Below are 137,376 nucleotides of genomic sequence, written 5' to 3' on the forward strand. Positions count from 1 at the left end.
GTTTCCTCTGTCAGGTTTCCAGCCCCCAGAGAATTCTGCAACCTTCCAAGATAATCCAGGATAAAATAGATTTTTTAATAGATTTTAACCATATTTTAAAATTTTATTTTACTTCTTCTGCTCTACAAACACCACATCCTCATTTCTCTCTGGAGGCTGTCATACAAGCAGCCTCATTATGTTTGGGATTTGCTCTCTCCAAAGTGGGGCAGCTGCTCCAGCCTCAGTGGTGACAGCTGCACCCTCCCAGCTCTGGGCAACCTGAGGCCACTCTTGCCACCCCCCAAAAGTCACCTTTGAAACCTAATGTAAAAACTCAGTTCCCATATCTAGGCTTTACAGCACCTCCCAGGGCATTTCTTTCTCTCTCTCTCCCAGTGTTTGCAGTATAACCAAGATCCAGACATTAGATGGCTTGTCAAAAGCAAAGATACAGTGTCATTAGGATCTTCCCTGAGCAGTAGTGCTAAGGAGAAGACACTTCATGTCCCCCAGCAGGGGCAGAGCTGGCAGCAGCTAATTGTTTTCAAAGAATGGTCTGAGATGAAGCCCTTCTGGTATTCGTATGGAAAAACTTGATTCTCACACTTAGAGCACAGAAATAACAACATTTGTTGAAAAGGAAATATAGGAGAGGGAGAAAAAAGGAAAAATGGCCATCTTGAATGAACAGGAAAGGAGGCTTGTTCTGTTTCTCAGAAACTACCCTTGTAAACTGTCATTTTTGAAGATGCTTTACAACAAAAGCTGCTCTCCTCCACTAGCTCTCCTTTTTCTTGCAGAAGAACTAATACACTAAACTTTGGCCTGACAGGTGTAAATTTACCAGGGCATTTTTGGGGGTTGGATTTGGGACTGAAGAGGGTATGGTTTTGTTCATTATAGAGGCAGGGGTCAGATACGATGGTAGAATTAAGATTTCAAAGTGTTGAAGCTTTTTCCATGTGAGGGATATGGGAAGATGATTAAGCTTGAGGTCAACATGCAAATGTTCCTCTGGTCTGGGAATATAACTGGCCCTTCCCAAGGGTGTTAACTCTCTGGAAAGGAGAAGCTCAGCCAGCTGTTCCCAGGGTGGGTTACATGTTTTGTCCATAGACCTACCCCTATATTTTACTCCAGTCATAGAATCAGAGAAAACACCAAATTGGAAGGGATCCATCAGGATCATCAAGTCCAACTCTTGTTAATGTGTAGGGCAGCACAAGAACTACACCATGTGCCATCACATCCCTTGCAGAAGTTTATAGTGAACCCTGTCAGGCCTGGTCCTTTACACATCCAACAAGGATGGAAAATACTTGCCCAGTGATGAAGCAGAGATGGGCTGGGCATTAATGCAATACAACATGCAACAGCCAGCTTGAAATACTGGGCTTCCTCCCTGGCCAGCCTCGGAGTCCTCAGTCTCTCTTCTTGCTGAAAGAGATCAGCACTCAAATAGGCAAACATTCCCTTTAAAAAAAAAAAATTAAACTTACTTGATTTTGAAGGATGAAAGGATGCTTGAAAGGATGCTGCCAGCCCTGTGCAGATGGAGGCTGTCTCATTAACAGAGGCAGCCCCCCGAGAGTAGCTCAGAGATCTGTCAGCATCACTCGGTGCTGTCATCTCTGGCAGGGGAAGCCTATGTCCCCAGGATGGAGCAGAGCCAGCCCACAGCACAGGGCAGAGGACTGCTTTGAAGGCTGCAGTTCTCAGCTTGGCCTGGGCAAGGGTCCCTTCTTAGCAGCTCCCATACTGGGAGGAGAATCCAGTCTGCCAGGAGAATCCCAAACTATATTTTGTCTGTTCCAGCAGCGCTTCAGAAGGTGGATCCTGCATGGTGCCCCAAGAATTGCCCTGGTTTCAGCTGCCTGAAACCACTGCAGATGGGCCTCTGAGTGGAAACCCAGAGCTGGAGCAGGGGGTTGGTGATGGCTGCTGGGCGCCCCTTGGACACAGCCAGCAACCTGCTCTGGTCCCACCCTGTCAGCTTCTGTGCTGCTGACTTTGTTCCTCCAGATTTGGGATGAATACCATTTTTCAAACACCAGCTTGAAGGATTATTTGAGTTCAAGCCCCTTGCTTTGAGCTATGTTTTAAATTGATTTGAAAAAAATCAAGGAAAACCAGCTTAAAGGCTGCCCCATGACTGAAACAAGTTCGGATTTGTGCAGCTGTGATCTTAAAACTGTCCTTGCAGCCTTAAGCATCAGCCTGAACCTGGAGGTGGCTGTCACCAATCTGTGAGCAGCTCAGACAGTGATGAAGGGCAAAAATATGAGGTAAATCCACTTTGTGCCTCCCCCTGCAGAGCAGAGATGAGATGATGTCAGAAACACAGGGGAGGTTTTTCAGCAAGGTTGTGTATACAGCAGACATAGGAGGGAGAGCAATGAGGACAAAGTGCAGCATGGCAAGGGAAGATGGAGCAGGTTAAAAACAAACAGAGAAGGATGGGGGGTTGCAGAACAAGATGGAAGATGACAACCACTCAAGAAAGGAAAACCTCCAGTTCTTAACGGACAAGGAGAAGTAAATGCTCCACTTCTTTCCATCTACCTCCACCTCCCTGCCATGTTCTCATTCTGGTTTCTCATAGAGCCTGAATAAAATTAAATTAAAAAAAAAAAAAAGAAAAAAAAAAGAAAGAGAAGCATTTCTGCTCAGTAACTGAAAACCAGCCCTGTCATTAAGTAACACAGGCTGACAGTCTTCTGCAATGTGAAGGTTTTTGTGAAAACAGGGGGTGATAAAGGGGGGTGAGGAAGACGGGGCTGAGTTTCCCTTTTCTAACATGGCCGCGGCCTTTTCCACCTGCGCCACATGGCGCTGCATCGCGCCCCACTGCACCCACGCTGAGAGACGGGAAGTAAAGCTGCCACAAAACACCCCCTCCTCTCCCCTCCTCTCTCCTCTCCTCAGTTCGCTGGCCTTGGAAACACCTACCCAAAGCCATAGTGGTGCTAATAATTTTTAAAAGGCTGGTCTGATGGCAGTGCTGTTTGTAGTTAATTGATCACAGTCACTTACAGATTTCTTTGTTCTTGATCCACACCCGCTGCTGCATTTGACTGGTCTTAAAAAAATATGAGGGGAGGGCTGTGGATGTGGTCTACCTGGACTTCAGCAAAGCGTTTGACACCATTTCCCACAGCATCCTCCTGGAAAAGCTGTCAGCCCACAGCTTGGACAGGAGCACCCTGTGCTGGGTTAGGAACTGGCTGGAGGGCCGGGCCCAGAGAGTGGTGCTGAACGGGGCTGCATCAAAATGGCGGCCGGTCACTAGTGGTGTCCCCCAGGGATCAGTGTTGGGCCCAGTTCTGTTCAATATCTTTATTGATGATTTAGATGAAGGGATTGAGTCCATCATCAGCAAATTCACAGATGACACTAAGCTGGGGGGGAGTGTGGATCAGCTGGAAGGCAGGAGGGCTCTGCAGAGGGACCTGGACAGACTGAAGAGTTGGGCTGATTCCAATGGGATGAGGTTCAACAAGGCCAAGTGCTGGGTCCTACACTTTGGCCACAACAACCCCATGGGGAGCTCCAGCCTGGGGACAGACTGGTTGAAGAGCAGCCAGACAGAGAGGGACCTGGGAGTCTGGATTGCCAGGAAGCTGAACATGAGCCAACAGTGTGCCCAGGTGGCCAAGAAGGCCAATGGCATCCTGGCCTGGATCAGGAACAGCGTGGCCAGCAGGTCCAGGGAAGGGATTCTGCCCCTGTACTCAGCCCTGGTGAGGCCACACCTCGAGTCCTGTGTCCAGTTCTGGGCCCCTCAATTCAGGAAGGATATTGAGGTCCTGGAGCAGGTCCAAAGGAGGGCAACCAGGCTGGTGAAGGGACTCAAGCACAGATCCTATGAGGAGAGGCTGAGAGAGCTGGGGGTGTTCAGCCTGGAGAAGAGGAGGCTCAGGGGAGACCTCATCACTCTCTACAACTCCCTGAAAGGAGGTTGGAGCCAGGGGGGGGTTGGTCTCTTTTCCCAGACGACTTTCAACAAGACAAGAGGGCATGGTCTTAAGTTGTGCCAGGGGAAGTTTAGGTTAGATATTAGAAAGAATTTCTTTACGGAGAGGGTGATCAAGCATTGGAATGGGCTGCCCAGGGAAGTAGTGGATTCTCCGTCCCTGGAGATATTTCAAAAGAGACTGGATGTGGCACTCAGTGCCATGGTGTAGCAATCCCAACGGTGGTTCAAGGGTTGGGCTAGATGATCTCTGAGGTCCCTTCCAACCCAGCCAATTCTATGATTCTATGATTATGTGGCTATAGCTTATTCCTTTGGCAACACAGAGCTATAAACACCTCGAATCCAGCTGCTGTGTCCATCCTGAGGGAGCTATGCTGGTTTAATACTGTCAGTACATTGAAGCAGTAATGTTTGTGTATCAACAAGCTCTTCTTTTAACAGTGAAAATGTTTCTTTGTTTTCCTGGTTTGCTTTTTTTTTCCCCAAAAACAGAGAATAAAAGGCATTAAATCTGTGTGTCCCCCTTAGGCTCCTTGCTAGGTGTGCTCAAGTCTTGCTGGCAGCCTGGATCTCTGCTGCAATACATCAGACTTAGAGAAAGGAGCCTGCTGAGGAGCTGGAGTGCTGATGAACTGAGGAGGGACAACCTGGTGCTAAGAAGCAAAGGAGTAAGAGGCAATCCTGGACAATGAAGCTCTTCTGGGTCTCACATTAGTCATAATGAACCTCATTATGACTAACAATGAAAGTTCATTTTTGCTCCTGCTCCCTGTTAATTTCACACCAAGACAACCCACTTCCCACATGACAAATGCAGGAAATGGGTCACTGCTCCTTCAGACAGCTCCCATGGGGAAGTCTGTTCTTGTCATTTCTAAAACCTCAAATTCCTGGAAAGGGCTGATGGTGTCCCCGTAGCTGAGCTCATGCTTCAGCACATGGGCTGGTGGTAGAGCATCGTCTAGTGTAGCGATGGAAAAAATGATTCACAAATGCAGTAAAATAGTTTTGGGGGAAGAAAAATTCAACACAAAAACAGAGTAAGACTGAGGCATTTTAAGGAGAGCAGGCTGCTGAATGGGATTTTCAGAGCTACAGCTGATGAGGAAAACCTCATTAGGATGTTCCAGCTCTTAAAGTGAACCATCTAAAGAAGATGGATACTCCCTGTTTACAAAGAGTTACGTGGACAAGACAAGGGGCTGTGGGCACAAATTGCTCCTGGAGAGATTCTGGTTGAACACAAGAGGAAAATTTTTCACAATGAGGACAGACAGACATTGGAATGGTCTCCCAGGGGAAGAGGTGGATTCCCCCATCTTAGAAAGTTTTAAGTCTCAGCTTAATGGGGTGCTGAGACATCTCATAAACTATAATATTAGAAGGGGTGGACCAGATGATCCTCGATGTCCCTTCCAACCTGACACTCTATTGTTCTGTGATTCAGTCTTCAGAGGGGGGAGGAAAGTGCTTTCCTTAAGGTGTGTCTGGCTGTCCCTCTTCTTCATTTCTGACTTCTCTGGCATAAAGTATCTTCTGAATGTTTTCTGTCAAAGCTGTGAACTCCAGACTTGAGTAAAGCCACAGCAAAGCATGGCACATGGGCTGAGGTCAGGAAATGACAAAAACAGCAGACACACAAAATCAGACATACCTGCAAACCTTTCTAGATGTTGATGCACTGGATGTAGCACTCTTATTGACTTCAGCTCTGTCATGGCACAAAAAATGGCCACCTGGATGAATGTACAGTCCATGTCGGTTCAGTCCATGGAATGCAGCACCAGGTCACTGCATTCAATGTTTTATTAGTGGAAGAAATGCATCTGAGCCAAAAAATGAACTGAAAGTTTTCTTATTTACACTCTAGTGGCTGGTGGCCTAACTATGCATGGGAATTCGGGTGAGCCCCAATTCATGATGAGTGGGCAATGACCTAATGGTCTGGTGCCACTATAAATCTTTTCTGCTGCAGATGATTTATAACAACTTCATTTTTAAATTGATAAGGTGCTAATGGCACCCCAGATAATAGCCAGGACTTCTGTCACCCTAATTCCTCTCCCATAATACCTCAGATTCACCAGCCCTCAGTTTTGTCCTGTCTCATGTGTGGTATGAGCAGTACACTTTCTGTTCATCTTCTTCCTTACTGTACACCTAATTTCACTTATTCTGGTAATTGTGCTCTACTCTTTCTCCAGCAGCAGCCAGGGCAGTGGTGAGTGTGCCCACAAGAGGAAGAGCATCCAGGCTTTTCCTTGCAATGCATGAGACACCTGGCCAAAGAATTCCTGGAATTCCCCAAAATTGCTTCTCTGTCAAACAGTCTCCCCTTGTGGCTCTCTCTGAGACTTCAGGAGGTTGGAATTTAATTTAATTTCCAGATCTGTCAGACATTTTTCATTGTGATTCCCATTTGTCATTCTCAGCTTTACCGGCTCAGACCTTTCATTTCCCATTCCTCACATCGCAGAAGACTGTCAACCTGTGTTACTTAATGACAAGGCTGGTTTTCAGCTACTGAGCAGAAAATGCTTCTCTTTCTTCAGTGTTGATTATTCCTCTCTCTCACGTTGCTCATTCATTGCTCATTTCTCTCTCTCTTTTTTTTTTTTTTTTTTTTTTTTAATTTAATTTTATTCAGGCTCTATGAGGAATCTAATGCAGTTTGGGAGTTCATGTTGGTGGAAACATATGTAGCCACTTTAGCTGATGTTTTTCAGCCAGCTAGCTCATTCTGAGTCTATTCACTGCTGGGTATTTCAAGGGGAAGGTGAAATTACATCCAGCTGACCATTCAGCTCATCCCCAGCAAGGCAGGCACTGCCACATGTTTTGGTCAGAAAAGACATTCTAGAAAAATTCTGCCTAGCTCTCCTCAAATTAGCACAAGAAATATCAATCAGTTTTCACTCTGAAAATATAAAGTGTGAAAAACAAACAAGTTAGGGAAAACAAAATTCTCATTACTGACCACAATGGTCAGAAAAATTATCCTGGCTTTCCTAGACTTTGGCTTCAGTCCAGCACAGAAAATCCTACGTCCCCATCCTTCTCCTCATGGATCATCTAGGGGTACTTCTTTGCAATGTGGCAAATAAAAGCACCTGATGGCTTTTGGAAGCTCCCTTAACTTCTAGTTGACTGTGGTTTCCAGGCTTCCCTCTTCATCTTTGTTTTTTAAGTACAGTCTTGTAAGGATAGGAGTGAGAAAATCACATTGTTTTTACTGGAGTAAATTTCCCATCTCTATTCCAGTTCTATTTGTTTCATTGTCAAGGAGTTTCAGTTAACAATTCCCCCAACAAACTCACAGAAGTTTATAGAACAATAAAGTGGGCGAGGTTACTGCCTTTATTGTCTCCTCTAAAAAAACCAAACAAAAACAAACAAACAAAAAAACCCCACAAGGGCTATTTAGCAAAATAAAATTTGTTTAGGTCTGAAGGTCTACTTCTGTATTTCTTCTCAAGAGAACAGATTTTTTTTGAAAGCTACTAAGTTGCAATTAAAAAAAAACAAAACATCATTTGGCTCCTGTCCTTTTTTGAAGCGTTTGACTGGAAGAGGAAATTGTGATGCTGTAACACAGTGAGTGGAGTAAACGGGAGGAGTCACATACCAAGGTCACCTCCTCAGCAGTAGCAAGCTTCACAGCAGTAATATAAAACCCCTCTCTGATACAAGATACCATTCACAGCTACTTTTAAGAGCTATAAAAATCCAGAGCCAGGACACATTAATTAAAGCTGCTCAGAGAGAAGGGCTGCCTGTCAGCCTTGGCAGCGGGTGACTGAAGGGCACGTAGCCTCTGTGTGAGCAAAATGCCCATGGCTAGGGTTAGCTAAAATATTTCAGCTTTTATCACCTTCAGGTTTGTCAGTAGGCAGCACAGATGGTTTGCAGCTGAGGAGCCAGTCAGTGTGCTTCTAAGGAAGCAATGTGACCTCTGTCATGAAGCTGTTCATACCATAAGGAAGCTTTTCTTTGTGACTAGCCAAAATCTCCTTCCTTGACATTTAAGTCCATAACATCCTGTCCTAGCTAGACTAAAAAAACAGACCACAGGAAAACACCTCCTCTTTACCACAATTATATATATATATATATCATAGAATCATAGAATGATAGAATTGGCTGGGTTGGAAGGGACCATCGAGTCCAACCCTTGAACCACCATTGCGGTTCCCAGCCCATGGCACTGAGTGCCACATCCAGTCTCATTTTAAATATCTCCAGGGATGGAGAATCCACTACTTCCCTGGGCAGCCCATTCCAATGCCTGATCACCCTCTCCATAAAGAAATTCTTTCTAATATCGGATATCTAATATATATATATACATATATTTATATATATATATATATATATATCTTTTTTCCTTGGTTCTTTGTTTTTCCTAAGCAAGACAAACTCAGTTCTTCTGGGGTTTGCTTGTAAGCCACATTTCCAGTCTGCAGAGCACAGGGCTCACCTTCCTCAGTTGCAAGTCCTGAGCAAAAGAGGCAGCAAGAAAGTCCAGGACCCATCTGGACTTCCCTCAGCTCCTTTTCCTCCATGGTTAGGGTAAGGTAGTCTGAGACAGTTGAGATTATCACCCAACTGCAAATCTGCTAGCTACAGCAATTTCTTCTCCTTGTCCCTTACTGCAGCCCACCACAAGAAATAAGATTTTGTGGTGAACCTACTGGAGAGCTACAACTGCCAGTGAAACACATATAATAAATCGTAGAATCACAGAACATTAGGGATTGGAAGGGAACTTCCAGTCATCAAGAGAGATCATTGAGAGATCATCAATCATCATTGAGACATCATCAAGTCCAACCCCCCCCCCCTGTCAGAGCAGGATCACCTAGAGTAGGTCACACAGGAATGCATCTAGGCAGATTTTGAGTGTCTTCAGAAGAGACTCCACAACCTCACTGGGCAGCCTGTTCTAGATGATGGCCAGATAATCCACTTTACTTGGCTCTTCCATCTATCTACCATACCTACACCCCTCCTGCTTTCTTTGTCCAAAGTTGCAGCATGGCTTTCACACTGCTGGTAGCAAGAGCACTCTCCAATATTTCACTGCAGACTGGAAACCTTGAAAGCAGCAAAACAGAACTGGGGGGATGGAGCTAATGGCCCCACAGCCCAGTGGCATGAAGAGTCCTAACACCCATTTACAAGGCAGAGAAAAATACAGACATGCTTGAGTATTCCTGAGGGTCTAATAATCAGCACCATCTCCTGGTTGGCACCTATGGCTATCACATGCAGAATGTGTACTTGAAGGCTTGCTGAATTTTAAGTTTTTTCTTGTGTAACTGATTTGTTGAGAGGTGGGCAGCCTAGTCTGGCATTTTCCTGGGCCCTGTAAGGATTTCTTATGTTCTAATGTTACAACTTGGCGTGACTTTTTCTAGCGTGGGAAAAATATTTGTGAAATGGAGCTGGCCTTTAAGACATGACAGCAGTTTGAGATGTGTAGCTGAACAACCTCTAATATCCCTATCCATATTTCATTGGAGAACCCAAGGAAGAAACAAGAGGGTGTAACGCTTTTAAAACATATGGAAAGCATTATCCAAATAGCAAAAATCTGACATAAAACTCTACACACATACTTAGAGCTCAGATTTGGGCTCTTCATAGCCCTTGCTGGACAAGTAGAGATAATGATTTTTTTATTCACAGTACACTGAAAGGAGGTCCTGCTCCCATTTTCACAACTTGCCACCAGCAGTCAGTGTCTCTGCTTTCATTTACATCCTGGACAGAGTCAGGGCACAGAGGAAAAAGGGAAGAGCAATTGGTAGATCTCAGACAATGCAAAGTATTGTTTGGCATTTTTCAAAGGACAATCAATTGGAAAGGACTTGCTGGCAATCAGCATAAGAGAGATACACATCAGCTCCCCATGGAGCATACTACAATGTGAAATAGTTCCCTAGAGCAGCAGGGTTTTTTTGTGGAGTTTGGACAGGCAGTTTTACTCTTAATCCTGCATTTCTGATAGCTACCTAGTAACCTTTCCACAGACTTGTCACATTTGTACTGAGATATGTCTTCTCTCTTTTGCTACTTAACCACTGTACAATCTCTCCATCTTTTCTTTTAAGCAAAGAAAGATAGAAGCCATATTTTTATCATCTATAGCTGAAGCTAGAGTTTTTCCTGTACAAGGAATGGTTCCTTGTTATTTGAAGATGATGTCTCAATTTTACAGTAAAAGCCTCCATCCTCTTTTTTTTCAGTTCTCTTTATTCCCTTGATCCCCTCTTTTCAGAAACTGAATTTGTGCAATAGCTTGCAAAGAACATTAATAAAAGAAATATTATTTTTCTCTGTTTGCTGGTGACCAACACAACCAAGACCCTAGCTAGTGTCATCCTGTCTAATTCAAGACAGAAACAAACACGGTGATAGTTAAGTGGGAGGAGAAGACACAGCACTAAGCTTGGCACAGAAAATTCTTACCACAGCTGCCTGCACTTCATGATTAAATTCACAGTGATGGAGCAATCTGTTTCAAATACAGGAAATTATGTTCTGTGCATGTTTATTTGTCTTTTTTTTCCCCCATACTAAGCTTAATCATGTTGGGTTTCTTGCATTACCTTCTCTACCCATAACAGCATTTAACAAAACTTCCTTGTCACAGGGCTAATACAGGAAGGCACACCATGGCTCCCTTAATAATTCACAAAGAGAGATAGATGCATGCTTGCCACTTACCTCAAACTGCCTCTCCCTTTCTCCAGAAAAATATACCCCTGACGGTGACATAGAAATGAGAGAACGGGCTTTAAAATAACCCTTACTCCCAAAGAACATCAAGAGGATGAGAGTTTGTGTCAGACTTTGAGAATGAAGAAGGCAGTATAGGTATGGAATACTGTGGAGGCCTGAAGGAAAGAGCTCAAGGAGCAGCAATGAGAACTGACCTATTGGTTGAGACTGGTGGTGCCTCTAAATCAGTACAGAACTCTGTGCACTGGCAAGGACTCCTGGGTGTAGTGAAATGAGGCAACCAGGTGCCACTAATTGCCAGGTAGTGGGCATGAGCTTGTGTTAAGCCCACCTGTGCCTGATTAGGGCAGGGCCCCCACTGCGCATGAGCAGGATTAGGGGGCCAATAAAAGGTGAGGCTCAAACTCACAGGTTCAGCTCACTCCTGAGCAAGCCAGCAGAGAGGTCAGTTGCTCTCGGAGTACTAGCACTGATCCAGGCTGGTCAACCCTGAGGGCTATAGGCTCAGAGCACTATTTGTGAGTCTCTGCTGGAACACCTGATTGGACCTTGGAGCGCTGTGCCTTAAAAGAGGTTCATCTTGCAACACCTGGGGACTCCTTGTTCCAGAAGCTCCCTCTGCACAAGCAGAAGACCCAGTTCATCAAAAGCATTTAGGCACAGGACCCGAACCATGAGGTACTTCTCAAGGCTAAACTGCCTTCACTGAAAAAAACCCCAGCAAAACCATATTAGAGAAAGTATAGATACTCAGATATCCCCTAGGGAAATAGAGCACTAAAAATGCAAGAGGAAGACAGTTTTCCATCCCTGGCTTTAGAGACTACCAGAGAAAAATGCAAGAAGCCCACAGGGGTATATTGTCTTCAGTCCTGTCAGTCATGGCTGTGACAGCTGAGACCTTTAAAGACTGCCAAAGTAGGGGAACCAATGCACTCCAAATGCCAAGTCTGTCAGCAGCATAATTAACATGTCATGTATGGTCTGCTCAGAAGTGCAGAACTTGTGTACCTCCACCTGCCAGACTATCAGAAACTCTGCTCAGCTGCTATTTCCTGCACCTTGCAACAACATACATGTTAATGCAAAGCCAAGAAATAAGCAATCTACTGGTTGGGAAGACATAAATCAGTTTGTAGCCCATGGGGGAACACAAGCTAACCTACCAGGGGCTGCTGGTAATCCTGCTCTGCAGGAGTGGCTGTGGAAATGGGTACCCAGTCATACTCTCAGAAAAGCAAATCTATTTCACACAGGCTAAACACCTGAAACAAAAAGGACTGAGGGAATTCAGAAACAAAACCAGTTTTGGGGACCTCAGCAGCTGGAGTGGGCTTTCCACTAACCTCCAAGAACCAGGTGGCACCAAGTACCTGGTAAAAGGGAAATGTCTTTCCCCCATTTCTGGCAGCATACCTTTGGCAAACTTAACAAATGTAAAGTGACAAGGGACAGAAAGAAAAATCCCATGTTGTGAAAGCCAGCCCAGGCGAAGAGGCACAACAATTCTTCCCCTCTGCAGAAAAAAAGGATGTGCACAGCTTAGTGCAGGAGGGTCCAAGCACGGGTAGGATAATTGGGGCAATATAGATGAATGCTCACACTGAGCTAAATTTTTATTTAAAAAAAAGATCCATAGCCACCATGACAGACCAACACAGCCAGGCCATTGACAGCACCTGAATCCACTTAAGAGTCTCAGAACAATTCAAACATACCTGAGCAAACCTACAGTACTGCTGCCAGAGCAGCCTCTGCCACAGCCAGTCTCTGAAGGACAAATCAGGGAAGGCACTGGAAAAGGAAACTCAGAGGGTGAGGTCCAGGTATTACTGTAAGGAATGATGGGCTCAAAAAGAGGGTGAGATACAGGGAGAGGAGAGAAAAAACAAACCTGTCAAAAAGAAAAGAGTTTCAGTAGTGGTTAGTCTGGTAAGAGAGCAGAGTTTTAATGAATGTAACAATGAGGGATAACATTTTGCCTACAGACTGGCTGAAAATTTAAAATCATGACCATACAAAAATAATCTATTTCTGCACAATAAATACACTGCTTCCTCTCCTTTTTCAGGTTGACTTAAAATGATGCAAGTTAAGGGTATCTTACAAACAACCAAGAATCTTAGTTACAAAAATATTTATGGAGAAAGTTATTGCAAATTACTATTTCTGAACAAGTGATTTCAAAAAAGAAACCCACAAAACTCTTCAATGATGCCACTGACTCCTTAAATTCTGAGGATCTGTAGTCCAATTCTTGTCCCAACACCATTTTCCTATCTCAACAAATACAAAAGACAGCAGCCATGTGGTCAGCCCATGGCTTCATTAAATAAACACAGCTTTATCAGGAGTTCCTGCACCAGAACAAAGAGAGGGAAAAAACCAAAGCAGAATGAGTAAGTGAGATGGATACCTTGCACTCCTGATCGTTGGAATGAGTTTGAGTCATGCGAAGAGCTCTCTCCACCCTGATCAGATGGCACTAAAGATAGGAGATAGCACTATCTGAACACACAAAAAGCTTTCAGGAGAAATAGCTGTATCCAAGCTCCTGTGATACTCAGGAGGTCCTTGCTGAGATTACAATCAGCTGAGCGAATAAGCTGAACTGAATAAGCAGAAACATTTGGCTAGATCAGTTTTTGCTAAGGCCTGTACAGGAAAGGAATAAAAATGCCCTTATAATGAAAATGGTCTCATTTGTAGCTCTGTGATAAGTAGTATTTATCATCAATCTTTGATTCCTTGTTCTCAGGCTGCTACTGTAACTCCTCTGGGATGGCATTAGCATACCATTTCCCCATGGCTCCTACTTATCTCATACAGGCTCTGCTACAAACAGGCTTTTCATCCCTGGTCTGTGAAATTTCTTGAATTATCTGATAGGGGAGAGTTTCAAACATGATCACAGCTGGTCAAGTGTTACAAGAAAAGATGAGTCAACTGTGCTATACGCAGTAATGTGAAGTATGACATGGGTTTCATTGAAACTTTTTTAGAGTGACCTATAAAAGTTGAGCATAGCTTCATCATTCAGGAGAAGCATGCTCATCTCATGCAATCAAAATCATCAAAAGTGATTTGACAGAAAGGGATATGCATTTTTAAAAAGTTATATTTAACTATGGTCTAGTATCAGGCAAAAAACATGAATATTTAAGAAAGTCAGACAGTAGCACATGTTAAAAAACTACAGTAATAATTAGCACACACAAGATTACATTTTCAAAGCATTTTACAAAAACATGAATTAATTAAGCCTCACAAAACCCTTGTGAGGTAGGTAAGTATAATTAGTCCCATTTTAGAGATAGGGAAACAGGCATGGGGAGAGTATGATCTGCTGATCAACACACATCAAAACCAGAGGCAGAACACCAGATTTTCCAGTTTTCTGCCATATGTGGTCTGACCTCTTAAAAAATGCTGGTCTTTAATTAAAATTTCTTCCCTCCCATCCCTTTCAAGACACCTGACCCCATCTCAGCCTGATATATAAAGGTACCCACCAAGAGCTATTAATGATAAAAAAGTAGAAGGCTCTTATAGCAGCCTTCCAGTTCTTGAAAGGGACCTACAGGAAAACTAGGGGGGGACATTTTACAAAGGCATGTAGTGATAGGAGGAGGGGTATTGTTTTTAAAATGAAAGAGGGTAGATGGAAATTAGATATGAGAAAGACATTTTTTACAATGAGGGTAAAACACTGAAACAGGTTGCCCAGGGAAGTTGTGGATGCACCCTGCCTGGAAGTGTTCAAGAGAAGGCTGGATGGAGCTTTCAGCAACCTGGTGTAGTGAGAGGCACCCCTGTTCATGCAACGGGGTTGGAACTAGATGATCTTTAAGGTCCCTTCCAACCCAAATCATTTTATGATTCCAGGATGTAGGAAATAACATTGTTCTTTATAGACTGTGTTGCTGGAAGCTGTTTAAGAAAAGAGTTGGCATGGGTGCTTCCATACTGCCACAGTCAGTGCCATTTCTCATCAGGCTGCTACCACCAGGCAACTCTGAGGCCTACATACAATGTTGATGCAGCTCAGAATCTGGGAAAGAAAAAAAAAAAAAAAAAGGCACCAGGTTTCTTTGCCACTTCCAAAAAAGGAAACTCTCTCTGGCAGGGAGTCTTCTCTGAGAAAAAACTCATATGACCTGCACTGAAAGCAAAGACTTTTGTCAGAAGACTCTCCAGGTACAGCTAAGGGTGCAGATGTATCTGTTGGAAAACCTGGAATTGTTCCTATTTTGTGCTCCATGTTAAGAGAGACAGTCTGGAAACATCAGCCATCCTGGGGAGCAGAAATAACTCTCCATATTCTCTTCCCGAAGACAAGTTCCCTTAGCATCTCACTCTTGCACCGAACTAGTCAGTGACAGACTAGGATTAAAAATTCCAAACCACTTGAAACTTCAAGTCAATGCATTTAACTCTTTAAAATGCCAAACCTGGCAGATCCACTGCTGCCTGTTTGCAAACCCAGGCCCAGACGTTAGTGAAGACAAAAACAGTCTTTCCACCTTCAGTTACACATGTCCATTAGATATCTAGAGCCCAGGAAGTTAGTTTCATGACAACTCGATCTGAAGATCCTCCCCATACTTTCGGATCAGCTTCAGGTGGTTATGGTCCACTGACCACTGCTCTGGGAGATGTTTGGGCTGCATGTTGTCCAAGAAATGTTGCCTCCAGCGTCTCTCCAGCTGCATGAGGGAGCGCAGGCCTCCTTTAGCAAAACACTGTACCACCTTCAGTCCATGTGGCATGTAGCTCTCATTGCAGATCCTGCCAGGACACAAGCAGAGTTTATTTTCACACAAACCCACTGTCTGATTCCAGACAAGCAAGACTGAACAGCAAGACACTGAAGATAGATACTTTCAGCTGCAGAGTTTAATTACAGACACATTGTGACAAGCAGGGAGAGTTTTAAGCTCTGCTTCAACTCAAGACTGCTTTCTGGAACACAGTTACACCAGGGAAGGAGAGGCTCTCACCTACACAACATCCTACTGATGTCACCTGGAGTAAGTGAATTGCCCTGACAACACAGAAAGCTCAAACAGGGAGCCCTGATGACCCAGGCATCATGGAGGTGATTATGAACTGGCCAGAGGATAAGTATTTCTGGCATGTCATGAGATGAGACAGTGACTTGTGCTGAGAAGGCCCCTTTTGTACAACAAACTTTCAAATAATGAGAAGCAATTTGGTCTTTTCACCGATGGGCCCTGCAATCTTGTAGGAAGTCAACAGAAGTGGAAAGCTGCAGTCTGGAGTCCTACATGACTCAAGAGGCTTACGAGGATGGTGAATTGAGACTGCTTGCAGAGCAAAAGCCATCCAGCCCTGGACATGTATGGAGTACGGAGAGAAATGGAATGGAATAATGGGTGGAATGTCATAGTTTGAGTGGAGGAACTAAAGAAGAGGGTCTTAGGACCCTGAAGGATCTCAGAGGGGTGGAACACAGAGAGGTCAATGTGATCTTCAGCTCTGCAAATCCTGCTGGAATTTCCTGTATTTTGCTGCAGTACTATTTACCCAGGGCTCTGTGTGCAGACAACTTTTTGTTAAACTTCTGTGTCAACATATTTTACTAAAATGCTACATCTACTGATGGACTTGTTATACCTGGTTTCCAGACCAGCTGCTTCCTGGAGCATCTCTGGGGTGACTACCTCTGTGTTAAAGAAGTCCTTGACACTCTGCAGAAGTTCTGCCCTTCGGGGGTCAGGCAGGCTGTCTGCATTCAGCAGGGCTCGGGCTCCAGAGCGCACTTGCCTGCGCAGGGGATCCTCCAGCAGCCTCACACCTTCCTCAGAACCCATGGGGGCACCAAACTCCTCTGCCAGCTGCTGCTTGAGATGGTTGTCATAGTAATTGGAGATGGCATGGCAGGATGTGCAGAGCAGAAGCACATCATGGGAGTTGTGATCCTTCATCTGTATGGGGAAGTGTCTTCGGTATTCATGAGGAACAATGTTCTTCCTAAGGAAGACAAACCAGAGAGCTTATTATTTGCCTGGAGCTGCTACTCCTCAGTTCCTCTTCTTCCTCACCCACAAAGGGTCAACTAATACAAAGTCCAAGAAAACAAAGATAACCATGCTCAGGACTCTCAGTATAGCAATAGGTTCTACAATATCTTTTTATTTGTACTTCACATATTTTCTGCATTTCTATTTTTTCTCTTCCAAAAATTCTTTTAAAAAAATGAAACCTGATTCATACTGTAAAAAAAAAATATTAAAAAAAAAAAAACACAAGGCACTGGGAGAAGCATACCTCTCAGCTACATAGCAGCAGCTGCAAAGACAATCTCACCCTTTGTGACCTCATGGGCTTCAGGCTCACCTAAACTTTTAAAAAATATAAGGATTATATACTGGAAGCAATAGTACAGCTGTTTCCAGAAGGGAATGCCATCGGAACAGTGTGTGTTGGCACACTGCTGCCCCCTGTCACTCAAAGTGAAGCACATATATGTTCCAGACACTTTGTTCTCCAAGGACCAACACCCCCTGTTCCTGGAAGAAGATGGAAGGTTGGCCTGCACGTGGGAAACTCTCCCAGACAGAGACTACAGAGAATTCAAACAGCGATGACCCACCCAGGATGTGAACAAGCATGATGTTTCAGGCCACTAAACAAGCTTCTGGATGTCAAACTAGATGCAAACCTCAGTCGTGTTTTAAAAGATGCATTTTTGTTTCATGCCACTAAACTCACCGGATATAGGACTCTCGCTTGCCACATACAACACACAGGTTCTCTTTGACTGTCAGATAATAATCAACTTCAGAGTCAGGACGTCCTGAAGGCTCAAACCTCAGCTTCACAACAAATGGGTCTGTGCTAACTAGGTCTGAAAGGGTAAAGGCAAATAGAGACTATTCAAGGCAAATTTGTATTTGAAAGCGAAAATAACAATGCTAAAACCTAAGAGCCATTATGTAGCGATTGCCCAGCAGTAATTCCATACAAAAAATTTATGCCCAGACACCTAAGAAACAAGGTAGAAAACCCAGAGAGTGCTGTATTTCAAATACCAACAGGAATTGGCATACTTACCTCCAATCCCCTTGTCCAGATACCACTGAGCCTTCTTGCGATCACAAGTGCACAGGGGCTGCCCGTCTGGCGCGTGCAGGAAGCAGTTGTCATACAGTGGAGATTTTCTACAAAACACAGGCAGTACACAGCAACTGAACAGCATGCCAAAAAAACCAGCTCTCTGCAAGCCATGCATTCCACACTGCAATCCATGCAGCCTCCTCCAAATCACAGCAGTGCTCCTAAACACAGGCTTAAGGCTGCTAAGCACTGCATAGGCTGCTGCTAAGGGAAACGGAACACCTGAAACTTCCCAGGGGTTCCCCAAGTGACTGTAAGATATCTCTGCTGTCCAGAATTTTAACTGTGAATCCCAGTTTTCAAGAAATGCCATAAATTCTGACAAAAAAAAAATTATGTTAGAAACAAAAAAAATACCTCAAGTCAAGATGGGTGAATAATAAAAATAACTAAAGTCAAGAGTTAAGGGTGAGCTAAAAGAGAGTGTCAACTTACAGGGAAGGCAGTTTCAAGGATCAGCTTCCTAAGCCCATATTTTAATGTCTTGTTAAGACCACTTCCCTAAAACATAATGTGAAAAGCAATAACTTCATTCACCCAGGAAAAATACTGCAAAAAAGGTCTTGGAGCACTGGGAACCCAAACCACTGAGTCTATGGGAACAATGGAGCCGAGCCGTGAAACACAGGCATCCACTCTTAGTCTGTGAAGTCCTGCTTCACTGATTGCTGGAGGTTTGTGGCAGTGTGTGGAAGGGCTCTGGTTGGAAGAAAATGTTTCCTTACTCTACCAATCCTCTTCAAATAAAACTGAAGAGTAGAGTAGGCTGGGTTCAGCAAGCACCTGGGACAAACTGCCCAGGGATACAGACGTGTCACAAAACCCTATGGAAAAGTTTCCTTTCTTTCCAGCAAGATCATAGCAATACACACTCAGCGTGGCTCTACCAGCTAAAAAGGTTGATTCACAGGATATCTAATCTGACAACTTGATTTCCTCTGAGGTCCAAGTGTCGACAAATGCCAACAACAAAAAATTATACAGGAGGCCCACTGAGCATCAACAGTTAAGCTCAATCACAATGATAATTTGAGTTCTTCCAACTCTAAATGAATAAACATTAAAGCTAAGCAGGCTTAAAGAAAGGAAAAGTGGAAAAGAACTTTTAAAATCACATCTTATTATAATAAGTCTTATTACAGACCAGAGACAGACTGCTGGAGATACTATAAAAACTGGTGAGTCTGCAGATTTCTCATTAATTCAAGTGCAGTTAAAACCAATGAATAAACAAATATGGGGAAATCTCACTTTAGCTTGAAATGTCATTTTGTTTAAACTTTAAAATTTTAATCTTCCCATGAGGTGAAGTTTTTCTGTTTTATATGACACAGGCTCCAACTGAAAAAAAACTTGAAAATCTGAAGAGATTTGCTGTGTACAACACAATACCATTAATGACTGCTAATGAAATCAATATTATTGACTGCATTAAAACGTCTTCATTGCCAATCCAATGCAAGTGGAGAAAACAAATACTGAAATGACTGGTTTTCTTTCCAAATGGCAATTACAGTCAATTTCAGTTCCTACATCCACGTGATCCAAACAAGCCCAGATATACTAGCTCTCCACAGCTTCCACTGCATTGAGGTCAAAGAGACTACTTCAACTTGTTTTATTTCAGGAACAACCAAACTTTCATCAGCAAAAGGCACTAAGGATTTAAGATTTGCTCCATAAAAATCACCTGTGGAATGGAGATCTTAAATTCAGCCACAGCTGGCCCTGCAAGGTTGAAGTAGTACCATTCCCTCCTCTCTCCTCTTGGCCAACACACAAGAGCAGTGCTGTTCCTTCCTCTGTCTTCTGGCACCTCACAGAACCTCTCTCTCCCCTCCTAACCTTAGCTTTCAGCTCTGCATCCCTGTGCATCCCTGTGGACACAGTGACCTAGGGGACCAGCACAAAGATCCTGCTAACAGGACAAGCCTGTGCACTTGCCACTTTTTCCCTCGAGATGGGGCACAGCTGTTTAGGCAGAAAATCCTGGACAGCCAGCTGCTTCCTGCTGGGAATCAAGCATTGGAATGATCAAACATTGGAATGGACTGCCCACTGAAGTAGTGGATTCTCCTTCCCTGGAGATATTTAAAAAGAGACTGGATGTGGCACTCAGTGCCATGGTCTAGCAACCGCAACGGTGGTTCAAGGGTTGGACTTGATGATCTCTGAGGTCCCTTCCAACCCAGCCAATTCTATGATTCTATGAATCTGCTCTCCACCTAATGCCTCCATATAAGAAGGAAGGACAAAAGCTGAAGACAGCTCCTCAACCTTCTCGTGATCTGGTACAGATCTAAGTGCTGCCCCCACTTTCAAAACTAGAAGCAAATGGGTAAAACAGAAGCAGGATCTGGCTCGCATGATTATTAGGTCCCGTGTTTCCTTTCCTAGCCCAAATTTTCCATTTTGGTTAATGTGAAGAGCATGACACATCATTCCCATCTGTGGTGCAAGGAGTAAAATGTGCTCACCTTGCAGAGTACCCCACACCCAGAGGCTTTCGTTTCTGCTTCCGAGGATCTTTCACTGTCTGACTGCCAGAGGGATGGGCATTCACCGGAGATTTCCGAGTCTTTGTTTTCTGAGGGGAGCAGCCCTCTCCACTCTTCTCCTCTCCTGTGCTGCCACTCCTTCTTCCTCTAAATGGGATATCCACCAAGCCCCGGCATTTACCCAGGGCTTTTTCCCAAGCAGCGACTTCAGATGAAGCAGGAAGGCTGACAAATCCCAGAAAATGGAGGAAGAGAGCCACTGAGACCTGAGCATCCCTAGCAGCATAGAGAACCTGCAGAAAAGCATAGACATTGAGATACTGTCATATAGCAAACATTCCCAAACATTACCAGTCTTTAGCAGTTGGTCCAGTAAAGCCAGAAGCTGGATTTATTCCCTTTTGAAGTTTACACAAAGTTCTGACATTTGTGTGACACTTTCATAACATTACCACACGCCACATTTTTAGCGTCAGTAAGACCCGAAACACTCATGGGTGCCTGCGAAAACTACCAGGGACTGAAGAAAATTCAGGTCAACCAGGCTTCAAACACATTCTTGCCCCACCATTCCCTCCCTAACTAAAAAAAGCTCCTTTCTGACAGGCTGGCTGTGAATATTCAGTGTGATTATTTATCCTGCCACTCCCTCTACCGGTCACTGATTTATAGGCACCTGCAGCATGACACTGATGGAAGTGAGCAATCAGGGCAACTGCAATCATGTAAAGATGGTGAAGAAGGTTTCAAAGCCCTTTCTCTTACATTGCACTGACTGATACAGATTGGGGAAAAAAATCCCACAACACCAAAAAAGTGTGGGTTTGGGTGCACAACCACTTCTTCAAATAATCTGTCCTTACAGACCTTCCAGAATTGAAGGAAAACAAGGGTCAAGAATCCAGAAAATTTTCTTAATGGAAAAGGAGCAAAACACAGGCACTTAGTCTGAAATTAATTACAGACCACAGAGGTAACTCAAAGAAAGCTCAAATCTCCCTACAGTAATATTTCTTCTCTAGTAAGAAGGTTTTTTTTTCTCTGAAAATGCTAAAGTTGAAGTGGAAGACGCACCTGATCTTGTGTCAGCTCTTCTGCTTCCCAATTGCTGCAACGCACATGAGGAGACTTGTCAAGTGGGCAGTTCAGGACTTTTTCAGCTAAAGACTTAAGGCTAAGGCAGTTGTGAAGTAGATCCTTCCTTTAGTTTAACAAAGAAAGTGAAGAGAAAAAAATATTAAAAATGAAACTCCACACCCATGCAAATCTGGGTGGCCTCACACACCCTAACCCACCAGAACACAATGCATGACTCCCACTCAAACAGCACACAGCTGCCTGCCAGCTTTACAGACCCTCTCCACCCCCCACCTCCCAGCTAAAACGTCCTTTTCTAGGTTTAGTAACAACCCAGTGCTTGCAATATGCAAAACAGGCAAAGCTGGGAGGTGGTAACATTTCAGGCTCTGGTGTCTGACTCTTAACTACCACTTCTGAACTAAAGAGGTCTACCAAAGAGTGATGGAACACCTGCCCCAAGGATTCATGAGAAGCATGAGCATCAGGAATGACTCAGAGGAATCCTGGTCACTAGAGACAACCAGTTCATCCTCATTGATAAAAAGGCACCAAAGGTCAGCAAATCCTTGTCCTAGATCCCTAACACACCCAGGCATACACATACTGTAAATGAAGAATATTCCCAAGTGAAACATTTTATTTTAGGAAGAATGGAGGCAGAGAAAATGGCATCTTAATGTATTCAGTCCTTTAATAGAAGCATTGCTATTAGAAGAGAAAACTGGAGATGGTGTATTTTAGTAATTTTTCAAGAAATCCTGGAATTCAACAGTTCTGGTTATTTACCCCATACTTCTAGGCAGCACATTCAAACATCTGTTTGGCAGGGTGACCACTGTCTACACCACTGTTCCTGGACATCTTGTAAGCTGAAGCATGACACTCAGAAGAGTATGTATGGGTATTGCATGAGAAGGAACAATTAACATTTCCATTAACACCATTTATCAAAAGCATGACATGTTCTTGGGCTGCATCTGTCAATGCCCATGCTCTGAAACCACCCCGAGAACTCCAGGCCTACCTGCCTGGTCTCATGCAGCATGTAGCAATGCAAATTACTTTTTAAATATTTCCAACTCAAATGATGCCTGAAATAGAGCTGCCTCTGTCTTCAGACACTCACTGCTGTCTCATGGCTAAATAGCGGAGATCCACACTCCCTTTGACAGGAAGATCATAATCATGAAGCAACTTGCAAGCATCTTCCCAGCATCCTACCCCAACTTTCAACACAGCACTATCTGCCATGATGTCCAGCAAGGTCTTTGGGATAGTCCGTCCACTGGCTACAAGCCTGGGCAACCGAACAAGAATGCAGAGGCCACTGGAAGAAGCCATCTGTAGGAGGGATACAGGATTTGCCTTTCCCTCCACAGATACCTGGAATAAAGACAAAAATCAGGGTCTGGGTTATGGTAATACTTGCATAAGAGGCCACCAGAGACATGAAATCCCTATCAGTTTATACAGCCTTCCATGTCTAAATTTTTGCTGTAAATTATGTGACCTGTTTCACAGTATTACTGTCCCCAAGCTGCTGCTTGCCACCCTCCTACAAGCGAAACCTTCCCTCTTTCACCCTCACCCCTCACAGCTCAGCCCGTGAGAGAAATCAGACACATTTCTCAGTCCACACCAGCACAAAGCCACCCTCTACATAAATGTTTTTGGCAAACACCTTGTTTAACTGTGGTTTATACTACTGATTGTGAGGTGAATACATTTCCAGCCAAAATCATGGCAAAGTCAGACTTTATAAAGAACTCAAAGCCTGTTTTGAGATTTCACACAGGCAAATGTACCAGTGGAAGAGGAACTTTCCTTTTGGTAGCCTCAGTGAGTTATATCTACATACCAGTATTATCCTGCTTTTGGGGTTTATTATCCTTAAGAAATTTTTTCCTAAATATGAAGCTGGATTTAAAACAGTGTAAACTGAAGCTACTTCTAGTAAATCACCTTTAAAGAGACATTATGCAAAACATATAATGCTACATTTAGCCATACAATTATCACTACATTTAGTATAATTAATTTATCACCAGTTAGTGAACTATAAACTTAAGAGTCAGCACCCTTAAATGTGAGAACTGTCGTGACAGGTAATCACACGGGCTGTTTCAGTAGTCAGTCCTGTTGTAACCATTCAGGCAAAGGAATCATTACTCCCCAGACAATGTCCCATTGTAATTTGCAGTCTAAAGGAGAAAGGTGCTTCCTGATCACTCACCCACTCACAATCAATTCCAAGCACTGGCCACTTCTCCAGGTCCTTCTTCAGCAAAGGTTCAACACGATCCCACTCCTCCTGCTCTGAAACTATTACTATGTCTGCACCAAGGGTCCTCTCTACCCAGGAAAAGGTGGGAGATCTGAAGAAGGAAAGCACCTCCTTATCCTCTGCCTTAATCAGTTTCTCATCTCCCAGATTTCTGACTGCTACTTCTTGCTGACTACTACAGCATGCTTTTCCTTTCCGACGCTGGGCTGCTTTCCACAAAACCAGGCCCCCCACTGCAATACCCATGAGGGTTGCCACAGTAATTGTCACTGCTGTTTGCTTGGGCATTTTCTTTATCCCCTCTTCTTCCCCCTTCACTTCACTCACTGAAAACGGAATTGTAGGATTTTATCATGGCCTGCAAAGAAAAAGGAGAGAAGTGGGAATTAAAGACAACTTAATTAAATGCATTTGGGGGTATTAAATACACCCATGGGTGCCATATCAAGGTTCTAGCCACAACTTGCAATCCCGACAGAACAAGGACTGGGTCTACAGACTGGGGATCAGGGAACAGACTGATGCAGGGGTGGTCTGGGCAATTACAGCAGACTGGATGCTGCTGATGAACACACCACCAGAAACCTTGAAGGGAATCCACTGATTTATACTGGGGCAGATAGATGCCTCCACAAAAAAAAAAAAAAAAAAAAAAGGCTACTATTAGCATCTTTTAGCTTAGACTAGAACCAGAGTAAACAAGATTAAGCATGAATAAGCATACGTATGCATGCATTACTAAATAACAGGCATTGCCCCTTACATTCACATCCATACTAAAATGGCTCTTTAGGCATTAAAAAGCCCTGGATTAACAGCATCTATTTATGGGATAATTTTCCCTCTGCCATATAAAAGCTTAGCTCCCCTTCAGTAAACAAATAGGTCCTGCTGGTGCATCCCCATCTCCCTGACCCACTGCCTTATTTTTTTAAAAGTTCACCCCTACACGTTCCTCGACAGAAGAAGCTGTGGTGGGTGCTACCCTGAGACACCCTCAGCCGCCCTCAGGGCACGGGCGGATGCCTGAGCGCTTGTGAGCCGGGCGGTACCGCAGGGACAGAAGGCCGTGAGCCTCGGGGACACCCACACCCGCGGCCTCTCCCCTCGCTCCAACGCGAGCCCAAGGCCCTTCGATCCCCGCTTGTGCAGATTCTCCCTTCCCGCCCCTGCCCGGCGGGAGAAGCCCCGAGGACACAGCCCCACAGCCGCCTCTCCGCCCCACGGGCAGCGGGGCGGCCAGGCCCGGCGGGCCGGGGACCCGAGCTGGGCCCCCCCGGCACAAGCGAACCAAGCTTCTCTGTGCCAGCCCGCAGGGACGGGGCAGGGAGGGCGGAGGCCCTACCCGCTTGATCGGGACTTCACCGGGAAGAGGCCCGGGCACCGCCCCCCATGGCGGGCAGGCGGGAAGCACGGAGGGCCCGGCCGAAGGAGCCCAGGGCCCACCGGCCTGCGCAACCGGGGAACTTGCAGGTGCGGCCCGGCCCCGAGATGCAGCAGCGATCTCTCCCCTCCCATCCCCTCCCGGCCAAGCCGCCGCCCGACCCACGGGCGCCCCGCCGGGGCACTCACCTGCCGCCCACTACCTGCGTCCCCGCGGAACCGTTGCCTCCGGCAGCAGGAACCGACGGCGGAGTGGTCGCCGCGCACACCGGGAGGCTTAGAGCAACGGACGCTTCCTCTTTCCCGGCAGTGGGAACGAGCTGCGGGCGCCGCCATGTTGTACGGCATGTGCTGGCTGGGCAGCTGAGGTCGGGTGCGAGGCCGCTCTCGGTATCGGTCCGTACCGGCCCGCAGCACCGGCTGTCCGCGGGCTGCCGTGTCCGGATCCTCTGCGGGAGCCCGGTGCTGCCTCCTCGGTCACTTCGGACCCCCGGTCCGCCTGCGTGGCTGTCTCCCGGGTTGGACAAATCGAGCGGGAAGGGTGAGGAGCGAGTGATGGTGGCAGAGCTGAGTGTGGGGAACAAGTGTGAGCGTCAGGGCCGTGACGTCAGAGCCGTGACGTCAGAGCACAGGGACAGTGACTGCGCAGGCAGCTGCCGTGCTCAGGGTTATCACCATCAAGTCTTGAGGCCAAGGCTGTCAAAAAGCAAACAAGTTTCCAGGCCAAATTCCATTGCAACTGAAGGGAGCCGGAGCACCCAGCTCCTTCACAATGCCCGCAGTTTCCCAACCTTTGTGCTGTGGGAACGCCAGCGAGCTGCAGCTCTTTGAAGGAGCCACTGGGACTGTGGAAAACATTGCTTTAAATTGCTTTGGCAATTATTTATCATTACTGTTTCATTAAAGCTGTGTAGTTTAGTTTCCAACCCATAAGTCTCTCTCCCTTATTTTCTCTCCTTCTGTTATCAGGGAGGAGAGGGGCATTAATAGAGAGTATCTGATATTTGGTTTAACTGCTGAGCCAGTGTTAAACCGTGACAAATTTATCATTACTAAATATATACAAATATACAGGAAAATTGATAACCACATTCCTACCCCCTCTCCCCCAATAACTCTCACATTGTCATGGAGGCTTTAGGGCAGCCCTGGGAAAGTCCAGGCTTGACTCCTGGAGTCAGCAGCAATAGGGAGCTGGAGGCAGGAACACACAGATCCAGGCTGGGATGGATCAGGACCACAGGCAGAGGAACGGACGGAATCCTCCCAGGATGCTGGGTGGAGGAAGGGAAGCAGGAAGGGGTTTGACCCTCGTGATCCCTCAATTTTATACTGAGTATGACATGTATGGGATGGAATACTCTGGTCAATTTTGGCCATTTATCTTGTCCATTCCTCCCCAAAGGAGGGCTCCAGGTGTTACCTCTTTACTCCTTTTCTCCTTCTGGAGGGCAAAATATTCCTCAGAACTGAGCAGTGTCCTTGGCTCTGCACACCAGTCTCTATCTGTAACTATAAACATCGAGAGTTATCAGTCCTAGAAGCAGATACTGTCTGAGAAACTTGCTGTTAATTTCAGCAAGTGCGGCTACTTACAAGGCACTTAGCTGAAAGCAAAAGTACAAGACAGAAAATCACCTTTATCCTGGCCCAAACCAAGATATTCCACCCCGTATTCCATACCATTTGCGTCATGCTCCAATCATTACTATCACTTCTCCCTAAATACACCTATACACAAATTATTACTATCTCTCTATACTAAAATCCCCTAAACAATTCAGTCTATGATTGCAGATGTTCATCTATTGTGGACACGCTCTTAAAACAAGGAACAATTGTCACAGTTCATGTCCATGGTCCACATGTTGCAGGTTGCAGATGGTAACTTTAAGGAAGTTACTGGATGCCAGTTGATGAACCTAGTTGATGAACCTGGTTTCATCACCACATCATCCTGAAAAACACTCACAGAACACTGTTAGTTTATGCAGTAATTAACATAACAGTAGTTAATGTGGGATGCAAATTCATGACTCCCCGAAATTCCATGCTCTACTGATAAAGCTAGACAAGCAAAAATTAACTATTCTCACCCAGTGTTAGATTTCCTTGTGGTACACATTGTACTTCTCCATCTTCCATCATCACCCACCAAGTGTGTCCAGGCCCTTAAGTAAAAGCAGCCCCATGAATGGGTTTGCCTTTGCCCGAGGCAGGATAAACCCAAACTGTTTTCCCTAGCAGATTCTTTTCATGCACCACAGGCACTTTGTCCCCATCTACTGTGTGTAGAAGATCTGACTGAGCAAGACCAGCTCAATTGATGGAACCCCTGGTGTTAACTAACCAGGTAGCTTTTGCCAAGTGCTTGTCCCAGTTTTTAAAGGTTCCACTACCCATTGCCTTTAAGGTACCTTTTAACAGTCCATTGTACCTTTCAATTTTACCTGAGGCTGGTGCATGATAGGGGATATGGTATAACCACTCAGTACCATGTTCCTTGGCCCAGTTACTTATAAGACTACTTCTGAAATTAGTTCCATTGCATGACTCAGTTCTTTTGGGTGTACCATGTTTCCACAAGACTTGTTTCTCTAGGCCCAGGATGGTGTTCCGGGCTCTGGCATGAGGCACAGGATATGTTTCCAACCATCTTGTACTTGCTTGCCGAAATGATCCTTCTGCAGGTGTCAAATTTCATTTTTTCACTTTGCCACTTGTCATGCGATCATCAAGTCAGGAGGATCTTCCTAGCAGAGACTTGGTGTAGAGCAGACAGATTGTCTGGGGGGTGCAACAAAGCAGCTTATGGCTATCATGAGGGAAAATCTCTGTAGAAGCAGTATTTTTTTCTGTCTGTAGGTGAATGCTTGCTTACCCCAACCACACACTTTTTTTTTTTCTTTTAAACTCGGGAATGAGGTAGGGACAAATTGATAGCAAACACGGAACACAGTTGGTTTCCAGAATGCTTCTCTGAGCAAGTATGGTCCTCTCCCAATCAGAAATAAGATGACCAGGCCATCAAAGCTTAAAGAGTTGCTTGTTCTAAGCCAGGATGGTGCAATCATATCAGGTCTTGCTGGTGATGTGGTCACATCACAGAATCACCAAATAGTCATGGTTGGAAAGGACCTCTGACGTCACTGAGTCCAACCAGGGAAGTTTGTTTTCCACTGGCTTGTGTCTATATTTTGAGCATAAAAATACTTTATACCTGAAAGCTACAGCTTCTGTATAGTAAGTCTTTCTGCAAAGACCCCCAACCTTGTTCTACAGTGGAGAAATTTTTATCCATTTTTATATTTACCCACTGGGGGTTACAAAGCAGTGCAACCTCACACACTGCAGTACCTTGCACATCTTTTCTCTGTTTCATTCTCCTCTACAGCTGTAGCCCAGCCATAGCTTCTCCATCCATTCCCTGTGTCCCTATGCACCAGACACAGCTGACCAGTAGAAATGGAGGTGACCTGGCAGAAGCCAGCACCGCTTGGACCGCTCAGAAGCTCATCATATGACTCATGCTCAGGAGGAAAGTGTACATTTGGGAGAAAAAGCTGGAGAGGTCTGGCTGTAACTGAGCTCCCACAGTCAGATGGACTTGCTCTCTCTCCTGTCTCTCCCTTTTTCCTTAATCCCCCTGTGATGTATAGTGCTGTGTTCTACATGGTCATAGTGATGTAGCATAAACCTGGATGGCCACTAGGAAGGGTAGTCCCACATTTCCTGTTCAACCTGACTGATTGCTTGCTCCAGCACCAGCATTTCTGTAATGACAGAGTCAGAATAAAGGAGTAAACTAGTTCAAGGGAAAAAGCTAACATCTGGGGACACTGCAGACCTATTTCAAGGCCCAAGTTATTAGAAGGAGACCCAAGAAGCTGATGTAGCTGTGCTCCAGGATCCAGCTGCCCTGCTACAGGGTAGGCAAGGCACAAGAGAACTCTGAGTTTTTAAGATGAGCTCATGATTGTGACCAAACCTGAACAGGTTGTTCAAAGCTAGACTCATTTGAAATAAACTGTCATCCACCTAAAAATCTAAAATAGTCCAATTATTCCTTCTACAAATAATTTATTTTCATTTCTAAGGTAATGGGAGCTTATGTGCAGTTACAAAAGAGAGGAAAATCATAAAACGCCCCAGCATTTATTGCACAAGGAAAGTCTCACAGAAAATGTGCTATATAATAAAACCCCCAAGTCTAGCTTTTCTACAATAACAGTATTGTATCCTTGGCTGCATGTAAAGCCCTTATTTTTCATGGCATCACTGTTATACGAAGAGTCCTGTAAACCAGAAGTCTGTTTAACAGCTTGTCTTACAACCAACATAACCATTTACTCAAGTATAAAGGTTAAATTAAAAATAAATGAAAGCAACTGATGCATGAGTGCACTCTGGAAAAAAACCAAAAACCCAAAGTTTCCAAGGCCTGTTGCAGCAGATAATGGGAAGCCTTTACACTGTAAACAGCAAGAACTACTTTTCTTTCTCTGTACAGCCTGCTCTGAGATTTCTGCAGAGGTATCTGTCAAAAGACTCATTTTATCCTGATTTTCTAAAGGTAAGAAGTCTTATGCAATTATACTCTTTTGGTGTTTTTGCCCATGTGTCCCCTTCCTTCCCTCCTTTCCTTGCCAAAAAAAAAAAAAAATCCCCCAAAAGTTGTTTAAGCCATTGCCCAATTCCATCTAAATTTGTATAAAGATAACTTATGTAAAATGCAAAGCCACATCAATGAAACAGATCCTAATAAAGCTGTCACTGATGAAATGGAAGCACATGCAGACACTGCTCAATATACATATGAGAATCCACACAGCAGTGCCACATCAGGACGAGTCCATAGAAAACCAGGCTTTACTTGTTCTGATGATCACAGGAAAAAAAAATTCATAATCACATTAGCTTATCCTCTAACAAGAAGAAGACAAGGCTAAATGACTTAGTGTTTGAAGGAAAATCAATGATTATGGAGTATCAAAGGAAAGAGGCTCCAGTCAAGACTTAAATTGCTGTTAGCAGACAATGAGCAGAGAGCTGTGTGTAGTCCTCACTAGCTCATTAGTAACACTCTATCTGCAGCTCCATCCCAAGCTACACAAGAAAGCCAAAGTCACATTTCAACTCCTAACATAATTTATCTGCCTTGTGTCAATGCTGGTAAACCCATGACTGCTTATTCATATAAGTAATTTTGAGCAGGGTTTGTTTTAATAGGGCAGATACCAGGGAGGCAGTAGGACTGCTTCTTTCATCAAAAAGTCAGAATTTGAGATCTGTTTCACTCAACTGTGAAGCCACATCCTAGAGGTGGAGTTCCACACTGCATCAAGGTGGACAGAAGGTTTAGCTGCAGTTGAAAAGGCAATTCTGCTTTCCCCTTTCTACCTGTCATCCTGCTACTGTCTCAGTCTGCAAAACCTAGTGCCAGTTTGATTCAAGGAATTAAGAGAGCAGAAAGATAGCACAGAAGAAGAAGAAGAAAAAAGTTTTCTTCTAGTTTAACTCCTTGAACTAGCTCACCATAGAGGCTGAGCTCAGTGAAACTATGTCCTAAGCCAAAAGATGAATCAGCAGTAACTCGATGCAGGAATCTGCCAGAATTTGCTGGTTTTGCAAAGAATCTGAAAAAACTGCACTCAAAGGTGAAAGCTGCCAGACTGATCCCATGAGGATGAGTTATATTAACACTGATCATCATCAACATATTTCTTCATTAAGTGCCAACTCTTTCATTGCTTATGTAGGAATAGAGAGGAATTTCACAATTCTGTTTCTTGAAGACCTGCTTAGCTTACCCCAGTGCTTCAATTCCAGAGGGCATCACATCCAAGCTGGCCTCAGTTCATGGCTGCCTCAAAGGTGACATCTCCCATTTACCAAAACTCTGCTCCCAGCTGGGCACTCCTGACTAGCCTATTTTGGCAATTATCTGGAGACTCCATGAGCCAAATGAACTCTACTAAAATAGCAGACAAGCAGGTGCAATGAGTAGCAGCATCAGCACAAATAAAGGGACAGGACACATACCCACAAAATATAAAGCCAGTTTTCAGAGGCCACAAGTCATTGGATTGGAACAGTTGCATGTTAGAGATGCATCTTGATCTGAACAAGCCCCAGGGGGAGATGATTCAGAGGCCAATGCTTGTTCCTTCCACCATTATGGTCTGTGAAATTGATAAGCAAAAGGAAAAAAAAGCTCAGAAGCAACCTAATTTCCACTACAGGGAATAAATTCCAGAAAGAAAATTTTTCTACAAATCATATGGCTAAAATATGGCAAACTACTTGGTTTACCTTCTTTTTTTTTTCTGTTTCCTCTCTAAATTAAATAAAAACCTGTATAAATAAAGTAATACAAGATTTAATAACAGATCTCTTGATTGCTCTTTCACTTCTAGTCTCACTCCATGGATATCTAACTAGCAGTGCCCAAAATTTTCAGTTGCCACTTTGGGTTAACCAAACACATTGAAAAATTCAACAGAGCTAAAAAAAAAAAAATAAATTTAAACTTCATCCTCTCTACCTGACACAATCAACCATGCTTCACTTAAATTATTTTCTTCAAACCTAGTTAAGCTTTCATTCCGAGTGTTGTTTGACAGTATCCTTGGGTCTTCTTTTATCCTTCCATGCTACCTCCATGTTGTCTGAACCGAAATGCAACTAACAACTCTCTGCAGATGATTTACAGATCTATCTGCCTCTATTCATACTCAAATTGTAGCTTTTTCCTTTGTTCTATGGATGTTCTGTTGCCCAGTTGTTGAAATCCCAAGCAAAACATTTTAGTGCTTTATTTCATGCTGCTTTTGATGCATGGAGCAGACTACAAACATCCTACAGAACTGAGCTACTCAAGCAGTGTGTGCCAGCAGACCCTGACTTACTCTGCCCATTGAGTCTGGCCAGGCTCAACAGTTTGGTTGGTGACATTGAAACAGTCCCAGGACAGCATCCCATGTGCTAACATGTCCAACAAAACAGTAACTTGATGAAGTCCAACCTGCTTGACTGAAAACTGTCCATGCCTCAATTTCATTCTAAGCTGCAGGAGGTTCCTATTGAAGTACAAAAAGATGATTCATTGATGTTAGTTCAGTATGACTTACACCAATACTGTAAGTGTCTTAAAGAGATTACAGCACTCTGGCAATATTAACAGAGCATTATGTTATTTTCAAAGGAAAATGTTACCGGAATAGATCAAGGTAATTCCTTTGCGTATTATATTAAAAACTGAATAAAACAAAGGAATCAGAGAGCAAAAAGGATGCTTACCAACACTTCTTTTTAAAACCTACATGGTCATAACAAAAGAATTCAGAATTTATCAGAACAGCTTAGCAGTTTTCTATTACTTTTCTTTCAAATTCTAACAATGTGGTATGTTCTTTCTGACTGCTTACAAATGTGATTTTTAAAATCCTCAGTTAAATCTTTCAAAAAATCCTAGCACTGAGGTTTTGGAAATAATTTTCTTTCTATTTGTACATGTAAGTACAAAGCTTTCCTAGAGACCAGATCCAGAACATGAAGAAAAAGGACTGGAGGTTTGATTGTGTTACATTGCAAATGGAAGTCTCTACATCTATTTATTTCAATACAGAAACTGAAGGTATCCAACCTGAACAATAATTCAGGAAACATTTAAAAATGAACCACATGTGGACAAAAGTGACAGCCTCAGTGTCCAGGGCCAGGCTGAATGAGGCTTTAAGCAACCTGATCTAGTGGTAAGTGTTCCTGCCCATGCAGGGGGCTTGGAACTGGATGATCTCTATGGTACCTCCCAGTCCAAACCATTCTACAATACTATGATTCCATAGTGTATTTCTGGAAGGCTCTCAGGTCACATGGTGATGTGAGCTGTATGAAAACTATGTAGGAGAGAATGGAATACAAACTGATGGGGTCTATAGGTCAAAAAAATGTAATTTCACTTGCTGAAGTTTGGAATTCAGGGGTGAACAACAGTTTCTGATTCAACAGATTCTGTTCAGTGAACAACAGAATTTCATGGCATGCGGGCAAGAAAGCTATATAATTTATACTAGTGCAGTTTACATGTGTCTGAAGCTAAGGTAATAATAAAACACAAATCATGAAGAACTTGGTCATTGTCTGTCTATACTGAAACTTGCTAGACATGTTACATAGCAATAGCTGGTCATCAGTAACTGTAACTACAAAAAATATTCATATAGCTCAGATGCAGGAGATATTAACTTTTCTTCATTCTCACATCAATGTTAACGTTGTTAATTATAATTCTAACATAAACCAGTTCACAGAATATGTCAGAATATTCCTCTCAAAATATTATACCTGCAGGTAAGTTCTGATATTTATACTTACCTGATAGTACATGAAAAAAAGTTGCATTAAAAGTTGAAATGTAAGAATGTTCTATATTTTTATTAAATTTTCTTAATTTTTTGTTTTCTGATTTGAAGGAAAAAACATTTCTTCTGTTGCACGTTAAAAATATGGCTGTAGTATTGTCAAGTAAAAAGCATGGTTTACAGGATTTCACATTCTTTCTAGAATCTTAACCCGGAAGAATCCTAAAGCACTTAACTGACTTTCTGTAATTAAATAATGTCAGTTTCTACTGAAAAGCTGCCACTGTACCATGGCAGTGGTCTAACAGCATTCAGTACTGCCTCCATACCGCAGTTTATGTCAGGAAGAGATTTTTTTGTTTGTTTTAAAGTTTGGAGACCCTTAATTTGCAGCAGGTGCAGTTCCACACAAAGAAGACCAGTGCTGTCTGGCTAATTCCTCACCTTCCAAAAAACTGTATTCCCTAGGTACTGGTGCCAGTTCTCCTGCATCTGTGGGGAAATACAGACCTGAAAGTTTCAAGGTGCAGGTCTGGGACGACTCAGCCTTGTGCTCAGGACCATGCAGTCAGACACTGCTGGGTGGGACAGGGAGCTCTGCTCTGTGCTCCATGGATGGTACTCTTCAGATGAAGCTCCTACATGAGGGACAGAGTCCTGTGAAAGGACAGAAGATGTCTTTCCTCACAAGCACTCAGGTTAGGGTGTTGTAAAACTGTGAAGGACAACGTAGATGAATTCCACCTGTTTAGCCAGTTGCTTTTTAGGGGGGTTGGTGATGCTGAAGAGTAGGAGAAGAAAATTCACCTGTTTCCCATCGTCTTCTGGTGCTGAAGAGAGGTCTAATAGTTCAAGTGAGAAGCAGGAGCTCTCCTATTTTCAGTGTTGCTCGGGTAGAAGCAAGAGAGAGCAAATAATAAAACCTCAGAGAGCCTAGTAAAAACCATCCTAAAGAAAAAAAAATATCTAAGAACATAATTTTTGGAAATCCATCAGAAATCACTCAGCATTTACGGAGGACACCGCAAGCCGTAAGCATTGGGTGTGTATATATATGTGTATATATATAAATATTTTATTTTTTTTTCCCCTCATCCTCCCTCGGTGAGTTGTCCGCAGGACCCGGCAGGGGGAGGAGGCGGGGGCAGCCGTGGTTCCACAGCGATCCCTTCCCCCTTCACCTGCCCCGGCTCCTCTGAGGAGCTCGCCCCGCGTCCGCGAGCAGCGGGAAACGTCCTTCCGCAGGTCCCCGGAGCGGCGAATGTGCCCGTGTGTGTGCGTGTGTGTCCGTCCCCCGCGCCGTTACGGCGGCGAGTTAAAAAGCGGCGGCGGCGGCAGCAGCGACAGCGACGTTAGAGCCGGGCCGGGAGGCGCGGGCTGCAGCTGAGGATCAGCTGCTGAGGGGAGCGGGGAGGAGCCAGCGGGATCAGGAAGCGGCGGAGTGTCTAACACCTCTCTGCCATGGCTGGCTAAAGAAAAATCATCATAACCATAACAAGGGGGGAAGCGGGGGAGGGGAGGCGGCGGCGGCGGCGGGGGAAGGGGCGGCGGGGGAAGGAGCGGTGGGGAGCGGCGCAGGCGGCAGCATGAAGAGGAGAGGCGTCCGGGGGGGCAGCATGCGGTCGGTGGTGAGGTTCCTGTCCCAGCGGGGCTTGGAGGGGGACCCCCTGCTCACCCAGGACTTCCAGCGGAGACGCCTGCGGGGCTGCAGGAACCTCTACAAGAAGGACCTTCTGGGCCACTTCGGCTGTGTCAATGCCATTGAATTCTCCAACAATGGAGGCCAGTGGCTGGTCTCAGGTAAAGCCAGCGTTCCCCGTCCCTCGCCCCCTCCCGCCACCCCCTCCCCAGAAAGCATCTTCCTCCTCCTCTTCCTCAGCCGCCTCCCCCGAGGCCCAGGGGGAGGGCAGCCGCGACGGCGCTCAGAGTCGTTTCTCAAACCCACCGGTGCCCGGGAATAATGTTTCCCAAGTAGAGATCTAAAATGGTTGACAGGTTTTAAATTCTACTATTTATTGGGGGGAGGTAGAGGCGGGGGGGGGAGCCACGGACAAAGTTTTTCCGAGAGTGTTTCCAGGGCACGGAGGGTAAAAGCAGGGGGTGCCCCTTTATTTGATGGCTCGCGTGTTTTGCTCTTTAAAAGATTATTATTTGGGGGTTACGACGGCGGAGGGGAAGCATCCCCGCGGCGTTCATTGTGGGTGCCGGATGGCATTTGCCAGAGCCGTGCCCGGGCCAGCTCCCCAGGGTACGGGCGGGGGTCAGCGGTCGCTGCCGGGGGACGGGCGGGCTGCGGGCCGGAGTTCTGCCGGGGGGGCTCTGGCGTCCCGCTCGGTTTAATTGAGGCACTGCTCACTTTGGGACCAGCAACCCCCAAGTTCCCCCTCCCCATCTCCTTTTGGGGGAGGGGAGTAAGGTTTTGTTTTGTTCCTCCTCCTTCCTCCCCTTGTGGGGCGCGTTTGGACAGGGGGAAGATTATTTTCGTGGTGACGTTTTTTGGGTTCAGGTCCTCCCTGTTGCTCGCCCGGGGCTGAGGGAGCCATGGGGGTGGGGGATGCTGTCAGGTAGGAAGGAGGCGAGGGCTTGACATCAGCTGCGACACTGAGGACGGGGGGAAGGCTCAGCACCCCCTTCCCCCCAGCCAGGGAGGGGCTGCGGGGCTCAGCCGCCGGCTGCCCGCCTCCCCCCACCCCAGTAGCTCTTGGCGCAGGTGCCTTTCCCTCCTTCCCCGCCTCCAGGCTCGGAGGGGCGGCGGGGAAAGAGGCAACTTCAGGCCGGGGCCTGGCCGGGCGCTGCAGGCCGCACTCTCCTCGGGCGGCTCTTAGCGACAGGCCGGGGAATCGAGGGCCTATCCCGCCCGCTGCGGGGCACGGTGCGGTGCCCCGGGGACTCAGGCCTTGAGGGGCAAGGGGTGGGTCCTCTCCCGCCGAGCCGGCGGACCCCGCGCCCTCTCTGCGAGAGGACAGAGCCCTTCGGGGCGGCGGGAAGGGGACTGTCCCTGCGGATGGCCAGGCCTCCTTGTGCAGTGTCCATTGCAGGCCGCGGGTGATGCGTCCCGGCATCCCCACGCCCCCGGGGGAAGCGGGCTGAGGGACCGGCCCCCCCCTCCCTCCCTTCCCCCGGTATGGGGCTGCCGGCAGCTCCCTCTCCCGGGGAGGGTCCGTTCCCGGGCGTGTGGGGCAACGGCCTTCGGGGGAACCGCAGGGCTCCTTGGCTTAAGGCCGTGGCAGCTTTGCTGCAAGTGGTCCCTTGCAAGAGGGTAGTGGCCTGGTTCCCAGCAAAGGGGTGGAGGAGGGGCGGCAGGGTCTCGGATTTGCCTGGCCTGCCTCTGGTGGGCTGTAAGTGGCGACAAGGACGACTGCAGAAGTGATGCGGGCATGGCTGAGTGGGCTGCTTGTTGCCTTGCCGAGGTGTCCGGGCAGAGGCGGGCTCTGTCACAAAGTATCAGTAATAAATCCAGAAATATCACTAGAAGTCAATTAAAAACAAGTTGTGGGGTTTTGGTTATCTTTAAGCAAGGGCAGAATAGAAACACCTTATAACCCTTTCTGTGGGAACTGTTACATTGAGATGTTCCTAAATTTAACTTTCTTACCTGGAGAAAGTTAAAAGCCTAAACCCAGGATTTTCGAAACAAGTGTCCATCAAGGGTCTTAGTATTCCTGTCTGGGTGTCTTTTACCTATATGCACTTGCAACTTTTGAGATATGCATCTGTTTATCTTGTGAATATACATATATATTCATATGCACATGTATGTATATTCATGGGCAATATTGGAAGGGAATGAAGTTCCTAGATGTACCAGAGTTGGTGTGCTTGTTTGTACAGATCCTTCTGCAGAAGTAAGCAGAGCTATGTATTTCTGCTTATAATGTGCTACAGAGAGCTCAAATACATCTGTTGTTGCTTTTTTTAACCCCTCATAATAAGTGATGGGAAAACCATCAGTACTTTCTGTTTTTGCTTTAGAAGGCCTCGGGAGACACTTCAGATCTTGTCATATCATTGATGCACTTTCCTATGTTGAAAAGTGGAAGCATAAAAAGTTGAGGGCTGCAAGGGACTTTTTTTACCATTAATTTTGTCCAAACTGTTTGAGTCAAGGTAGCTGCAGTGAGAGCATGGAGGCAGATTTCCCATCTGGTGAACACCACAAGATGTGTAGGTTAAATGAAGTCTTTCAGACCATGCCCAGTTTTCAATTTCCTAACTCCTCATAAAGCTACAGAGTGTTCAAGGGTGGTAGGCTTTTCCTCCATACGTAGGAATGGTGCTAGAGTTGTGCCCTTTTAAATTTCATGACATGACGAGGAATTAAGTTAAAAAGTCAGGGGTGGAAAGAGGATGCTTAAGTTACTTATGCCATTAGTGCACAAATTTGGGGGATAATTAAGAGCAGACTACCTTAAATCTGTCCTTGTATTGATGCTCTGAGAAAATTAAAAGCTCTAATTATGGTAGCTGTTTTTAACAAAGTTTTATGTTATTTGTGACTATAAGGTCAAGAATGGCAGGTGATTTGTTAAGAATAAGAAATTAAAAGGTGAGAAGTGTATGGATACTCTGTTCATGCCATTATAAGCCTAGGCTCCATTAAAATTACACTCAAAACACTCCTTTTTTAAGGTCATACTTAATCTTGAAATTGTGAAATAGCAAAGGCAGGAAAAAAATGGTGAGAATGAGTGCTCAGATGAAAGGTAAAAGCAGGGTATAAGCTGTCTCTAATCTGAAGTTTTCTAGAAGAGCTGCTTCAGAAGACTTTCAAATGCAGATAAAGCCTTAGAATAGATGGCATGTGGGTCTCTTCCTCAAAATAGTCAGTGTGCTGAGGTAAGGATGAGATGTTAGATGCTTCCATCTGCGCTTCTAACAGCTAAGAGAGTTAACAGGGATATCTGAGTGTGTGAAAAGGGAGAGTGCAAGCAGTCCTTTTGGTTCTTCAGTCTTAAGTAATATGCATAATCTTTACCCAGAGAAGAAATCTACTGTAGCTAACTGACTTGTTAACAACTTAGACCTTGTTAGAGCTCTTTTAACTACAGCTAATACCGTGCATTCAGAGTGGCTAAACCAATGCCCTTTAAATTCTAGCTTGCATCCAAATTAGTGCTGTTCTCATCAGTATTGGCTGGAATGCTTTTCTTGGGTATCTGTCCCACATTTTATGATTTACTTGTTTTTTATGAATCTGCTGGAAGCAAGTTTTTAAGGGTAATGATTACTGTTTCAGTAAATACTTCAAACTGCTTGAACGGGGTTTATATTACAGTTCCAGATGGTTTTCCTGTTAGGATTTTGGAGAGAACTTCAGTGTAGACAAGCCTCAGCAGGCCTTTTGAAAGTGTGTTTGAAAATTTTTGGTATCTTAATTGCTTTAAATCTTCTATTGGAGGGTACACATTTAATAGAAATTAATTTTGTTACTAACTAACTGTGTTTTCAAGTAAAGAAGTCGAGGTCAACAGATTGGGATGGGAGCCAGTCTGTAGGCTTTTCCTTGTACCTGTGTGGTACTCAGCAGTGTCACCCTAGGAAGGGGTAGAAAGAGAGAAACACCTAATGTTTGAGGGCAGGAGTGCATAAGGACTGGGATTTAAAAAGAAAAAAAGAGAGAAATGGGAAGAGGAGGAGGATACACAGGAGAAGATCAGAAGATCATAGAATCATAGGGGAGTTTGAATTAGAAGGGACCTTAATGATCATAGAGTTCCCACACCCCCTGCCATGGGCCACTGGACCAGGCTGCTCAAAGCCCCATCCAACCTGGCTTCCAGGAGGGAAGGAATGCTTCCAGGGAGGAGGCAGTCACAACTTCTCTGGGCAAACTGTGACAGTCTCTCACCACCCTCATTGTAAAAATTTCTTCCTAATATCTAATCTAAATTTACCCTCTTTCAGTTTAAAATCATTGCTCCTCATCCTGTCACTATGTGTCCTTGTAAAAAGTCCCTCCCCATCTTTCCTGTAGGCTCTTCAGGTACTGGAAGGCTGCTGTAAGGTCTCCCCAGAGCCTACTCCAGGCTGAACAACCCCAACTCTCTCAGCCTGTCTCCGTAAGAGAGGTACTCCAGCTCTCTGATCATCTTTGTGCCTCTCCTCTGGACTTGCTCCAAACAGCTCCATGTCCTTCTTGTGTTGAGGGCTCCAATGTGTGATGTGACAAGTAGAAAAGACCTGTCTGTAGAATGACACGGGTGAAAAGGAAAGCTTAATGTTTAAGGAATGTGCACATAGGCTGAAATTAGTTAAAACTAGCTGCTGGATGGAGTTGAGAGAGTTCATTGGGCAAAATGTGTCTTTGCAACACTTTATATCCTACATAGTGGTATATCCTACATAGTGGTATTTTTCTGCTAACAGTTTGGGAAACGTAACTGTTCATGCATGGAAATTAAATTCACCATGCAATGATATGCAACTGACTTTTACCCTCAGATGTGCCAATCATCTCCTCCTGAAATTTAGCTTCTAAAAATCATCTTTACTTAGTCTATGTAATAGGTTTTCTTTCTCGCATCCTTAAGTTTGGTGAATGTGTTTTCCTATTAATTTATCTGTCACTTTTCATGCCTACTATCTCTTGCAAACATGAGTATCTTTATCAGAACCTCCCACTTTTTTCCCCCTCTACTTTAAACTGTGCTTTCAAGATAACTTCTGGGAACTACTGTAATCTGAGGTTTACTTAATCCATGCATATGTTCTATTTCTCTCACCAGATAATGCAAAAATTAATAGCTCTTCTATGATCGTAAACTTGTAGGGATGCAAAAAGCACTGGAAATTCAACTGGCATTTGGCTGCCATGTAAATCTGAAGGAATGTGAGCCAGAAACAGGGGAATGGGGTGACCTTAGCAAAGGTAGAGTGTTACTTCTGAAGTAAGGGGATTGATCAAAGGGGATCAAGTAAAGGGAGGGCAGGCTTAGTCTTGGTCTCTTACTATCAAGCAGAATTCTGTGTGAGAAGGTGTTTAAGGTCCAGTTATTATGTGATGTTTTCATCAATGCCTGTGAAATTATAACGTTTAAAGGTGATACCAGGAAAGGCAGCAACAAGTTCAAAGGGTAGGAGTCGTTTATAAAGTTAATTAAGAGACATAGTCTGGAAAAAGTGTCATGTAGTTTAATAGCAACAAGTGCAAATTACAGGACATGAATAAAAATAGTCACCTGTACACCTGTACTATGGTGACTAGACCGTAGTCATGTAGAAGAGGATCCAGATGTGGTAGTAGATCACAACATAAATATTATCAGAGATAAAGCATGTGAAGTAATGGTGCTGCTGGGATGTCAGATGGAGCACTGTGTTCAATTTTGGGCATAGTATTTTGAAAAAGATGTGGACAAATTTGAGAAAGTTCAGAAGAGGGTATGAAGAATGATCAGAGGTCTAGAAAAAGGAAAGTCTGAATGAAAAAAGTCCATTTATTCTAGAGAAAGAAAAGTAGGTACAGATGCAACTCTTATGTTGCATGAAAGTGTTACTAATTATTATTACATAAGGTTGCAAACTTTTCCATGTCTCTCAGGAACAGGACAAAGAAATGGTCTTCAATTACACGAAGAAAGATTTTAGAAGGCTACTTGGTCTTACTTTTCTTCTTCATGCTGTATTTCATTCACTTATTTCTCCTATCTGTTGTTTGTAATATGGCACTTGTAGAGCTTAAATCATAAACTGTTATGATGGAATCATCTGAACAGGGGGAAGGAATAGGGAAGGAGAGGTTTCTCTGACAGTTGATTTTCTGCCAGGCCAACTTCTTTAACCTACTCTCCCTCTGGCTGCTTCACCACTGAACTGGGAAAGGAAAAATTCAGGAGTGCATGGCAAGGGGGGTGGGATTATATGTAAGGTCAAACTGCACCCTTAGGCTAGATACTAGGATAATCTGCCTAATAGCAAGGATAATGAAGCACTGAAATAGGCTGCCTAAGGAGGGTGTCATTTTTACCTCAGTGCAGGTTTTTAAGTGCAAGAAAGACCACACATATACTGGGAGTAATTCTAATACAGTCTGGTCTTTTACCCATGGCTGAGGTCAACTTCTTGAAATGCTGTTCAGTCACACTTTCTGTGGTTCATGCAGCTTCTTGAGTAGATAGAAGCAATATGATTAATCTTTTTATGTTATGGTTTAGAAATGCTGGCTGTTTGCCATGTAGGTTCTTCAAGTGAGTGAACCTGGTATGGCAGATAAAGAGGAGTAGTGACCTTGAGCTTGGTCCACAATCAGCAAGGTTAATGCAGTTTAAAACTGCAGTTTTTAAGTCCTGTTGAGGATGATTTTGAAGTGTTTTTGTTAGCACACAAGAGCTCAAGTGTTTCATGAGCTACACAGATACTGTTTAGACTAGATTTGCTTTTGGTAAGGGTATATTCTGTCCCTCTTCTAAGAGTTTTAGGACTAATACAAATGATTCTGGACTAGAGGTAGGTGACTCTTACTATAAGGTAGACTTCTTCCATATTTAATTGTGTGTAAGTTTAGTGATTACCTCCTTAGAAGGTAACCAGGTCAGGAAACTTTTTGGGGGAGAATTAGTCTAAAAGCAATGCCAAACTAGAATGCTTTGATTTAGGAATTGTGGAGGCAGGAAACTATTTGTGCAGAAATATATGGCCTGCCAAGTCATCTGGGACCTATTCAGTTACCTAGAACGGGTGTAGTCTACCTACACTGTTTGTCTGTGCTACTTAAAAAAAAACCCCAACAAATAAATAAAAAGCCAAAAAAAAAAAGAGAGAACTTTCTTTGGGAGGCTTTTTTTTCTTTTTCTTTTCTTTGCCAGATCTTAGGGTGTGCAGCACATGCAAACCATTCTGAAGCAGGCAAACAGTGAAGAAGACAAGGCACTTACAAGTCTTCTGGGACATCTACTTTGGGCCCATAGAAACTAGGAGGTTGTCAGGGTTGAATGTAAAGTGTTTGTCTACTTCAGAATCTATTTCAGGATATCTATCCCAAGATTTTAAATGCAAGCTTTCTTTCTAGATACGTTCTATTACGTATCTTCTGGGTAGAATTCTTTAATTCTGCCTATGTCTCCCATCAACATCAGTCAGAAGGCCTGAAATATTCCAGTGACTTGGGACATTGGCACAGGGAAGATGTGTGTCTTTGTATTTTTCATTCATGTGTGCTTGTAAAAAATAAACTGAATACTGCTTTTCTCTGCATCAAGAGCAATATGGGAAGGTGAAAACATTTTTAGCCTCTCTGACCACAAATACTTCTTTAGTCTGTCTCCCTTTCTCACTTTGACTTAAAATGCAGAAGGAGGTTTGACCCATAATGAATGTTGAAGTGCTTGACTAATTAGGTGTTTTAAAATGTGGTTCCTTTCTGAAAAGGAACTGTACATGGCATAATATGATACTTAGGTGGGTCACACAAACTTTTACTTTTCAACTTGTCAGTCATGCAGTCCTAGACAGAATCTGCCAAATAAGATGAAGTTGAAGCTGTTTCCATTTGTAGATTTTAATCTTACTACTTCTGACACCATGAACTGAAAAAGTAGGAATTCAAGACTTCATGTGCAGCTGCAGTTCTGGAAAATCCACATGTGGAACCCCAGGGGCTAAGGTATTTTCACAGAATCTTGCAGAGTTGTCACAGTTGAAAAAGACCTCCAAGATCACCAAGTCCAACTGTCAACCCAGAAAAAAACACCATGCCCAGGACAGCATGTCCTGAAGTGCTATATCTACATATTTTCTTGATTCCTAGTTATGGTTAATCCACCAGCTTTCTGGGAAGCCTGTTCTGGTGCCTGACTACTCTCAATAAATTAGTTCTTCCAAATATCTAGTCTAAACTTCAGGCCATTTCCTTCAGTTCTACTGTTATTTTGTATGAGGCTGTATATCCCCATTTCTCAGATGTGTATAAAGCTGTTGCTGTGTGCTCTGTGTCATGTGAAGAGCATACTCTTGCCATACACATTTAGTAGTCTCTTTTGGGGAACATTGTGGAGTTACCACAGGTTGTGCAGTAGGTCCCAGTGCTTTTTTGAGAAGTGTCGAGTGGCTTCTGCTTCACATGTTTTAAAATAGGTGTATGTGCACAATATATGCACCATAAATTGAAAACATCTTAATCTGCATTCAGTGATTACCTGTACATAATGAATGCTGTAGGCCTGGAGTTTCCTATAATTCTCAGACTGGTAACTTCTGTTGCATAACGTGTCTGATGAAACGTGGTCGTCTACAAGGAACATAAAAGCTGTAAATACTCACATTTTCTTTGCTGTCTTCCTGTATACCTGTCTGTATGTGTGTGCCTCCCTCTTTCTGCCCTCTTACTGTAACTTCAAAGAGTCAGATTTTGGTAGCTTGAATTTACTGTTAAAGCGAGACACCCAGATGATGTGCTAGCAGGTAGGAGGATGTGTAGACTTACTGCAGTGTTTTTGCAAATTGATTTGCTACAGTAACAACAACAGTACATTATTATCTTTTGCTTTGAAAGGTCTTTTAAGGAAGTCTTGAAAGACAGTGTATGTTGTCTGATAGAAGCAATGTTGGTGTACAGCAAGCAGCCTTGAATGGGACTTAATTGTTTGCCAGGTAGTGATAACATTAAGACCTGGCTGTTGGCAGCTTTGGAAAGTATCTGCTTTAAGTGTGACAATCAGTTCTTGATTTTAGTGTAACTAACATGGTCATGTATTTCAGCAGCCATGTATTCCTATATCTGATTATTACTAGCTTTCTTCTGAAATCACTAGGGTCCAAATACAACTTTCTCTCCTATTTCTAGACAGAAAGGAATCTAAAATCTCCCAAGTTTAGTTGATTAAAAATTACTGTGAGTTTTTCTGGACCAATCACATTAGACTCTTATTTCCAGTAGTTACCAAATGCATTGAAAATAATTTTATCACGTATTCTTGTTTGCTCTGTAAAGTACAAAATCAGGAGGAGGAATACACAGTTTCATAGAGCATGGGTAAGCGTAACTTGCAGGTGTTCAAAGGGATTGTCAAAATCTGCTAGGATACTTAAAGGTTGGGAGACAATGTTTTACATAGCACAGTTTCATGAGAACTTCTTAATAGCATGATATGGTGTGAGAAATTTTAAGAAATCTGCTTAACAGTAGTCATTAATTCTATTTATGCCTTTACCTCTTTTTGAAATAAATCACAAACCAGGCAGTGTCAGTTTCCTCTTGCCTTTTTTATGCCTTTTGGAACTGGATAGCAGTTCAGAAGACACTGAGTTCATGTGTTTGGTTGTGCAAAGAAACAGTGAAATGCCTTAGCAAAACTCAGCATGTTTCTAGTGGCACTTTGGACTGTTATGCCGTTCTCTTTCAATTGTTATTAAAACTGATACTGAAGTATTTAAAGTCTGATTTAAAAGAGCTTTGTTCAAATTTTTAGACATCCAAAATTGATGGTGACAGTGCTGCTTAGTACAATACTACCTTGATTTTTCTGCTTCCCCAATAAACAGTAGTTTAATGCAATTGAAGCATGAACAGAATCTATTATTTACTTTATATCCGACTGTTTACAAGATAGAGAAGGAGACACTTAAGTATATTTGCACAAAGAGCTTTGCACTGAGAACTGTACCTAGCAAGCTTAACAGCAAGCTGTAAAGCAAGAGTGAGTTTAACTTCTTTCCCCCATGTTTTCTCTTTGTCAGGAGTTCTTCTCAGAAATGTCTGTCTTAACCTTTACAAATCTAGAAGCATGACATTATGGCACAGGCTGCAGACTTTTGAATGCTTCAGTAAAATTTTTTATGCTCACACATAAGCCCTCAAGCTAACCTATGCTAGGAAGGCTTTGCAAAGACTGCTAGTGGAGGTAGATTTGTCTGTGGAAGGGAAAGAAGTTCCTATTTTGTGAATAGTATAAGTGGTGGTTGCAACAAGCAGGTGATGTAGAAGCATTTTGCCAGCATGCATATGTTAATTTGGCACTATATAGTTCATCTACAGCTTGACACAAAATTTTGCATATTCTTAAAATTCTGAGTCTCCGTGTTGCTATAGGTTGCCACTATATGTGTTAGCAGAGTGGCAGCTGTTTAATCCAAACTTTTCCTGCTGAATTCTCTGTTTTCTTTCATATTAATTGAATACTTGACTGTGTGGCATCTTAGTGTAAATGCGTGTCTATATATCCAAACCCTTACAAGATATAAATGTTTTTCATGCTAATTAGGATTTCAGCAAAGCTGAATAACTGCAGAGGTAAGTATCTTGTCTGACATCACTATACACATGGCTTGGGCTGTAATACACATTTCCTTCCTTTCTTCCAGGAGGGGATGACCGACGGGTCTTACTTTGGCATATGGAAGAAGCCATCCACTCAAGAGTCAAACCAGTTCAGCTGAAAGGGGAGCATCACTCTAATATCTTCTGTCTGGCTTTCAACAGTGGCAATACAAAAGTGTTCTCTGGAGGTAAGGGAGGAAAACCACCCTGATCACACTGGAGTCTGCATTGTGAATGCCTTAAAGTTGAAGCCATGAGTGAGATTCTGCCTCACATGAAAGGTCTTTTCCATAGTCCCCTCAAGATCTGGAAGATGTCCTTAATCAGCAGCTGAAGTTTTTTTGGGAACAGGGAATTCTTTAGCTAGTGCAACATTTTAATGTTATCATGCCTCTCATTTTCCCAGACTGTGGTATAAGTGCATCTTGTCTCTAGCTGTCATGAGAATCCTGGGTTTGATCTGACCCTTCTTGTGCTGCTGACTGGGGGACATGATTTTTGTTGTTCCCTCTTAGGTGTACTGAGAACAGACCTTGCATCCTCTCTGGCACAATATCTTATCTTATGCTTGATAACTGCTGATTCTAGTAGCTAATCTTAATGTACCCTTAGATGGCTAACAAAGGGCTTTTGCCATCTGTTGGTGGACCACTTTTTCTTAGGCCTCATTTCTGTCTTCACTGGATACGTGTCTGCCTTTTAGAACTGTTGTCACATTGGGCTCTAATTGGCCTCGATGTTCTTCATCTTCTTTTTTATCTTCTTTTTTTTTAATAAATCCTCTTTTTTTTAACAGAAAGTTTATTTAGTCTTAAAACTAATATAAGGAAAGTGGACATGTACTTGTTCTGGGAATTACCCTGGAATTTACGTTTGTTTCACCACTTGATTCTTGAAGTGTTGAAGTAGAGAGAAAAATTAAATTAAGAAGAAAAAGGCACAAGAATGTCAAATAAACATGTCCGTGTCATTTTCTTCTGTACTTCATTTCTTGTATCTGACGTGGTATTAGAATGAACAGGAATCTGTCTGTTTCGTTGGTATGTCCATTAGCAAACACTTAGACTTATTTAAGGATATTATAAGACTACTCGGTCAGAGCCCTTCATTAGCTTTTTGAACTAAGACCTGGGAACTGCAAATAAATGTTATAAGGTGATCCTAAGCAGACGTGAATGGTGGAAGCTTCCTGTCATTCAGCACTGTGGTAAAACTGCAACATCCCTTAGAGAAAAAGGCATGACAGAGATTAAGATGGTGTCAAATTTTAAGGATTAAATGATTCAGATAAAATTCTCAGGTGGAGAAAATCCTGAAAATGTCAAATAGTGATGCCTATTTTCTGATTCTGAGGACTGCTGGTTTTTTATGAGAAAGACAAGCGTTCACACCATCTTCAAGTAAATGTATCTGCATGAGTGATTCCAATGAAATTTTGGGCTGGAGTCTGTTTTATTTTGTCTTGAATTCAGACAAATGGAGCCTTACATGAATATTCAAGGAATGATCTTTGCCAGGGCTTGCTGGAGTGGCTGTCATGGTATTTTTCTTATTTCTAACTCAACCCTCTGTCCATTGGGCCCTGCTGTCAGAGGCTACTGTTTTCACAGGAAAGGCAGCAGAGTGCTTTGGCTGCACCTTGTCCTGCAGTTAACACCTGCAGCTAAAGATCTACATCACTGATCATGGTGGATTTTTGCAAGATGCCAGGTTCAATGAGCTGTGACAGCTGATGCACAGACAAACTGGAAGTTCTCATCTTTTTCCTCCTCCATTCTGCATAAACATGCTACGCCTCTGCCAGAAATTTTTCCACTGGAGGAGTCATGAACTCTTTCCATTTCTTCACCAAGATTCACAGGGCTTATCCTCAAGAGTCTGACCCTTGAATCCCTCCTAAAGAGTAATTTTGCTTCATGACCTAGGTGTACCATCTGTTTTATCTCTGTTGGCAAAATGGGGCTACCTATGTTAACTCACTCCACAATGTTCTGGGAGATTCTTCAAAGGTCTGAGAAAATTATGGCCATAATTTCCCCCAGTACTGAAGCTGGAGTTGTATTCAAATAATGGAAATAGGAATAATTTTAAAAAAAACAAACAAAAACCAACCAACCAACCTAAAAATTAAAGTATGGGAACTAGCACAAAGTGCACAGACTCAAGGAGATGGTAGAAGCTTGAAGTGGGGGAGGTTTGAGTTATGTAGCAGGAAAAGGTTTTTCACCCAGAGGGCAGCTGAGCGGTGGAACAAGGTCCTTAGGGAAGTGGTCACAGCACCAAGCCTGCCTGAGTTCAAGAAGCATTTGGAGGATGCTCTCAGGCACATGGTGTGATTCTTGAGGTGCCCTACACAGGCAAAGGAGTTGGACTTGATGATCCTGATTGAGGAAATCCCTTTCAACTTGGTATATATATAAACCTACAGGGAAATTATTTTTTCCTGCACAGGCCTGATGTGACAGATATGAGGTTTAGGCCACCTTAACTCTTCTCTGCTGTATGTTCTCTGTAGTATTTCATGCTCAGAGGTTTAATTGAACGGACTGGCAGAAACTTTTTGTCTTTCTGATCATGGTACCTGCAGCTGTCAAAACAAGAGAGATTATAAAAGGGAGAGCTGTGTATAAAATTACAACCCAGTTATTCTCTATGAAGAACAAGCCATCCTGCAAAGGATAATTAAAATACTGTGCAGTGTAAAAGTAAAATACAGCAAAATACATAAGTGAGAGCCCTACTGGGCTGAACAGCAGTGATGTTTTTTGCAAGGATGCATCCTTACCAGAGGCAACAAAGCAGTTTGTGATTAGATTTTTGTCACCACCTCCCACATGCAGAACAGAGAGAAGCAGTGGTATTTCCACAAACCCTCCCCTTCCCATTTTGGAGCTTGTGATGGAAGGGAAGGTTGGTTCCATGATTACTAGAAGCTTGAATCCAGGCATCTAGAATGATTCACATGTTAACATTGTATGGAGACTGAGGAGCAGGTGCATCTGATGGCGGAAATTTTGTCACTGGAATAATCAGGCTACATTTTTCACTGGTGAAATACGTAGGTACTAGAGTAGTTTAAGTATAAACCTTGCTCATAATATGTAAGGGGCAGTTTTCATTGCACTTTGTAATCAAAGGACACTTATGTATGTATAAGTGAATTGTTTATTGACCTGTGAAAAAGATTGAGCTACTGCAGTAATCTAAGTAAGGCTGGCAGAATTTAACTAGGAGCCAGTGCAAGAAGAGAAAGTGGATGTAGAAAAATCTCACACCTTATTAGTCAAAGAGAAACTTTCTCATAGTTCTTCTGTTGGGACAGAATACAATTGAAACGTGCGTGGAATAAATGAAAACTGAGTCAACTGAACACTTAAGAATCCTAATGGGAAATCTTGTTCCCTCTGAACCTTTGGCTTTGGTGTATGTTAGGACAGCTTCACAACTTTATCACAACTGCAAAGAGAGAGCACAGGAATATGACTGTGTGCTTTCTGGTTTTTATTTCTGAATTTAATGTAAATGTTTTTCTCTGTAAATATTTTAAAGAGGAGGTGGCAAATTACTTTATTATTCCCTGCCAAGACTAAAAAAAATTCTGTTGCTGTAGCTTGAAAAACACTCCTTGAACAAGTCAAATTATGTTGTAGCTGTGACCCTCTTATTCTGCATGGATGTGCTTAGTTCCTATTGTATTCAATGAATGTGATCAGAGAAAAAGGACACAATTGTCTGGTTACTTGGTTTGTTTTTTGTTAACACTAAAAAATTACCCTGGCTGTCACATTCGTGCATTCTCAATGGTTGCAAAACACTGAACTGGCAGCGTTTGAGCAGGAGCACAGTACATTTTGCTTACAGCATCTCTTTTCACCTTTCATTATCTTTTTGTGGAGCATCCTCTGAACAAGAAGGTGTTCTGCTGCTTCATATAATACTCTTTACTGCAAATGTCCCAAAACGCAAGCTGAAGCTGAAAACAAGACTGTTCAGGAGCCCAGTTAAGTAGAATTATTTGTTGTGTAGAGCAGTATCAGATGGAATCTACTGGTGCATTTGGTCATGACTGGAAATGTCACATGGCATGGAGCCTTTGACATAAGTGAGCAGCAGCCTGACCACTTGGCAACTGAAGTGCTCACTCTCTGCTTTAGTTTTGTTTTTGAAATAGAAAGTAAAAAAGAAGCTATTTATTGTTTTGTTGTGGTTTCTGTCTTTATAATGCTTTTTAACCACTGGAATGTGATCTTAAGTGCTTATATTTCTCTTTATAGGCAATGACGAACAAGTTATACTCCATGATGTTGAAAGGTAAATACACTTTTTGTTTCTACTGCTTCAGGATCTCCCTTAATGTCAACTCGGTAGAGGCACTTTTGGTTTAAATTAATGGTCTGGGAGAAGGGCACAGTGTTTTAATCATGAAACAAACTTTTTATTTCTCTAAATATCTGTAATGAAGTATTCCACATCACCCCATTTTTTTTTAAGCATTTGGTTCTGCATCATCTTGACCTTGCAAAAGAGAATAGCTGTTACATACAGATGATCTCCTACAGATAGCATACTGGGTTCTGAGCAGACATGGAGTCAGATTTTTCTGGCACGTATTCAAGTATTGTACATACAGGCTTTTGTTTGTTTGTTTTTCAAAATACCTGACTTGTATTAAAGATGCCTAGTGCTGGGCCTACCTTTTAAAACTTTGGCTGCAGCTGCCCGATTCTTGACACTGATGTGAAGCATATTTATTTTGATGCTTAATTTTTACCAAAAACTGCAAGACAGTTGGGAATTAGATTTTTGTTGTGCTACATCAAAAACTAGGCCTGTTAGTCAACATATAATTAATACAGTACTGGTGATGTATTGGATGGGGCTTTTCTATGCAGCACATCATATCTTTTGTGTTTGCTGCTTTTGAAGCAGAAAAACTACTTGTTTGATTTGCTGGGGTGTTTATTAGGGGGGGAGGAGGGCTGTTTGTGTTTTGTGTTTTGATTTTGTAGCTGGTTATTAAATGTAGTGTCAGAATTTTAGATCTTGGTGGCCATTGTGTTCTGTCTTTTCAAGCTTCTGCAATATCTTTGTCCTTGACAATTTTCTATATAAAACTTTTTTTCCTGCTATGTTTTGCTTTGATGTTTAAACAGGTCTTTTTGGTATGTATGTATTTGTAATGTTTTTGTTATCAGGGTCCAGTTGTAATGCATAAAGAATTTATTTCTTTAACGCTGTTGGTGTGACCTGAAAGAAACCTTGCTAGTCTCACACACTGAATTCTGATTGGTTTCAATTCTGCCTTCTTGAATGTTAGACACATGGTCTAACAACAGCTTTTTTATACTTCTAAATGGCTTTTTCTGTTACTGGGGGTTTTTTTGGGTTTTGGTTTTTTTGGTTTTTTTTTTGGCCTTTCTGCTAAGTGTTCCATGAGACATAATTAGTAGATGTCACTAATAACAGAAACTGCCATGTGTTCAAAACATTGATTTTATGTGGAATCTCTTTGGTGGAGTTTCTGTGAGGTATAGAGATTGTGTACAAAGTATATTATTTAAAGAAGTCTTGCCAAAGAAATAAAACAATCCCAGAGTCTTTTAATGTAGTAATGTATTAAAAGACAATATTTTAAGAGGATTTTGGTCTCTCCATGCTGCCCCTGCTTCCTTTTTAAATGATCTATACATCTGGGAAGAGGACAAAGAATGGTCTTCTTACAACTGCAGAATGGCTGAAATCTTTTGGGGTTCTTATTTGGTTCTTTTATGCTGCTTTTTTAGTAGTCTTTCTTGGTTCCCCAGGATAGACCAGACCTGTATTTTTTCCATGAAGAAAAAGCAGCATAGAAAGCCAGCTAGAAAGTTGCTCCATTGTGAGCTTCAACTGAACTTCTGGGTGATACAGAAGCCTCTACTAAAGCATGAGCTTGTGTCTTGGTTTCTTTTTTATGTTGAGGAGTAAAAATTTAGTCCACAGGTCTCAAGATGTCTTTTCCACTACCTCTTCCCAGGTTTAATCCACTATAACTTTATTTCCATATTATCTTGTACCTGAAGTTTTTAATGTGTGAGATTTGGCCTGAAGGGTTTTTTTCCTCATAGAATAACATCTTGGACATTCTGCATTGGCTTTTTGTTTGCTTTTGACTCTACACACCAGGGTCTTCTTATGAAGTTACATAAACCTTTTTACTAGGTTTTTTTAGGTTGATAAAGCTGTAAATACTTTGCTTCTTAAAACAACAATGAAAAAAAGGAGGAATGATAATAGTGTGTCTTTTTTCCAGCACTGAGACCTTGGATGTGTTTGCTCATGAGGATGCAGTGTATGGGCTTTCAGTGAGCCCAGTAAATGACAACATCTTTGCTAGTTCATCAGATGATGGCCGGGTTCTTATCTGGGACATCCGAGAGTCTTCCCATGGAGGTAAGAATTCTAGATGGGAAATGTCATTGATACAGAAAGAATTTGGGTGAGGAAAGGAAAAGTTATGTTTATCTGGAACAATCAAGACAAGGGAGTGTTGGAGAGGGGTGAGAGGTATAGTTCAGACTTTCCAGTTCAGTGTTACTGTCTTAAGTGACTTAAGTACCACATATAGTGGAGGCTAGCATAAAACTTGGTATGAATAGGTTTAGTGGGGGAGTACATTATTTTATGTATTTATTTATTGTTTTGGGTTTTTTTTTTTTACATTTGGAAAGCTCTTCTATTCATTTGAATAATTTTCCAAAGATATTTATATACTCTGTGACACTGACGATTGCTCTTATGCATAATGGGGTTTTTTTTTTGCTGTATGGAAACTTTGAATGCTTATGTGATAAAAGGGAATTATTATTTCAGTCTTTGTTTTCTAAAACAGAACTGAGTACTGTTGATTTATGTAACTGTAACGAACCTGCAGCTTCTCAAAACACTCTAATCTGTGTTTTTACAGCTAGAGTTTTAAGGCTGAAGCATCTTGGTTTAGAATTGTAGTTACACAAATTTGAAGAGGAATGCTTCAGTAATTGAATTTCAGTATATGAATACTTAAGTAATACTTCAGTAAATGAAGTTCTGAGTTTACCCCATCCTAAAGAACACAAAGCTGAGAATTTAAAATGGAGCAATTTGCAGGTGTACAGCATCTGGTTCCCTTCATAGCTAAAATAAACTTTCATCTTTTTTTTTAATAAGCTGTTTAAATGCAATTACCTCAACTCATATTTTCTACTGGTCTTGCAGGACAGTTGTTTATGGCACTGAAATCAGCTTATGTACTTTGTGGCAATTTATACACTGTGGTTGTTGGATCAAAGTTGCTGTTAACTGAGTTACCTCTTTCCATACCTAGTGAATTTGATAACTTCTCTAGATTGTGATTCTTTACCTTTCTGACTAGGAAATGCAAGCTGGGACAAGACATACTTTATAGTCCCATAGGGGTCTGCTAGAGCCACTAGCGTCATGAGGGCTTTATGGAAATAGAGTAACCAGAATTGGATCTTTCTTGATAAACCTCACCAGAATACTTGGAGTAGATTGCTTATTGATGCCCTCCCTACCTCAGGCATATTGCCTTTTTATAAGTAAAAATTAAGTATACTAGTACTGCATTCAGTTCAGAGCAGTCTGATTCTTACTGTGATTCTGATTCTCTTGTGCAATTGTGATTCCCTTTACCTCTTTCCCATCTTGTGATTTTACTAGAAAGAACATTCTGAAAAGCAATGCACACAGTCAGTATATGATAACATAGACTCTAGTAAAAATGCCTGTTATACCTCTGGATCTCTCAGAGGAATACATTAATCATGCCTCTCTTGCTCAGAAGTCTCCTACTAGCACAGTGAAGTGTTGTCTTCCCTTCAGCCCATTTCTTACCCCATGCAACTCTCTTTGGTAACTTCAGCTGCCTACAGCTAAACTATACCACATGTGAATTTAGTCCTCATTAAATCTACCTCTTTTTTCCCTGTATAAAAGGTCAGTTATTTTATCAAAGAGAAAAATTAGTCTAATTTGACATCTACCTCTGGTGAATCAGTCACTTTATCTCTTTTATTTTTGTTTTCATGACATCCTAGTGATGAGACCAGGCACTGAACATGGCTTTCAAATTAGAGATGGTGAAATGTTCCTTTATTGGCTTCTCCTGAACTCTTCACCATAAAGATCTGTCTGTTAAGAGAGCTACCTGTTCCTAACAGTGCATGTCAACAGTTGGTGGGACAGATGTTGCTCTAGTGTCATAAGCTAATATCCAACCTGATTTGAGTTTTTGAACTTGCATGAAATGAAGTTCATCCTTCTTTGATGTAGTTAAACCTTTCTACTGCTTTTACTCTCCTTATCCTTCAGTGCTGTGATTTATGCCATGACTTTTATAAACTCACTGTTACTTGTTAGAGGTAGTGTTGATCTCCCTTGATAAACATTTTCATACTCCAGTGTATGAGAGATACAATTGGGAATGACCATAAAGAACAATAAAGAAATAATCCCCCTACTTCTCATTAAAGTGACTTAGTGGCTTATTAGTTTAGCTCCTGTAACCTCTTTTTAATTTGAGGAGATAAAAGGCAACTTTTGTTACCTTAGAAGAAAACAGTGGTACCAGGCCAGGCTGTTTGTAACAAAGGGGTTAAGGAAAACACCAGTAATTAATGACATTGATTTGACTGAACAAATGTAAGCAAACTATATGTGTGTTTTAAAAAGCACCTCCTTTATTTGGCAATCTGATGTTGAATCTCCACTCAACTAATGAAGGCCATTGCTTCTCAGTGGAGGCTGCCATTTTAGTGACTTGTACAGGCTTGTACAGCCTTTTATGTCCCAGCAGGGACCTGATTTGATGATGCAACTGGAAAAAGTTGATTTTGATTGGATATTTGGAACTTCTAGTAGACCCAGTAGCAATCTCTAATGTCTTGGGGCAGGTTGTCAGAACAAAAGTTTGCTCAATTTCTTCCCTTTAACTCTGCTTCCTATGACATTTGCTCCAGGGAGTTTCAGCTGTGGTCAATACACCTCTGCTGTGATCACTGCTGAATGAATGCTAAAAGGGAAAGTCCCTGTGTCAGAAAGCTTGTAATAGGGCATAAGAGGAGGATATAGATGTAAGGACAAGTAAATGTTAATTCTTGATGGACAATAGTTTCAGAAGGTGTTAGGATTTTGAGAGGGTTGTCTCTTGAGCCATTCTTTATGTATCTTACTGAGCGATATGAGGAATGCAGATGAGGTACATGTGGAGGTGCCTGTGGGGCTAAAGGTTCCTGCACAGAGTGGCTCAGATAAGGGCAATAAGTGAGTCTCTCCCAACCATGCAGGCAGCACAGTGGTTGCATCAAAGCAGACAGTGAAAGGAAAAATCTAGCATGATCGTTGTCTCAAAACAGGCATTGATTCTGGTTTCTTAGATGAGTAAATGTACCCATAACACACAAAAGGTACCCATAACACATAAAAGGTACCCATAACAAATAGCATTGGACTGTGCCTAAAGCAGTAAAGTTAGCAGAAAGATACAGAGAAGGATGACAGAGTCAAGGCTTTTCCACACTCTTCATGCAGCATTTTGATGGAATGAGTAGAGCAGAGTATCAGGCTAAACACAGTCTTGTTAAACTGATCAAGATGAGAGGGAGAGTCTGTTTGAGCATGTTGTTAACGGTGTAAGAACAGCAAAAGCCAATTGTTAACATTTTTATGCAAGAGGAACACCCTTCTTGTCTACTTGCACAGCTGCTTGTACAGCACCTAGGAGGTGGCAGTCCTCTTTTCCTCAGGATTGTCAGCTTGCTTTGAGCTGAGTTCCATACAGACTTATTTCACTTTTTGTTGTTATTCTCCCAAATAAGCAAGTGCTGCTACATTTACAGTTTGTGTGCTCATTAATGGATGTGGAAGCTTCCAGGTATATCTTGCAAGGAACCTTTTAGAAGCCCCCTGTGTGTAGTCCTTATTACATGACAGTTTGGTCATGACCTTAAGAAGATTCAAATACCTGATCTTTGTCTAGTTTTAAACACTGATAACCTTCCATAATCAAAATACTGTCTTGAAATCTAGTACATGTCCTTTTCCATATTTAGACAAAGTGAATGTACTTGTGGGTGGATTTTAAAACCTCAATTTTTATATTGCTTTGGATGTGTCAGCTTGAGAAATGGTTTGAACATGTCTCCATATCTTCAGATCTTGTTATGCTGTTTCCATATTAATTTGCCAAATTAATTGCATTGAACAGTTGTGTGCAGTGTTTGTTCTCATTTCTGAAATCTCAACTTTCTCAACAGAGCCCTTCTGCTTGGCACACTACCCATCAGCCTTTCACAGTGTCATGTTTAATCCAGTAGAACCCAGATTACTGGCTACTGCCAACTCTAAGGAAGGTGTGGGACTCTGGGACATTCGTAAACCTCAGAGGTAAGATCTGGCTGTCCTTGGCTTATGCTGTACTAGTTCTTTCCCTTTAAAGGTGGTGGCCTGATAATCTCTCCCTTTTCCCCTTTTTCCCCCCCCTTTTTTCCCCCCCCTTTTTCCCCCCCCCTTTTTCCCCCCCCCTTTTTCCCCCCCCTTTTCCCCCCCCTTTTCCCCCCCCTTTTCCCCCCCCTTTTCCCCCCCCTTTTCCCCCCCTTTTCCCCCCCCCTTTTCCCCCCCCTTTCCCCCCCCTTTTCCCCCCCCTTTTCCCCCCCCTTTCCCCCCCCTTTTCCCCCCCCTTTTCCCCCCCCTTTTCCCCCCCCCTTTTCCCCCCCCTTTTCCCCCCCCCTTTTCCCCCCCCTTTTCCCCCCCCTTTTCCCCCCCTTTCCCCCCCTTTTCCCCCCCCTTTTCCCCCCCCTTTCCCCCCCCCTTTTCCCCCCCTTTTCCCCCCCTTTTCCCCCCCCCTTTTCCCCCCCCTTTTCCCCCCCTTTTCCCCCCCCTTTTCCCCCCCCTTTTCCCCCCCTTTTCCCCCCCCTTTTCCCCCCCCCTTTTCCCCCCCCCTTTTCCCCCCCCTTTTCCCCCCCTTTCCCCCCCTTTTCCCCCCCTTTTCCCCCCCCTTTTCCCCCCCTTTTCCCCCCCTTTCCCCCCCCCTTTTCCCCCCCCCTTTTCCCCCCCCCTTTTCCCCCCCTTTTCCCCCCCCTTTCCCCCCCCCTTTTCCCCCCCCTTTTCCCCCCCCTTTTCCCCCCCCCTTTTCCCCCCCCCTTTTCCCCCCCTTTCCCCCCCTTTTTTTTTTTATGTCAGAATGTACAGTAGTAAGAAAGTATGTAGAACAAAGTTCACATCAATGTTAGTAATGCTGAAATAAATTATTTTTCATAACTAACATTCTTCTTTATACATATGATCTAATTTGATTCTTAAATGGGTCTAGATCTTCAGTGTAAAGGTAAGTAATTTTTTGGAAGCCTACCTGGCCTCACTGCTGCAGATTAACTGAATGTTGTTGAGTTCACATCATTAGCACTGGTGTGCTTGTACTGCAAGGAAGCCATGGTGGGCACTGCCTGGTTTATAGTTAGGGTTTTTTCTACCCAGCTGTTTTCAGTGACTGACTGAAAACTGACTGACTGTGGTCAAAGCTGCTTTTTACTCAACACATAAGAGTTTTATATGAGCTCCTAGACACCTGGATAATCTGATTGGCTGTATAAGGGACTGCCAGATGTACAGAGGATTTTAAACAAATGAAAAGAAGAGAAAAAGTTTGCCATGTGAAGCATGGTTAAACTGGGTTCTGAAGTGAATGTATGCAATGTCTAATACCAGAGTTTTGCATGCAAGAGAGATTAGGCTTCTGTTGAAGTCTTTCTAGTGTTTCATATTTTGAAAGTAATTTCCTTTTTTAATCAAAGTAATCACAAAAAAAAGTTTCTCCCTTATCCCCCCAACTTTTATGTTTACATGTTTGTAGTTACAGGTGTAAATGTAGTAAGGATAATTTTTAAAAAATAAAAAGAGGAGAAAACACAGTATTTTACAGTTCAGTAGCCTCAACTGTTTAAAATCTTATTTTGCATACACTTGACTTTCCCCTTACTGGTAAATTTCTTGGGATATCTAGAAGTGTTTATCACTAAATTCTTCGTAGGTTTGTACTGACAGAGAGAAAAAGCCATTTCATATGAAGTTATAAGTGGCTTAAAAAAAATTAAAGACATGTTGGCATCCAATACAAAAGCAACGAAGTTATGGTTTGGGGAGGGTTTATTGTTCTTAAATGGTAAACATTAGTGTGTTGAATTTTCAACCAGAATTTGCATGCTGATGGCTCTAGAGCTTTCTCGCGTTTAAGTTTGCTAGAGCCCTTGTTGGCAGCTGTTGTGCTGTCTGCTATTAAATTTAGGTTTGATAAATTTTAACTGGAAAGGAGTTAGAAAGTTACTTGATTTATTTTCTCATTCTTGTCAAACTATGTCTAGGTCTTAGTTTGATGTTAAAAAGTTACTAACTTCAACATGTACTGGATGAAAGGAAGAGAAATATAAGACTTTAGAGTTATTTTGCTCTTACAAAATGTTGGGAGTTTTTTTCATATAAAAATTATGTCATTTTAAGATCAGCTCATTCGTACTTTTTTTACCTTGAACTAATATGGGAAAAGCTGGCTTCCTCTTGCTAAGTTAGCTGGTCTCAGGAGTCTGTTTTTCAGCTACTACTTCAGTTTTGTGATATAAGAACTTCTGCGGGCTGAGTAGGTTTTATTTTCAAAAGGAAGTTACACCAAAACATTTCTCCCTTCAGACATTTATTCTCACATTGTGAACATAAAATAAATGATGCTGGTGGAGTGCTGTAGCTTATATTAATAGAAATCCTTTATGCATGCAAGATTTAGATTAAGTCTTTCACTTGGATAGGAAAACAAAATGGGATCAGCCGTGGAAAAGTTGTACAAGGCTAACAGGAGAAATGGAGGAAGCAAGTATCACTGAGGGTACAAGCATTTGTCTTGGTAAATGCAGGAACAGTTTAGTGGAATAAGGAATTCTCCTTTTACAAATTTTAACAGCTGCTTTCTAATAGCACCTTTTTCTTATTTTTAGCTGTTCTCATTAAGGTTTTGATCTCAAAAAAGGTTCTCAATCAATATATAGAAGTGTTGATGAGCTATTGCTTGGAGTGGAAGCAGGTATCAAGTGGTGGAAACTCATGTAGTGGCCAGTCTAGATGCTATTCTGCCTTCTCCAGTCTTGGCCATAAGGCAAAGTGCTAGCTGTGAGCTTGCTGGGGACTGCTCACACATTTTTAGCTTTATTATAGCATTGTTCTTTCTAATGCCAAACATAAAATAGCTGTAACAGAATTTAATTAGTAATTGGAGAGTAATTTGAATTTCTCCAGGTTTAGCACCAGTACGAAAGACTTAAACCTTTGATAAATATGAATACTACGGTCTTCTTTTTTTATGAAAAGGGGAGGGGAAAGGGTGTCTTATAACCTCAGGGTTGTACATTTACTTCTGAAAGACAAGCTACTCTTTCTCATCCTAATCTGATCAAAGTACAGCTTTCAAAGTAAAAAGCTAAATGGGGATGGTTAAACATCATACCTTGCCACTACAATGCTGAAATACCTATATGGACAGGTGGCACCAATTTTCTGCACAAGGAAACTTTACTGTGCAGCTGGACATACACCTTGTATACCATGAAGCTGTTCTAGTATTAAAGCATTTGTACCTACTAGGTGTGGTGCATATGTGAAACAGGTACATGCTTTTACCTGCAGCCCACTTCTCCCACAGGACTTGAAAACAGGAAAGTGAAGAGACTTCTTGCAGAGCAAATGCTGTTTAATGATACTTAGTTTCAGCGACTTGGGCTGTGCATGCTGTAACTTAAATGAATGCAGGTGGTAAGTCTGCATTCAGATGTCCTTTTTCTGGGGCAGTCATCAGCTTTCCTCCTTTTGAAAGCTTGGCCAGAGATATGTCCATGCCATGGTGAGAAGGGTATGCTTGTCTGAGGGAGAGGAAATAGCCTAAAGCACTCAGCTGCCACTGCTATTTGTTCCCAGGAAACTCTCAGGTAAGAGAACTCTTCAGTGAGAGCTGAGTTCTGCTCATGGGCTGCCAAAGCCAGAGTGCCTCAAGTTTAAATACAGTAGATTGTTAGTCTTTATTAAAGTAACAGACCATTTGCTACTTGCCTGCTGGTCTCTGCAGATCTAGTTTGCTCGTTTAGAAATGTGGAACTTGATTTTTAATGCACTTGGGGCACTTTGGGTTTTTTGCACTTTTTATTCATTTGTAGATCAGTTAAGATCTAATCATTTCAGTGAGGAAGTAGAAAACAGAATTTACATTTTCATATGTGGGTTTTAGTTTCCTACAGTCTTTTCCGAGGAAAATGAACTTAATGATCAAGATAAATTTTTTTTTTATAAAGGTTAAGTAATCCACATAATGCTCTAAGTACTTGTGTATGTTTTCCACATTCTTACTAATCAAAAAGGACACAAAGTGTGGTTTCAGTTAAGATGCATGCCAAAAGTGTTTAGGCTGTCGAATTTCATTGGCAAAATGGGTTAAAAAGCCCTGAAGTTGTTAGTAATCTGGGGATAAACAGGAAGCTGCCTGTGTAACTTCATGCCAGAACACGAGCACAGCAAAGAAAGGCTACTGCATCAGCTGCTTTTCTCATTGTTAAAAGTCTGCTCACGGTGGAAATCCTTGCTTCTGTACAGGTTTGCACCTCTCTTATACTCTCATTGTTATCCAAGAAAACGTGAAAATGTCTGAGGTGTAGGAAGGCATCTGAAGGACACAATGTGGAAATGTTAGCTTGCTGAGGTCTTTGAATAAGCACAATATGTAACTATAGGATAAAATTGCTAGATCTATCTATTCCTTCTCTAGCTTTTTTAATTTCCATTGCTGTGCATGAAGTTCACTTTTGAGGGACTTCATACTCTTAACTGTCATGGGAAATCCCTCCTTTCCTTCATTATTGATGTAATCTTTCATAACACTGTGGCCATCATGGGAATTTTTAGTTGTATCATTCCATCTCCAGTGCTAGGAGAAATTATTAGATCAGTTAAACTTCATCTGTTTTGTCACAATGTGTGGTAGTGGGGCTTGATTCAGGGGCTGAATAGGTAGAAAGAAGAGGAGGAAGTGTGGATACTTCTAGATGTTTGCTATTGTCTATTGTCAAAATAGTAACTTCAGTAGGTTAAGCAAGGCTGCAGCACTCCTCCAATTCTGTCACCTCCAGAAAAGGTGACATGGTTACATATAGCTAATACTTTGCTTCTAGAATAGCGTTTCATATAAACCCATTTACCCCAACTACTGTCCTGTTTGCTGTCAGTTCTCAGATGGGATCAGAATTAAATAGTGATGCAGCCACTACATGGTTTGCTTCCTAACTGGATACTGTTCTATGGAATCTTTGCTGCTGCTTTCCTGCAAAATCTAGAAAGAAAATTAAGTCTGAATTGTGGCAAATAGCAGTACTGTAGCTTGCAATACTTTAACATAAAAGTGAAACATCACAAAACATGAAAGCAAAGAATGTCACTAGGAGAAGTCAACATGGATTCGCCCAAGGGAAACCGTGCTTGACCAACCTGATGGCTTTCTGTGATGTTGTTATTGGCTGATTAGATGAAGCTCCAGCAGTGGGTGTTATCTACCTTGACTTCAGCAAGGCTTTTGATACTGACTCCCATAACATCCTCATTAGGAAACTTGGAAAGTGTGGGATAGAGGAGTAGCCAGTGAGGTGGATTGAGAGCTGGCTTTGTGACAGAACTTGAGGGTGGTGGTCAATGGAACAGGGTTGAGTTGGAGGCCTATAACCAGCAGTGTTCCCCAGGGGTCAATATTTGGTCCAATCTTGTTCAACATGTTTGTCCATGACCTGGATAAGAGTTAGAGTGTATCCTCAGCAAGTTTGCTGATGATACAAAGCTGGAAGGGGTGGCTGACACTCCAGAGGGCTGTGTTGCCACCAGGTCAAGGGAGGTCATGCTCCCTCTCTGCCCTGGTGGCCACTGCATCCAGTTCTGGGCTCCCCAGTTCAAGAGAGACAGGGAACTGCTAGGGAGAGTCCAGAGGAGGGTGACAAAGATGACTGGGGCACTGAAGCATCTTTCTTACGAGGAAAGGCTGAGTGAGCTGGGACTCTGTAGCCTGGGGAAGAGAAGGCTGATGAGAGCCCTTACCAATACCACAAGTATCTAAAGGGTAGGTGCAAGGAAGATGGAGCCAGACTCTTCTCAGTAATTCTCAGTGGCAGGATGAGAACATGGGCACAAACTGGAACATAGGGAGTTCCACTTTAATACAAGAAAGGACTTTTTTACTATGAAGGTGCCAAGGCACTGGCACAGGCTGCCCAGGGAGGTCATGGAGTCCCCTTCTCTGGAGATATTCAAGACTTACCTGGATGCAGTCCCATGGGATGTGCTCTTGGTGATCCTGCTTTAGTGGGAGAGTTGGACTAGATGGTCTCAAGAGGTCCCTTCCAACTCTGACAGTTCTGTGATTCTGTACTACCAACAGCACTGGTGTGGTAATACTCTAAAGGTGTGACTCAGCTGGCCTTCACTCATTTGAAGGGTATCAGGCTTAATGTGGAATTTCTTGTTTTAATCAGCAGAGGCACATTAGGTTGAGGTACAGTTTTTCTTTTTCAAGCTTGATGATGCACTGTCAGAAAAGGAGTAATTTGCTGTTAACTTTTAAACATGTATGGCAGTCAGTGGAATGTGGCCAATTGTGCAGATTTAAACTAATAGCTCTAAGTTTTCAAAATGTTGAATGGAGTACTGATATCCCAGTAGGTTAGAGACTTCGGATATAGATTCCAGTGCCTGTCAGAAACAGGCAAGCTGCATCCACTTTAGTTATCTGGAAACTCTGAGAATTTTACACCAGAGTATTTTTCTCCAAAATACACAGCTTGTCTTCAATTAGGCTGTAGGAGAGTTTATCTTCTAGTTTCCAGTTATGTTCCTCCAGCCAGGAGAGTTAGAATCATAGAATGGCTCAGGTTGGAAGGGACCTTAAAGATCACCTAGATCCAACCCTGCTGCCTTGGGCAGGGACACCTTCCCCTAGATCAGGTTGCTCAAGGCCCCATCTGACCTGGAGTTGGTTTTATCCACTTCTTTAGTCAGGCAACATTAAACACCTCTACAAATTTAAAATAAAATATTTTAGGGTTAGAATAAGAAATCCTGATTATGAGGAGATCTTATTCATATACTGTAAAATTGGTTAACTTGCTGATGGGAAGCTGGGGGTGCTTTATGCTTGGCTGCAATGGTGAAGTAGGTAATTGCAAAGCCAGCATTGCTTGGCATGCATGGGGAAATTTCAAGGCAGTTGCTGAGCTCTGAATTGTGAAAAGTTTAGCTCACTTTAAATAGTCATAATTTGATTAGTTGTGCTGACTGAGTCAGGATACAGAGGCAGATTCATTTTGCTTTTTTCCAGAGTTCATTCACAGCTTGATATCTCTTCTGTCTCAGCTTCAGTGCAGCAATTGTGATTCCATCCCTCTCCCCCAGTATGCTAAAAAGATCTGAATGTAGTGGGGTTGGCTTCTCAAAAATGTAGCTTGTGAAGCACTGCTAAGATTGAACTAAAATAAGATTAGAAGTTGACTAGTGGTTATGGAAATCTTATTTTTTCCATTTTTAGAAGGTGTGAGCGTTGCCATTCTTTCAGGTGGACGTTAAACTGAAACCAACTGTGTCGTCCCTTTTTTCCAAAAGCTTAAACATGATCTCGACTAGTGAAGCTGTTGTAAGGCACTAGACCACTAGATGGGGTCTGGAAGCTGTGCCTTTTTTAAGGAAAGCAAAACGTCGAGCCCGAGCATCTTAAACTTTGCAATAAAATGGGTATTGCAAATACATCTTGTGACAGAATTCCTGGGAGCAATTTAACAAGTCAGTTTACATATATATTTCAAGCTGTAACAACTCTGTAACTCCAGCTATTTTAGGTATTCCCTTCTCTTTCCCTTTCCCATCTCATCCCCTTTTCCACGTTCAAACTCAAGTTTGCTTTTTCTCAAAGAAAATATGATAATCACCAGCTTCATTATTTATTTTCCTATGTTTCATTTTGTCCCTACTGATATCAACTAATCTGGAAGTTTTTGAGATCTAAGCTTTGAGATCATCGGCCTTTTGATGACCACCATATACTTTTAAATTAGCTTTCATACTGTAAAATAGCTGTTCACAGAAGTGTTTCCTGCTTGTGATGGGAGTGTTACATCTGTCTTTTTATACAGTGGAATCCATTCGTGTGTCCTTGCCAAGGGGTGAAATGCTAAATCTTGGATCTGTATCAGAAATATGTATCTCGGGTATTTCTGTGAGCCTAGGAAGGCTTATCTAAAAGCTCCCAGGCTGTTATACCTTCTATGTCCATTGCACTAATTCTGTGGCTGACCTGTTTCATTGAGCGATCTCGTCATACTCAGAAGTTAGAAAACTAACCTGAAAAAGCTTTGTAATTTTGGCCTAGCAAGTTTAACTGGGTTCAGGGTGTGCCTAGTGATTAGCATAGATGAAGGAGAAGAGAGAGGGAGGCCTGCAAGGCTGAGAACAAAAGATAAAAAGGTAGCAAGACCTTCCTCATTTGAGGAGCAGTGAATTCTTATGTTCAGCCATTTGTGACATTACTGTTTTACTTACTTCAGTTTCTTTTGCTACACTAACTCTCTCTTCTTTTATGTCTCATCAGCACATTCCTTACAAGCATTCCTGGTAGCTTTTTACAAAGTAGAAGAGGTGAAAAATAACAAAAGTAGGGTGTGATTTCTATTGTAAGGTTGCCACTTTTATGAGAAATAAAATTGTGACACACTCTCTATATGGAGAGTATGTCTGTTTTGACACGTGACTTTTTATGTTCCTACTGTACAGCTTAGTGTTCCAGGGCATCAGTATTGATTTCTGGAAACACTTTTTTCTACAGAACTTAAATACTGGATACATCCTCTGAGTGAGGTAGAAATGCTTACATGTGATAAACCTTTGTAATATTCTTCTGAAAAGTTCATGAGGCCTGTGCTGTCTGTGTATAAGTCAAAATACTCAAAAAGCCCAATGATGAGTTGGAAAAAAAAATCCTTATCCACTAGGGCAAGCCTAATGTCCTTTGAATGTAAAACTTACAGCATAGTTTAAAAGCTAGCTTGATGATACAAGTTATAGTAAGCCCAAGTTAATTATCAATGTTAATGTTTTCTGTCTAAGATTTACAAAGCCAAATAGGAACATCTCAACTTCAATTTCTTTCTTGTTCTTGGCTGAAGAGTACCTGCTGTTCAGAGCCTTTTTAAGCAATCTTTTAAAACTCACATTAAATTAATATTTGTGTCTCAAAAAACACCAGTCAAGAAGGCTCTCTTAATAGACTTCAAGCTAACATCAAATTTACCTCCTGCACTAAGAATTCAGAAGCAGTGAACTCACAAGCTGTTGATAAGGAATACCTGCTGTTAAATTAAATAGCAAGCAAAATATAGAGGTAGAATTTTTCCTTGTAGTAGCTTAATTAGATTCAGGAGGATCTTGAGGAAAGACTCCTCTCAGCACCTTATGGATGTTGGGCTTTGTTCATCTTGACAATGTGTGGAGGATTTTGAAGGACGTGGCTGTATTGTGCTGTTGGTCTCTGACAGTGGGTCCTCTAAAGTCTTTGTCTTGAACAGAGCTTTTTTGCCAAGTGCTAGTTACTAGGTGTTCATCTTGTAGTAGTCCTTGTGCTGCAAGAAAACACAATCCAACTCTTAAAAAATGTGGTGTTCTAGAGTTAGCTTCTGGTCTACATCTATTGGAAATCACAGGTACTCAGTACTTCTGAAAATCCTGTTCTTGGCCTTGATTTGCTTTGCCTTACAGTTTCACTTGTTTCATTTAGTTCACAGCCTCTTAAAGACTTAATGAGTTCTGACCTTGTTTCTGTTTCAGTGCAATGGTATCCAGTGGCAAGAGGAAGATCCTGTATGTACTTATGTGACTTCTTTGTGCAGAAGGGGATGAAATATCTCTGTATTCATGATAATCTAAGGATGTAGAAGTCTTGCAGGTGGTTTACGTTGGACTGACATACTGACATGTAGGAAAAGCTTAGGTTTTTATGAACAAAGGTTCATAAGTCCTTTGTTGGTTTTGAAATAGAAGTGATAGCTGCCAGAAGTACAGGCAATTTGAGAACAGTTCTTCAAAATTTAGTTAGGTGCATATCAAATAGAACATCTTTACAAGAGAGGGCTAAGAATTACCTCTGAACAGAAGCATGGTTTATTTTGCTGGGGGGTTTCTCATTGATGGGTGGGAGTGCAAGGAAAACGGAGTAAAGGGAGACTGAGTATTTGCAGCTCTGTCTGTACCACAAGTGGTATTTATAGCCTGTTGCACAGGACTTTAGAAAACCTTTGTGGTGATTCAGAAGGTATTCTAAGGTCGTAAAACCAGCATCAGAACTGAATCCAAGTCCATAGGTTTAGGTCTCAAATAGCTGCCAATTTTAGTTTCCAGGCTCATGCCTTCAAGGTATTTGATCCTAAAGATCATACCAGAAGAGAGGCAGCAGTTATTTTCTGAGAAATGCACATACTGAGTTTTATCCTTTTAGCTTACTCTTCTGAATAGCTCACTCTAAAAAGCAGCTGTTGCTAATTTTATCTGTGTGCGATGAAGAAATCTGTTATGTTGGCTGAAATACTGAGCTTCTGGAAGTGCAAGGTTCCATCCAGTACTGTCAATGGTTGTGTTACAGTGGTTATTAGTAAGAAGGGGAGATAACCTCACAGGTTTGCTTCTGACAGTGAATTTAGTAAAGTTCAGGGGTCCTTAGGGGCTAGAACTGGTGAACTGGAAATTTTCTCAAAGTAGCATCTTTGGTTGTAATTGGTTTTTCCTTATGTTTCTTTGATAAGATCTTACATGATGTCTGCAGGAGTGAGATGGCAGGAATAGTGTGTGGATATTTTGCATTTCTGACCCTGCATGTAAAGGCAAGAAGCTCGTTATTCTAATCATTTCTAATGAGTGTGCTTTGGGATTGCCAAGGCCCGGAGCAGATGGAGGAGTCTTCTACACCACTGAATTGGCAACTACCTGTTTAAATTATTTTAGTGCAATACAAGAGTTCTGCATGTTTCTGTTTGGAAACCTTTGTCAGTCTTACTTTGAGCAGAGCACTGTATTAATGAGTGCAGGAAAACTGTGTGTATCTTGGCAACCGCTTTTGCATTGTCAAGCTTATCAGTTAATTTCTTGCCCTTCCCAGCTGAACCATGTGTTGTGAATTTTGACTAACTTAATGCTGCTGAGAGAAATTTTACTTATCTAATTTACAGTATAATGAATTTTAAGTGCTCTTAGGCACTCACTAGTATGGGACAACCACACCACCTCAAATAGTTGAAGTAACTGTTTGTCACAGTTCAGGAAATCCAGCTCATCCCACACGTGACCATCCTCCTCTGTTTTGCTTCTCTGCTACTGAGGCAGTTCAACTGATCTGTATGTCTCAACCTAGAACTTGAAGCTATCCTAACCATGTTCCACTTGACATATAACAAATATCAATCAAATATCATATCCCCACATAACATAGAACCCTTTTCCTTTTTTTTTTTCCTCAACTGTTTTTCATTATTTCTTAGAAGTTCCTTTTACTGTCATAGAAAATCAGATGATTGGAGCTGATTGGCATGGCAGCAGTGTGTGTGTGGTGGTTTTTTTGTTTGGTTTTGTTTTTTTTTTCTTTTTTCCTTTCTTTCTTTTCCTTATTGCAGCCATTAATAAATCTCCAAACTGTTTGCCAAAGGTTTAGCTGAAATCAAATGACTCTTTTAGTATTAGAAACATCTAAGGTTTTTTTCTTCCTTTCATCTCTGCCTTCTGCTTTTATTTCTGTCTTTCTAGAAGGGTGGGCAACTGAAGGAAAAAGGGGGTACCTGCAGATGAGGCCTTTTGACTTTGGGCAAAGAGGGATGGTGGTAGCCATTAAGACTTTAGTCATGCTGATGGCCTAGGCCTGTTCCTGCTGGGAAGAGCACTTTCCTCCAACTGGACTCCTTTTTTTGTGGTTGTTACTTTCAGCCAGTTGATGTTTTTTTTTTTCTTTTCTTTTTCCTTTTGAAAGAAAGAAGTCCTGTGCTAAAGTTGCAAAATATGTAAATCAGTGAATTTATTGCTTGTTATTTTTTGCTCTAAAGGAAGAGATTTATTTTTTTCTGTTGCTTGTGTGAGCACCAACAGACAGTCTAGAAATACTGAATCAAGCGTGCAGGTCTGCCCAATACTGTCAGGTATTCAAGTGTGTGAAACAGGTACTGTAGTCCCTTTTTTTCCACCTGTATGTCTTGTCTTTATTGCTGAATTAAGTAAAATAGTACCACAGGAAACACCTAAGTGACTTGAAGTACCATAATGTCACATTAGATGTACACATTCTTTATCTCAGTTGCAGTCCTGCTTTATGCCTGACTTTGTCAGATTCTCCTGACACAGACAGTTTAGCTTAGCTCTTTCTATGTTTAGGTTGATGTCCTTTGTAGCAGAATGCATTCAGGTTGGTCTGCTGATGTGCAAAATGAGATCTTTGAAAAAAAATTGTTTTCATTGACAGAATGGAAAATTTTTTAATTCTGTCTATCATCCCCATATTTGTTGATCAGATACAAAACTGAGACTTGGAGTACCTTGGTTCAAATTGTATAATAAATATATATGGTTTTAGTAATTTGGATTTTAATTCTTTGTTATTCTCAGATAGGGCTATGATGACTCTTTTGTTCAGTCTTGATTTAGTCACTTTCTCAAAACTTTATTAGTTAAAATAACACTGTCCATCGCTGCTAGTTAACCTTTCATCACATGCATGGGATTTTGTTTTATTTGAAGATTACACTTTTTCACACCTACCAGCAGCCCCCTACCAGCTCTCATTTGGTTCTTGTTGGGCACTTTAAGCTTAATCTTTTGCTCTGTGGGATTCAGCTTCTTCCCAGAAGTGGTGGTATTATTCAGGTTTATAATTTTCAAGAATATAAGTACCTTTGTGCAGTAAACAAGAAGTCAGGAAACCTGGTTTTGTTGCACAGCGATGAGTAGGTCTGTTTATTGACCTCTCTTGCCCTCAGTTTTTCCTGCCTACTTCAGCGGCCTCCTGACATTTAATCTTTTTGTTAGCTTTGAAATTCTCTAACACATAGGTCTTTGTAAAGCAAGAATTTAAGGTACAAAATATTGTCTTTTCAATGCAAATTTTAAAAGTATAAAATAGTAATCTGTTCTTCAAAAGCAGCTCTGGCTTAATGGGGTTTTGTATCCTTCTTTCTTAAGGAAATAGGTCTGTGATCATATAAGCCTAGCCCTAATCACTTTTATGTCTCATTTCAGAGAGGAGGGAATTAAATAAGGAAAGGGATTAAAAGAGATACTGTTTTTTTTCTTTAAAAAATATATAATATTTAAAAAGTATTTTTGACTGAATACAATGGAGAGAGCCTCTTAGGGCATTTACTGGTAGAACATCTGAAATGGTAGTTTGGGAAACTGGTAGAAACAACGTAATGAGACCAAAGTTGTGTATGCAGTTGCATTCAGATAGCTGTACATTATACTTTTATTCTGCTGTAGGTGACTGTGCTCTGAAAGGGGAGTTGAACTAGATGATCTTTCAAGGTTCCTTCCAGCCCCTAACTTTCTGTGATTCTGTGATACATGGACATAACATACTAGAGGCAGCAGTTTTACTGATCCAAGACTGGACTGTACTTGTGCAGAAACATCTTGGGTCTTGCCACTTACCCTGTCAAAAGAAAGGCCTACTTTCTCATTGCTGGTCTTTAATTTCAGCTTTTGTAGCTTAGGTAAATTAAAATTTCATGCAACTTTGCTTGAGAAAACATGTGAGTGTATTTTACTGGATGAGAGAACAAATCTGTGACTGATGTTACTCAACTTTCCTAATACAATACATGAATCACAGCACAGAAAGGCGTGTAGGAAAAAATGCTTCATAGGACTGCAGTATCAATCCATGACTACTTTTGCATAAACTAAGGTGTGAGGATGGATTTACTCCTCAGAGGGAGTTACATTCTCTGTAACATTCTCTGATATTTGTGTTCTGTGTACTGACTTTGGTGTGTGCTTAGTTTTGGAGCAGCTACTGTTTCTTCCTTTGGCCCAAAGGTCATCTTCCCATGCCATGCCTGGCTCCATTTACATATTCACTGTTTGGTTATCTGATGGAACCTACTCCATTGTGTTTTGCTGGCTTCAGCTGAGCAGTGTTCTCTCACAGTTTGTACTCTCTCCTACAAGGCACCGCTTCTGAACAGGCTGAATAATGGACACCAAGTGTAGAATTTAGGGATTAGGAAAGGATGAAAATTATCAGGTGATTTTAGCTAGTTTGCTTGTGGTTGCTGGACAGTTGCTCAGCTTTCTTTTAATCTGGCTAAATGTAGAAGGTGGGTTTTTGTGTATTTTACTTTGGTTTTGTTTATTTGGTTTGTTTTTCCTGCAAAATTATTTTACTGTCTACTAGATCTCATGTATTTACTCACATTTCAGTAACACCTAGATGATTCATGGATACTGACAGTAGGACACACTTGTGCCTGCTGAATCTCTGATCTTTACTGTGGGTAAGCTGAGGACAGTGATAATATTTGGGAATGGGTCTGCAATAAGACCAACACAAGCCTTGGATAGAGTTGGAGGAGGATGTGAAACATTTAAACAAATAAGGTTTTTGTTGTAATGTATAACTGTTGAATCACTCTCATGGCAGAAATAAGCTCTGAATCCTAAAAGGGCATAAGTAATACAGATGAGTGGGAGAGTTTAGTATACTTCATGCCTCCACGCTTGTCACTTTCCTCAAAGTACTGAAATTACGTATTTTTTTCCTATGAATGAAGGCAGAATAATGGAAAACAATACTTTCTTGAGAACTGCATGTGATCCCTGGTGAAGCAACGTTAGCATTCAGTGATTTAATTAAAGATCATAAGGGCCAAACCACTCAAGTCTTCCCTGTTACTGAGGTCAGGTTGGTCTGGGTACATAAATCTGGTGGTGCCCTAACAGTCTTAAGGCTCCAGATTCAAAAGTCAGTTATCAGATAAGAATCTCTCTTATTAAAAAGATTTAATATATTTTTGCCTTGCTGGCATGGTGAAGCTTCTGTTTACCTCAAAGCTTGCCATGTGTGAAAGTTTATTAATAATGCGTGATTCCTTTTATAGCAATTTTCATATTCCTGACCCTAACTGTAAAAATGAAAGGGGTGATACCTTGAACTTGCAGAATCTGCACTCTAAATTCTCTCCTTTTCCAGTCTTGGTGGATGCAGTTGATTTTGATTGTGTGTTCATTTTGAAAGGAAGCAAATATGTTTCATTTTGCTAACAATACACAGCTTTTTTATTTGGTTATTATTTGAAGTCAAAACAAAATATCCCTCATTTCCTGTCGAAGATTCTGGGGGATGTAGTTCTTGAAGAGCGTTTTTGTAAAGGTAGTGAGGTGATGACAGAAAAAAGAGGTTACTGAGAAATAATAAAATCCTGAGCATGGGTTGTGTTACCCTTTTAATATTAAGACATTGATGGATTTCCTGTGCATTTTTTAACACTTCTGAATACATATAGAGACATTTCATACACTTTGACATGACATATCTACTTTTCATATAAACTGTCTCGAGATTTCTGTGACACTTATGATCTATTTTATTTAAAAAAAGGAAGCATGTTAAGTGATCTTGTGCTTGTTTTTCTATCACTGGTTAATCTGGCTCATTCTAAGTATTTGCTCCAGACTAAATAAGAATTGTGTATATTTTACACACAGAGAATAACTTTATTCTAAATAAAAACCCAAACATTTTTCTGCAGTTTTCCAGGCCAAGATTCTGTTTGCCAAGTGCTATTCCAGTTCTTTTTGCACAGTTAGAAGTTCCTCAATTTTGTGGTTACAGAAATGCTGACACAGTTGTAGGCAATGGTGTGTATTAGTTACAAGCATTCAATTCATTTTTTCCTTTTAAGGTCATTCTTTCATTAAGTTAATTTCACACACTGCTGTTTACAATATCAAGCCTGATCTTCCTCCCATTCCTCCCTCCCTCCCTTCCTCCCTCCCTCCCCCTCATAAATGATGCTTATTTCCAAACTGGCTGTTCTGCAATTCATTGTCAATAGTTTTATTTATTCAATAGTTTTATTTAATGGTTTTATTTAATGCTGTTAAGCATGCTGCTTTTATTCCTATCAAGACACTGACCTTCTCTCAGTTTTAATGGCCACTGTGTGTTGCCAAACTAACTTGTAAATGGCCTAGGTTAAGCTTATGTTACCAGTCAGGCAGTCAGCTTTTCAAAACAAGATTAAAAAACTTCTTTGGAAAAAGGGAGAGAGGAGGAGATGGAAAAGCATGTTTCAGGTATAGACTTTTACTGCAAATTCTGAGTGTAGTGAGACTTCTTCCCTCACCCCACTAGCTGCCAGTAGAAATGGATTTATTTGCATTAGTGGTGCTACTTTTGGATTGAAAGCCTTCCATTGTTTGGCCGAGCTGGTATTTTGTTAACACTTGAGTGCTGCTTGTGTAGCTTATCCAGCTATGGAAATTACTGTATTGCACATAACTGTCCATTTTTGCTCTCCTCAGCCTCCCTCTAGCTCCAGTGTGTGTTTGGATTGCAATGTTCCCTCTGCTCAGTAAATATTTCTCTTCATTATACAAGAGGACTTTTTAAAAAACTCAGAAGTGCATGTGTCTCTCTTCCAGAGATGTCAGGCAACATCAGCATTCCACAGCTGGCTGGGTAAGCCAAATTTGGAAGCAGACTAAATCCCAGAGTAGTCTGGGTCTGGATTCATAAAGATAATGTCTCTGGCAGAAGGGGCACCCATCTTGTTCAGAGATGCCCTTTTAGGAATGTCTTCAGATTTCTCACAAGCTGTCATCATCTGTATCTTCAACTGGGGAGTCTGATGCATCCATAGACTTTTTAGTAACTGCAAGAAGGTGTTGCCTCTGAAATTCCTTTGCTGGAACATGTAAAAAGGAGCAGACCTAAGGAGCAGTTCTAACATGACCAACATATCCAAGCATGTCTACATTGTCCCACATAATCCTGTGTGAAAAAATCTGAAAGTTACACTGACTAAAGGTGCAGAGCAGCACCATGATGCAACTGTGAAAGTGGAGATAGGGTTTTGAACGTTAAACATTCTTAAACACATATCTCTCCCCTTCTTCTTCCCTATCTATCCACTCCATAAAAAACAAAACAAACAAACAAAAAAGCCCAGCAAAAGCTCTGGTTCTGCTTAGTTAGAAGATCTTTCAAGCTTCTTGATTCAAACATCCTCTTTAGTCTGAGTATTAGTACTGCTTTAATACTGTAAAAAAATGACATCCTCAAGCTTCTTTCTTGGAGATGGCTGCTTTTTTCCTGCAATTTTGATGGACATGGAATGTTGTAGAAGACATCTTGGGCAAGTTCTGTTTTTTTCCCAAAGCCAGCACGGTTCTGTAATCAACTAAACTTTATAATGAGAGATACTGAAGTCTTGGAGTTCCTCGTTGGTACCATGGGCACTGCCTGCAGAGCTGGCAGAGGAAGAGAGTTTCCTCAAATCCTTTGTGACTGTTATTCTAGGTTCCCACTTCTTCCATCAAGACAGAGCCAGGAGCTGTGGTCCTTCCATACCTCCCCCTGCACCCATCACACTGATGTCTGTCTCTGATATCCTCTCAGAGGAGCAGAGGCAGAGCAAGCATTTCTTCTCTGTGTGGGTCAGGAAATGGATGTTGGTGGGATTTTAGTGACAGTTTGTCTCTATTTGTCCTCACCTAAATACCTGTTGCCTCTTTCCATAGCTTATTAAAGGAAAACACTGCCATTAATTTAACAAATCCTTTCAAAGAGACAGTGAGGAAGAAAACAGGACACAGGAGGGGGGCTAAAACAGAAATCCCCTGTCTTGTAAGCAAAATCTTGTGCTTGGAGCTGTAGAGGCTGATTTTTTGGGGACCAAGTTGAGGCAAGTGGGAGAAATCATCAGCATGTTGTTCTTTTAAATGAATGGCAAGTGGCTGTTTTAGCATTTCTTCATCAATCAAACTTAGCCCACTGCCTATTTTATTAGTGTGGGGGCTGGGTTTGCTTGTTTTTTGGTTTTGTTGTTGTTGTTTTGGTTTTTTTTTCTTTTTCCATTCATTTTTCCATTTTTCCATATATTCAAGAAACTGCAGCACAAATTGTGTTTCCATTACATGTGTGGCTGTATTGTTCAGTGTGATGGTATAAGATAGGCAAAATTTTGAGGGTTCTTCACTATGCAGCTCCTTAATTCTAGACTTCTTATATGAGTATATGATCATAACTTCTGAAGTCCCAGTCTTTCTTATTTAATTTAATTTCTGAAGTAAGATATTCTTGTAGAGTTTTGTTATTCTGAAGCACAATACAGAATTCAATTCCAAGAGGTGTTTTCTTTGATAGCTTTGACTCCTACAGGAACTTAATGAAAACATCTATGTAGAATGGAAGCTCGTTTAGTATTACGCTACAATTACTATAAAATCTCAAAATATTTCATGCAGGGCATAATAATTGTAACCATGGGAACTCTGGAGATCTGAAAGCTTGGGGCATCTGGCTTGCTTACTTGTAGACATGAGGGAAATCCAGGTTGCAGTTTGGATTGAGGAGAAGGACTTTGTCCTGGTGCAGTGGTGACCACACCTTAATATTGTCTGGTGGCTGCATACGTGTCATGGTGTTCTTATCCATGGTGGAGAACTTGAGCATCTTTGTGGAAAAATTGACCTTTCTTAGCAAAACAAATCAGGGTTTATTTCTTCTGTGGTTTATGGGTTGGAGTTTTGATTGCTTTTTGTTTGGAGCCAGGACAGAGCCAATTTTCTTTCTAGTAACTTTACTTTTCAATTAAGTCTCTTCTAACTAACTGCACATGCTGAAGTTAACAGCAAGTGGAAACTTCCAGAGAAAAAAATCTTTGGCTTATGCAAACCTGTCAGGAGGAGGGGGAGGGGAAGTAATGTGTGTTTTGGGGCTTTTTTTGGCCTGTTTTTTTTGTTTGGGTTGTTTATTTCGTGGGGTTTTTGGTTGTTTTTTATGGTGTTTGAGTATTTTGAGCTAGCTGCATACTTCATTGACCTTGAGGAACAGAAACTAGGGCTAATGAAGGGGATTCCAAATCTCTGTATCTAAGGTTACAGTTTCAAGTATTAAAATTTTTAATATTTTTATTAACAACCATAAATACAATTAAGATAATTTCAGTGGCTTTGTTTAGGAGGAGGAGAACACACATATGTGAGAGAGCAGGACTCTGCACTGATAAAGTTATTCAGACCTTTTGTGCTTAGCTTGAAGCTCTTACTAGTTGCCTTTGTGTATGTGACTTTTGGTTTCTTCGTGGCACCCTGGCTTTGAGTGTTCAGTTCACAAAATGCTCATGTGTGAGAGCAGTGTTTTTCTAGTGCTTTCATTATGTGGAGTCCTCTATTTTGTTTCTGGTTCTGTTTAACTCTGGCTTAGGAACAATAGTTTTTTACCTTTACAGTATCTCGTGTAATGATGCATGCTTCAACCTGCATGGAATGTGGCTTCCCATCCATGTGCAGTGACTCATGTTTCACAAACGCTAGAGCAGAGTGCTACATCAGAAAGTATAATGCATTAGAAGAATAAATTTCCCTTTAGAATCTGCACATTCTGGGCTGGCATGCCTTGTCTGGTCTAGAAGGTGCATAAAAGTCTCAGCTCTTAAGAGGTTAGATAGGGATTGCTCAAAAGCTGTTGACAGAAGTCGAGCTATGGTACTGCTTAAGGAGGTTTCAGTGATCACTGAACAAAAAAAAAATTATGAAATGGCTTCCTTCTTTGTCTCCCTTTTCATACACATGATCATTTCTAGTACAGGGATTGAATTAAGCATTAAAAAAAAACCCAAACAAACAGAAAAGTCCATACAATGCAAACTGAATGTCAGGTGTACTTTGATTATCTGCAGTTTCCTGGATAGAAAAAATTCCATGTTTTGTTATCGTTTTAAAGACAGAGTCTGGAAAATTTCATCCCTTTGGTTTTTTCTCATATATGCCAATAAGGACTGATACAAATACTCCAGCTCTCATCATACAACCTTATATGGAGCAAGGAAGGGAGCTAATTGAACCATATGAGAGTTTTAGCCAATAATGTCATGTGGTAGTGTAATGGTCTTGCCTACTTGGCAATATTTTAGATGAAGCAAGTTTGAGATGAGCTAAGTGACTTATTTTAGCATTTGCTGCAAGAAGTTTTTAATAAGATGATCTTTCATTTAAGACAGCTGGGAAGTGATTGTAGAATTCAAACATTTTCTGATGCCCTGTAGAAATGTAAATAAAAATGGAAGTGAGATAATAGTCAGAGTATCTACAGTCAGAGAAAATGCCATCCAGTGCCAGAGCAGAGGAAAAAAACTGTTCGGGCTGGCTGGATTTAGGAACCAGCTGAACAAAAACTGCTGAATGCTGGCAGGGGTGGTTCAAATGCAGCAACCCTAGAAGTACAAGAACAGACTTAAGGCAAGGGCTACTCTGTGTGACTTTGCTCCTATTCAGGGAATGTAGTTGTTTACAAAACTACTCAGTCTTTAACTTTACTCTTATGAAAACATTAATGGCTTAGCATTTTGATAGTTTGTCATCCAACTTGAATCAAGTTTTTTCAGGAATTGATGCTTGCAAGCAGAAACTAAGTGAGATTATAGTTTACTGTGCTTGTTTGTTTGAAACAACTCGATAAGGTAAAAAATAGAGTTCTTTCTTTAAAAAGTTCATATGTGCAGCCCATCTCAGTTGTTTCCTCTGTCTTTTCCCAGTTCACTGCTCCGCTATGGTGGAAATCTCTCCCTTCAGAGTGCCATGAGTGTCCGGTTCAACAGCAATGGGACCCAGCTGCTGGCACTGCGGCGGCGACTTCCCCCAGTCCTCTATGACATCCACTGCCGCCTCCCCGTCTTCCAGTTTGACAACCAAGGGTACTTCAATTCATGTACCATGAAAAGCTGCTGTTTTGCAGGTGATCGTGATCAGGTAATAACTGAGCAATGCTGGCCTGAGTTTCCAGAGTTTCTATGAGTGTTTGAAGACACCTCTTTAAGTTGTTTGGTTTTTATTCTGATTTGGGAGATAAAACTGGAGGCAGAACTGTAGCAAGACAAACCTCTTTTAGGGCGCAGCACTTCAAGGTCCAACCAGGTGTTCCAGCAGAGACTCACAAATAGTGCTCTGAGCCTATAGCCCTCAGGGTTGACCAGCCTTGATCAGTGCTATTGCTCCAAGAGCAGCTAATCTCTCTGCTGGCTTGCTCAGGACTGAGCTGAGCCTGTGAGTTTGAGCCTCACCTTTTATTGGCCCCCTAATCCTGCTCATGTGCAGTGGGGGCCCTGCCCTAATCAGGCACAGGTGGGCTTAACACAAGCTCATGCCCACTGCCTGGCAATTAGTGGTACCTGGTTGCCTCATTTCACTACACAGAACAGGTGTAGGCTTACTTCAGAACTGTTTTGCAACAATGTGAAAGAACAAAAACATGTACTAAAGCACATGATAAATTTTACCTCACACCTGATGAAATGTAATACTTATTTAGAAGGTGATATTCACAAGGAAAGTATTTGCAGAGGCTTTTTAGGTCCTATTAATCTGATTTTAGACTTATGAGTAGACAATATTGTCTACATATGATGAGGAAGCATCTTCCTTTAATTTCAGTATCACCACTGACTGCATTAGAGGCAAACCAACAAAAAATAAATGTTGTAGATTTATAGTTATTCATTCTTACTTCAAGTTATAATGTTTCTCCTTTAATACTTTACTATTGGATCAGTCTTTATAGTTCAGTATTCTGTAAGTGTTGATGGTGGGTGATTAGGAAGGAATAGTTCATTGTTTGATTGAGGCAGCACTTTGTCCCTGCTACTGATCACAAAGAAACAGGCCACAAACATGAAGTGACTAACCAACAGTTTGTATGGTTCTAGAGCTGGATATTGTCTTTGGACAGCTGTATTTAGACACCATTGAAAGACAAATAGTTTTTAGGTTGGTGTGGGGGTTTTTGGGGGTTTTTTTGGTTTTGTTTTTTTGGGTTTTTTTGTTTTTTTTTTTTCAAGCCACGATCATATAGAATTAAGATTGGATAGTTTCTTTGATGTCATGTATGAAATTCCTGCAGTCAGAATTTGGTTGTTAAATTCTATTGCTACTGCTGCAGGAGGCAGAGTTGAGCTTCTTTCAGATTGCAAGTAGAAAATATATTTACATCACTGAACCTGAGCAGTGTTTCTGATTTTTACATATTTTTTTTTGAAGGAGTAGAAAATGCAATAATGAAACCATCTTAAAAAATTGTGGCTTACCATAAAGTATGGGCATACACGTGTATTATTTAAGAAAACTGCTGATGATTTGTAGTCCATTATTTAGTCAGCCTGAAGATGACACTCTCTTCTGTTCTGGAAGTCAGAGTAGACCTGTGTACACTCTGCCAGATAGTTTAGCTTCTTATCTGTTACCAAAGATCTAGATAAGAGCCTTAGTGTCTGTCATGCTTTCCAAGCCATTTTCTTATGGGTGTGATGCTATTTCAATGGGAAGAATATGGCTGTTCTATAACAGGTTGATGCAATAGTTCAGAGGCCTAAATTTTTTAAAAACTTGATAGTCTTTTGGTTTGACAGACTTTCTGTTCGGGTAAGTAGTAGCACATAATGCAACTAACCAGTCAGAAATCTAGATCAAAAGCCATTTATATCCCCATATAAGTGCTATAAGAAGCTAATAGAGAAGATGAAGACAGAATGTTAGACAGATGTGGAATATGACATTTTAGATAGCTGCTTGTACCCATCTTTTAACTGGAAGAAAAAGGATAATGAATCACAGAAAATGCCAGCACATGGTCCAGCTGTGTATGTCTGTCCATTAGTGCTCAAATTCAGCTAAGATTGACAATACTGTGGGTAGTCCTTAGGGACTGCCTTTTACAGAGAACCCAACTCCAGTTCCAGGTGTATCTAGAAAAGGAGATTAGAGCTGGTACCTATTGTAAGATACACAAGATGAATTAAAAAATTACAATGTTTCTTAATATTTTCCTTACTAGACAACTACTATGCTTTTGGCTTTTGATGATTCTTTGAGGTATAAAATAATGTAAACAAGATTCCCCGTGCAAATTGGAATTCACCAAAAAAAAGAAATCTGTTTTCAATTGACTCTGATTCCAGCCTCCTTTCCCATTTAATTTTGCTGTCCTTTGCCCTCTTATAGAATGTCTTATTTGAGATCCAAGCGAAGTGAGCTTCATGGAATTCCTTGCTTTGGTTTCCTTGTAGGATCAAAACATTGGGCTAAGGCTCATTTGAAGGGATCTAAGGATAAGGAAGTTGTGTTGAAATTATGAATGGCACTTGTGACAGGAAGGATTCCAGAAATACTCTCTCATTGTGCTCCTGATTTTCTCTATCTTCAATTGTTCTTTTAATCTTTATTAAACTGAGGACTCAGTCCTTTTTTCCTCTTTTAAGCTGTTTTCAATAGCTAGGGTTTAATACTTCATACAGAGCCTAGTAATTCGAAATAGTTCAAAAACTATTATGTGTTGTCTGCACAGTTAACTTATCTGATAAAGCCACATTTTGATTCTGTCTTTTATCCCTATCAAGAAGGTACTATCTTTAAGTCATCAGTGCTTAGAATGTAATTGCAAACAAACAACAAAAAAGCCAGCCAAACAACAAAAAAAAAGTGAGCAGCTGAAAAGAGGAGACCTTTCTTATCCAGAAGAGGTGATGCCAGACTTTTCACTGATCCAACTTCCTACCTTGGCAGAAGCATTTTTCTTCTTTTGCTGTGTTAATAACTGATATTGACTCTCAGAGGGCTCTGGCAAGCATTTGAATGTTTGATTCACAGGAAGGGATCAGAGGCTGGGTTAAAGATGTAGAGATGGCACTCAGTGCTGTGAGACTCAGCTCCTCACAGAACTACAGCATTTACTAATGATTTTGTGAAGCTTGTACATGGAAAATGGATTACTCACAGAATCTTTCTTTTTTAAAAATCCACAATTGTTAGTATCCAATATAAAATTGGAAATTTGCTGTAATGTGGTGAAAATCCAACATAGAAGGTAAATAACACTATGTTATAAATATATAAATAACACCATAACAGAACTGTTGAGTTCTAGTATGGCAAAACCAAACTGCAAAATTCTAAGCACATAATAGAGAAGCTCTTTTAGAGATCACCCCTATATCTGAAGAAATGAAATATTGAAGTTCTCATAACTATCAAACATACTATCCTTACTTTGACAAGGTACATGTGTTAAATTCATAGAATTTCTTTGCACAAATTGCACTATTTGGGGAACAGTTTGAGTGGCTTGTCTGTTTATGGCAGTCAGGCTCTGTATGCTGATCTTTTCTCACTGTTGTCTTTTTCTTGCCAGTAGATTGTGACAGGTACTCAACAGGGCTTGGATCTTGAACTCTTGAGTTCAAGGAGGGTCCTCTAGAAGGGAGCCTGCTACCAGCAGGTGTACAGGGATCTGCATGCCAGCTCATTTCACTGGTGTCAGGGATGCAAACAGATTGAGACCTCTTATCAAGGAATGAGATACCTTTAATGCTTCAAGCAACAAAATTCAGATTCAACTGTTAACCCAAATTTTTTTTCTTTTTTTAAAGTTTAAAAGAGCACATTTTGAAGTACTTAGATAGTTTTGAGTTGTTGTAGATATTTTGGATGTGTGGGTTTTGCCACAAGCTAAGTGATACGAATATTGGAGGATGAACAGCTTTATTTCTTTTTGTCCTTGCAAACTTGTTTTCCTCCAAAAGCACTGTTGTCCTAGTGAACCTGATTTGAAAATCAGCAAACAGTATATACAGTAATTTTCCCTGGAAATGCTGCAGTTAGATTCTTCATGTTTCTTGCAGCTGCCAAAGTTTGAGAAGCAATGTTTAAATGGTGGGGTTTTTGCATCCATTTATAATTGCTTTAATTTACTCCTCAGATCTCTTGGCTTTTGTTCATGTCATGAGTGTAATGACCTCATTCTCATGCCACCAATTTTTTTGTTCTTTGTAGGAGTGCTCTGATGTTGATAGATAAACATGTTCAAAACTGTATTCCATTTGCATTAACCAGGAGCTCACTTGAGTCATACATCTGTGGAAGGGAGGAAGAATAAGATAGGCTAGATAACCTGCTCCCTTTCTTGGCTATAGAGGTATATACGAGAGGATTATCCTGCTGGTACAGGCATCCAGGATCAGAATTTTAAAGGCAGTTGATTTATGCCCATTTCTCCCACTGGCTTTACCTTAGTGTGCATAAGTTTTTGTTTACATATAAGTCATAAAATGTGTGAGAATCTCAAGTTATGAGGGAGTACTGTGGGAATTGCCATTCTTCTAGTCAGCATTAGAATTTGGGAAATACTAAGAACTTTTAGTTGCTAGACCACTATGGAAAGCATCTTCTTAGGCTTGGGGATATGGGAAGTATTACAGGGCTTCAGGTACCCAAATGCATTTTAAGCCTAAGAGCCTCAGAGGCCACCATGATGGGCAGCAGCAAAAAAAGTCCCACAAAAAAGTACAAAACACAAAGCTCCCTCCAAACTGGAGCCAGACCAAAAGCTTTTCTTGCTCAAGAATTGTTGCCTCTGTCTACGTTCATGGCTCAATTCTATCAGCTCATTCCTTTTTTTCACTGTGTGTATAATGTGGGGCTCTGTAGCTCTTGTAGCTGTAACAGCAACTGCTTACTGCCTGCCTTGAAAAGATGGGGAGAAATAACTTCTACCCTCTGAATCAAACAAAAGGTGTCTTGACTCTGGCATGTCCTCAGACATTACATCACCACTCAGCATTTTCTGTTGACATTACACTGGTATAGGAGAGTTTCAGGAATGCACCACTCAGGGTACTGCAGGCTGCTCCAGCTCCCTATAAAGTTACAACCTTCATTATGTTGAAGTCAGTGTGCTGTGTAGTCCTGGTTAGGAACAACTCGGTCTGTAGCAGGATTATTACATGTATGTAAGCCTTCCAAGAACAGGATTAGCTGTGTAGGTGCCGGGACTCTTATAAAGTTTTGCGTTGCCTTTGTAAAGAAATAAAACTTTTCTTCTATGTTCTTTGTGTTATCTAACTTAAAGGCCGTTTATGTCAGGAAATTGTACTTATCATTGTCTAGCTTTAAAAAACAAAAAGCAGGAAGAGAATTACTCATCCAAGAAATATATTGTGAGTTTCCTGTGCATAAAAGAATTCTTAATGAATAGTAGCTTACTGCAGTCAGTGTTTCCTAATATATGAAAAGCTGTTTTGCTTGGGTGAAAAGAAAATTGATTTTTTATCCTGTCTTAAATTGGCTTCTTCCAAGAATTACTGATGAGGTTGCATTTTGGTTTTGACTTTAAATGGCAGTTTAAATCCCAGCCAAATGGATAACACTGCATACATATAAAATCATAGAATCACCAAATCATAGAATAATTTGGGTTGGAAGGGACCCAGTCCAAGCCCCCTGCAGTAATCAGAAACATCCTCAACTAAATCAGGTTGCTCAGAGCCTCGTCAAGCCTAACTTTAATATCTTCAGGGATGAGGCCTCAACCACCTCCCTGGGTAACCTGTTCCATTTTTCCAGTACCATCATGGTACAGAACTTTTTCCTAACACCTAATCTAGATCTACTCTTCTCTAATTTAAAACCATTGCACCTCATCCTATCACTCCAGGACCTTGCAAACAGTCCCTCTCCAGCCTTCCTGTAGGCCCCCTTCCAAGGTCACTCTTAGGTGTCCCTGAAGCCTTCTCTTCTCCAGGCTGAACAACCCCAGCTCCCTCAGCCTGTCTTCATAGGAGAGGTGTTTCAGCCCCCTGGTCATTTCTGTGGCACTCCCATTCAGGGAGGGCCCGCTCCATTAGGTCCATGTCCTTCCTGTATTGAGGGCTCCACAGCTGGATGCAGTACTCCAGGTGAGAGAAAAGTGGCAGAATCACCTCTCTTGAGCTGCTGGCCACACTCCTTTTGATGCAGCTCAGGATACAATTGACCTTCTTGGCTGCCTGTATGCGTTGTTGGCTCATGTCCAGCTCTTCATTCACCAGCACCCCCAAGTCCTTTTCTGCAGGGCTGCTTTCTAACACCTCATCCCCCATCCTGTACTGATAGCACAGGTTGTTCTGTCCCACGTGCAGAACCCTGCACTTGGTCTTGTTGAATCTCGTGACATTCACCTGGGCCCACCTCTCCAGTTTGTCCAGGTCCTTCTGTATGACATCCCATCCCTCTGGCTTATCAACAGCACCACTCAGCTTGGTGTAACCTGCAAACTTGCTGATGGTGCACTCAATCCCACTATCTATATTGTTGATAAAAATATTGAACAGTACAGGTCCCAGTAGAAACCTGTGAGGAACACCACTTGTCACTGGTCTCCATCTGGACTTTGAGCCATTGAATACTACCTTCTGAATGCAACCATCTAGTCTATTCCTTATCCACAGAACAGTCCACCCATCAAATCCATATCTCTCCAACTAGGTGAGTAGGATGTTGTGGGGGACCATGTCAAAGGCCTTGCAAAAGTCCAAATAGATGACATCCATAGATCATCCCTAATGTAGTTACCCTATCATAGAAAGCCACTGGTTTTGTCAGGCAGGATTTGCCCCTAGTGAAATCATGCTGACTTTCTTGGATCACCTTCCTGTCTTCCATGTGCTCTATCAGAGACCTTCTAAGAGAATTTGCTCCATGATCTTCCCAAGCACAGAGGTGAGGCTGACAGGTTGGTAGTTCCCAGGGTCCTCCTTACTACCCTTTTCAAAAATGGGTATAAAGTGTCACTTCCTCCAGCCACCAGCGACTTCACCTGACTGCCGTGACTTCAGATATCACAGAGGATGGCTTGGCAACTACAACAACCAGTTCCCTCAGGACTTTGGGATGCATTTCATCATCTCCCATAGACATATATATGTTCAGGTGTCTCGTGGTCATGAACCTGATCTTCACATGCAGTGCGAGGGACTCCACCACCCTGGGCCCCTCTTTGTTGTTTTTTAACTTGGGTGGTGCTGGGAGAGTGATTGCCAGTGAAGACTGAGGGGAAAAAAAAAGTTAAGAACCTCAGCCATGTCTTCATCTGTTGTTACTAGTTCACCAGACTTGCTCTTCAGGGGGTGTGTGTTTTCTTTAACCTTCTTTTTTCCACTGATGTACCTGCAGAATCCCTTCTTGTTCTTCTTCACATCCCTTGCCAAGTTCAGCTACAACTGTGCCCTTTCCTTCTTGGCCTCATCCCCACAGAGTCGGGCAGCGTCTCTGTACTCTTCCAAAGATACCTTTCTCTGCTTCCACTGCCTGTGCAGTTCCCTCTTGCCTTTTAGCTTGACCAGCAGGTCATGGCTCAGCCATTCCAGTTTCTTCCCTGCCTTGTTAGACTTCTTACACCTGGGGATCAAGATCTCTTGGATTCTAACAAGGGCTTCCTTAAAGATATGCCTGCTCTGTGTAAAATACATACATGAATAATTTATCTATGAAATTATATAATTGTTTCTTCCTCATGAGTTTTGGTAATAGAGATGGAAGCATCATACTGAAAATAGCTCTTCAGGGTTAGGGTCTTGACAGAAGGGGCTGTGAGTTTTCTTTAATCCTTCTTATTCAGATCACTTCTTCCCTAGGGCATCCTGCCTGCTCCATTTCTTGTCCACCTTTTCTGCATTCTGTAAGCCCTTGGGGGAGGTTTTTAGACCTCTGGATAGTGAAGCATTAGCCCAGTGGGACCCATACTGTAGCTAAATTTGGGTGGAGTGGAACCCTGACTCAAGAGACTGAGGTTTGCAGGCTTCATGTTTCTCACAGGTGTATCACAGTAGATCTCCAGTTAAGTGGAATCCCTCTCTGGACTGGTGAGAGGGAAGGGAAAGGAGAATGAGTAGGAATGCACTGCTAAAAGTGAAGCACAATGAGTACTGCACTGACAGTGTTTTGTGTTGAGCTGTTAAAACTAGGCCTAGTCTAGGTACTGACAAAGCAGGTATGAATTCTGGAGAATTCTGACTAACAAAATATTTGATTTAATGTGTATTTGAAAAAGTGAAGTAGTAGGTGGCTGAAGACTTGGGGTACATGCAGTTTCAGCCATGTACAAAAGGGTACCCTTCATAAGTTCAGATAAACTTGTTGCTTTCTTTGAAATGTAATAGGAATATTTTCCTGCCATAGACATCCACAATAAGGGTTTCTAAGTTGCTTTTGTTAGTGAATAAAATTGTCATTACAGCCTTCCTGCATAGCAAAAAGGCAGCTGTAAAAATGTTGATGGATTGTTTCTGAAGATGCTTCAGTAGGTATTTAAAACTGCCCCACACAGTTGGCTGCTTATATGATTAGGGATTTAGGGAGTGGGAATTCAAGTTTTTGGCTTTGAATTTTATGTACTGGGAGCAATTTGTCTTTCTCCAGTCTGCTGTGTCACAGGTTTTCTTTTTCCAGTTCACAGGATAGGCATGCCTCTTACTGAGGAACAGAGTTTCTGTTGTAAAATCTTTTGGACATACCTGCTTGATTTTACATTTCAGCCTGGGAATGTTTTGGCTCTTTTACTGTGCTAGTTTCAGCCTTCCTGAAAAATAGTCTCAACCAGTGCCTATTGCAAGCTACTGTCCTGGCTAGTATGAAAATGGATGGCTGTTTTCAAAGAAAACATGTTTCTTAATACCACAGTGTGTGAGCCCTAGCTGTAGAGTACTTTCCAAATTCTATAGATGTTGCTCAAAAGATATCATTTCTGCTCCAGAATTTATTACAAAGCAGAAGATAAAAGAACATACAGGTATCCTTTCTTGTAGGTAAATTGTTTCCTTAACCAAAAGTTTTCCAAAAGACATTTCAGAAATAACTTTCCCAATTGTGTCTCTTCTTTAGACTTTGTCATTGAGAGACAGCAATGAGAGGTTAATAGATGGCATAGGTGACTGCTCTTTACCTCTTCCCAACCCTACACTCTGCTTAGCTGTCTTGGTGGGAGGAATGTCATGACATTCTTCTGAAGGAAGAGCCAGCCACTCTGCCTAAGGGTACAAAAAGGAAGTATGCCATTGAGAGGGGAGGTCCTGTACTTTGCCAGGGCTTTATTGGCATCCTCCTGACCCCTAGAGAAGCTGGCTGAAATACATAAATGGGAAGAAATATATTGAATGATTGATTTTTATTTTTATGGAATTTTACTGTTCCTAGCTACTGAACCACACCACCACAGTGTCACAAGCACTGATGTTGGCACAAGAGATGTAGGTGAGAGCATACCTGTAGAGGAAGTCAGCAGATGATCTTTAAAACAGACTCAACACTAAATGATGTTCAAATTGCAAACCAAGTAGCAATCATTTTTTAAAAATTAATAAAATGGCAGGGAAATTCTCATTTATAAGGAAGATGTTTAGACAAGTGTTGGCATCACAGAAGGCCCAGACACACCCTTAACAAAAAATTATTTCCTTCTGTCTAACATTTTTCATCTAAAATGTGCAAAGTATGGGGAGTCCTGTGTTGATGGTTGTGATATTTTTAATATACACATAAAAGCACACAAAAATACATATGCATATGAGGTGACCTTTGTTACTTTTTCCTTTTGTTTATAGCTTGCTTTCTTATCCCCTTTGAAATAGTGAGAAGCTGATTATGGTGCTTTCATTAGAATTTTGTTGCGTTCAAGGATGAGTCCTCATTTGGCTTTCCTGATGCTTAGTAGGAATGTGTGATTATAGGACTCCTTTGCCTTCAGTGGCTACTTTCAGGATCTCTGTTTCTCTTCCGTGTGGCTGCCTGTTTGTAAAAGAGTATTTGCAGGTAGTCCATCATTCTGAGTCCCTCAGATCCTCTGTCAAATTTGAAATTGGACATTGAGGCTTTTACAGTTCTTGGAGACAGAAAGATGCCACAAAGAACAAAAAACCATAAACCTTGTGCCCCTGGGAAGCCTTTCCTCCTTGGAAAAATAGTTTTTGTATTCTTCATGTAAATGGATTCCTTCTCCAGAGTGCTGATTGCTATGAATTTCAATCTCTTCTGGACAAATAATGAATATTTTTCAGACTTCAGTGACGCTTCATGTCAAACTGTGATTTTCTCAGTTCATATTCCACCAGAGAGAAAATGTACAGGACAGCTCTTTCATATGCTTAAGAGCAGTTGACTTCAGCATAACAGACTGCCACTAATCAAGATTATTTTATCTGTTATCATAAGAAAAACAACAAAAGCCTGAACATTATGTTATAGGCAACATATGGATGAACTGTACTTTCAGCCTCTTAAAGAGCCTGTGCAAAACACCATCAGAACTGTCTCAAAATTGTATGCGTCTGTATCTTCCTCAACATGTGAATTTTGTGTTACTTCGAGAAGGTAAGGGACAGCTCACTAAAAGCCCAAGAAGAATTTTCTCTTCTGATCTTCCAAGTTTCATTGGCCCCTTGGGAAAGGACAGACATGTTCAAATGAATGGGAACTGAGGTTTAATAAGTTTAGTCTCTTTCAGAGCTGACTTGTTAGTAAACCTGTAAGCAGCAGCAGGGGATTTGAGTGTCTCTAACAAGTGTTTTCCTATTAGTAATTTAGCAGGAAATACTTTTCAAATGGTTGTCATCTCTGTACCACTACCCATGGCTTATTAATCCATATATAATTATATGGTGATGGTGCCTTATTGCTTTGTGCTTTTAAGACATTATCCTACATTCTTCTTGTTTTTCCCTGCATTAATAGGGCCACTCAAAAGACTTGCTGATCCTTTTGGGAAAATTATCCCTGTCTGCTGGTCCCTTGTCTAGACCAAAAAGCTTAAAAATGTCTCTGGTACAGGTTATGAGTAAGAAGAAGTTTTATGGAAATAGGAAATATGGATGTTAGAAACTGTAAAATAAGGTTTGATTTAGAAAGATTTTTGTTGAAATAGTCCATATTCGGGAGCACCTGAGGAAATGTAGCTTGTGGGATTTTGAGAGCTTTCAAATTGGCAGTGCTAAGAATGAAAAGAAATTCCCCAGAGTGGTAGTATTTTGCAAAATGCAATGCTAATGCTACTCTTACAAGACCATAGCAGCAGCATATTACATCTCCATTTATTTTTATCAGCTTCTGTCATTTCCTTGAGGAGAGAAAAAAAAGCAGAGAATTACACTGCAATGAGTGGGGAGCCCTTGCCCGAAGTAATTCTGCCAGGTTCTATTGATAGTTCATTTTAAGCGTTTTATGCTTAGTTGAAGCTCAGACTGAATTTGTGCTTTTTCCAGCAGTAGACTAAGCATGCCTGAGAGTTTTCTTCCTTCTAAGGCAAACTTCTGAATCAGCAGCTTGTAGTCATCTGGAACCCTTTTCCTGTCATTGTTGCTAGCAGCTAGACATTGAAGCTGACTTTTCCCTTTTTAAAAAAAAACCAACCACAACATCAGTATTATTAGCAGCTGTTTTTTCTGTCTAATTTCAGGTTCATGTGAATATTGTGAAGGTTGATTTCCAAAGCCCTGGTCAGATACAACAGCAAAAATGCAGACAATGAAACAGGTGGTTTTAATAGTTGTCTCTCCAATTGGTCTCTCTAAGACACCTGAGCACTCCGTGCAGTTTCTGGTCTGACTGAAAATTCAGCACTGCCCTGGTTCTTGAGGTTATGTTCTGCTTGCAATTTTGTTGTTGTTTTGGGTTTTGGTCTTTTTTTTTTGCGAGGTGGGTGGAGTTTGGAGATCAGGAGGAGTGAGAATGCAGACTGTCTTAGCCACTTACTTGTCTCTGTGAGTGTGCATGGTATGGCCTCTCACTGGCTTTCCTTTGCTATTTGGTTATCTGGGGTTTTGCTCTTAAAGTTCCCCTTCCCCTTCCCCTTCCCCTTCCCCTTCCCTTCCCTTCCCCTTCCCCTTCCCCTTCCCCTTCCCCTTCCCCTTCCCCTTCCCCCTCCCCTTCCCCTTCCCCTTCCCCTTCCCCTTCCCCTTCCCCTTCCCCTTCCCCTTCCTTTAAAAACTCTTCTCCATTCCCTCAAAATTTCAGCCTTAACAGCTAGGGCTTGGTGCACTTCATAGAAACTTATGTCAAATATTCTGGTAGTATAAACTGACTTTTTGTTTTTTTCTCAATCCCTATTCTCCAACTTTCAGCTAGGTGGAAATCTATTGGTTTATTGTTATACTAATGAGTACATCAAAGAAAAGTTTTCACAGATGATCATGTAAATGTCCTAGTAATGTCAGTCCAGCTGTGCTCTCCAGAGGCCTTGGGCTCCTATTGTCTTCTGCAGAGTACTAATTGGAATTGAGTTTCTTTTTTAAATGTCATAGAAGAGGCATGTTTATGGCTTTAGCAGCTTGGGAGTCTGCTCTTGAAGCTTCAGCTGGCAAATCTTTCTTGTAATAGCTGCAGTCATGAAATTGTACTTTGGGCAGTCTCTTTGTCTCTGTCTGAAAAACCATGTTCTACTTCTTAGCCTCCTCTCACCTGGTCTTGCACTAAAGGACAAAGGACTGCATTTAGGGATTCAAGTCTCTCTTGTGAGAACAGCAGGAAAAATTGTACCCCAGAGGTGTCCTAATGGGGAAAGAGAGTGGAAGAAAATTCCGGCTGCTGCAGTGACAGCAGTGGAATGGCAGAAATGCCAAATAGTTTATTATTTTGTGGAATATGATGTATAGAATTGTTTTATTTGTAACAGACCTTTAAGATCTTCCAAGTCCAACTCTTAACCCGGCACACTGCCACGTCCACCACTAAACCATGTCCTTAGGTACTGCATCTGCACATCTTTTAAATACCTCCATGGATAGTGGCTCAGTCACTTGCCTGGGTAGCTTGGTTCAATTCTTGACAACCCCTTCAATAAAGAAAATTTTCTTATTATCTAATTTAAACTTTCCCTGGCACAACACGAGACTATTTCCTCTTGTTCCATTGCTTGTTACTAGGGAGAAGAGACTGACACCCATCTCACTACAACCTCCTTTCATATAGCTGTAGAGACTGAGTTCTCCCTTCATCCTCCCTCTTAGATTAAAACAACCCCAGCTCTCTCAGATGCTCCCCATAAAACTTCTGCTTTAGACTCTTCATCTTTGCCATTCTCTGGACACACTCCAGCACCACAGTATCTTTCTTTTAGTGAGGGGCCCAGAACTGAGCACAATACTCAAGGTACAGCCTCACCAGTGCTGAGTACAGGAGCACCATCACTCCTCTGGTCCTGCTGGCCACAATAATCCTGATAAAAGCCTGGGTGCTGTTGGCCTTCTTGGCCACCTGGGCACACTGCTGGCTCATGTTCATCCAAGTAGCAATGAGGTCCTCCATGTCCTTTTCCTCTGGACAGCTTTTCTTCTACTCTTCCCAAGCCTGTAGTGTTGCATGGGATTGTTGTGACTCAAGCGCAGGGCCCAACACTTGGCCTTGTTGAACTTCATACAGTTGTCCAGGTCCCTTTGCGGACCTTTCCTACCTTTAAGCAGATCAACATTCCCACCCAACTTGGTGTCATTTGCAGACTTACTGAGGGTGCACTCAATCCACTCATCCAGGTCACTGACAAAGATGTTAAAGAAAACTGGCCCCAGCACTGAGCCCTGGGGAACACCACTTGTGACCAGCCACCAGCTGGATTTAACTCCATTTGCCACAACACTTTGGGCCTAGCCATACAGCCATGCCAATCTTTTGACATTTTTCAATGTCTGATTATTATTGGCAGAGCTAACTACTGAAATAAAAATTTAGTTTACATAAAAAATTTGCAACTCACAGCCCATTGCTTACAACATCAAAATTGTGTAGATTACTTCATTTATGTTTTTGCTGTCTCAGCTGCAAGATTAAACCTATAAGCACTTTTTCAGAACAGCTCAGATCCTCAGCTGAGGTTTTTTCTGTGACTAGACATAAATTGCAATGCAGATGCTTTGTTTATTCCTACTTATTTTTCTCTTAATTCACTCCAGAATACTTTGGCCAAGTGTATTTGAGTGGTGCAAATGCCATTAGGGTAGAAAATCAGAATGAAGTGAAGCACTGTATGGTGCTTTTAAATAGGAACTTTCTCAATTAGAAATAGTTGGTTTGTTCGTTGGAGATATTCAGCAGCCTTCTGGACATTGTCGTGGGCTGTCAGCTGTAGGTGACCCTGCTTGAGCAGGCTTGTTGGAACCAGATAACCTTCCAGCCTCACCCTTTCTGGTTTCTGTGAACTGCTTTAAGATACTTTGCCGATTTCTTTAAATTTCCCAAATTGTGACCACCTGAGTTTATACAACTTCATATTCTTAACTACAGGTTAAGTCTCTGTCTGTGTGGCCTAAGCTTGTCTTCCCATTGGAGTTTCATGAAGCTGTTATGTATGATGGAGTATAAAGGTTTCAGGTGGACATTTTTCTGACAGTGCCCACGTCTTCTGTCTTCTCCTCTTTCTGCCCCCCAACCCAAAAAAGAACCCCAATCCATCAAGACAATTATTTCCCTTTTTACTGTGGTAGTCTTTGGGAAAAAAAAAAAGTGAATCTGAAGAGAGCTCTGGGAGGTCATCTGGCTTGTCCTGCTTCTCAGAGCAGAGCATCTTCGAAGTCAGATAAGGTTGTTCAGGGCATTGTCCATGTAAATTTTGGATTTGCAAGGGTGGAAAATCCACTGTTTTTCTGGGGCCAAGCTGCAGTGTTTGTTATGTTCCTCCTGAACATGCTGTTCCTTTGTGCTCAGCTGGAATTTCCCTTGCTGTGACTTGTGACTATTGCTTCCTGAGCATCCATTGCATTGCCTCTGAGAACATCCCCAGCTGCTCTGTATTTCTTCAGGAATTGAGAAACTGTTAATGTCCACTCTATGTCTTCACATTCTCTTCTCCTGGCTGAATAAGGCCAGTTTCCTGAGCTTTTCCTCACAGATCACATGCCTTCAGCCCCAGTAGCCTTCCTCTACTCTCTGCCCATTCATTAGTGTCACCCATATCAGAGGGCCCAAACTTGAGATAATACTTCAGGTGTGGCCTCAAATGTGCCAGGTGAGGGTAGTAACCAATTTTTTTCAACATCATGGTTACACTATTGATAGTGCAATCAATTTGTTATTAGTCCACATTACTGCAAGGGCACTCCAAATTTTGTTGTCTGCAAAGCAAGAAGAGCATAATCAGCTCAGTGGTCTTTGCAGGTAATATGTTTTTGTTTGGTAACCAGTGATGCACCAGATTTCCTAGGCAACTGGCCATTGAATCTTACAGGATACACAGGCTTCTCCTTCTCTAAAACAGTTTTGAAGCTGATTTGGGGAGTCTCACAGAGACTTCATTCCCTGCATGTACATTACATTTTTTCCTGTGTTGTGTGTATGGTGCAGGATATCTGAACTCTGTCAGTTTGGGGCCTGTCATTGTTGGTAGGTTTGAGTTATATTGTAAAGTGGTAAATGACTCTCATATTGAGAAGTCATTAGAGGTTGTCTGGTTTAAAGTAATTTTTTTTAAAAAGGCATTATGGTCATAAATTGAAGGCACCAGGCTTTCTAGCTGTTTTAGAATTTTCCATTTCCCCCCATTTTTCTTAGGCAAAATATTTGCTGCTTCAACCACAATTTTTAAATAAACACTAACAACTGGCAAAATCTTTAAACAAGACTTTTTTCTTTTTTCCATATAGCATTTGTTGTGCAACAAAACATTAGAGGTGCTTTCCTTCCGATTGCTGGGAAGTTGCATATATGAGCCCTAGTTTGTGTAGTCTTGGCACAATGGCTCAGCATGCTGTGGGCTAACATTTATGAGCAGTCAAATGAAAGGCAAGCACATATTCCTGGCACTGTCAGGTCAGTTTGGCAGAGGTAAGCTGCCTAAGTGCTTGAACATGTTGGCTTGTAGAAATAACTTTCTGGCTTGGAAGGGATGGGTCTCTGAGTGACGCAGAATAAATGTTCACAGGTTATTAAAGGAACTTTTGTTTGATCAGTGCTTCTTATCTGTCAGAAAATGAGCACCATTGCATTCGTAAGTGCTTACTCACATCCTACATCCTTAAAAAGAAGAGAGAAAAGAATGGTTGGATTGTAATAGTAGGAGACCAGAGAAGGGATTTTAGTAGTTGGTTATGGCATTTTTGTGGCTGGAAACATTCAAACACTGCACAAACATAATTGGCTTTGCAGACAGAATATATGCAAATTTATAGCATTTTTTCCATGTTTGCATATTTTTTATGTTTATTTGCTTCCCAGTCTGCTGTTCCAGTACTTGTCTCCTCACTGCTTGATGTTACCTTCTCTGAGGAGTTTGTACCCCCGGAGAATGAAATACAGAAAGCAGGCAAATTTTAGCCAAACAAAACAGAATTTGTCTCCTATCACAGGTTAGAAAAGGGACAAACTTTCTCAATTTCTTTCTTTTTCTCCCTTCCCTATACCCTAATGATGATAATAAAATAAAAATCTCAACTTCTTGACTGATTTGATTAAGCAGAAGCCTTAAGTCAGATGAGGCTAGAGATTTACACTGTATACACCAATATAACTGGGACTGGAAACATCTCCTATATGTAATCTCATCTGTAACTTGGGAGGTAAACAAATGACAGGGGATACAGTTTGTTGGAGAAGAGAAATTTGGATACAAGGCAGTAGCCTCTCATAAGCTTTTCACCATGTCACCTGTCATTCCAGTGCATGTTTGTGTTATATTAACCTACATCAAATTGCATACTGCCTGAACTTCTGTACAATAAATAAATTGCTTATTTTTCATGCACTGTTGAGAAAGGGCAGCCTTCCATCTCGGCAGAGTAACTATAACCAAGGAAAAAAATTAACAGTATGATAAATACGGTTTTTAAAACCACTTGAGAATTGCTAACAGTGAATGTTTAGCTTTGGTTTTGTTCAGTGTTCAAAATTATCCTCAGTGACTGACTTTTGATGGTTTTCAGTCTACTGACAGCCATGCATAAGGTCATAGACTGATGTGGGTTAGAAGGGACCTTAAAGGTGATCTAGTTCAAACCTCCTTGCCATGACCAGGGAAATGTGGTTGCATGCAAAGGACATTCTAGCTCTTTTCTAGTAGTTCAAGAGATGAGAAAAAAAAGGATGAAAGATTTTGACATTAAAAAAAGACAAATTGCAGGCTGCAAGATATGAGTTTGATCTAGACACACTTGCATTTAAGCCAATCAAACCCCATAGCATTATTTAGCAAAAAAACCATACACTTTAGGCAGTAGGGATCAGATACGTGAAGCACACTGTTGAATTTCGGTCCATTTACATGCACACAGTATTCTGCTGCTGCTACCTCATCCTCATTTAAGAATAAATTGATCAGTGGGGTGCAAAGAATGATACATATTATCTTTTTTTCACATTTTTGGTGTGGAGTAACTAGATCAATAATAAAATAGGATAATTCAGGTGTTACTTTACAGTAAACTATTTTTACTTTATTCCTAACAGTACATCCTTTCGGGCTCCGATGACTTCAATTTGTACATGTGGAGAATTCCTCCAGATCCAGAAGCAGGTAAGTTTTTTAATTTGGTATTTGGGGGAGAAGGGGCAGCTCTGACAAACACTGGGTTTTGTTTTGTTTTGTTTTTAAATGAATTGCTGTTCCCATTTAGCCTCTGAATCTAGAGTAATTCTGATGGAAGTTGGATGAGGTTAACAATGAGTTAACAAATGCCTCCTCTAGTCCCTGGGTAAGGATGGGCAATGCTGTTTGAATCATTTCTCAAACTGACTTTGTGTCTCATCTCATATAATTATCATTTAAATCTTCTAGATGAGCTGATGAAGAGAAAGAGCTGTGGCTGGAGTGCAGGGTGTGTCTGCCCTCTCTTTTGTCTACCAACTCTGCTGCTTCTAGGCTGATCCGAGTTCTCTGAAGAACTTGAGATCTGTTACCAAGAAATTTCATCTCATAATGAAGTTTACATCATAAAATGGTGTTGGGTTCATACATTGCTCCTTACAACTCCAGCGTGTTGGCCTCTTCCTTTCTTATTTTCCTCTTACATCAAAACCCTCCCACCGAATTCTAGTGCAAAGCAGTTAGTGCTGCTTTACTTTCTGAGTGGAACAGCACTATCAGTTGGTGGAAATTACAACTTTTGACTCATTTCTGACCCTTCTCCGTTCTGGGGCAGATGTGCTAAGCAGGTAGCACTGTTTAAAGGATTTGTGAGTGTATAGGGGAGGGGACAAAGAAAAGCAGTAGTGGTTAGGATGTAACACTGCTGTTGCAACTGTTGCCACAGTTGGTCAAGTGCCTAATTTTATATCCTCTGGTATTCTAGGGTTTGGCAGTAGGACATAATCTGCCATTATCTGCAAGCCACGCAACGTCAGCATATCTCTTTTGTTGAAATAAATCATTGTGCTCTTCTAGAAGGGTATGAATTTTTAGTGATATACTCAAGACTTTAGGAAATTGTACTACTGTTTCTATTTTTAACAGCTCTGAAGATTGAAACTGTGCCTTTTAGTGTGGTACTACGTATGCAATCCCATGGTCTCAGGTGTTTTAGCAATCCTGAGAGCAAAATGCAAGCTGTGTTATAATGAAAATATTTTGTTTCATTTTCCAAGGCTGTTAATCACAGCTGTGTAATCCGCAGCTGAGAGGATGACTAGCCTCTAATAGGTTTGGTTAACAACACAGTTTTGAGGAAAATGCTTTTCTAATTTTGAATTGCTTACTTAACCAACTTTTGGTGTTGCAGTCCAGAAATCCTGAAGATGGTGTTGCTAAATATACACGTTTCTTGGCCTTCTGTTGTTGCAAGACAGACCTCTCTTAGGGCGCAGCACTTCAAGGTCCAACCAGGTGTTCCAGCAGAGACTCACAAATAGTGCTCTGAGCCTATAGCCCTCAGGGTTGACCAGCCTGGATCAGTGCTATTGCTCCAAGAGCGACTGACCTCTCTGCTGGCTTGCTCAGGAGTGAGCTGAGCCTGTGAGTTTGAGCCTCACCTTTTATTGGCCCCCTAATCCTGCTCATGTGCAGTGGGGGCCCTGCCCTAATCAGGCACAGGTGGGCTTAACACAAGCTCATGCCCACTACCTGGCAATTAGTGGCACCTGGTTGCCTCATTTCACTACATTCTGTCTTTGTGTGGGGTCTATAGAGACTTCTCCTAGCTTTCCTTTTAGTTGGCATTATTTCCTTTTTCATTGAACACTTTTATACTGCTCCTACTTAGGGAATTTACCCTTGGTTAAATCAAAGGTTATATATATTTACATTAGTTATGTATCTCTAAGTGAACTGTACACTTACCTTTTCCTATACTTTTCCTCATTCCGTTTGTGAATTCTGAATTTAGAATTTTGTACTTACCTTGTTGTGATGCTCTTAAACTTTATTTCCCAGGGCAGCTGCAGATGACAAGCTTCTTACCTGAAATTTTTGTACAAGGAGTGACAGCTAAAATTACCACAAAATATTGTTAAACATGTCTTTGGCTAGCTTTTTTGTGTCTGGTTCTTGTAATTTGAGGAAAGATGTCTGTACACTTGCAACATTTCAGTTACAAAATTAATTACTTAATGTCAATTGCCCTCAGTGGTTGCTTAATGGGTCAGAAGATCCTGTCCTAAGAAGGTGTATGTCTTATTCTCTCATAACTTGAGCAGTTCTCTTATTGAAGCATTTCAGCAAATTTCATGAGCTTTGTTTTATGGGACCTAAAGATTCAGCTTCTATGGCAAGTAAATCATCCCAATCACCTGTGGTAGGCATATTGAAGCTGCTCTTTGTTCATTCATCTCTTGAAGGATTGTGCTTGTTTTGAATATGATGAAACATCCATTCTTAAATCTCATCTTGTGGTTCAGAAAATTATGCAGCTAGAGAGGTTGCTGTGCTTCCTTCTTGGAGAAAGAATTTTGCTGTAGTGATGTGGCAAACTTGGAAAACCTCTGCTTCAGTGGAAAACTCCTTGTTCTCTTGTTCTAGCTTAAAACAGGAGGGTCTTTGAGTCTGTGACACGAGGGGGTGGAATGTGGTCTTTTGTTTAAAAGATTGTACAAACTAGACAGGGTGAAGTAATGTCCTGTACTAGTGATTGGTATTTTAAAGAAAAATATTTGAATGATTTCTACCTTTCAGTTGAATTCAGACATTGTGTTGCTTTAAATATTTATGATATGACTACCTTAAATTATATGAGCTATTTGTAAATAGTAATTTTTTTTCAAGGGTAAATCTTTTTACAGATCTGCATCCTTAACAACAACTCTGAAATAGATTTTTTTCCTTCTTCTTCTAAAGTGCAGGTGCAGTAAGTACTAGCTATCTAATAGTTAGCAGCATTGCTACACAGAAGATGATGAAAAGTGGAAAGGAGCACACCAGTCATACAATTACAAATGCATTTCTAGTTGGAGGAATGCAGCTACCTGTTTTGGTATTTTGCTAGGAAAATGGAACAAATTCTTTTGAGTTTTTTTGCAAATAATCATAATTTAGGGATGTCCTCCCAGCAGGTCACATTGAGTCATTCTCCTTCAGCCAAAAACTCTGCCCGTGGTTTTGCTGTTTGGTTATTAGCCAAGATTTGCTTCAGAATGGGGAGGTCTGTGAAAGAAGATATTTTTTAAATTACTTTGGAGTCAAATTCAGTTGAAGAGTCTTATTGGTTGTCCCCCTCCACAATCTTAGATTATTCTAAATAGGCCAGGATATTCTCTGTCAGAAGGTTGATTGCTTTTTAACTACTCTTTTTTTGCTTTCTTGAAGGTGGAATAGCTTGGTCATTATTCCACTTTCTTCTCCATCTAAGTACTACCCAGCTTTCCACTATGCTTCAGAAGTTCTGAATGCTTGATGAATTTTTAGCCTATTTACTCTTTTTAAGTATATCATAGAATCATAGAATTAGCCGGGTTGGAAGGGACCTCAGAGATCATCTAGTCCAACCCTTGACCCACCGGAGCAGTTGCTAGACCATGGCACTGAGTGCCACATCCAGTCTTTTTTTAAATGTCTCCAGGGACGGAGAATCTACCACCTCACCTAATCACCCTCTCCGTGAAGAAATTCTTTCTAATATCTAACCTAAACCTCCCCTGGCACAACTTAAGACTGTGTCCTCTTGTCTTGTTGAAGGTCGTCTGTGAAAAGAGTCCAGTTCCCACCTCGCTACAGCCTCCTTTCAGGTAGTTGTAGACAGCAATGAGGTCTCCCCTGAGCCTCCTCTTCTCCAGGCTGAACAGCCCCAGCTCTCTCAGCCTCTCCTCATAGGGCCTGTGCTCGAGTCCCTTCACCAGCCTGGTTGCCCTCCTTTGGACCTATTCCAGGACCTCTACATCCTTCTTAAACTGAGGGGCCCAGAACTGGACACAGTACTCGAGGTGTGGCCTCACCAGCGCTGAGTACAGGGGAAGAATCACCTCCCTGGACCTGCTGGTGACGCTGTTCCTGATCCAGGCCAGGATGCCATTGGCCTTCTTGGCCAATACCCCAGTTTTCTCCAGAGGCAGAGTTTCTAGCAGACTTATGACATTAGTCTGGCAGAAGAAAAGAAATTCTGAGTTTCCACAGCTTTTTCTTTACTCCAAAGCAACCTAGATTTGAAAAGAGACATCAGCCCTGTGACCTGCCCAGCATGACTGTTAATGTATAAGCACTTCAGGCAGTATTTAAACCCAGCTCCCATAAATATTGGTTTCTTAGGTGAAGAATTAGGTAAAGAATCCCTGTTCAAGACAGAACCTGACATGTTTTGTGGGATAATAAAGAGCTTTGTGTAGACCAAATGTTTTGCAAAAATGGAGTTTACATTCCTCACCCACTACTCTGAATCATCTTTGCAACTCAGAGCTTGTCTCTTGCTTTTGAAATACTGCTTGAAGATGCTATGCTAGGGGATATGATACTTATTTGTGATTGAGAGGACAGTTGGGGGTCCTTCTGTTTACATAAGCAGGCTGTCACGAGGCTTCTGACACTAAATCAGTGCAGCTAACTGTGTTTCAAAACCACTTTTTCATTTTGTCTTTGACTGTAACTGAGAGCAAGAAGGTGCCTGTCATTGTGGTGCAGTTACTAAACTAATTACACCAAATTTCAGCAGAACTGATGCAATTTCACTTCCTTTTTTTGTTTGTTTGGTTTTTTTTTTAATTCTTGTTGGTCATTGTAAATGCAAATACCTCTTTAGGCTTGAAGAATTCAGTAACAGGTCTTTTGACAATATTTGAACAGGGTTATCTCATTGGAGACAGCTTGTGGTTTAAGTTCTCAAAGTTCCAGGCTGATAAGTGAAGATGAATAACTGATGATTAAGTGTTTCTTAATGTCTTTAGCTATTTTTGAGATTTTTATATATGTACATGCATGCATATATAGATAGCAGTTAGGTTGCAGTGGGGGAGGCCATCTGGTTCAATGGAAAGTGTGCTCTGGAAGGTTTGTATTTTTTTAAAAAACTTATTTTTCTGAGGTATGGTCTTGGGATCTAAACTGTGTTACTTGTAGCACTGTGGTTTATCTCTTGCTTCATTGTGCTGTGGAACAGCTGTTTGATTGTCACAGCAAGTAAGGGGTGGGGCAGTGAAGAAGAGGTTATTGTATTCAGTGGAATTATACTGGTTTCTATCTTACGTGGATTGTAATATGAGAAACCTGCAGAAATGTTCTGGCTAGATGACTCTATCAGGAAACAAGGCAGTGTTGGGTGCTTTGCAGTGCTCTAGCCAAGTGGAAAATGATTCAACATCCATGAGTGTTTCTCTCACTGGTCTTAGTTTGCCTAATATCTAATTTATGACTAGAAAGCTGAAGATAACACTGGGAGTGGCTGGAGAGCCTTAGTCTCCAAGAGCTCACCATCTGACTGTACCTAAGCTCTTTCTTTTTTATTGTATTGAATGTATTTGTTGCTACCAGTACAAAATAAAGGCACAGGTGAGCAGTTTTCACACCTGCATTTTCAAAACCAACACCTATTCGTTGTTTGATAATTTTACTTATTTTCTTTCCTTTATGTTTAGAAAGTGTAGTTGTTGGTGGTAATTTGAATAGTTCCATAACAATGTAAAAGCCCTTGTGACCTCTGCAGCTAAACACACCCAAAGAACAAGCTCTGTCAGACCAGGAGAGGGCACAGAGTACAAAGGGTGTGCCAGAGATTATTTTTGTTGTAATTTTGTTTTAGATTTTGTATTATTGTTGGTGATTGGCTCTGCTGGTGATAATAATAATGGGAGGGTTAGTAGAGATAAGGTGTAGATGGATAAGACAGATATTTTGCAGCAACAAAAGAAGGGAGAAAATGTGCATCCAAAAATAGCCACTTCAGCTTTCTGCATGCGTATTCTTTAGATGTTTAAATGTGAACTTTTTCTTTGGCTTTTGGAACTTCTGCAGAGGTACAAAGCCACCATGGGGCTGGTACTAGGCCTAGGCTAAGCCAAGCAGGTGACTACCTGGAGGAGCAGGTTGCCTGAGGCCAGCCCACTGCTCCCTGTGCTTACCCTGAAGCTCTTCAAGGCCACACTGACTCTTTCAGGTTGCCTTGGAGGTGGAGGATGGGTTTAGAGCTGATGAAGAAAGCAGTCTGCAGGTGGAGATTGAGCTGCTTTCTTGTGGGGAGATGCTCCCTTTAATTTTCTCCTGAAGAGACAGAAGTACAAAGCTGGAGACCTGGTGCCATCTCCAAACTATTTCCTCTTAGCCATGTCGGGAGGAGAAAGGATCATGGACAGGCCTTGATGTTCTAACCCCATATTTGATGCAACCAAAGCCAGATTTCCTTTGCTGCTGAGAAACCTTGAAGTTGCTCTGGCTGCTGTTAGAGCTGGAGTCAGATTCCTGATCCCAGAAGGAATCAGGATGCAGCAGGGCCTTGTCCTGTCAGGGCAAGAGTGCTTGTGTTGAAATCTTCTCTTCAGATGGATCTCTAAGGACCAAAGCCAAGTGCTGGCACACATTGTACAAAACAAAACACAGGTGTCTGAGTGACCAGAGAGAGACTTCTTAAGGACTCTAAATGCAATCTGCTGCATTGAAGACAGAGACTCTATTTGCTGTGCCAGTTTGCTTGCATCGTGCTGTGCATTTGCTTTCCAAACTATGGTCTCTCTCTTCTGCTGGTGCGTCATGACCTCACAGGATTCAAATGCAGAGCTGTGGCTCACAGCCTAAATGTGGATTATTATTAATGAAAACTGAATTAATTTTAAACGAGGCTCTATTGTAGTGCCAAGTACTACAGGGGAATGGTATGCTATGGCATGCTGGCAGCAGCTGCAAATATCTGCTTCTTCTCAGGAGTTTTCAGCACTTTGAGTAATTCACAAGGCTTGTATTGAAGTTATGCTTAGCCAGTGGAATGCCTTTCTACCTTATATGAACAACCAGTGGGACTTCTTTTTCAGTGTCCTAGATAGAAAGGGCTTCTTCTTAATGAGGTAATTTAATTCCTCTGTCACACAGCCAGCAGAGGATTGTTCCTTATCCAAGAAAGTTCTTTGGTGCTTTGACATGTTTTTTTTAATGTTTGGAGCAATGCAGCTTCAATTAGTGTAGAGGCTGTTTTGCATCCTTAAAGGATTTGTGTGCTAAGGCACCTTTCCTAGTAATCTATCACTTTTCTTTTTTCCTTATCCTTCAAATAATTCATTCTTCTGTTTTGTTTTGTTTTGTTTTTTTAAAAAACACTGCTATGTGTTGTGGAACGTGTGCATGGGAAGTCAGATTGCTGTCAAAATCTCTCTCTAGCCTTCACTATGATTTACTAGTGGTCTTTAGAATGTGTTTGCATGTAGCCCACCTAGCATGTTCTCAGCATATGAAATGTTATTTAATTGACATAAGTATTTTAAATGAGCAAAGTAACAATTATTTCATGTGCATAATATTTAAAACATAAAGTAATACAGGAAACTAAGAAGTAAACATTTTGGCAACATAGTAGATACCTACTACTTCAAAGCATTGGTTTATTCCTTCTGTTTGTATTGGAACCTGCTGATATGCCTTGTGTTGCCATCATATTCTTTTTAAACATGTATAGGGGAAACCTGTTTTAAAATATACACTTCACATTTAGCCTTTTATAAGTTATTTCTTCCAGCTGATCAGACATCATAGTAGAATTTTCTGAGACTTTGTATTTCTTCTCTGTGGAGCACTTACTTGCAGGGTATAGAGGAAGAGGGGCTTTCTTGACATTTCACTTTGTGTATCAAATCAAAGCACACCAGCATAGCTAGAACAGTAAATTACTACTCAGAACTGTCTTTAAGCATACTTACAAGTATTGCAAAACCAGCTACTGTATCTCCATCCCTTCTCTCCAATAGTTAGAGGTTAGTAAGTTATTATACCTTCTAAAAGTGGTGTAGTCAGCCTCTGAAGACATTTAGGACTTTTTTGTTTTGTTTAATATTATTAATAACATGTATGTAAACTAATGACTTCTGTATAAATACTGCTTATACATGAGGTAACTATCCAAGAAAATAAAAGCTGGCATGCTACACCTGTTGTAGAACCTGCACAGGCCACTAAATTTAAAAGCAAACAAACCCCACCACCACCCCCTAATAAAACCCCCAACCTTCAAAAGCAAAATTTGAGTGTTAGGATATCAGAAGTGAATTCTGCAGAAGCAATACAAAGAAAGGTACCAGTTCAAGTGAAGACAGGAAAAAGAAATACAAAGTATTATGTGGAAAAAAAAGAGATGGCCTCAGGAATCTGAGCAATTTATGGCCAACCTCCACTTAATGTACAGATGTTTTGGGTTGGTTTTTTTGTTGTTGGTGGTGGTTGTTTTTTTGTTGTTTTGTTGTTTGTTTGTTTTTTGCCATCAGACTTGAGCATACATAACTTATCCTGTGAGAGTTACTCACTGGAAGCTGGAGGGCTGCAGCTAAACCTCTGCTGGGAGACCAGGGGGATTCCAGACAAGTCTGGACACAGGCATGTGTCTGCTGTGCAGATACTTGTGTAATACGGTACCAACTTTGCTGAGCTACTACAGGGACCACTGTCAGGATCAAGTAGAAGGCTCTGCATTAAGCACTTACTTAGAGACATTACTTATGCTCATAGGAGTTGGTAGACTAAAATTGCACCAGGCAAGGAGTTGTCCAAAAGTGAGGTTCTTGGTCAGTCTTTTATATTTGACACAAAGATTATAAGAGTATTGGTGTTGTCAATACTTTTTGGTTTAAATAATTAAAATCTCTCATACTACTGGAAGAAGCTGACTACTAAGATTTGTGATTGCAGTAATCTACTTCTAGAGGACTTTACCTGTAATTTTCCTGTTTTAAGGGGTTTTACGAGGAAGTTCACCTTCAGTCTCAGACGACTGAATTGTTCTAGTACTGTGCTTCCCCTAATTGTACTGTTACCATATTAAAAGGAATTTAGGGAACTTCAATATCAAAGCAGAAAGCTTTTGGAGCTCGCTCATGGAATCGTAGAATCATAGAATGGTTTGAGTTGGAAGGAACCTTTAGAGCTCATCTGTTTCCAGCCTGCATGCTCAGGGACACCTCCCACCAGACCAGGTTCTTCAAAGCCTCATGCCACCTGGCCTTGAACACTTCCAGGGAGGAGGCAACCACAACTTCCCTGGGCAACCTGTGCCAGTGTCCCAACACCCTCACAGGAAAAAAATTCTTCCTTATATTTGGTAGGAATCTACACTCTTTCAGTTCAAAATCCTTACCCCTTCTCTTGTCACTCCAGGCTTCTTTTGATGCAAGCCAGGAGACAGTTGGCCTCAGACATTGTCTGAATTTGACTACAGCTTAGGGACAGCTGTGTTCCAGACATGGCATGTGGTGCGTTTTTCATCCAGTGCTCTAAGTGTATTGATAAACATCTGAAGTTTAATGCCAGAGGACAGTTCTGGCACTAAATAACTGTTTTTGCTGTTTTACTACGAAAATAACCATAGGTTAATTCACACAGCTGACAGTATCATAAAAAGCCAATGACTGACTTGGAAAAGCAGCCCAAGATACTGTTGCCCTAAATTTGCATTTCATCCCCATTACAATTCTCTCTTTGTTCATTGTCTCTCTACCTTCTGACTCTTTGGTAAATGTTTTATAGGGCATATTTCTTGTTTTGTACTGAATTCAGGCAGCTAGAGTGCATGGATAGTTAAGTCTTGTTTTAGGCATTACTCACACACTTGGAAACATTTCCTAAGCAAATTGTCTCTTCATTCCTAAGGCCCTCTTTCCTGGAACATTTGTCTGCTAGGTCAAAGTAAATGTTTTGAGAACAGGACTTCATGTAACCATCTACTTTTGGTTTGATGGATGCAACTGAATTGACAACTGCGTTGACAACTGTGATTTGGCTGTGGGTAGATGAGTAGAGCAACTTGCCATCAGCCATAAATGTGGTCATGAGTGTCCTTAGGGTGAGGAGAATGAAAGGACATTAGGAATCTCATAAAATCAAAAAGAAAATGAAAAAAGAGTCCAATTTGGCGTTTAATTAACTCGATCTCCTATCAGCTGATCCTCAAGCTTGCACTGGTGAAATCTTGGTCCAATGGCTGAAACCACAACTTTATATCTGAACTTTCAAAGAAAATACAAGTGCACCCAAATAAGAGAACCATTCCAGTTAGCTCAATCTCAATGAATGTATTTAGAAGTTAACTGAAGTGATAGTCTTTCTTTGAAGTTTTCTTAATTTTACATGAGCCTTCATTCTATATACATATATATTTTTTAAAATGGCCATGTATTTTGGAGTTACTCACCATCTCCTTTCCCTTCTTCTGTCACATTATCATCTATCCCAAAGTGCCGTGAGACTGCAGTTTGGTCTGCAAAAATAGAATTGTGCAAACATAACACTTTCCAGAAGCAGTAAAAAGATCTGTCTGGATTTTTAGGAGTTGGGTGGCTTCTAATTTCTGAATCCTTTAAATTTCTGAATTCTGTGTGCACATCAGTCTGGATTTCAGAGTGTAATTATAATGAGTGGAAGGGATAGAGTACTTTTTCTAAGAGAAGAGAGGCTGAACACAAGCTCACTCGCTTCAGTTCTTTATCACTTATGTAACTTGACAAACTTAACAAGTGGAAGGTGATATAGGAATGTCATCCCTACCTCCCACTCCCCTCCCCCCCCTTTTTTTTTCTTTTGTTTCTTTTTCTTCTTTTTTTCTATTTTGGTACTCTTCAGCATTAATCCAACTTTTTCTTTAGGAAATGTGTATTGTGGAACTCAGTTCTGAAAGACAAGTTTTTTCAGCATTGGGCTTAGGGCTTAAACCAGCAGCCATCTCAGCCAAAAGACCTCCTGTTGAGAACAGATGAAGGTAGCAAATACCAAAACACCTTCAGCAAGTTTACTTGTTCAGTTTGAAGATGACTTTGCAGAGCACAAAGGCTAATAAAATTATTTTAACTTTCTGTAAGATGTGCTTATGACCTTTGAGGCAATAGCAAGCGAAATTTTCACTGGGTTTTGGTTTTTACTTCCCTTCTTTTAAAAGTTTTGGTTTCTCTCACTGGAGATTTAATCACAGTGTATTGAGATGCACAGGAAGGCTTTCTAGCACATTTATGGTTTAATTGTATAAATCTATGAATATAAAAATTTACTGTGTGAGAGTTTCTTGCTGTGGTGCATAGACTTAGCAAAAGTCAACAACCAACCAGAATAGTTGTCTGGATTCTGGACTGAGTTTTACCATTAGCACAAAAGCATTCTGCTAATTCTCTGCTTTGTGACAAAAAAGATGAAGTAACCCCTTGGTCAGACCTGTTATTTCATGTCCCTCTTTAAGCTCAGTTTATGAGTTTCAGCTCAGAAATATGAGTTATTATAGATCTGGGTCTAAGGAAGTCTATACTAGGTCTAGCTGTGATGTAGTAACTCAAGTGAGTAGCTTGCAGATTGCCTCGTTTTAGATTCCTATCCATCATACTAGAGTCAACTGTGGCAGCAATGATTTGCTCATTTAAAAAATTTAAAAAAAAACCTATAGCTATTAAAAAAGTCAACCACTTCATTTGTCTCTGTTTCAAACTTGCAAACTGTGAGTAATGTCATGCCTTAGGCACTGTGGTTTCACTGGTGATTTCATTAAGTATTAATGTTGTTCTTAATCACATACTTGTTATATTAGGTCAAAAGCCTTCATTGTTTATTTAGATAGTTGTACTGAAGCTAGCCTCCAAGTCCTAATTTACAGGAAGGATGCTTTTCATCAAACTTGCAGCTTTCCATAGAGACATTGCTCATAAAATTGGAATTCTGCAGCCAACACAGGCTTAAAATGTTGCAAAATAAAGCTTAAATGCATTGTTCAAATATAATATGATTTTCAATGACTGTGGATGAAAGCAGTATGAAGATTTAATTACTCATTTCAATGTGTGCTTGTTCTTCCCCTAGGTGGCATTGGCAGGGTCGTCAATGGTGCTTTTATGGTATTGAAAGGTCACCGCTCAATTGTAAACCAAGTCCGGTTTAATCCTCATACTTACATGATCTGTTCTTCTGGTGTTGAAAAGATTATAAAGGTAAGATCAATTATCAGAAAATATATTCCTTCAATATATTTTAGGGAGAAATGCTTTGTTCTGCTCCGCATTGTTCTTTTCCATATTCATCACCTCTCTTCATCTTTGCTGGTGTAAAGCATGTCTTGTTTACTGGATAAACTGATGTAAATTTTTTAACTGGACATTTCAACTTTAAACTCTGCTTCAATTTTAAAGGTTTTAGAGATAAAAGACATCAGAAATTCCTGGATGTGTACCTTGGAAAAGGAATTTATTTTCAGTTTCATTCCATACATAACTGAAGTATCATGCAAACAGTCCTTGTGAGAGTTTGGTCACAGCTGTAACTTGTGATCTTCTAAGACTTTTGATACTTTGGGCTAAAAGTTAACAAAAAACTCCAAAGAGTATTGTTGAGTCTTAGCCTGACCTAACTGAATTTGACTCAAATACTGCCTCAGGAGTATCTGTGATTTTTGTACACACTTCTGCATTGAATCAATTCAACATACCTTTCCATGGCTTCTATACTCAATACCTTCCATATTTTTTTTTAATAACATACATACAGTATGTACAGCATTTTTAGAAAGTATGTGCTTTTTTATGTGGAATATAAAGCCATAACAAACTTTGTTAGGTTCTGAAACTTTCTTTCCTTAAGCAAAGTAAGGTAATATTGTTTAAGCAAGGCAGAAGCTCTTGTAATTTCTAATAGCAGAGTCTGAGAGCAGGGAGGGAGGAAATTATGCTACACTAATGTACTTTGCATTCTTCTGCCATACAAATTTTCTATAATTAAGGTTTATCAAAAAGATGAGAGAAACCAGAACAATTTAATTTTTAAGAAGATTATGAAAACTAATTCTGCTTCTAACTATTTGTTCAATTACTTCATAGAAGTCTTACCTGCATGTGGCTATAAATGAGGTTGTTTGGGTGTTAGTAGCTGTTTTAGTAAGCTACAAGTTGACCGAATGAACTTGTCTTGCAAATGTTTTAGCAGTCTGCAACTCGTGGACTAGAACTGGCTCCAAACCCTGGGACCATGGACCAACACTCAGCTGCATCACTTCCATTACAGCTAATATCAGCATTTGATTGTAGTTCACCTTTCCTTTTTTTCTGTCTTCTGCTGGTACTTTAGTTTGCTTTTCTACTTTTTGATTCATCTATGTCCTTATGACAGGCTTGATCACAAATCTGTCAAACACAGGCTTTGAACTATAGTGCATTCAACAGTCTTAGCAGATCACCGATATTTCAATTTCTAAGCAAACTGCCAGCATTTTACAACAGTTTTGCCAGAGGCATTTTTTTGCTTTGGGAACTTGATTCATGCAGCCTGAATTCTCCATTCTTGGATTTTATATCTGCTGACCCTTCACCCCATGAATTCTTCCTGCATGAGTGTACTTAGACTGTTGGATTAGCATTGGTATAAACATCCCCTGTGTTGCTTTTCTGTACTTCTGCTGGGGTTTTGGAGGGTTTGCTTGGGGGTTTCTTTGATTGCTTTTTTGGTGGGTTTTTTGCCTAGTGATTAAAAGGTTAGTTCAATTAAGGACCCAGTCACAGGTTGTGTAACTCTTTCAAAGACATCTCTGGTTGAATGCTTCCTTAGAAGAGAATGCCTGTTGTCTCACAGTATGTGCAATGGAACTTGTGTAGCTGCTTTGAAGGAATGAAATTCCCCACACAATTGTGAGCTACAAACAAATTAGAGGAAAGTTGTTTAGTGTGTTAGTGGGCCAGAACTTCTTACCCTTTTGTTGTATGTCATTTTATCTCATCTTGCAATGTGCCTTGTTTGGGGATGAGGTTTCTTTAAGGCTCTCATCTTCTCTGTTCTGTTTGACTTCATTCTTTAAAGGTGTCATCTTAGTCAACAGCAGTTTGTGGGTGACCATACAATAGTGGTTTCTTCTTCTGCAGATAGGCTGCATAAAAACAGCTGGAAACATAGGTCATTCTCTTGTATGGCTATCTTTCTTTTTGCCATATAAATGCTTGATGTGGCTTGCTCAGAGAAGTTGAGATGACAAGTTGTTGGTTATTGTTTAGTTAGGTTTTTTAGTAGATTCCTTAAGAAATGTTCTTCTTTTTGTCCTTCAAGTGGCTTCTAAAAATCTTTCTAGAATTAAAACACAGGAGATAACTTCACTATGACTGGCTGGTACTCCTTCTCGTCAGTTGTGGAAACTCTGTGATGACTTTAAAATGTGGATGTAAGTAGCTGTTTGTCTGAGACTTGGATTTTTTAACTAGCTGGTCTAAACTGAGTATTTCTAGATGTGAGAAATTGATAGCACCAGTATCAAGGCGATTCAGACAACCCATTCAATAATTCCACATGCTTCTGCCAACACACTTGCTATTTTAATGCTTATTGCAAATGAGATACTAATTTACCTCAGGCCTAGCCTTGCTGAAATGATTAATATTTTCAAGAATGGTTTTGATCTTTGTGATTATGGGTTTTTTGCTTTAGTTTTATTTTGTTGTAAAGTATCTGCAAGAATGTAATTCAGTAGCTCAGTCATTTAGGGTTTGATTTCTGCTAGGACTGAGGATACTGTAGATAAGATGTTAGGGGGATGTGAATATTCAAGTGAGGATGTTTCAAAAACCTAAAAAAGACTCAAGTTCATAAATAAAGGGTACTTGAAGCCTTGACTCTAGGCAGCATGTGCTGGACAAATCAACCCAGCTTGTTTGCTGCTTTCCATTTCAAAACTCTGAACCTCAGTAAAATTGTATGGAAAAGCACAGCTGTAAGATAAAATTATTTGCAGCAAGAATTCACCATAAGGGCTAAAGCAGTATGAAATAGAAAAATACCACTTTTTCCTCAGTGAAGTTTGTGAGACGTTGGAATGTGCTCGCAGAAAAACTAATTGAATTGCAGGAGAAATATATGAGACATTCCCTGTGATGTGTGGGGATTAGAGGAGGGCCCGAATTATGCAGTTAGAACACAGTTCCAGAAAAGATGAAGTGTGTAAGGATTTTCAGAAAGAAATACTGGTTTGTATTGGAAGTGGAATACACTGTAACTGTCATTCTGAGCACAACTGTTTTAGAGTCCATTTATTTAAAAATCATCAGTATATCAAAGATAGCAAAGTCTATTTCCCCATGTTGCTATGGTGACAGATTACTGTCATTGTGGCTAGCTGCCTCTGCCTAATCAGATAATGTAATATAGCTGCTTTTAATTATTCTCACACTAAGGGCATAACTATTTTCTTGATTTAAAATTTGGGGGTTGCCACCATGGAATGCAAGCAATTCCAAGATGCACTCTGAAGCATCTCTGCTGAAGTAGAGTACCATTTTCTGTACCCCTGTTTCTGTTATTGTTCCTATTTTTATATCTGTACTTGGGGCATCATTAAGTGATATTCAGCTCCTTAATCCCCTGACAAGAAGAATTTCTTGACTGTTGCTTCAGTGGTATAATTTGACAACTTTTTTCTCCAATTTGCTCATTCTTCCTCAACATGGCATCAGGAGGAGGATAAGAAAAAGGCAAAGGCATTCCATTTATGAAGAAGCCCATTTCAGATGTCATGGAGAGCTCTAGTTTAAAAACCTCCCAGTTCTGCCAAGGATAGATTCTCATTTCTTTCTGGAACACTGGCAAGCCCTTGTACTCCCTCATGACAAAATGTAGAAAAAAGAGGTAGGGATATCAATCTCCAGAGGCTGATACAAACAGGATCCTGTACAAACAGGTATTCATACTGAATTCCTTTGACTTCTCTTTATTGTTTACTCCTCCCTGAACAAATTTGTTTTGGAAGGGAAGAGCCTCACTATTGACTCTTTGTAGCTATCTTTTCAGTATTTGAAAGTGCTGTGTTTTCTCTGATGCTCAGAGTAAGCACAAAGATCTGGTAGTGCTAACAAGGATGTGGAATTTCTCTGTGCCCACTTCAAGTACCTTTTTAGATGACTTCATTATAAAGCAGACCTTTCCCAGAGGAACTTCAGAGCAGACTACTTCTGTTTATATTGATTCATACAGAATCATACAGTTTTTCTATTCTTTTGCTTGAAGAAGGGAGTTGTGTAAAACCTACTTAACCCTGCTAAGACTATGTGAGGAAGGGGCATGCCAGTCTGCTTGTCCAGGCATACAGTGCAAAACGTTTAGGAGAAAGTATATGCTTCTTAAATACAAAAAGATCTGATCTGCTTCATGAAATGCTCTCCTGGGTCAAAAGATCTGGTAAGCTGTGAAAGAAGATACTGAACATGTGCTAATGAAATCATCAAGAAGGTGGCAACACAGAATGGTTCTTTGAGCCAGTATACTTCTATTTTTCTGTTCAAAAACTTGGTGTATCCCCAGATCAACAATCTCTCTGATGCATCCATTGAAAGAAAACCCTTACCTACCTTGTCTTTAAGAAGTGGAGCATGAGAAATAATGAGAGAATGAAGAGATGCTTTCTGTTCCATTGAACAATTCAAAAAGGTTAAGAATGGCTGGTAGAATTCTATATATAGTGTGTTTTCGTTGGGTTTTGTTATCTTTATAGTAACCTGCTGCTTGTTCCTTGAGCTGAACTTACTGAGCTAGTAAGTTCAGTTTTTGAACCAAGCACTGGAAAATATCTTCATTCTGGTTTCAAGTACTGTAGAAATGAGCTGTACTGAATGAGAATTTGATTAAGTAGTGCAAATAATAAAATATCAATTAAGTACAAATAGTGAATACACCTTGATATTGAGACATGTTTCTAGGAACAAGCTAATGTAGTGCAGTATTAAATTCCTTTGCTCTGAAAGGGAGCTTCATGATTGCCCTAGAGAAAAAGGTGTGGCTGCTGCTCACTTCCATTTTGGAATAGCATCTCTTTTATCTTCAGTCAGAGCCTACATGAAAGCTGTTAACCATAAATTACAGAGGATGCATAGTAAAGGTGTTCAACTTTGGGAGAATTGCAGAAAGAAGGTTACCTTTACACCTTAAATCTAAACAAGTAATAGTAATTAATTTATTTTCTTTCACTTTTAAGAATTTTTTTTTTTTTGGTGTATTTCCAATGTTAAAGGTGTCAAGTCTTACTCTACACTGTTGAAAATTTCTGTGAATACAGAATTACTGCCATTCTCCTGGGCTTTTTTTTTTTATCGTGCTTGTCATGATGGTATCAGATTACGTTGCACGTGTTAACTGCACATCTGTTTGATGAGTGCTGATTATCCCGATTACACAGGCAAAACACTCTTTTTGTCAGCAGTTTTGTCTGCTTAGAATAAAACTTGACTAATTCCTATGAGGAAAAGAGTTAGCTGCTTTTGTCTACCCCAAAAGGCCAGCTTGGTGCAGACAGCTGCACAGAATTTTTTTCTCTGAGCTTGTTAGCATGGTAAAACCAAAGTATGACTGTGTCAGGGATTTTTTAAGGAGAACATTAAGACAGTGTTGACTGGCTACATACTAGCTCTGCTTACCTCAGTGTTGTGCATCACATTAACCATCCATCTATATTGAAATGAGAGTGCTTGTCCAATGAGTGCCTTAATCATATTGCCTCTAGATCTGAGAGCAAGACTGAGAAAGGTGAGGAGATCCAATGGTTATGTTTGCTATGGATTACCAGTTTCTTTGGGATATTGATGGGTCTTGCGTGGGCTTGGGGGAATTTTTTTTAAGTCTTTTTCCTCTCCATGCTAGGAAAATGGAGGGGAAGCTAGATAGACAGCACAAGTCTGTTGCTACTGGTTAAATCCTTATACCTTGCAGTGTTACTAGCTCTCTCCAGTGCAAAAGTAGCATTTTGTAAACCTCTTTCCCTTTCTGACTAAAATTGCTGCTCTGTTTTGAAAGGGTGTTGGATAATTTCTTTCCTTCACAACTCTTCTCTAAAGGAACCAGTGCAGGCCTGTTTTTCACCTCCATACTTTCAGCTTCCTGCCTGCTGATCAGGTGTGACAGACTGCAGCTGGATGAAATCTTACTCTGCATCACTGGCACAAGCAGCTCCAGTTTCCTGGGAAACAAGTGCTAAGACTGTATTGTAGGCAACAAACTATTCTTACTGTTAGTGAGTAAGCATCCTCTCTTACATAAAACTAGAGCCCTGCAATTTTGAGAAATTATTACACACTGAAACATTGAAATGATGGATAATTTGCAGCGTGAGAGGTTTTAAATTCTGGATGGGTGAAGTAGTTGCAGGAAAAACACATTTGTAAAGGTGAATAAAAAAATCCCACACCTCTGAAAGACCTGTAAGTATGAGTCAGACTGGTAAAAAAATAACAAAAACAATCTGCAGTTTTCCCTTGTTCTGGGTATTTTTGCTACTGCTCTGTTTCAAATATTTTTAATAGTTTATGCATTTGAAGACATATGGGTATTTTTATTCTGTTACAGATCTGGAGTCCTTACAAGCAGCCTGACTGCACGGGAGATCTGGACGGTAGGATTGAGGATGATTCACGTTGCCTCTACACTCATGAAGAGTACATCAGTCTTGTATTGAACAGTGGTAGTGGTTTGTCCCATGATTATGCCAACCAGTCAGTCCAGGAAGATCCACGGATGATGGCCTTTTTTGACTCCCTAGTGCGCCGGGAGATCGAGGGTTGGAGTTCTGACTCAGACAGTGACCTCAGTGAGAGCACAATCCTGCAGCTTCATGCAGGAGTCAGTGAACGTTCTGCTTACAGCGAGTCAGAGTCCTCAGCCTCTTTGCATCACTCCCCACCACATGTGGCTGAGGAGTCTGAGGAAACTGCCTATAACTTAAGGGCCTTAAGATCAACTGAATCCCCCTCAGCCAGAGAGGACGTGGCTTCCCGGCAGCAGAGGCTCTCTGCGCTGAGAAAGTATCAGGATAAACGTCTCCTGGCCCTTTCCAATGAATCTGATTCTGATGACAATACCTGTGAGGCTGAACTAGACACAGACCTTTTCCCACGGCCACGGTCCCCAAGTCCTGAGGAGAATGAGTCCAGCAGTTCCAGCAGCAGCAGCAATACAGAAGATGAAGAGGAACTGAATGAACGACGCACGTCTATGAGGCAGCGCAATGCACTGAGGCGCCGACAGAAGGTGCAAAAGGAGGAAAGGACTACTACTAACACAGAGAATGTGACCCCCTACATAGGTGAGGATATCTATGATTACCCCCAGATCAAAGTAGATGATCTATCTTCTTCTCCAGCTTCTTCGCCGGAAAGGAGTTCAGCCAGCAAAGAAGTTCTCAAAGAAAGGACCTCTCCTTGTTCAGACAGTGAATCTGTGGAGAGGAAGATTTACAAAGCTTACAAATGGCTTCATTATTCATACATATCATATTCTGCTAGTAAAGATGGTGAGTCCTCTAGAGGAGATGGGGAGAATGATGAAGGAAAACCAGGAACTAGTGGAAAGCACAGTACAGCACACTCACTAAACAAGGAAGATGGTAGAAATTTGGGTTCAGGGGTTCCTCAGGGTTCCTCAGCTCGTTCTACCGAGAACCACAACAAAGAAACTTTAAAAGAATGTGGCTTGATAGAAAATTCTAGTAATGGTCAAGCTCATGAATGTGACAATCAGCGGCGGATGGAGGGTCAAGAAAACACACCTGAAGACACTAGCAGTGGAGGTATAGAGCATTCTTTTGAGACTAAAAAGCTCAATGGAAAAGCTAACTGCAAAGGGCTAAATAGTTGTACTGAAGAACCATGCATTCAGACTTCAGGACTTGTGGAACAGAAAAACAGTCAGAACTGTCAACCAGCACCAAGTCATCACTCACTGGTCCCTCCATTCTCTACTGTTGCCATCTGTAGCATGTCAGGTCACTGCTCCAGAAACCAGACTGATGACAGTGAGGAGAGGAGCCCTGACACCTCCTGTGTTAACCACAATAATGGCTACTTGCATCTTCGCCCTTCATGCTTCAACAATGGACAGAGTTTTGGAGAGCAGGAGACTGTGACACAAGGACTACAGGTGTTCTCAAATGCTGATAGTGGCAACCTTGTTCAGATGGGTGTGACCTTGCACAAAGACTGCTGCCTGTCTGAAATGGACTCCAACAGCTACAATGTGGGCAGAAGAGAGGATACCATTGACTTGCACCCTACGAGCAGTGAGAGCACTCAGTCTCTCGGGGGACTGAAAAGACACAGAGCGGAGTTGGAAGATGCAGATTCAGAGGGTTCATCCTTAGAAAAGAAGCTAAAAACATGATAAATGCAAATGTCTGTCATAGTGTGCACTCTCAGAAAAAAAAAAAAAAAAAAAAAAAAGAAAAAAAAAGGAGAAAGAAAGTATTAAAGGCACATAGAGCTTGGGTCTGAAACATTGCGTTTGATTCTCCATTCCATTCTTCAGTGGGTCTGTTTTAGATTGCCAGTGGTTCATGCTGTATAAAAATCCAACTTACTCCTTAATGAGACTGAGTCTAGTGTACCCATACAAGGTTCTGTTTAAAGTAAATCCTTATTAAGATGGTTGACTGAATTATTCTTGTGTGGACATGTGTCGTTTGTTCAGCCAGCCAACAAGGATGACTGCTTTAAGTTTTAAATGTTCTTCTAAGAAGGAATTTTTCCACAGTGACACTTGCTACACATTATAGGCTGCAGAATGGTTGCATTAGATCACACTGGTGGTATCTGGGAAGTTGCTTCTTTGAAAAAGACAGGGAAGAAACCTTTCTGGGCCCTTTATTCTGCCTCAGAAATTGAAGAAATGCAACCCTTAGAGAGGATGTTTTCAGAGCTGAATGGTATCTTTAGAGACAATACTTCATAAAGGACTTGCTCCTGATACAGTTCAGTGATGTTATTTTCATGCCATCATAAAAGCTATAGGAAATAACCCTCTTTCCAAAATCAACTTTAAATGTTCCCATTATGACATTCAATTTTGTGGGTTTCTTTAGAGAGAAGAACTGAGTAACACAATGTCATCACTATGCTAAAATTTGTTTCTTTGGCAAGAGGAAGGTTTTGTGCTGTAAACCTTACTCTAACCAAGGGCTATTAAAAATCTGGCATTAAACATGCCTTTCTGTGAGCTTAACACATAGAGATTAATTATTACTACTACTACTATTATTAAATAATATGTCTCTAAGTGTAGGAATGTATTTTGACTGTGCCCTACCCTTTTCCCCATGGGCTTACTTTGGGAAGCAGTTGGCCAAAGAGAAAATAATGGAAGCATGGATAATGTAACCAATACATGTTAGTGTAGTGAAATGAGGCAACCAGGTGCCACTAATTACCAGGTAGGGGGCATGAGCTTGTTAAGACCACCTGTGCCTGATTAGGGCAGGGCCCCCACTGCGCATGAGCAGGATTAGGGGGCCGATAAAAGGTGAGGCTCAAACTCACAGGCTCAGCTCACTCCTGAGCAAGCCAGCAGAAGATTGGCTGCTCTTGGAGCAACAGCACCAATCCAGGCTGGTCAACCCTGAGGGCAATAGACTCAGAGCACTATTTGTGAGTTTTGTGGAACACCTGGTTGGACCTTGGAGCGTGGTACCCTCAGAGAGGTTTGTCTTGCAACATGTTAGCAGCAACGCTTGGTAAAGTGTTAGCCTGGAGCTCAAAATATGCTGGCGCTGGAGATCAGGGCTGGGTTTCCACCACTGTGCTGTAAATATGTAAAACTGCTGATGGGTAGGTGGATTCAACAGATTTGTGTGTGTATGGGAGAGCTTCAGAGAAACATCCCCGTGTGTAAGAATGCTGGAACTCCAAGTCCAAACTTGTGCAAGAGCTCTGGCTGCTGACTGCCACAACCTGGTGTGCTGTTCATGTAGACAGAGTCCTGTCTGGCCCTGGCATTCCTGCTCAATGAGGTATCCAGTGAGTCCTCCCAGTTTTGGCATGCTGGAATTGGTGGAGTTGCACTTGCTTCCCTAGCAACAAGGTAAGAGGAGTCAGTGTGTCAAGGGAAAAGAAAACACCTATAAAGAACACTAAAACTATGTGTTCATGCCTTGCATTGCTGACAACAGAAAAAGGCTTCTTTTGTCCCCAGTAATTGTCACAGGCTCTTAAGTACTGAGGAAGGGCCAGATTATTTTAAAGAACAGGAGGTTTTTGCTTTTGATGTGACTCTAGAAGTGCACTGCTGTAGAGCACTGATCTCAGAATAATTATCTCATATGCACAGCTACCTGGTACCTGGGGAAAGAAGCAAAATGTCCCATTAAAGCATGATGAAAATAAAGGAGCACTTCAGAAGGAATGCTGGGAGGGAGAGCAAAGACCATGAGCTTAAAAATATTCTTATTACTCCTCTGTGCCATAAGTTGTTTGCCCACACTTAGCTTTGCTAAATGAGTACTTAGCATAAGATATGATGTAGTACTTAAGTATGTAGGACAGGTAAAAGGAAAGGGATGTTTCAAAACAGGAGTGAAAGTGGCAATAAGAACAAGCACATACTTCGTTACCTTATTGTACTGATTATATTTTAGATCACTGCAACCAAGATCACTATAGGAGTGTTCTACTTGATTGTATAAAAACTTTATTATTAATGCTGGTTTTTAGCCAAAATCTTAAGGTTTTTGAGTCAAAACTATTCTTTGTTTTATTTTTTAAAGTTATTTACATTGGAAACATTTCATCAGCTGTCACTTCAGCTTTCCTTTGAAGAACACCCAGATTGCTGGTGAGCTAGTATGTCAACTCTCTGACATGGTCATCTTAGTGTTTTCTCAAATGCCTTATGGTCTCACTGTCTAATCCCTTTGTTTGTTTTAGACAAAATATAAAACAGAATAAAGCTCCCAGGTTTGGTGTTAACCCTCCTCTACCAGCTCTGGGCAGAAAGGCTTGCTGTGGTTTCCCATAGACAGCCTCCCATGCTGCTTGCACACTTATTTCTGCTTTCTGTCACACAGAAGAGGAAGGTGGGCTACAATCATAGAATCATAGAATTCGCTGGGTTGGAAGGGACCTCAGAGATCATCTAGCCCAACCCTTGAACCACCGTTGGGATTGCTACACCATGGCACTGAGTGCCACATCCAGTCTCTTTTGAAATATCTCCAGGGACGGAGAATCCACTACTTCCCTGGGCAGCCCATTCCAATGGCTGATCACCCTCTCCATAAAGAAATTCTTTCTAATATCTAACCTAAACTTCCCCTGGCACAACTTAAGACCATGCCCTCTTGTCTTGTTGAAAGTCGTCTGGGAAAAGAGACCAACCCCCCCTGGCTCCAACCTCCTTTCAGGGAGTTGTAGACAGCAATGAGGTCTCCCCTGAGCCTCCTCTTCTTCAGGCTGAACACCCCCAGCTCCCTCAGCCTCTCCTCATAGGGTCTGTGCTCGAGTCCCTTCACCAGCCTGGTTGCCCTCCTTTGGACCCACTCCAAGACCTCAATATCCTTCCTAAACTGAGAGGCCCAGAACTGGACACAGTACTCGAGGTGTGGCCTCACCAGGGCTGAGTACAGGGGCAGAATCCCTTCCCTGGACCTGCTGGCCACGCTGTTCCTGATCCAGGCCAGGATGCCATTGGCCTTCTTGGCCACCTGGGCACACTGCTGGCTCATGTTCAGCTTCCTGGCAATCCAGACTCCCAGGTCCCTTTCTGTCTGGCTGCTCTCAGCCACTCTGTCCCCAGCCTGTAGCGCTGCATGGGGTTGTTGTGGCCAAAGTGCAGGACCCGGCACTTGGCCTTGTTGAACCTCATCCCATTGGAATCAGCCCAACTCTCCAGTCTGTCCAGGTCCCTCTGCAGAGCCCTCCTGCCTTCCAGCTGATCCACACTCCCCCCCAGCTTAGTGTCATCTGCAGATTTGCTGATGATGGACTCAATCCCTTCATCTAAATCATCAATAAAGATACTGAACAGAACTGGGCCCAACACTGATCCCTGGGGGACACCACTAGTGACCGGCCGCCATTTTGATGCAGCCCCGTTCAGCACCACTCTCTGGGCCCGGCCCTTCAGCCAGTTCCTAACCCAGCACAGAGTGCCCCTGTCCAAGCTGTGGGCTGACATCTTTTCCAGGAGGATGCTGTGGGAGACGGTGTCAAAGGCCTTGCTGAAGTCCAGGAAGATTGCTTTTCTCTTTGTGGACAAGAGAAAGACAGGATTTTTGTCTATTCTTCCTTGAGTTAAAATGTCCTGTGTTAGCTTTCCTCTGTTTCACAGGCAGTACTATGGAGAGGTACCCTTTATGCCTGATGCTTTCTCTCATGTTCATCCATTTGCTTTCTCCAAAAGTCTTTGCCAAACCTAGGAAGCTCAGTGCTCTGCTGCACAGTCCAGAGAGTTACAGAATAATGAGCACAGCTGCATTACTACTGAATTGCTATGTGCATATGCCTGTAGGTCTTCAGGAATTCTTTAATAAGCTAATTCTAGCACATATATAATTCATAAAACACACCATTGCACTCTTGCAGCTGTGTCAGAGCGCACTAACCAGCCCAGCTAATGCTATGCCAGTGTGAACAAGAGCTCTCTTTCAAACACCTCCTGGGAAAATGGCAATTTTTCGAAGGGAAAAAAACCAAACAAAAAAACCCACAAACCCACATCAAAAACTCCAACAAAAAACCCCCACTGGTTATGAAAATTCTAGGTTTACCAAAGTTTTCTTCCGTGATTGTGCAGGTTAGAAGCAGCAAAATCTCGAAAGAAACATCAGCATATTTTGTTGTCCTGTCCTAGGAAATGAGCAATCTGAATCTGATGTTTGTACTCTGCTGGTTTCGAGTGAAGGACTGGAATTTGGGTCTTCTGCCTTTCTTGAGTGTTCTAGGCAACCTCAGAAGCCTACTGCATTATTCAGAAGAGGTCTTAGTTCTTTTTCGGTCTGAAACACAAAGGAGAAAGAAAATGGTAACACTTCCACAAATACTGGAGCAGGGCCTCGAACAACTCCAGAGCAACTCAAAACAACTCCATTGGTTTGTAGTTCGCTGAGAAAAGGCTATAGAATTCTTTCTCCCTTCTCCAGTTTGTGTGATCTTTGGTCCAGAAAGCAAGAGGTAGGTGCTGACCCAGCCTTGCATACATCCTGTCTGTCTTGAACATGCAAGAACTATCCTTTCAAAACTGGGCAGAATGTGTATGATTTTTTCTGCTAATATTTTCTTTAAATAAGAACCCAAGCCAGTGAGCTGTTGGTTCTGGAAGATGGCTGACAGGCCCAGCTTTTCTGTCTCATTACTGTTTTTCTCTTCAGTTCTCTTCAGACTGAAGCATCAGCCAGCACCTCTGTGGCAGCTGCAGGCAGATAGGTTAGCATTGCTGCTGTGTTCAGAGATGCTGGGAGTTGCCCCTTTGCTGAAGATGCTGTTTGGAAGCAGGTGACGTGAATGAGTAAGAATATCTTTTACGTTCCTATAAATAGGCAAAAAACTGCCTGAATTTCAGCTTTTGATGAGGGAGCAGGTCCTGCATGGCCAATGATGCTCCTGGCTACACACATAACACTTTCATAATAGATGCTGTGGGAGCTGATCTTTTCTGGATAGAATCTACCCCTGGGACCACATTAACATGAGCCAGTTGTGAGAAGTGTTTTTACTTCACAAACTGTGGATGCTCATAGCAGCATTAACAGCTGAAACCACCAGCTCCTACCTGCTCACAGAGTTTGCATTCTGGTAACTTCAATGCCCTCAAACGATATGCAAGCCTTGTGTGTAAGTGCCCTGCTCCTAAAACAAGATTACAAGGTCCAAGTTCTACTCTTAAACCAAATTTGCTTCAAGGAAAGCCTGATGCATGTTTACACAGAGCTTTAGCTCACCCTTTAAGGATAAATACTCATGAGGTGCATTTTGAACTCTTAAAATGTGGATGTACAACAGAAAGGGAAACAGGACAAGCTTCAGAACTGAATTCTGTCAGGGAAGAGGAACAAAATTGAAATGCTTTTTAAAAACAAGCAAACCCTCTACACTGTAAATGCCAGGTTCTGAATAAAAGTTCATCACCTTCTAAATCTGGCTCCTAAAGATCACGAACCCCTGGCACCCGAGAAGTGCCTTGCAGTGCACTGCAAACGGGTGTGTTACCCAGCAGGGATCACTTACTCTGCCTGTAAGGGAAAAAAATAAATGGTTGTTAGCAGCAAGATTATCCCTGATTCTGACTGGCTGATTCTGTCTGTCTTGTACAGCTCTCTGGTTTAATTTTGCATCACCTGGGACTCACTGAAGAAAGATCCTGGAGGGAAGGCACTACATTTTTGCTGATGTATGCCTCCTGACCTTGGAAGGAAGTTTCAGGGCTTCATTTCAGTGTGAACTTTATGCAGCCTGTTAAAATGAGGGAAGAAAACTAATCTGTCCTTGCAGGAAGAACAGAGAACTCCAAGGCAAAAGCCTTCTCTAACTTTTTCTTCCCCTTTCTGAGGTTTCTGTGTCTCCTCGAGGAGCTCTGTACCTTTTTTATTCCTCTAAGGAAAAGAGACTTGCAGTGTTGGGTACTTTGAAAGCAAAAATGAAAGCAGTCCCAGCTCAGACTGTTGCAGTGCTCTTTGCTTCAGTGACATTTCCAGTGTATCAGGGTCAGATCTGGCATTTCCTGGCTTGGATTAGAACCTCAAATACCATTTTCTCCAACACATGAGAAAAGTCTATCCGAGCTTTGGAGGGAGAGAAAGGAAAGACGATCTAGGATTTAGCAGGCTTGGAATGAAGGGAAGGACATACTTTGGGCTCTTTATAAACCCTCTCCTAACTCTCAGTATTCCTAAGGTTTGCCTTCCACATGTGCTGGCTCTGCCATGCAATGCACTTACCCTGCCCTCAGGGACAAGGGCAGCAGAGCAGTCTGTGTTTCCTTTCTAATGAAGCATGATCACTGAGAATTGATTCAGTATGTTCTACAGGGCATAGCCTTTGCATCAAGAAGCTTTTTTAATTTTTTTTTTAATCTTTTTTTTTTTTTTATGTATCCTTCTGATGATGTGGAAGAATTATTTTTAAGCTGGGAAAGTCTGTAGCAATGTTTTGAATTCCTTAAAAGCTTGACCCACTCGGGCAATCTGTCTGAGCAGCAGTGGAAGCAGTTTTACAGCCTTAGATGGAGATTTTTATTTACTTGTGCATACTTTTAAAGTCAAAACTTTTCCAGTTTGTCACCCTGTTGGGTGCCCAAGGGCTCTTCACCTTTCATCTCCCATGTATTTGGCTGGGAAGGGATGTATTTTCTCATTCCCTCCACTAATGATATATAGATGGGAAAGATACAGATCTTTTGTGGCCCGACTTCCCGCAGTTAATGAATGTGTTGGGACAGTAGAGCTCCTTGCTAGAGGTGCACAAAAGGCAGGAGACACCAGGAGTAATGGCTCATTAATCACTTTGCAATGCTCTTCAGTTGAAAATCTGGACAAACATTGGAAGATTTCAGTCTGAGTGGCACATCTTGAGGTCTCCTGCTGCCTGGCCTGAAATGCGTTTGATGTTTCCAGTTTTATCCTGGAGTTTCTAAAGTCAGTGTTTGATTCCAGCCCAAGGGCAAGTCTACTTTAGTCTTACTCTTGGCAGATGAAACTTATTACAGAACTTAAAATGAGTGTCTTGCTTAGCAGATTACTTTTGTTAAGTTTGAACCAAATGAACCCCTCAGCTGATGATGCTCTACAGTAATTGCACTGCCTATAAGAAAGGACTTCATCTGTGTAAGCTGAGGGGGAAAAAAAGATATTTAAACTGCCAGCTCTGAGTGGGAAGGAGGCTGATGGTTTTAGGAGCAGCTGAGATCTGTAGGATGAAACTGCTGCTGAGGGAATCCTCTTCTCCGGGAGGCAAGCACAGGGAGTGTCCTGCACTGCTGGGCTTCCCATAGCAATGGTTCAACTTCAGAGGGTGGTGGAAAGCAGAGAGGTTTCTTCTGGGTTAGTATGCTTGCTCGCTTGCAAGGAAAACCCCAGAAGGATCAGCAGAAGTGGTTGGTGGGGAAGGGGAGTGCTCTGCCTCCTGTCATCAGTGGGAAGTGGGGGTTTTCCCAGCTGGGGAGTGATTTACTGGGGAGGGGAATCACAAGGACTTAGTGATACCACTCGATATCCTCTCTTGCTTTTTGTTTCAGCATGTGAAAACACATTTCACTGCTGCCAGCAGCAGGTTGTAATGTACCTGTGACTTCTTTATCCCCAACTCTGGCTTAAAACACTTTGAAGACATTTTCACAGAAAGTCCAAAAGCTGGGTACTGGTGGTTTGCAAATGCTCTTGGGTTTAGGGGTAGTGAATACAGTAATGAAATATGTATTTGTAATTAGCAAACAGTGAAGAGATTAAATTCACTGTAATAAATACAAACCAGAAATGTGGGCAAGTAATGAGGGAAACAAACGTCCTAAGGGAGGAAAAGAAATAATAAAGGGCAGGGAGAGTTCAATTAGATCAGAAGGAACCTGTTGTTGGCTCAGGATCAGCTGAAAGTGCAGCTTGTTTGCAGTAGCACAGGGTGGGCAGGGACCCTGGGTGAGATACCCCTGCCAGAGAGAAGCTGCTGCTCTTGCTGGGCATCTTCGAATCACCAGGGGTGAGTAATTTGCTCTCAGGAATTTTCAGCTAACCACATGGAGAGGTCTCTGAACAGCCAATGTAGTGGGTGTTTTTATTAATAAGCTCCTGGAGGGATTGAGAAGCAGCTGTAGAAATGGGATGACCTAATTCCAGTCCTGTCAGCTTGCTTTCAGCACCAGCAGAATGACGGAAGGCTTGATACAGGACAGGAGCTAAAAAAGAAGTCAGAAAATATCATCATGGGTAATTAAGAGTGCAAACTGAGAGGGGATGGCATAGAAAGTAGATTGCGTTGAGCTAAGGATATTTGATGAGATTTCAAGTCCAGCTGATTAATGTACAAGTTGGAATAATGTTTGGGGTCCTGGGAAGGTGCTTTTAGTGTTGAAAGGTCCAAGCATTGTCTATAAAACTGGAACAGCACATGTTTAATGTGTTCAGCCTTAGCTGAGGGATAGGTTTCCAAAGTTAGCCCCAGGCAGGGGAGTCATTTGTGACACTTCTAGTCGACAGCAGGGCCTGAAATGGGTTCTTTTATATCTTTTTTGTGAATACCTCTATTAATAATCTTTACTAACTGAGCAGCACATGCAATGTCCTTCCCAGCCTGTATTACAAGGAGGGAAGGTGAGCTGTGAGAAGGACAGGCAGCCTGTCATGCCGAGCAGCCCACCCCAGATCAAGTCATGTTGTGTGGTTCACCCCGAGCCATCTCAGCAGCTGTGGGTCTATACAAGAACCGAGCAAAAGACTTGGACGTTTTTATGAAGCACTTTGACACAGATGTTCAATAGAAAATGGTACCTGGGTGGTGAACCAGAGCTAAAAGCCCAGAGGTGCAGCTGGGCTCAGGTTTGGTCTCATCAGTCCTGACTCTCAAGTGACAGCCATCACTGCACTTAGATCCCATGATATCTCACAAAGCTGCTAAGGTGGCTTCCCCAGCTGTCACTCTCCTGGCCAGGCTGGGATCAGGTCAGTGCTGGGGTGCAGGGCTGGATGCAGAGAGCTGGGAGCAGGGACCAACCATGCTTGAGGCATTGCCTGAGGGCTGTGTCCTTTGCTGAGGCCCCCTCAGGACCTGATGTGAGGGAACTGAATGCAAGAAAGACTTCAGCCCTCCAGAGAGAAGTCAAAAGCAGAAAAAATGTTTTACAAGTTCAGCTGACTTGGGTTGTTTCCATTTGCCTATATATGTTTATACTCTATGAAAATAGATAGCTATGTTTATAGCTATAGCTGACAAACCAGTCAGTCTCACCTCTGTGCCCTGAAAGATTGTGAAGTAGGGGACTTCTAAGTGGACTCCTATGGACTATACTAAGGCACATAGGAAATAATGAAGTGATCTGTGACAGCCAACTGTAGTGAAATGAGGCAACCAGGTGCCACTAATTGCCAGGGAGTGGGCATGAGCTTGTGTTAAGCCCACCTGTGCCTGATTAAGGCAGGGCCTAACTGCGCATGAGCAGGATTAGGGAGCCACCTTAATCAGGCACAGATGGGCTTAACACAAGCTCATGCCCACTCCGTGGCAATTAGTGGCACCTGATTGCCTCATTTCACTACAGCCAACATGGCTTTTTGAAGTGTAAATCATAGCTGAAAAGTTTGGTGGCTTCCTATGATGGGGCTGCAGTCTTGATGGATAAGGAAGAGCAACTAATGTCATCTACCTGGACTTGTGAAAAGCATTTGACATTGCCTCAGACCATGTCCTTGCCTCTAAATTAGAGAGACATGGACTTGGTGGGTGGACCACTCAGTTGATAAAGAATTGGCTAGGTGGTCACACTCAAAGAGTTCCTGTCAACAGTTTGATGTCCAAGTGGAGATCATCAAAATGTGGCATTCCTCGTGGGGGCAGTACTGGCACCAGCACTGTTTAACATCTTTGTTGGCAACATGGAAAATGGAATTAAGTGCACCCTCAGCAAGTTTGCTGATGACACCCAGCTCTGTCCATCCATTTGACACACTGGAGGGAAGAGAGGCCATCCAGAGGGACTTGGACAAGCTTGAGAGGTGGGCCTGTGCAAACTGCATGGTGTCCAACAAGACCAAGTACAAGGTTCTGCACATGGATCAAGGCAGTCCCAAGCACAGATACAGGCTGGGTGTATAGCAGCTTGAGAACAGCCCTGGGGAAAAGGACTCAGGGGTCCTGGTTGATGAAAAGCTCAACAGCCAGCAATGTGCACTCGGAGCCCAGAAAGCCAATTGTATCTTGGGCTGCATAAACAGCCTGGTCTGCAAGTTGAGGGAGCTGATTCTCCCCCTCTACTTCTCTCTCATGAGACCTCACCTGGAGTACTGTGTCCACTTCTGGAGCCCCAACACAGGAAGGACATGGAACAGCTGGAGCAAGTCCAGAGGAGAGTCATGAAGATGATCAGAGGGCTGGAGTATCTCTGATGTGAAGACAGAGAATTGAGGTTGTTCAGCCTGGAGAAGAGAAGGCTCTGGGGAGATCTTACAGCAGCCTTCCAGTACCTGAAGGGCCTATAGGAAAGATAGGGAGGGACTTTTTACATGGACATGTAGTGATAGGTTGAAGAGTAATGGTTTTAAGCTGAAAGAGGGTAAATTTAGATTAGACATTAGGAAGAAATTCTTCACTATAAGGGTGGTGAGACACTGGCACAGGTTGCCCAGGGAAGCTGTGGCTGCCCTCTCCCTGGAAGTGTTCAAGACCAGGTTGGATGGGGCTTGGAGCAACCTGGTCTGGTGGGAGGTGTCCCTGAGCATGCAGGGAGGTTGGAGCTGGATGAAATTTAGGGTCCCTTCCAACCCAAACCATTCTGTGATTCAGTGCTCACACACACCCCAAAGCTGATGCCTGCCACAGCCACCCAGGCAGAGCCTTCCTCAGGCTCTAAACCCCTCAGATGCTGGGAAAGCTTTACTACTACCCTTACAGACTATCTCACAGGTGCAGGAACTCATTTGTTTTACATCCTAGAGGTGATAAAATGATCTGGCCTTTGGTAGGCTTTTCCCCTGGAAGAGTAAGCAACTGTTTCATACAACACAGCAGTGACTCTCGGGACAGCACAAGCAGGAGCAGCCTCTGGGCTGCTGCTGCTGCTGCCAAAGGAAGCACCTTGGATGCCAAAAAGCCTTGAGGTTGCTTGTTCTCAGGGTCCAAACAGTTGCTGGTTTAGGCCAAATCTAAGACTGTCTTGAGAAAAAGTAGGGCTGCTAGACAAAAGGTAAATCACAAGGCTTTTTATCTTCACACTCACTACCACTGGTGCTGGCTTCTCAACAAGCTTCTGTGAGAGGAGAGGTGCAAGTCCCAAGACACCCTGGATGCTGGTTATGGGAACACTCCACCCTGCTTCACTCCACCTTCTAACATTTTTTGGGAAAGGCCACAGGTATCTCCTCCTGTGAGGTGATGCAGGGCTGGGATGAGCTGGTGTGGGAAGCTGGCAAGTAAGAGGAGACCCAAAACATGGATCTTGTTGTGGCTGGAGTAAACACAGGAAAGGGGAACATATACCTGTAGTATGGGAGGTATATATGGGAGTATATATGTATGGGGTATATATGGGAGCCAAAAAAGCAGGAATTTGTATGGTTGGAGCGTGTAAAACAGGCAGCTCAATGTCACCTTTTCCAAACAACTTTTGGGAAAGTTGGATGTCACCTGACTCCAAGCACTTTCTGCAACTTACATGTTTAATTGCTGTTCTGTCCATCACCTTGGCTGCTGCAGCACAAGCCAGTCCTGAGGGTTCCTCACAAAGAGGACCCAGCTGTGTCTGGGTGGCTGCATGGTGCTGACCCCTCTGCATCTTCTGTGTCTGTCCCACAGAGACATTGGCAGTGCAGACCTTCCTCCCTGTACTCCCTCCAAATCTTGTACTGAGCATCCCAGTTTCCTGTTGAGGGTGAATGGTGTGATGCATAATGCTCTGTGGAGGTGAACCTGCACCTGCCTGATGTACTGGAGAGCACAAGAGAGCAACTCCTGAAAAAGCACTTCAGATGTCATTTCAGGTAAGGAGGCTGTGTGCATCCATCAGAAGGTGCATTAAGCTCACCTGAGCCATTCTGAAGGCACCTCAGCTGGCTGACCCAGTCACCTGCTTTTTAGGTGAGTGTGAAAGCCACGTTTGCCCTGTATAGTAAGGCAAAAGCCCCTTTGAGCCCATTTTCTTACTGAGACAGGTTGTGATTTGTCTCTCTTGTATTTTCTCTCCAGGGTGCCCCATCCCTTGTGCTGCTCAGCCCATGCTCTGCTGAGCAGGCAGCTGGGGCCAACCACACTGTCAGGACTCTGCAACATGGAAACAGGAATTTTGCTGGTGCTAAGTGGTGGCCAGATGAAGAGATGGAAAAGAGACAAATAACAGAGCAAATGTGATCCTAGCATCACTGAATCCTGTCTCCAAAGGTTCCCTCAGAGCACTGCACTGACACCACACCATTTATTTTAGTGCCCTCTTTCACTGGTAATTTCAAATCTGTGAACACAGACACCTCTGGAGAATAACCCATGGGGGCTGCTGCTTCTGCATCCTGACATCCTGACAGGCTGAGGAAGGATGTATATACAGATATTTTGAATGCAGAATCTGTTGAATGTTATAATTCCAGAGTAGCACTCCTACTCTTTGAGACATACTATACAGTTGGTTGCTAAGTTTATTACCCACTTTGTTATCAACTCATCTCTGAAAAGTAGCAGCTTTAGGGTTTTCTCCAAAAACTTAGGGTTTTTTTCTAAGGTTGCACTTGACTACTTTCAACAAACTGAACTAAGTTGCCTTGCCATGAGAAGTCTGATGGGGGACCTGTTTTAATCAGTCAGAAAATTCATCATTGTGTAAGCAGAAGAAGAGGCTGAATTAGTGTTAGTGAGAGATCTATGAATGGTCCTGGAAAAATTTATTACTATTACTTTAACTCCAAGAGGTTACTCTGGGGCTTGGCTTTTTCTCCTCAGCTCTAGAATATTTCTGGGTGGAGTGCTGTGTGATTAATATATCAGTTTTTCTTTTTTTTCTTTTTTTTTTTTTTTTTTTTTTTTTTTCTTTTTTCTTTTTATTCTTTTTTTTTTTCAAATAAATCTAATTATTTGCTTTTTCCATGCAGGAAATTGAATAAAATTATAGGGATCACTCATTCACCCTTTTATAATTCATGTAATATTAACAAGTCAATGTCCTGATGGTGAAGCAAACAGTATGTTTGGCCCTGGGCAGTCAGTAGAGTAGAAGAAAATGGAAGTATCTGATCAAATTACTCATGTTCCCAAAGAAATAATTTTTAGATGATGATGATGCTAATTATCCACTCCACTTCTGCCCAGGTTGTTCCAAGCAATGGGAAATCAGAGTGGTGAAGGAGTGATCCTGCATAGGGGCTGTGCCTGGTACTGATCACGAGGATGCCACTGAGGCAGTGGGCTGGGTAACCCATCAAAGTAAGTGCTTGGTAATCTTGTACATATCTTGGATTCTTCTATAGGTTTTAAAGCATGTCACCACATACATCTTGAATTATATATGAATAGCTGCTCAGACACAGTGTCTGTGTAACCACAGTGTTACCCACCTGCCTAAGAGCTGTCAGCTCTGCCAGATGGGAACCGTCTGCTCCTGCACAGCCCATCTGCAGTCTCCGCCTTCCTCCTGTATCAGAAATCCCAGTTACTGCCCCACTGGGGTGGCCACCATCCCAGCAGAAGAGCTGGCCCTGCTGTAGGATGAGGAAGAACTTGGGAATGAGTAGCCCGTGGGGAAGAGAGGGCTTCTACCCCCCCCTCCCTGCCCTGGACATCCTCCTGGGGTGTTCAGGAATACCTTGGGCCAGGTACCACCCCCAGAACAGCAGCACAGGGAGTCTTGGACAGCTGTGGTCACAGGTCACTGGGGAGGGTTCACCCCATCACAGGGACCTGGCTGGGGTCTGCTGAGAGGGAAATGCTTGTGGTCTGCTCTGTAGCCTTCAACACAGGAAAGACATGGATCTGATGGAGTGGGTTCAGGGGAGGGACACAAAAATGGCCAAGGGGCTGGAACATCTCTCCTATGAAGACAGGTTGAGGGAGCTGGGGTTGTTCAGCCTGGAGAAGAGAAGGCTCTGGGGAGACCTTCCAGTGTCTGAGGGGGTCTACAGGAAGGCTGGAGAGGGACTGTTTGTAAGGTCCTGGAGTGATAGGATGAGAGGCAAAAATTAGAGAAGAGTAGATTTAGATTGAATGTTACGAAAAAATTATTTACCATGAGGGTAGTGGAAAAATGGAATAGGCTGCCCTCATCCCTGGAGATATTCAAGGTGAGGCTTGATGAGGCTCTTAGTAACCTGATTTAATTGACGATGACCCTGCTTACTGCCGGGGGCTTGGACTAGATGACCTTTAGAGACCCCTTCTAATCCAAATCATTCTATGATTCTATGAGTTTGTGCAGGTCCAGTAGTTAAAGACAGATGTGAAGCGCCACTGTAGTGGATCAGTACCAGAGTGAGTGCACCAACACCAGCCGCAGCACAATTCTGGGTGAGCAGTGATGCTCCTGTCATTCCCTTGGGCAGGCAGGATGGGGGCTTCTGCTCCCAACACCTATCTTCATGTTCAGGCAGGTGCTGACCCACACGTAGGCATCCCCCAGTGCTGTCCCCCATGGCCAGCAGGGAAGTGGAGGGCCCTGCCCTCAGCTCAGAGCATACTGACCCTCTGGGGGGATAAAACATCAGTGGTAAGGGCTGAGCCTGGGGATTTTAGAAGTCTGTGGTGAAGCAAAGCAAAGGTGGCCCTTATCTTGTGGAGGTGGAGACTGGGCACAGAACATGAACACAGCCCAAGCCCCTTTCCTCACCTGACTGCAGTGGATTGCAGTCAAGAAACACCAAGTAGGGATCTTCTCTATCTTTATTCCTGCTAGCAGATCTGTAAAGTATTGGTGCAGGAGCAGGGGGTCAGTACCCTACCCATGGGGTCAGTACTCTCTCTCATCCATGCAGGACAACCCCAGCTTCACAAGTGCCACAATACACTACACCTTGGCTCAGCAACCCCTTCCCAAGCAGGGGACTCTTGTAGTCCCCAGTCCCAGAGAACTGACCCAGCCTGACCCCATCTCTCTGTTTATTTCAAGTTTTATGTCTTCAGAAAGACTCCTATCTGGTAATCTTACACCCTACTGCTGAGTAGTAAAATTCCACCAGTGCTAAGCAATATTTCAATGAAGGGACCAAACTTGCTGTTTGAGTTCAGTTTGCTCTTCACCATTGTGGGAACAGATATCTCTAAACCTCTCTTAAATGTCTCTCTTCTGCATCATGCTTGGAAAATTACATGATCTGGACATTATTGGACTAAGAAAATGTGAAAGTCACTGCCTGTCTCTCTGGCCTTCTTCTCTCCATGGGACTAAACCCTATACTCAGCAATTCTGGAAAGGCTTGGGGCTGAGTGATGGTAGTGATGGCAAAGCACTGAGGCTTTGTGAATGAGGATGTGAAGCAGGGGAAACAGCTAAAGGTAGCTTTGTAGATCCACAGGGAAAGGGGCTCTGGGGCTTTTTGGAGCCATCTGCTACTCTTGTTTCCATCTCTGAGTGGTTATGTGGTCACTTTGGCACCTCACCTCAACTTACTTCTGGGCAAATTTCTACAAAGCTGGGCCAAGAAGGATTTTTCTTACTATGAGAGGCAAATAATGTTAAGTCTGGGACAGGTAAACTTGGCAAGAAGACTGAAGACAGCATGAGGTCATGGTAGCTTTAGCTTCTGTGTTTATAAGGTTTGGGAAACCCCACCAAAGGTGAAGACTGAGTTCAGGTGTGCAACAGCCTCATGTCTGCCTGGCCACACAGTTCTCCACTTCCCTCTGAACCCCCTCTCTGGGGCTGCTGCCAGGTGTAGACCTCAGGTTTCAATAACCAGGACAGTTACTGCTCCCTTCTGCTCATTGTTTCCCACATCCCTCCCACCTCCCTGCCTGTCAGCCTCACAGAAGAAGACAGCTAGGATGGGGTGCAAGGGCAGAGCTGCTGGACCTCAGCTGCTGGTCCTTCCCCATCTCTGCCATCACAGCCACTTGCTGAGCTGATGTGAGCCAAGTCTGAACTCAGGACACTTCCTAGTTAAAAGGAAAATATCTTTCTCCTCAACCAGCTCTGACATCTCTTGTCAGCAGCAATTTCAAGGTCACCAGATAACAAAAAAAACCAAACAGAAAAATCAAACCTAGAACCGTGCCTGAATTGGAATTGCAGCGCTGGTTCACACGGTCTGAGGCAGGAGCAAATCCCTGGGGATGGAGCAGGGGCTGGAGGAGGGCAGTGCGTGCCCAGGGAAGGGCAGACAGCCACATTCCCCAGCCCTGGCCCTCCCCTGGCCATGGGACAGGTTCCTCAGTCCTCCCCCTGTGGAAAGGCAGTGAGTAAACTACAGAGGCTTCCTCTGACCCGAGACTGGAAATTTTTTCCCCAGCTGATGTTGCCTCCTCATAGGATTTGGCTGGTTGATACCAGCTCATGTGCATGGGGTGAGACCATTTTTAAATGGGTGTTGGAAACTTTTTTTGTGGAGAATTTCCAGCCTGCTTATTGCTTCAGGTGGGAGAAGCCTGGAAGAAAGCCACATGTATGCAAGAGTCTAGACATGTTTGGTTTCTTTTTGGAATTAAAGAACTGAAGTCCCATAATATGCTTGCTTTTTTTTTTTTTTTTTTTTTTTTTTCCCCAGCATTCATACCAAGTAGCCAATATAAACAATTCTCTCACTGCCCTGAAATTTGGAGTTGCTCACAGGATGAAGCAATGACCTACTGAACCTCTGCAAAGGGTAATATTAGCCTCTGTCTGGTCTGCTGCCTTGGCTGTTTCTCAGGGTGCAGGGGCTGTGCTGTGCTGGTGTCCCCAGGGTGTTTGTGGGGCTGCTGCTGCTCCCATAAAAGGAGAAGAGCTGTACCATGAAACTGCTGAAGTCCAGGACCTCCCCCTTGCATTTAGATGCCTAACAGACTGGCTGCTCCTCAAAGGCAACAGGTTATCCCCCTGTGCTTCAGCCCACCTGGAGGACCAACCTCCTGAGGATCCTGGGGTCTGCAGCCAGCATTAGCCCCCTGAAACTGTTGACCACAGAGGATGTGATTCCATCACACTCAAGAGCTGCTGCTCAGGATGGATTTCAAGGTGCCTACAGACACATCTGTGACAACTCAGCCCCCAGGCTGAGTCACAGGCAGGTGATTGTTACTTGATCAGAGATCACTTCCAAGGTTGCCAGAGCCCTTACTGCAGGCTGGCTTTCATCCAGGAGTGATGGACTTACTTGTCACAAAATTAAATAATAAGATAAGTGTCAAGGGGACCAGGCAAGAAATTTACTTGCTCTCAAGCATGGATGAGGACTTATGGTTCCTCTCAAGTTGGTGTAGCTGTTCCTTCAGGCTTCCCTAAACCTTCTTCTTTATTCTGTATCATTGCCTGGAGTGCAGCTGCTGTCACTTCTCCAGCTTGTTTTATGCAATTGTATTTTCTTTTCTGGGTTTTCCACACCTTCAGCTTTGGTTCTGCCCACTTGAACACACTTAGAACTCTATCGAAGAGGCATCCAAGAAGGAACAACAGAGCAGCGGCCCATGTATTCTACTTGGCTTCAAGCAGAAGAATGGTGCCCAAGTTGGACTCTCACAAAAGTCTGAAAATGTTTTGAGTGAAAAGATGTACACAGGAGCCCTGAAAACCACTATACACAAAAGTGATGCCTATCTAAGCTGTCCTATGCAATTAGGAGACTTATTTTTGATGAGCAGCTGCAACAGCCAAGAATGTGGGGACCATATCTTCCCTATAGTAGTAGGACGAGTAGGGGAGATGTAAGGAACTCCTAAATGGGGAGAATGGATTTTTGCCTTTCAGCTAAGCTTTTTTCCTTGCCTCCTAGGACTTAAAGAACAGGCCTTGGGATCTGATCAGGACTTAGAGAAGCAGCCAGGCTGATGACACATTTCTAGGCTTTCAGGCCCTTTGGATTCATTTTGCTCTAACTTCACCCACCAAAGCCCTTTTGCAGGCTCTGCAGTGGGTTCTGTTCTTCCTCACATCCCACCTCAGGTGCATGTAGTGCTGGTGGGTAACCCAAGCACCCGGGTTGATTGATTCCCCATACTCCCTGGGCTCAAAAAGGCAACTCATGGTCCCCTGGCCTGAAGGTGCAACCCCAGAACAAGCAGTTAATGCCATTATCATGGCTGAAAATTCCTTGGGTATCTCTCACTGAACTTCATTTCCTGCCTCACTCTGGCAAAGCTCCCTGTTTCCATGGTGATGATTTATTTCCTTAAATAGTACCCATTCATGAACAATATCACGGGTCCTTCTTTGTTGTTGATTTAATTAAAAATAACCTTCTCTGCTCCTGGAGTCAGTCTTGGCTGAAGATGTTGGGGTTGGACTCCAACCTCTCCAATTCTCCCTCACTCCCACCCAGAGATGACCTTTCTATTACCCTAACCCTTGGTGTAACCACTGAGGTCTCATCTCAGCCCTTCCTGACCTCTTCTTCTGAGAACCCCCACACAGCTGTGTCTGCAAGGAAGGCACAGGGAGGAGGAAAGGATGGACAGCTGAGCTCTCTCAGGATTCACTGCACACTCTGGCGTTCATCCAGCAGTGGAAGAGGAGCCTGATGCCCTCCACAGCTCAGCCCTTGAGCTGTCTGTGCCTCAAGGAAGGAGGCTTATGAGAAAGAGGAGGCCTCCTGAGAACAGCGTGGCCAGTGATGAAATGATCTTTCAGAGCATCACTCATCGTTGGAGCCTGGATGTTCAAGTAAGCTGCCAAAAGGGAGCAGTTTCCATCCTCCCCAGTCCTTGGCTTCCAAAGCAGATCTTTCTTTCTCTGAGCAGAGCAAGGGCTTCTAACCTGAAGACTGTAGACAAAACGAAAAGGAAACAAATGTTACACAGCTAAACTAAATATTTGGCATCTGTGTTCATTCTATTGCTTAAAAGTCAGAGTAGGCAGCCTGGTCTCCCTACAGCAGGGACTGTTCAGCATTTCTTGGGACACTTTTTTCTTTCTTTGCACAAAGAAGGGGGCAGAGTATCTGGTTTTTCTGCTTCATTTTAAATGCCAGTGCTTAGTTTGTTAATACATCTACGTTCCAGGTTTTTTTCACACGCAGTAAAACAGGAACACTTTGGGGTTCTAGATGGAAGCACATTAGCTTGAATGTTTTTCAGGCAGCAGTAGCAGACATGCACTGAGAGCCTGGATTTCAGCCATCGGAGAGGGAAGTGGACTTTGGGGAAAGTGAATTCCCATCAACGAAACACATTTCCCATGCGCTGCAGAAATTTTCTGGCTTGCTGCATTAACTGCAGCCAGCACTGGCTTAGGCTGGGGAAGGGACAAAAATACATCTACAAAAGTATAAGAGCAGATGATATAGCCTTATAAATGCTTTTTTTTTTGCTCAGGTGTACAAAACAGCATCCCAGGAATGCCGGGTTGCTAATCCAGAAGGGCGGATACCAGATGCATTTCCTTCTGCAATACTCAGGCTGAGAAATCATTTAACATGATTACAACACCTTTTGAACGAGCAGTGAAACCCATCCTTATAAGGTGGGAAAGCTCCGGGTTCTGCTGTTAGAGGAGTGGAATATGAGCACAGCAAGGATTGCTTCACGTGAGCCCCTTATCTCCTAGATTGGTGATAAAACTGAAGAAGTTCATGTGACATGGGAAGAATTTCTCCCTTATCTAAAGGAAGCCAGAGATATGCGAGTCAGAGGTACAACATGCAGGATGGGTTATGAGGAGGAAATGATGTAAACAGGACAGACTGTTTGGAAATCTGCCTGCTTGCTCGAGTGTGACCTATTTTGTGATTTGGAGGATAGTAGTGACATCAATACAACATCAATTTTAGAAACACTTGCCTGGAAACTTGAGTCTACCAACTGTAGGGCAAAGAGACAAAATCCAAAGTCATTAGGGATGCTCAGATTGTGCCAGACGTAGTTTTGACCTCTCTTTGACATTGAATTGGGAGAAAGTGAGGGAGGACTTTGACTTAAGCTTTTCAGTCTATCAGCTATTTGTCATTTCCCTCAGGCAATTTTTCCTGAAAGTAGCAGACTCTATACCTCTTAAAAAACAGTGGGGGAAGATACTGTGCTATCAGAGTGGCTCATTTGCCTCTTACCAGACACCCACAAAATTTACCCAGAAGAGATTTGTCAATTATTTAAGCCTTTGTTTTAAAATGGTTTGTTTCCTTTACAAGTAAAGAGGAAAATGCTACTTCTTAGTGTAAAACATAGGCATTCCAAGTATTAAATTCCAGCTATTTCCTCCATATCCTTTTCCGTGCCTGGCTAGAAATGTCTTGCACAGTTGCAAGAAGCCCATGTGGTCCTTAGCTTCTCTCAACATGTCACTTTGGAGACTGTGTCTCTACCTGCTCTTTAGTTCATTTTCCCATCAAAACCCTCCTGCTTACATTTTTCTTGCCACTGCTTCTGAGTATTTCCCATTTTATCCCATTTCCATGGTGTGGAGCAAGGGCAGTGGGCAGCAGGCAGCCCCACCTGCCACCAGCCCCTTTCCTTGCCCACCAAGTGGCCACCAGTCTCACAATCGTGGCAGATGTACACCCCCTGGACATTCAAGTGAGAAACCCAGATCCTGCTTACAGCATAGTGGGCAAGAAGCTTTCTTTTGAAGAGAGCAGAGGTCTTCCACATAGGTGTAAGTTTCCATGAAGGATGCAGGACTTAATGTCTAAAGCCAGACAGACCTAAACTCCACTTATTTTTTTATTGGGAGCACACGACCTGGTGGCCCTGGTATGACCTTCCTCCTCTTCTCTCTCTTCCTCCTTCTCAGAGAAGGTTCTTTTCAGCCTCCACAAGTTTCCTTTTGCCTGGTCTCAGTGCTTTGCCAAAATGCTTCTTAGCCAACCCAGCATGGCATGATGGGTGCTGGAAGCTGGACATCACATCTGCCCTTGCCCAGACTCCAGCAAACATGGTTAAAAGGCACAGGACCCCTGGCAAAACCAGAGGGGTGTGACGGAGGGACCACAAGCTCACTTGGGCTCTGAGCAGCATGGATCCAGCACACTTTCTGTTGGGTCCAGAGATCTCCAAGGCAAAATGCAGATACCACAAGAAGATGTAACCAGCACTATTTTAGTTGTGGTGCTATGAGGCCAAGCTGTCTTTCAGACATCTTTTTTTTTTTTTTTAATTTTTTAAAAATTTTTCTCAGTATAGTTTGTCCTTCATGAGGAGCTCAGAGCATGTTTTTTAAAGAACAGCCCTGGAGTTTTTTTTCACAGACAATGTGGCCTGTAGAAGTGGCATAACACAGCTCAGTGTGACTTGCTTTTTTGCAGAACAATGGCCATTGTTCTTGTGGGGCTGAGGTCAGTTTGGGCTCTTACAAATTGCCATTTTCACATAAACAGGGAAGGGGGGGAGTGGGACTAGAACCTGACTCCTTCACTGGGCAGAGCTGCAGTGGTTTGTTCATTGCCAGTGTGACTAAAATGTGGTAAAAACACAATCCATTCTCTCAAGCAGACAGGATGAATCAGAAAATGTTAGTGGAATCATACTTTTTTGGGCTCACTAACCTGAACAAAACTGGCCCTGCTCTGAGCTAGTGGTTAGACCAGATGTCCTCTGGGGGTCTTTTCCAACCTGAATTATCCAATAGTATTCAAGAGTGATGGAGTCCTACTGAAAAATGTATCCTGAACTTTCACAGACATTAAACCAGAATGAGACTCAAGCTCCTAATGCATTTTTATATTATAAGCCCAGGACTTGATGTGGTTTTCTGGTTTTGTTTTTAAGCAGAGCACATGGAAGCACCCAGGGCCTCCCCTGATGCAGAGCTCCCCACCAGTCCACACTCCCAGCCCTGCAGCTCAACCAGTTGCTCCCATCACATTCCATCTGGTGGCCCATGCATGTGCATGAGGGCACACCCTGCAGTGGCAGCTCTTTCCAAGCCTCCCTGTTGGAGCTGGAAGGAGGAAGAGACATGTCTGTAGCTAGAGAGTAAAATGCAAGGCATGAATTATTTTCAGCAGGGCTGAGTGAACACTGCTTCTGCTCTTCCAGGGCAGGTCCAAGGCATATTCTGGCCCTCTTCCTTTTTTGGTGCAACCATCCCAGGCTTATCTGGAAACAGACACCCACACTGGTTCCAAGATAATCTGAATCATAGAATTGTTTTGGTTGGAAAAGATCATTGTGTCCAACCATTAAGCCTACTCTACAGAGTCCAATGCTAAACTGTGTCCCTAAGCACCACATCTACATGGCTTTTAAACACCTCCAGGGATGGTAATCTAACCACTTCCCTGGGCAGCCTGTTTCAGTGTTTGATAAGCCTTTCAATTAAGAAGTTTCTTCTAATATCCTAAACTTCCTCTGGTGCAACTTGAAGCCATTTCCTCTTGTTCTATTGCTTATGACTTGAGGGAAATGACTGATCCCCACCCTGCTACTGCCTCCTTTCAGGTAGTTGCAGAGAGCAGTAATGTCTCCCTTCAGCCTCCTTTTCTCCAGACTAAACAACCCCAGTCCTCTCAGCCACTCTCCAT

General features: G+C 42.2%; 2 protein-coding genes across 13 annotated transcripts; one reads left to right on the forward strand and one right to left on the reverse strand.

The window, feature by feature from the left end:
* Window positions 1–14,505: 14,505 nt before the first annotated feature.
* On the reverse strand, window positions 14,506–25,364 carry EXD2 (exonuclease 3'-5' domain containing 2). 6 transcript variants are annotated; one of them, XM_030452439.1, is made up of 9 exons: window positions 25,277–25,364; window positions 24,032–24,062; window positions 22,547–22,803; window positions 21,415–21,541; window positions 20,320–20,633; window positions 17,780–17,886; window positions 17,438–17,573; window positions 16,340–16,696; window positions 14,506–15,490 (listed from the first exon to the last, which is right to left on the reverse strand). In XM_030452439.1, the coding sequence occupies exons 3-9, from the start codon at window positions 22,759–22,761 to the stop codon at window positions 15,274–15,276; spliced, it is 1,473 nt and encodes a 490-aa protein (XP_030308299.1). In that variant the 5' UTR covers window positions 22,762–22,803; window positions 24,032–24,062; window positions 25,277–25,364; the 3' UTR covers window positions 14,506–15,273. The 6 variants fall into 6 exon arrangements, with proteins under 6 accessions (XP_030308299.1, XP_030308296.1, XP_030308295.1 ...); XM_030452436.1 differs by having other exon boundaries at window positions 23,654–24,062; XM_030452435.1 differs by lacking the exon at window positions 25,277–25,364 and adding an exon at window positions 25,050–25,177 and having other exon boundaries at window positions 23,654–24,062.
* A 9,251-nt stretch (window positions 25,365–34,615) lies between these two features.
* Window positions 34,616–114,571, forward strand: DCAF5 (DDB1 and CUL4 associated factor 5). 7 transcript variants are annotated; one of them, XM_030452383.1, is made up of 10 exons: window positions 34,616–34,723; window positions 35,139–35,250; window positions 45,748–45,891; window positions 49,978–50,014; window positions 51,993–52,132; window positions 55,996–56,125; window positions 76,585–76,798; window positions 94,271–94,337; window positions 106,203–106,330; window positions 112,704–114,512. In XM_030452383.1, the coding sequence occupies exons 1-10, from the start codon at window positions 34,712–34,714 to the stop codon at window positions 114,510–114,512; spliced, it is 2,793 nt and encodes a 930-aa protein (XP_030308243.1). In that variant the 5' UTR covers window positions 34,616–34,711. The 7 variants fall into 7 exon arrangements, with proteins under 7 accessions (XP_030308243.1, XP_030308245.1, XP_030308244.1 ...); XM_030452384.1 differs by having other exon boundaries at window positions 34,628–34,695; XM_030452385.1 differs by lacking the exon at window positions 35,139–35,250 and having other exon boundaries at window positions 34,622–34,695.
* Window positions 114,572–137,376: the final 22,805 nt, after the last annotated feature.

The sequence above is a fragment of the Calypte anna genome, chromosome 5A, assembly GCF_003957555.1.
Source record: "Calypte anna isolate BGI_N300 chromosome 5A, bCalAnn1_v1.p, whole genome shotgun sequence".
NCBI classification, from domain to species: domain Eukaryota; kingdom Metazoa; phylum Chordata; class Aves; order Apodiformes; family Trochilidae; genus Calypte; species Calypte anna.

Bases quoted from the DNA above. Each gene is read 5' to 3' on its own strand.
- EXD2 (XM_030452436.1), bottom strand. From the start codon at position 23,992: ATGCCCAAGCAAACAGCAGTGACAATTACTGTGGCAACCCTCATGGGT. The intron at 21,542-22,546 runs GTGAGTGTCTGA...GTTAAACTAAAG, and splicing joins TATTTAGCCATGAGACAGCA to GAAGGATCTACTTCACAACT. The intron at 16,697-17,437 runs GTGAGTTTAGTG...TGTCTTCCTTAG, and splicing joins AAGCGAGAGTCCTATATCCG to GAAGAACATTGTTCCTCATG.
- DCAF5 (XM_030452382.1), top strand. From the start codon at position 35,037: ATGAAGAGGAGAGGCGTCCGGGGGGGCAGCATGCGGTCGGTGGTGAGG. The intron at 35,251-45,747 runs GTAAAGCCAGCG...CCTTTCTTCCAG, and splicing joins AGGCCAGTGGCTGGTCTCAG to GAGGGGATGACCGACGGGTC. The intron at 45,892-49,977 runs GTAAGGGAGGAA...TTCTCTTTATAG, and splicing joins TACAAAAGTGTTCTCTGGAG to GCAATGACGAACAAGTTATA.